Raw genomic sequence first — 144,179 nt, forward strand, 5'->3', positions numbered from 1 at the left:
TACCGCGTAATTTAAAGAAAATGGAAAGAAGTGATTTTCGTGTGCTCATTAAGCATTATTTTTTGAGAAAAAAATCCACCACGCAAACCAAGGCTAAGCTTGATAAATATTGTGGGGACTCTGGACCATCAATTTCAATGGTAAAAAAGTGGTTCACAGTATTTCGTTGTGGCCTAAGGAGCACGGAAGATGCTGAACGTTCTGGACGCCTAATTGTCGTCTCTACACCCGAAATCATTGAAAAAATCCACGATATGGTGTTGGCCGATCGGAGATTGAAAGTGAGAGAGATTGTGGAAGCCATAGGCATCTCATATGGCTCAGTGGTTACAATTTTAAATGATCACTTGGCTATGAGAAAGCATTCCGCAAGATGGGTGCCGCGATTGCTCACAATCGATCACAAACGCAAACGTGTGACAACTTCGCAAGCGTGTTTGGCGTTGTTCAACCGTAATATGGACGAGTTTTTGCATCGTTTCGTAACCGTGGACGAAACATGGATCCACTACAACACACCACCACCCAAAACAGTGGGTTTCTCGGGGTGAATTGGCCCCAAAGAAGGCCAAGGTGGGTTTGTCAGCCAATAAAGTCATGGCGACCGATTTTTGGGATGCACGCGGCATTATCCATGTAGACTACCTTCAAAAGGGTAAAACAATAAATGGTGAATATATTTCCAACTTATTGGGTCAATTTAATGTGAAAAAAAAACGATAACGATAAAAAAACGACCGCATTTGACCAAGAAGAAAGTTCTTTTTCACAGGACAATGCAAGGGTGCACACTTGTGCAGTTTCCATGTCGAAAATTCAAGAATTGGGCTACGAATTGCTACCTCATCCACCCTATTCTCTGGATTTAGTCCTAAGTGACTATTTCCTGTTCCCAAACTTAAAGAAGTGGCTTGGTGGAAAGAGATTTGAGTCCAATGATAAAATCATTTCACAAACTAATGCTTATTTTGATGACTTCGAGAAATCATATTTTTGGAAGGGATAAAAAAATAGGAGAAACTTTGGACAAAGTGTGTGGATCTCAAAGGAGAGTATGTTGAAATATAAAATTAAAAAATATCCGTAATCCTGTATTTTATTCAAAAAGTCACGGACTTATTGACCCGCCCTCGTATCTATATATATAAAACTCTTCCGTTACTGAGTGACTGACTGACAGACAACGCACAGTCGAAACTACTGGTCGTAGACAGCTGAAATTTGGAATGTAGGTTCCTTGGGATATGTAGGGGAGCACTAAGAAAGGATTTTTGGAAATTCAACCCCCAAGGGGGGGAAAAGGGGTAAAAACGTTTCTATGAAAAATCTTATTCCTTGGGTTTATAAATGTCAACCCCCAAGGGGAAAAGGGATAAACTGAGCCGGGGCTGCGGGAAAGTTCTAACGAGATACCGTGGCCCCGGAACGCAAAGGGCAACTGAAGGAACGAGGTGGGTTTTAGTCAGTAAAAGTCTGACACTCCCTTCCATTCCACCCAGAGCGGGAGAGGTCATTTGATGATTTCCCATCCTTAAAAAAAGACTTTGTATGACAACTTTCAGTCGTCTCTTTAACATACATAATAACATACATAATTATGTACATACATGCATTCCAGTTGTAACAAGATTTCAGCCTGTGGAAGAAAAAGCCCTGTTGAGATCATTAAAAAACGCTATATATAACCGAATTACACGTGGGCGAAGCCGCGGGCGGAAAGCTAGTTAATTTATAATTTACAAAATTATCATATACTTGCTAGACAAAAGTTGTGATTGCTCGGTACATGTTATAAAAATAATTTATAGCCTATAGCACTCAGAAATAATTTAGCTTACTACCAGTGAAAAAATTTTTAGGATAACCTCCTACATACAAACTTACAAATTTTACCTCTTTATGATATTAGTATAGATTTACACACACACACCCACACCCTCTCTCTCTCTCTCTCTCTCACTCACGGTTACATTTCAATTAAACAGACTAATGACAGTAGTTATCACTGTCAATGCATAATATGTCAACTCGTGTATTACACAGCGACAGTCAAGGGAGGGTACCCCAGCGGTTGTGGTTTCACCAGCCAATATCAATGAGAGTTACTAGCCGGTGCAAATGCAGGTGAGGTCGCTGCCCCCTCACACTAATAAATCTAATTAGACCGGAATCCGACGTATCCTGGCTTGATATTAGACAGATAGGATCAAGCCCAATTGTATTAAAACATTATTGGACAAACAGTCCTTTGTACCATATACCACATACCGATCCTTTATTAATTCGAGTATTATACGGTTAGGTATAGAAATCAACTTTAATGTATGGGAGCCATTATAATAATTACTTGATTTTGTTTTAGTATTTGCTGTTGACCGCAATAGAAATACAACGTTCCAGACCAATTTCATAGAGTGACATCATTTTGATTTAAATGAAAATGAATACTTATTGAAATGTATACATTTACCAGGAAATGTGTTGCATATCATTTATTTTACACATTTGCGGGCGAATTTAGTAATTACATACATTTCCTAGAAATTGTATACAGTGACGGATTAAATACATGTTGGTTAACATATAGTATTTATATGCACATGCAGTGGGTGTTCAGTAAGTAGTACGAACTGTAGCTTGAGTTAATATCTACCTAAACAAGCAACCTAGTAGAACAATATTGTAAGCTTTCATAGTTATATTACATTTTCGCAAATATAGAATAATTACTACTCTTATTGGAGAGCAAAAAATTACTCCCCCGGTACCAGTATATAAGCCCCGTACCCAAATCTTAAGAAATAAATATTACACAGAAGAATTCGAAGTAAAAGAAATTCATTGTGAGGTTTTCCTCAAATCCGAGGACAATCCGGTCATTCTGACGAATCTGGTCATTGCTATTATTATAAAATGAAATGAAATGAAGCGTGGGAGAGCCATGCTTCGACACTAATGGGCCGGCTCCACCGGAGTGATACCACGGCTTCACAGAAAACCAAGTGAAACAACGCTTGCGTTATGTTTCGTTGTGTGAGTGAGGTTACCTGAGGCCCAATTTGCCTTCTTCCCCAATTTTTCTATTTCCCCATTCATCAACGACCCTTAAATTCCTAACCACCAAAAGGTCGGCAACGCCCCTGGTGTTTCGGGTATCCGGCGGGCGGCGGCGATTGCGTATCGTCAGGTAAACCGCGCGCTCGTTTACCGGCTTATACCATAAAAAAAAAGCAATCGGCAAGAGACATGCAATGAAATGACGAGCCGTGTCACTCAACAATTAAAAAATATATCCTAACTAGCAGGAATAAAAGAGTAAACACATGTCCTGTACATGCGTGAATACTAACTCCATTAGCGACGGATCCATTTAAAATCGGACGTTTTATGTGAACGCGCACAAATAGAGAATGCGACGGACATTGGGAAACAATCGTATGAAGTTTGGGCCTACTTTTCAATAGCAACATGTGATATGCCGACGGAAAGTGATTTTTAAAGGAAATATTAATTAGTACACAATTATTTGACTAAAACTTAAATTATAGTTTGTTAGTTGTGTTTTTGGATATATGACTTCCTAAAGTCATCTCCAGAAGTTTGCCAGCGAGCTATGGAGCGCAGTATATTAGGAGTCCGATTATCGGATAGCATAAGGAACTCTATACTGCGCTCCAAAACTCAAATCGCTGACGTTGGCCAGAAAGCCGCAAGCTTAAAGTGGAACTGGGCTGGTCATATCTGCCGCATGTCCGACGAGCAGTGGGCAAAACTCACCACTGAGTGGAGCCCACTAAACGTCAATAGACGTCGCGGCAGGCCCAGAAGGAGATGGCGGGATGAACGCGACGCCTATGAAAAGGATTGGCCACAGAAAGCTCTGCATAGAGACGAGTGGAAGGAGGGTAGGGAGGCCTTTGCCCTGCAGTGGGACGATCACGGCTGAAAATAAATAAATAAAGTCATCTCAGTTAAGGGGTTCTTTGGATATATAATAAGATTTTTTTAATTAACTTTATAAATGTTGTTTAGAGCTCGTTACTAAATACTATCATGCATACTAGTCAATCTCCAAGGTTAAGCAATGCGTGTAGAGGTTAGCCTTTGGATGGGTGGTAATTTATTATCGAACTACCTTCCTAGTAGTACTTGTAAATGTAATAGGCATGTAAACAATTACTTTCTGAATATTTATCTTATATCTAGCAAACCCGGCGAATTCACTTTCCCTGCTTATCTGCCTTTTTCTTGAATTTTTACTAAATTTTCTTTGCTATAAACCTAACGGACCTTTCTAACAAATGCAAAACCGTGGAAATCGGTTCTTGCGTTCTGAAGTTATAGCGTCAGGAAGGAAAACCCGACTTATTTTTATATTATAGAAGGTAATTAACTTAAGAAAGAAATTCTTATCTAGTATCTTATACCTATTGTGCATTAGGTTCATTTTTATACGTTCCCATTGTCCTTTTACCCGTGTCCATTTGTGGTCGATCTAAATTGAATGCATCATATCGAATATCATTTCATTAGCTTTCAATTAGCTTTATACCGTAGCGATTTTAGTGGTTTTAGAGGATTAACACCGCATTCGATTCTCCTGAATTGAATTTGATTGGAAATGATTTGAGTGCAACAATGTATCTATATTAACATTAGGATAATTAATTAATTATACTAATTGTCTGTTTTACACGGGAGTTAGGGTCGGTCGTTGAGCGTATCATCGGTTGCTTGGTTGGTCAAGTGCTTTTCTATACATTTGTCTGTTGTGGCTTTACGCGACTGATGAAACGCGACGCATGTTCCGTCAGATATGAACCGACACTTTGTTACTAATACAATAAAAAAAGACACTAATAAGAAATGATGAGCACAGGGATATTTTGTTTGTGTTTAGTTATGATTTGAATCAATCAATTAAACTTAATTAAAGGACAGTTTCGTAATGTTAATGAATATATCAAGTAATGCTGGTTAGGTCAGTCAGTTTGGTGTTCCATAACTGTCGGTCCTGTCCACTACAGATGAGGCTCATCTGGGCTGACGCCGCCGGTCCGGAGCTGCGGCCTACCTAGCGAGTTACCGGGGCTCCGGGTATAAAAGTAGGAGTAAGAACGGGATGGTTTTTATTCAGTAAGAGTCTGACACTTCCTCTAGCTTCGTCCTCGTCGCGGGAGAAGTCATTGGATAATTTTAGTAGATATTTAGTTTATAGTAGTCGTGTCTAGAGATCAAGCCGCACAATTAAGATTGTTTTTTAGTGTATAACCTTTTGTGCGATAAAAAGTAGCCAGTGTGCCCAGAATATTAAAGTATAATTATACCAATTTACTATACCAGAATATTAAAGTTTATATGTGGGCAAACCTCCCACTAGGTGGACGGATGACATCGTCAGAGTGGCGGGACGTTCTATATGAAGGACTAAGGGGAGGCCTTTGTTCAGTAGTGGACGTTTTTGGCTGATGATGATGATGATAATGACGATACCAAGTTTCATCGTGATCGGACCGGTAGTTTATAGTAGACCCTCATTTATGAGAGGATGTGAGGACATCCAATCTTACATGTATAGACATGTAAGATTGTATAGGTTGGATACATGGAAACTGTCCTGTAGCCTCAATTACGAGAGGATGCCATGTGTTACTATCACGAAGGCTTAGTGTTACTGCCACGAAGGCGACTATTGACGATAGCTACACAATAGTTTTCATCCGTCATTGTCAAACATCATTTGTTATCTGTCGATATGTTCCAGGAACCAACTAAATCAAAGATCATTGACAAATACTGTTTCAGACAGGTAATTTACATTGCAGAGTTTATGGCTGAAATTTGACGAGGGGGTGTAGAGCCTAGCTGCTTTATGCAACATGAATGGGGCGACGAGACGGCCAGGGACTCATATCCATAATATCTCATCATCGTTAACACACTACGTAGTTATTCATTTTAGTTTAAAGGCACTGTGAGATTGTTAAACAGTATTTTTAGCTTCACCTGTCTTGTCAGTTTCGGTTAAATTAAGTAATTGGGATGGGGATTGGGATCTCCCACTTGCTGACGACAGATCAGTCTGATTTTGGTACACTTTCTTATTTTTGTGATAAGTACATTAAATGCTTACGTTTGGCGAGTGAATATATTCGTTGAACAATCATCACTTTTCATTTGGCAATTATTTAGACTCTTCTAGACCTAAAGACGAGAAATGCTTTCGTCTTTTACAATTACAAAATTGTATCTACTTTGTAATTACATTGGTGACTAAGACTAACTATGCATTCGTGCAAGTAGGTTCCCGTACAGGTAGGTTAAGGCGAAATTGTGGCATCCAGTTGCAACTAGGGGAGCTCGCACAAAACCAGGTGTTTGTTCTAAACTGTAGATGTGTAAATGGAAAAGACTGGGCAAGAAACTATATCGTTACTCTTTTAAAATAGAACGTATAATTGATTTTGATTGGGTGATCCATTGAACAAATAAGGGTATGTTTTTTTTTAATAAAACAAATAAACATAATCGGTTGAAATACATTTATTTCTCATAATAATAATATACATACAATTCGCTTATAACGAGATACAGAGTATAATTAGGTTATAACTTTTATAGTATATAGGAGTAATGAGATCAATATAAAGTTACAGAAAATTAAAATACATACAAACATCATTAATATTTTGATGTGATTTTGGTTTTGGAAATTGAACCTTATGTCTTAAACATACGTCATTCAATCATATCTATCAGTATTTGGGGAAAGTTTCTTTTTTTATTAATTTCGGAAAGTTTTAACACATGTTTTTCATACAAGTTAATAAAACACCCAGTTGAGTCTGTAGGTTGCCATATTATAAGGCATTGTATAATTTAAAAAAATATTTTACATATAATAGGTACCGTATAATATATTTGGAATGACAAAATATCTATTGTAGGTTTAGGGAACAGCGAGTAAAGTTCCCTAAGAAAAGGAGGATCAGCTAGGTTCTAAACCTTAGTGGTTTTTTGGGTGCTATTTGTTATTTTTATCGTATTATTTTTTTGTGTAAATAATAAATAAAGAAAAAAAAGCTGTGCTCCCTCAAATATGTAATACTTTTTTCTTAAAATAAAACTTTAATTAATTCAGTTTAGTTCGATTTTTGGCTCTGACTGTCCTGTACTTTATTTTAAAAGTCCTCTCGAATCTGTGATAAAATTGTGTCGGTCTATGCTCCAAATACCTTGCATATACTAAATTTAATATTAAATCATGACTCGTTACCTTCCAAATATGTTACAAATATATCATCCAGTTTAGTCAAGCATTGATCGGTTTTTACGTGTTTTTAACCCTTCAAGCTTGCTGCAATCGAAGTTATCGATTACTGGATTAAATATTTATTTCGCAGCGCACCGAGGTTACTCACTTTTCAAAGTAGCAGTTTAGAACGTTACTGGTTAGTAACTGATATCGTTTAGCTAACATTTGATTTAAGAAAATATTTAAGAAATCATCATTATGTATCTAGTTGTTTTAAATTACGCACTTAATCGTATCAGATATTACTTTTGAAAGAGCACAGCCGTTCTAGATTTTATTTATGCACAACTAATTTGTGGCTATTAACACAAAATATATATTATGTATTGTAAAAGTGTTTTTAAAACAAGTGTAGAGTGTAGTGTAGTTGCTTAAGTATGGGAGAGCTATTAATTCTTCGGCATGAATAAATCAGTTTGACCGACCGGACAGAAAACTGGCAAGAATCAATGCACGCGTTGTGTTTCTCTGTATAAGTGAAGTTACCGGCGGTCTAATTCTTCCGCTCGCCCATAAAATCCCAACTTTTTAATCCTTAGCTCCCATAAGGCCGGCAACGTAGTTGTACCTCTTCTGGTGTTGTGGGTGTACAATTGTACATGGGTGGTTTGTAGGCCTATCCCATAAAAAACAATAAGATTTGTATAAAGTACCTAATACAGTTAAGTTGAGCTCCTTTATGTTCTGCCAATGTAAATGGCATACAATATTTGTAATAGTTAAACAAATTATTTTTAAAACTTCATTGTCCTATATATAGTATTTAGTTTATAATATATTATGTTAATATTAAAAATGTTAAATGTGCAATACAGTTAATAAATTACGCCAATATATGTTTATACGTTTATGCCAGGATTAAAGTAATCGTGCATACTATATAATGTATATTAAAGACTAATCTTTAATGCTGATTACTATGTAATAATGAGTAGGTATAAGTAACATTAGTATATTCTTAAATTTATGACTATATAATTATATAGATTATTAAATTTTCAGGATAGTATATATTATTATAATTATGTATAGAAATAAATCGTTGAATTTGTGTTTTTCTACGGTCATTGCCTAAAAAATTCCTTTAGTATATTTTTTGTTTATGTGAAAACAGGTTTTAACAAAAGAAAAACAATGAAAGCTCGTGGAAGAAACTACGACATTCCCAGTGAATAATTAACGATTTTCTACAGTTATTAATAGTCTATGACAAAGATAAAATTGTTCCTAGTTATTTATATTTTCTCTAATAACATTTAAATAAGATTATCTACCAATATAATAAATCTGTTTTGATTAAAAGCGTACACATTGAAGCAAAGTATTTGGTAATATCTTTTATATTTATTCTTCTACTAGTAGTATGGCTATCGCTTATGGGTATATTAGGGCTCTATCTATTTTAAAATATGTGGATAATAATATACTGTACTATTTGAACATCTACACGAATTTGCCTGAAAATAATAATTATGTTTCAAAACACGAACAGTTTGTAATTTCCTACACTACGGGTAATACAATATTATGTAGACATTTTGTTATATACTGGTTTTTTGGTTATCGTCAACAATAAATGTTATTTTTTTGTCATATTGTAAATTAATTTATGTATGTGACTCAAAACCCTAAAGCTAATCTAAGTATGTATATAACATTTGCAAACGAATGTAATATATAACAGTTATATAAAAGTTGAATATACGGCAGTGAAACAGTATTGAGTATATACAAAATTTTAAATATGAAATATTGATTATTGTAACATTTACGGTCGATTAATATATGTTAACAAAGTCTTTGGTTAATGAGATATACGAGTAGTAAATCAATCAGATTTTTATATAAATAAACTACTGACTAGTTTAAAAGATTACAGTTTGATTATTCATAATGGCTACAGTATAATTAACAGCAGTACAATATTTTACAACTAGTCAAATCCTTTGAAATTGAAATATTAAAAACGAGACATATTCATGTTTTGAGTATATATATTTATTTCTTAAAGAATAGTCAGCAGAATACGATAATCATGTATGTATAATTTGATAAAAACAATGAGTAGAAACTATTTTTGACCAAGTAAAATATCCAATTCCAGTATCTATGTCATATGTTATATAATATTATATATTATAATGTCTACCAGCAATGCGTATAATGCCAATATTTTAAAGAATACTTGGGTATTATATAGAATTCAATGCAAATAATATTCTTCCGGTCGTAAAGATAGGATCCAATAGTTGATGTATATTAGTATATTTGTGTTTATTTACATTCGTGCAAACTTATCTTGTATTAGTATATATTGAGAGTATGATGTAGTAACATTTATTATGGATTAAAATTAGGAGAGCAAGTAATTTGAGCCTTAATATAAGAAACAAAAATCTTCTGGCACGCTCGCAACAGAAGTGGTTGATGCCGTGAACCAGTATTTCTGCCATATTATATATATGTTCTGTCTCGACCCGCAGTGGGAACTGGACAGAAGACTATCTGCTATTGAGCGGCGAACGACACACTGCGAGCTCTTTTCGACGCATATCACTCCCTGCTAGCCTGGGCCGCGGCGGCTGGCTCGTGGAAGTGGCTTCGCACCTAGAAACAAACAATCTCATACATAACATATACATTCTGTTCAAAAGTCACGCGAAGCAATTTATGAAACATTTGCGGACGCTACAGCAGAGCACTTTCGCACATCAATCAGCTTCGATTGATTGTCTCAGTTACCTGCAGATGTGCCAGTAACTCCATGAAGATGTGTGTGAGGGTGGGGTGGTCGTAGATGTCGTTGGGCAGCGGGGGGCTGCAGCGCGTGTGCTGCGCTCGGCCCCGGAACAGCCGGTGCATTCGGAGGAACGTCTCGCAGAAGATGAAGCGTAGAATCAATAACCGCAAGAAATCATCGCCAAGGAATAACACGTATTCTGAAACCAGATTACTGTGGTAATAACTTAATTTTCGGAGGATTTGAGTCACATATCCATTAGGTAAAAGTAAGTTTAGTGCGTGACATGCAGATTCATTACTGGTGCCATTAAAAATCTATAAAAAAAGTGTTCTTGATGTACATTACGCTATTCCTAATAACTTCATAAAAAGGAATCACAAGTCAGGTAATATTTTCGTATGTTCATCGATTTCTTCGTCAGTAGATAGATTTTCTAAATTCTGTTTTGTTTGCAAACCTATACATACAACATAAGATCAGATAACAGGAATCCAGGGAAATTGAGAAGAACTTTTAGTGGAGCGCAACATAACCATTATTATGAAAACTCCTTATTATTAAAACAGTGCACCGAGTCATTATTCAGTTACTAAACATCTTGAAATGAAACTGAATTATACTATCTCATACTTTCCAGCACCCATTGTCACTATTTTATATTCCGATTAAAATGTGCGAGCGTGAAATGTAAAATTTTCCGGGTCGTTGTACGCTGTGTAAAGTGTGTAAAAGTGTTTCCAAATGCATCCGTTCTAGGAAAAAGTCCTAGAATCCACAATATAATACACACACATAACAATGTTATACAAAGGAAACCATTATTGAAAGAAACACACATACCAATGTTAGAGAAAGGAAACCATTATTGAAAAAGAAACAAAGGTCATTTTGCCTCAACACTTACCGGTACGGCTGCGGGCTACCAGGGCGCCTGCTTCCTTCAGAAACGCGTCAATGTAGGACTGTGCTCGTTCCCAGTTCATTAACCCCATCTTCTTGATGTCGCAGCAAAGGCAGAGCGCCGACAGCGGGCAGTGCAGGAACAGCGTGAACAAGCTCCCCTCGACCCTCGCCTCGCCGGGCACAGCTGTGGAGTGGCAAGGAGGCTGGTAGACTTAACTTCTATTAAGTCTACCAACCCAATCCTATCGTGGCTAAACTGCACCACTTTACCACTTCTAACGTAATCTCGTCAATGTCCAAATGACATTGGCCATTATTTAAGATTACATGTAAAAAAGCAAGTCACAAACAATGCCAAAGCTAATTTTTTTTTGGCTTTAATGCAGCTCAACCGGGAATTTGCACAATAGATAGGAAAGCCTACGAAGAGTTTTATACAATGCAATTTTTTTTAGTTAGTCGAAATTGATCGAAAACTGTAAATAGAATTTTAATACATAGTTTACATACAATATTATGTACATACAGTCAATGGGCGGCGATATGAATATGACATTACATAGTTTGGTAATGAAAATGGTATGGGATATTATGGTATGTATTAAATAACAATATTATAATAAAAAGTATATACGTATGTATGTACAGGTAGCTACATTATAGTTCAGTCATTATACAGATAATATGTGACATCAATAAATAATCTGTACTTGTTGGTACTAATACAACAATATTATTAAGTTAATTTTGACGCTAAACTTAATCTTCGGCCCTATACAAAAGTTATCCGCATCATAACTTGTACCCATTCGATGAGATGTTCTAACTAAATGATGGTAATTAGTTTTTTGCCAATTAGGGGGTAATTTTGACCACTACTGCCAATTTGAAGCGGGGAATCTCACCGCAGCCTCGCGCCACGGGATAAAGGAATTGCCAAGTGCACAATTTGGAACACATGAAGTGAATAAATTTTCCTACAATAGTGCTGCAACTAAATGACTTAAAGTGCTTTCAAAATCATGATAGAAACTTCATTGCCAATCAGATATATACAGAGAAAATTTGGAATTTTGAATTTGTCTCGATCTTGCGATCGGTATTTGCGGTAAGCGAGCGTTGCCAATTCAATCAAATAAATATAATGTCGTTGGTTAAAATAAATGTAAGAATTTTGTCCTTCAAAGCGTTTGCGTTAGCACATCAAGATTTTTGAAAAAACCCCTTTGAAATGCCTAAGTACATGTTCTTTACTGTAATGTAGCTATCCCGGGAAGTTACAAAATTTTCATGAGATATCAAATTAATTGCTGACATAAAGAGTTTCAGAGAAAAGTGTAGTCTATACCTATCCTGTAGAATGATGATTATTTACAAGATATACAATATACATAGTATCAAAAAGTGCCTACCTATTTATAATGATATTAATAGAATACAATGCAAAAGAGTGGCAATAAGTAGCTATTAATTTAAATGTCATCATTATAACATTTATACTTAAATATTTTACAGTATAATTATATTGGTATAATAAAAAAAAAACCTTTTAAAATAAATTTAGACTAGAGTTTCGTACCATTCCTTCATGTATTAACTTGAGAAGTAAATGCCATTGAATTCAATTTTGTTGTATGGGCCGAGCGCTTAAAATATTTTAATTTATTTTATTTAAAAGTCCTTTTAATCTTTTATTTTAGGGGCTTTTATTCTTAGAACATGCCAACCATTGAGTCATGAGTAGGCAATATAACCACACATTATACTTTACGATAAAGAAGAAAATCGTAGTATGGGGGTAATGTGACAGATGTGATTATTGCAGCAATATAAATATGCTATCTTTCTTTTAAGATTAATTTTTGCTAGATATTAATCTAGCATAAAACGACAGATAGAACTCGTTTGTTGCATGGGAGCTCTCTTTAAATATATAATTATTTTGATTTTATTATTTATTGTTATAGTTGTAAAAATACATTATCTGTTCATTCAAACTGATCAGATAGACAGCGAAGTCTTAGTTAAAGTATTTTTGACTTCACTCTTTGGGTACGAAACCTTAAAATTAAAAAAAAAACATAATTATATAAAAATAAAATAAAACATAATTATACACATTTTCTACGGACGGTTAGCGATAAACTTAGAAACTAATATTACATAAACTATTGACAATGTTACTTATTATAACCTACCTACCTACAAACAGTCAGCTTCAAAATTTTAATTGCTTTTTTTTCTTTTAAATTTTTGAAACTCATAGGGCGGAATGGCTTGCAAGTAGTATCTGAGTAGTTTTTTCATTTTTGTAAAGTCAGTGTGCATTTTTATTCGTCTTTGAAAGTAATCAACTCAAAGTATCCGACACACAATAAATACTTATAGTTGCAATGATTATTTTTTAACCGTCCTCCCAAAAAAGAGGAGGTTCTCAATTCGGCCAGTATGTTTTTATTTATCATTAATTAAGATAAAGTGCGAAGAAAAATAAATAAAACATGAAATATTAAACACTCTATTTAAATCATTACGTAATAAACTTTAAGTAGAGTATCATTTACTCAATGCATACTCCATTTTCTTTCAGATAAATTATCGCGATTGGGTAGTTTCCTAGGTCAAAAATAAATTATTTTGATATTTCAATATAATAAAATATCCCAAAATAATCGTATTTTTATTCATTCATTTGACGATATACTTATTTATTTAATTTTTCTTGCTATTTTTTGCGTAATAAGTATGCTATTGGACGCAAAAAAATATGACGTCATAATTTGCAATGTCATACAAAATTCATAGAAAAGTAACGTTTTTGACATTTCGATAAAAGTATTGAATTTGACTAGTAGGATAATACCCTATTCTATCTAGTACAGTTCACGTAGATTGTCATCCAATCATAAAAACCTAATCAATTTTTTTTATTAGAGACTAACGAGCCGACGGATCACTTGCTAGTAATCGATCAGCGCCGCCCATCAACACCCGCAACAGCAGAGGAGTCGCAGTTTCGTTGACCGAATTTTAAACAGGAAATCATCATTTTCTTGAAGGTTTGAAGTAAATAACTATTTTTTACCGATGCGTTACCGGTCTTTTAAAAAGAAATACGTACTTTTCTTGAATGCTTGAAGTACATAACTATTTATTATCATGGACGTTTACTAGTCATCAGATACATGAGCAGAGCTACTTTTGTAAGACGAATAAAAGGTCTTGCTGTATAGGGATATTTAGGATACTCAAATATCATAGAAGGAACCCAACCATCAAAATATCGATACATAACAAAGTTACCATTTATAAAGGTACACTCTAAGCGTTAATTATATGTCACAGTGTATACAATACAGTCCGCAGCTGTATACGGCCTACGAGTAATAAAGGGTTACTAGGGCTTCGGCTTGAAGCAAGAGTGAGAACATGGTGCCTTTTAGTTAATAAGAGTCTGACATTCTCTCCCCTCACCCAAGGCGGGAGAAGTCATTGGATGATTATTGTCCGTAAAAAAACCTAGCATTCGAAATTTATTAAATATATAAAACGTTATAAGTTTATTAGGGATAAAATCTAACATTAATAATGTTTGTTGAATTTCATGATACAGTATAAATTACATAACAATTAGAATTAAATTTTCTGTATCGCAAAAACATTAAAAAAAAGAACTATATAAATTCAATTGTTTAAATATCACAATATTTTCATTGTATTATTTATCTAGTAGCTCTATTATTCAAGCAATGTTTATTCCTATTTTTAATACCGAGAATTGCTTGCACCTGTTTTAATAAAGCTTTATTTACATCAGTTTTCAATAGGTAGGTTTTATATTTTATTATAACATTTTTTTTATCACGCTTGAGTGAACCTTTGCAAATTGTAACATTGATGTACCGATATTGTGATGGTTTGGTTGCTTCTGTATATTCGAGTACTTCGACGTTCATAAAGATATGTATAATATAGCTAGATTTACAATATATATTTCAAGTTTTTTTTTATAACTAAGACCCATAACATTTGTTGAGAACAAAGTTATCCGCGTCTTGAAACTACTGGATGAGATGATGATGGTAATTAGTTGCCAATCGGGGGGTAATTTTGTTCACTACTACCAATTTAAAGCGGGGGTATCTCACCGCAGCCTCGCGCCACGGGATTAGGGAATTGCCAAGTGCACAATTTGGAACACATGAAGTGAATAAATTTTCCTACAAAAGTGCTGCTACTAAATGACTTAAAGTGCTTTCAAAATCATGATAGAAACTTCATTGCCAATCAGATATATACAGAGAAAATTTGGAATTTTGAATTTGTCTCGATCTTGCGATCGGTATTTGCGGTAAGCGAGCGTTGCCAATTCAATCAAATAAATATAATGTCGTTGGTTAAAATAAATGTAAGAATTTTGTCCTTCAAAGCGTTTGCGTTAGCACACCCAGAAATTTCATAAAATAACTATTGCGCGGTTTGTTCTCCGGTAAATCATTTGATCCGTTGATTGTGAAGCGGGTACTGGTAGAAGTCATGTGCAATCGAGTATTAACTGCTACTGTTAGCTAATTTTAAAAAATAACTCATAATCATTAAGTCACTCCTTTTATCCCCGAACGGGTAGGCAAAGGTGCACATTACGGCATGTAACGCCGCTATAGAATGTACACTCACTTTTCACCATTTTGTGTTATAAGTCCCATGTAATAGAGGTGAGTCTATTGACTTGCCCCTCTAAAAAATAACTACATTTCTAAAATAATGTGAATCATTTAGTCAAAACTCTTTTCATTTTGCGAATTGATTAAAAACAGATCGATTTAATACACTGCGTCCCTTTTTTAACCCAAGGCTAAATATGCCCATGGAACCCCTCGTCTGGGGTTCAGAAAGGGGTTGTTAGGCTTTGATTGACCTTGAACCACCCCAGTGCTAGCTATATCTGAATTAGTATGCATAGGGCACCCCACAGCTCACTGTGAACGATATAACGATGTCAATGATATGCATTTTCACATTGTAATTGTGAATGTATTAGTATCTATCTATTACTTATTTGGCCAGTCGAAATAATCGCCATCTTGATTTGTATTTTTTTTTCAATAGTAATAGTAAAGTCCTTTATTTGTTTTATACCAAACTGTTTAGACAGTTTGACGGAGGGATGCTATGGGTCTTGTATAATTAATATAAAAATAATGTTCTACATTCATTACGTTGTAGGTAATTGAATTATTTCATTATAGCCTTTCGCACACGTGTCTTATATTAGATTTTTTAGTCTAAGGATGATAGTACATACAATTAATGCCAGATTCTCTAGACGGCTAAAGAATTGGCGTACAATTTTCTATTAAATTAAGAGTTTATTAATTTTCTATTATATTAAGACTTAATAGTGTTATGATCCAAATCACAATGGCAATGAGAGAGGAAAAATTGTAAAGTGTTATGAAAATTGTAGGTATCTTTTCTACTATGATCTATTTGGATAAGCAATTTTAATGGTAGGTACTGTGAAGTATAAGTTAATACCTCCATTATAAAGTTTATTTTGCTTTAAAAGAGATCTAATCTAACAGTTAATAAAACGGAAATTTATTTAAAGTCTTTTCGTGGTTTTTAAGAAGAGAAGAAGTTTGTAGACTTTAAGAGATGGAGAATAACTTAGTTTTGTTCTTTGCAGTATGAAAAGTATTAAGTACTAATTACTAAGTTAAATGAGATTTAATTTTTTTAAATGGTAACATGATTTGTCTAAATCTTCTAAAAGGTAAATGATATTATACAAAGTCAGAGAGACTAATTGTAGGTAGCGATTGATTATTTTAAGATTAGTCGTATACATGTGCAGTTTGAAAATAATAATGTTGATGTAAGAATTTGTTTGTTTCACAATGTCTGGATAGCCGTTATGTATCAGATAACTTTGAATTAAGAACGTAATATGTATGCACTATCTGTCACATTAGTTTATAGCGCATTTATATGAAGGTTGTGAAATAGGCGCTTAGTGTTTAATGAGTATTATAATTAACACAAGATTTGATAAGTCTCGAAAAAGAAATAAATATAACATCGCCTCCTAAGGCTACAAAACTTCCGTAAATATTCTGTTTTTTTTTTAAATTAGTATAATTTAAAGTAACAATAGGAAGTTCAGATACTTTTCTCTCTCTCATTACCTTACAATTGATCAAAATTACATAGTATGCCGTGAAGTGTGATTTAATTTGGAATGTAATATGGCATGAAAATGAACTTAATTTTAGTTCCTTATTAAGATTTCCCTAACCCTACCTCCTATCAAACTGGCTCCTCGAGAGATAAGAGCGTCAGTTAGATCTGATACAAGACACGTTAACGTCATAGGTTTCAATTACCATTATATTTTAATTACATTCAATTTAAAATCTTATGGAAAGTAGATAAAGATGATAATTGGTCATCCTGTAGTATGATATCCGAGACTCTGTTTTTCATAGCTCTAACCATCATACTCGTATACAAGTTTACAAATGGTGTTTTATAACAAAATCATTTTATTATGTTATTATTAAAACGTAATGAATGAAGAGACAATTTCTCTGAAAAGGCTAAATAAAATACCGCAAAGTCCAAACCGCCCGTCGAGTTTAAACACCTTCTCTTTAAATTAGCCAATTGTAGCTGGGTTTGGTCAACCGACTGTACCCTATACTTACGATAGAGATTGGCAGGCAACTCCATTGGTGACATCAGTATAATCAGGGGCTGCCCAAAAAGACGAGGCATGTCGCTGAATATGAAAGAATTGTCGGAATCCACGATAATGACCATGGGACGACGCGTGAATGGGTACAGGTCACCTGGATGGAGGACCTGTAAATCTTTATACTTAGGAGGGGCTGACTTTCCCTCTTTTATCGTCGTCTCCCGTCCAAGGACGTCGATCTTGGATGTCGTGATCAGGCCTCCCACGTCGTAGCCTCCTGCTGTTGGAAACAATTGTTCATTGATTTTCTGTGACTGTATAAAGCACAAGGACATTTCGAACTAGGTCGTGAATGCAAGTAATCTTCGGAATTGTAGTTGCTTGGGTTTCTAGGAACTGGTGTTTAGTGGAACGAGACTAAAGCCTTTAATATAATTATATTAGCCTTTATTATACTATACAAAATCAAAATATAGCGAAACCACAATAAGGTGTTCTAATATGACCAAAATACAGTTATTATTTAATTAATATTCACAATGTGTGTGATCATTGATATGTTGATGTGGGCATTAACAGCTTATAAGTGGGTACTGCTGACCAAAGCCTCTTCACACACGGAGAGGGTTTGAGCATTAATCGCCACATTTGCTGAATGCGAGTTGATGCTTTCAAACTAATAATTAGAAATTATAAGGTTTCCTGACGCTGTTTTCCTTCACCGTTGTTCAGTGGTGTCTAAATAATCTTTGAACGTACACATATAACTCTGAAAAAGTCACATTGGTACTTGCCGTTGGTAGGTTTCAAATCCGCACTTTCAATTAATATTATTTATTAAAATATTTCCTTGACTTTTTTAATAAAATCAAAAGATTATTTTAATCCTATCCACAATAATTGCAAGTATCAAACAATCATCGTTTGTATAGGATATTCATTATCCGCTTGTTGTATTGTTTTTCATTGCGGTCAGCTCTATTGTCTGCTACGATGCTAATTGATTGGCGGTATGCCTTTATAAGAGTTTCATAATCCTTTAATCTGTTTAGCAAATGAACTTAATTCATTTGAACAACGCTTGTTATTGTAGCTTTGTTATAATCGAGTTGCGTATTTACTTTCAGTTTTATGCAAATGTTCAGGTACTGTTCGATAGTTTGCAATGAGTTTAAAACGACTTATGTAGTTAGTTTAGAGATTGACGTGTAAAAGTGTTATCCTGTAACTTATTTTAAAAAAATACAACAATCAAATTCGGCTTTAGTATCGTTCCTAGAACACACTCATTAAAAAAAACACAAGTCAGTTATATCTTCTTTCTATGGGGAGGTCTAAGAATATTAAGGTTTTGAATGTGTCCTATCCTAATGTTTCCTATGTTAATGAATTACCTACATATGTAACTACACATGAATGCAACAAATGTTTTTATTTGATTATCTTGTCAGCAATTAAAAATGACAAATTTAGTCGCGTCTTCTTCAACAAAAATCTTGTCTTCTCTTAATGAATTAATCGTGTCTGCAGTAGACACAGACACGGTGAAATTTCTCAACGTGGACAAGTTGCTTTGAGCAATCAATTTTAATTAATTTATATTGCATTTGCACGTCTCAAACTAGTTTTCAACTGCTGTCGAAAGCAGGCAAGTTCAAAAGTTAATGTCTGTGATTCTGGTAATTTCCGTTCTCTTACAAGTAAGAATTTAATTAAACATTTTTTCTATCAGGTTTTTGGTATCAGGTCAAAACATGTAAAACAAACAATCATATCTTGATATCAGGTCAAAACATGTAAAACAAACATAATAATAATTTATTCTGAAAAGTAAAATACAAATAAGTATGTTTTTGTTAGTTTCAATTATCAATTATGACTTACCATCTTCACAGTGATTCTTTGTAGGAGGAACGAGCAGTCCTTCCGCAGATATATAAAGCAGGACTACTCCATTACAGAGCAGGTCGTCGCAAGCACTAGCCAGGTACACAAACACCTGGTTCGGTGATGGTTTGAACAGCAAGTACTTATGGGGTCCCTCGTTTTTGTTTAGACCGCATTCTAAGTTATAGCCTAAAACAATTCGCGAATTGAGGGCTTAGGTGCCTTTAGTTTTAGTCTTTGTACACACCGCTATGGCAATTGACACGCACTTGTAACTGGTATTTGTATTAAGTAGATAGAGGTCTGTGCGTTCATGGGTAAGTATAGATGAAACAGAAATATAAATCGACTATTTACATGATTTTTCGATATTTTCAACTCAGATCAGATTATTATTCGGACCAGATTTCATATAGACTAAAGTTCGGCCATGACGTTTCACTAGTGTGACCTGTGTTTGCGTTTCTCTGGAGATGTAAATGGCAACGTTGAGCCAGGGTGGCTGCATTGATTCATCGTGGGGAATTAAGGTACCTATGTCGTCCTTTCTATGTCTATAACCAATTTAATCAAAGCTACAAAGAGTAGTTACAGTAAAATAGATTGGATATACGAAAGAGCTATTGTACCAAGCTCTTAGTAAAAGGTATAGTGACAGTGTTCACAAGTATGGGAGTTAGTATGTCTACTGGACGTTCATATCCCACACGTACGTTGCAAATTAATAAAATCAGAACTCACACACATTTTACCAATTTTACTAATATTATAAATGCAAAAAAATACAGTTTTCTTTTATGTGTTATGATTGTTACTTAACCACGTCAAACCTGCTAAAGGGATCGGGTTGAAATTCGGAACAGAGGTAGATTATGGCCTGTACTAGCAATGTATAGTATATACGCTAGTTTCTTGTCCGAACCCTAATCCCGAAGCCACTTGTTTAGGTTTTTTTTTATTTAGTGGTCCGAGATCATTTACATGTTTACTATATTATAACGATACATTTGATTAAAACGGTTTGATGCTTAGTAAGAACTTAACTGTACACATTTCTAAGCACTTACTGCAAACTGCAGCCGTTTTCAAATCGATGTACAGCTTCAATAACTGTATTCAATGGTTTATTCGCTTTTGTTCGAAGAGAAGTTCCTTTTATCTATTTTCTTAATAATATCCTGGCAATATTTCACAAAGGAATTGTCGACTAGGTGAACTATAAGTAGACTGCATTTTATTGTTTCTTTTATTCCTTCAACGTTAAATAAAAACTGTGTACACAGACGTCCCAGCCCTGGCTCAACGTTTTTAGGAAAAAAAGTAAAGAATAATGGCAATTCAACACGTCGTAGTAACATTATATTTACTAAGTTGATAGATTTGGTCATTAAAGATACAATTTCGAATTATGCTCCATATAAAATGTGTCTTTAAGGGCAAATCTACCATTACAAGATTCATTGATTTATCTAATCACTAGATTCAAGATTACGAGCGAGGATTGTATATATGAAGAGTCAACGACCGATGATGATTAGTGAATGGAATAATATATTTATATCCTACATATGTAACGCAAGCATTTTTTAAACATTAAATGTGTAACTGTATTTTAATTATGACTGTATAGAAGTTTGGACACCCTCTTGTATCCTGCACATTAACGCGGATTTTCAACAAAATTTAAATCTTTGAACACTTGGTAGGATGACAGTCACAACGTTTTAAGTCGGATTATTTAAGTCATGTTTATCTAATGAGGGAACAAACAACATGGTAACTTCGTTTGCGCTGATGTTATGACTTTTGCCTTTTAGTTCTTGGCGACATTTTGTCAATTCATTTAAGTACTGTGTCTAGCTACGGCTATAGAACTTTTAGTGTTCAAGTTGTTACTTTGTACACTCTAAGAAATAAATAGGAACATTCTATAGGGTCTTGTTTTGATCGTTGCAGTCAAATTCAATTGCACTAGCGCCAGCAACAATATTTCGCAGCTCATCAATTGGAAGATAACTACTTAATGATAACTGAAGCTTAATTCTAGTATACTATGTAATTCACCTTTGTTATTAAAAGCACTTGGTGTTGATGCGCAACGCTGTCGTGGTGACTCATCGTACAAGTGCTGAGCCTCGCCATTCGGCTCCCGTTCTAGAGTCTGCATCATTCTATACATGTCCATGGTCAGTTCAGAGAACTTCAGCTGAGTAGCATTACTTCCCACGATCAGAACTTCTTGGAGTATCAACGTCATCGCTGACGTCCTCTCGATTTGTGGCGTCGTTTGAGGACTAAGTCTGAAATATTACTTAGATTTTTAGTTTACCGTCAAGTGTTAATTCCTATTTATGAAGGACTGATATTTCTAAAAGGCAGGCAACGCATTTGTAACGCCTCTGGTTTCAAGTGTCCACTGGCGGTAGCGGCGATTGCTTACCATCAGGTCTGCTCGTAAAAAATCTTTGCCAACTTACCGGTGGGAGAGTATGACTATGAATTCTTGAGGATGGTACACAGTAACCACTGGCTCCACTTTGATGAAGCTTCTAACTTCATCAGCTACAATCCTCCACTCATTTTGATCATCTGGCTCATACGTGATGCCATACTCGCTTATTTGTTTATCAAGTTCGTTTAATAGATCCCGCACAAGTTTCATTTTCTTGAGCAGAAGGCTTGCGACGATGAATCGTGCATAATATCGGAGTTTTTTCACCATCAGCTCACATTTGTCTTCTTTGGAGGCTTGAGTGTAATAGCTCCTGCCTCGAATAGCGAAGTAGAAAGAGAATGCTTCGCTCAAGTAAGCTGTGTCACTCGTTCTTAAGCTAAAAATAGTTTTTAATGAAATGAAGTTATATTTTTATAATAACTATCGTAAGATATACTAAGTTAACTAAAAATCACGGTTTACTCATGAAAAATAATGGAAAAAAGCACTATTACAAGTAGGCTGCACGAAGTCGCCGTGTCTGCGCACGCTGTTCAAGATGAAGAGTCCCTCTGTGACTAGAAACTACTAGAGATTTTCTTTATTAATTTACGTGAGTAAAGAGTGATTTTTAGTGTGGTTGTATTGTCAAAACAAATACTTACTAAAAGTGGTAATAGAGTTGTCCTATTTTAGAAGCGATTTCTCCAATTTGCCAACGCTTAAGTCCATATTTACTGTCGAGGATCCCTCTGTGTTGCTGTTGGAACTTCCACAGCTTCGTGTACACGTCAAACGTCTTTCCAAAGTAGGAGTGCCATTGCTTGTGCCCATATTGTGGCAACTCACTGCAATTAATATAGAACTCAGATAAGAAATAACCATTAATTGATGAAATTGTTCTTAATGCCTATATGATAGAGATTTCCAATCTTCTTCTGGTCAAGGTCCAGTTTTATAATTTTTGTTAAGTTAGAAACCACTATTTAATTACTGTTACTTGTTCATGTGGTCTCGTACTCTGATTTTTACTATCGCGTCATTCATCTAATCAGTCAGACATGCTTAATGCTCAAGAAACATTCATCATCGATCGAATCAAACGAGTCCAAACTCGATGGAGTTGCATGGCTTAACTTATCTTTCCAGTTCTATCATCAGATCAGCTCAATGTAATGGTCATATGACTTATACATGCATGCAAAATTTCAGCTCAATTGGAAAACGAGAAGTGTATCAAATTTAACTTGCAATATTTGATTACAAACAAACAAAATAAATACTTATATATAATACATAACTGTAACATACATAATTAAAAGCTTGTAATAATGAAATAGTAACGTTTGGAATATTGAAATCAGTTGCTGCGCTCAGTATTCTATTTTGATGTAAGTTTGATTTGAATTTAAACGTGGTATTTATTGGACAGAACAGTGTTGTCTTGTGTTTATTTCCCCGAAGGGGTAGGCAGAGGTGCATCTGCACATTACGGCACATAATGCCACTGAACAGTTTACATCCACTTTACACCATTTGTGTCATAAGTCACGTGTAATAGGAGGTGAACCTATTGCCATACACCGGACACAATTCCAGAGTCCGTGCTACTACTGGGAATTCATTGAAAAAAGCCTGGTAAAACTTTGCGCGACCCGGGAATCGAACCCGAGTCCCCTAGTCTAGCAGTCGCATTAGCGACCACTCGATTAACAAGATAAATAAAGTTATAGTAATGATTAATGAGAATCTCCTCCTTTTTGGGAAGTCGGTTAAATAGTAAACTAAAAAGATAATAGTGGACTGAACCACCCATTAGTAGCTTAACTGTATCTTTATAATTATAATAGATACAACAAGAGAAATGCAAACAATTGGAGAGATTCTCATAAATATCCGGATTTGTGTAGGTATACTGTACCTACTATAGATTGTTATATTTTGTGCGCGGAGCGGGCCACGACGCGGGAGATGTAACAAGTGGCAGCACTCTTCGCTTCTAGCTATTATTCGTGGCCATTGTCTACTGAAATCGACCAACTTAGGTACTATTTCATCCGATAGTCACGATCTTAGGTACACTTTTAGTATTCAAGTATAATATTTAATAAGTTCTAATAAATTGTTTGAAAAAAAATATTGGTTATATATTATAAAAACTGTTATAAATAAAATAATGTAACAAGTGGAATATTTTAGAATACTATAAGTATTTTTATGTGGTGTAACTTAGAGTACTCTAAGATCGGGTTTCTTTGACCCTACAGGATATATTTTACCCAAACTTTTAGACAAATGAGAAGCTAATATACGCTTTGTTCTGAATTCCTATTCGTTATAGAATTTGGGTCCTATACTACTACACGATCGTGTTGGTACTAAATTTTTCAGTACACTCGATTTCAGTCAGAGATCAGATTCAGGGGTACCCTGTAAGAAGTATTCCAGTAAGTTAATCCACTAAGGACTCATTTCGGATGACATAATAGTAAACACAGGTGTTCGTTAAGTCTGGATTCTGTCGCTGCGTCTGTTCCTCATCGTACTCTACGGAATTATACCTCATATGAACGATGCCATGGAATAGAATGGCCACTACTCATAGCAAGTAGGTAAAAATAAGCACTAAGGGCTACACCCGAAAGACCAACGGTATGAGATCTGGCGTAAATATAATTCATTGTTTCTGATTTGCATAGAGGTAGTGGAACGTGTGCACAATTAACTTAACTCGGTAGCATCGTATCAGAAACTGAGAAAGTGAGGAGGATATAACCTCGTCAAAGCCTGAGCTACTGTCATGAGACCTGTCTAGCAGTCACGGAAACTGACCTGATACTTACTACACGATTAAGGACAACTTACGCCAAATCCAAGTTTTTGTCAACTGCTGTTTACGTCATGGTCATCATCATCAACAGCCTATATAAGTGGCCACTACTGATCAAAGTCCTCACACGGAGAAGGTTTGAGCATTAATCATGACCACCGTCAGCTCCTTGCGGGTTGGCGATTTCAAACTTATAATTAGAGGTTTTTTTTCGTTAGTTGGTCGAGTGGTCGCAAGTGTAACTGCTAGACTAGGGGTCTTGGGTCTGATTCCCAGTTTGGACAAAGAATTACAAGGTTATTTTCGGTTTTTCGAAAATCTCACAGTAGTACCACGGAGTTTAGAATTGGACTCAGTATATGGCAATAGGCTCATCACCTATTACATGGGACTTATAACACAAATGGTATACAGTGTGTGTACATTATAAAGTGGCGTTCAGTACCATAATGTGCAGGTGCACTTCAACCTACCCCTTTGGGGATAAAGGTATGACGTTGCATAACTGTTTGCATCAATGCCACGAAAGCCTGATTTAGTTGATATGGCCAGGCCATTCTGTACGAAGGTAAGGTTCTCTCATCCTTTCAGTTGCTGGATTTATAAATAAATAAATATTCTCAGGATTTTTTAGGGTTGAGCTTTTTAGGTTACTAGTTCTGATGGGTCACGTATGATGTGTCAGCTTAAATGGACCAATCGATTTGAGTGCAATGTACTGGAGGTAGTTGAGAGGTAAGTTTGATTTTTGTTTGGTGTGGTTATCAAGATTAAGAACCATCAATGAGTGAGTAAAATCAAAATTTCTTTTAGCCTAAACAAACAAACTTACGGGGCAAGCTACATATAATCGTTTAAAAACTAATTTTATGTTCTTTGCTCAGGAGTGTGTTCGGTATACGGCAATAGGCTAACGCTCACAGCTAATAATAATATAAGGAAATTGGCCAAATCGCTTAGGTTGTAGAAATTCCAACAATCGCAAAACATTATAATACTCTCATAGTTTTAACACTTATAGTTGCTAAAATTAAATTATTATTTGTCTCCATCGCGTATCACATAGGCCCCAGACGCATTGCGGGGCATATAGGTGCAGACGCATTATTATATCTAACTTAAGCAGTTGCGTGTGATGCTTCGCGTAGCACAGACGCGAGCGGCGGAATTACATGACATAGTTGTAGTATAACTTAACATAATGACACTGTTCATTGCGCGCGCAGTCAAGATTGAGAACTGGTGAAAGTAAAGCTCAGCCGCAATGTATTATCTATACTAATATTATAAAGCTGAAGAGTTTGTTTGTTTGTTTGTTTGTTTGAACGCGCTAATCTCAGGAACTACGGGTCCGATTTGAATAATTCTTTTTGTGTTGTATAGCGCATTTATCGAGGAAGGTTATAGGCTATAAATCATTACGCTACGATCAATAGGAACCGAGCAGAGCGGGTGAAACCGCGCGGAATTAGCTATATTATATAAACATGATGTGTTTCTTCACAAAAATAGGAGTATTTCTTCATCTCACTAGTTTGGCCTATCTCCTGATATTATTAAATCTGTGCTCTCCCTCTATTAGGTACAAAGGACTCCTAACACAACTGAAAAAATTGGACTGTGCGCAGGCGCATCTTTGACAATTCAATTAGAGATTAAAAGGTGTGATGTTATATTAAGATGGAGCTAAATGCCTTTGCAATTTCAGGATAATCTAGAATTTTGAAGAAGTTAATATAATGTCAGAATACATAGTGAATTAATTATTAGTACAAGCTTTTATTTAACTTGGAATCTATGTATGTATCTATGTGTGTAAAGTGGAATATCGTCAACCAATTGAGCTGAAATTTTATAAACACGTGTCGTTTGTATTGATTTTAGTTTCAGTTTGACACTCACCGTAAACCATTAAATAGTTGTTTTGATTTTTCCAGCAAATGACAAAATTCTATGATGATTTTACGTTCATGATCCTCTAAAGGATTCATCCTGCCCATCCGAATGTGTCTGCGATTCCTTGATGATTGAATTTCGGCGGCTGAAGGAAGCACTGGTGGAGACAAAACTAGTCTTCTGAAGATATGCTCATCAAAATAGTGCCCACAATGTTTGAAAACAGTTCGTCTTTAAAATATCTTTAGCAGTTCTGTGATGGTATTCCTGGTAAAACAAATAAAATAAAATAAGATTTTATTAAAAAAATAATAAGATTTGTGATTTTATTATATTTTATTTGTATTTTGGGCTACGATAATGTTCGCAAAAGCTATCGCTGGGCAACAGTTTTATTTTCTATAGGTTCGGGATAACTGGGGATAGGTATTTAATGTTGAATTGTTAAATAAACCATACTCTGAATTACATTTTATTTAATTGATGAACATTCATACACTATTCTACGTACACTTTTAACATGCAATTAAGATTAAGATTAAGTTAATTTTATAACAGATTACATACTTTATACAATTCTATATTAATTGAATAAGATCAAACTATTTAGTTCAATCAATTGTAAACATTCTGGAATCACATCGATGGATCTTAATAAATCATGAGACATTAATCTAAAAGTCAATTGTCGAGTTCTTAAATAAGTTTAACAGTTTTTTTAAATAACCTTAGACATAAGGAACACTTTCTTGTTATAGTTATATTAGTCCATTTTTGGATCCTTTGGAAGGAATAAGAAATAACCATATAGGTATGACTAGCTGCAGGGGCGCGATTTGTCTATTTAAAACTATTTACAAAATACACGTACTCACGCTAACTATACTTGATGTATAAAAAGCTATTTATTACATTTAATAAATTCTAACTACGTATTTTATTATTTTTATATACAATATTAATAATAGTACTATATGTTTAAGTGTTATAATCTTTTTATACATAGTACTAATAAATAGAAGTTTAAGTAAAGTTACTTAAACAATTTAAGTTTTTAATAGTTTAACACCAAAAACTTAGTTTTGGTTGCATGACAGCTTTAGTACTTTAATGCTACGTGTCTTCGATGACACAAATCGCGCCCCTGCGGGCTTTCATTGCTCGTCCGCTCTGATGTGCCTCAACAGGCACGAAGACGTTTACTCTTCGTGCTTGTTGAGGATGGTGACGATGAGGATGTCTGCCTTGGACATCCTCATCATCCTCAACAGGCACGAAGACGTTTACTCTTCGTGCTTGTTGAGGATGGTGATGATGAGTATGTCTGCCTTGGACATCCTCATCATCCTCAACAGGCACGAAAACGTTTACTCTTCGTGCCTGTTGATGATGATGATGATGAGGTTGTCTGCCTTGGTCATCTTCATCCTGAAAATTTGGGGGCGGCTGAATATATTCCTCTCTTTTGTATTGTCGTGGTTTCCTAGTTAGAGAGTCAAACTCTATGGGGCTCGGAGGTGGCGCAACACAGGGATCTGAAAAAGTTGTTTCCTCATAATTGATTTCTTCTTCTATACTTCTCTCTGAAGGCTGTGAATTCGTGCTGTGGCTTTCCATCCAACAACTAAAGCACCAGGACAGGGGGAAGCACGAAGATGTAAGCGAGTCGCAGCAGTCTAGTTCTGGCGTTTCGTCGCTGTCGTATCCTATTCTCGTTGGTGCTGTATCACGATACCGTGACTCTGGTTGTCTAAGTGTAGATTCAATTTGTGGCGTTTGTGAACAGTTGGAAGCCATGGGAAGTGTAGAAACTATTGCCGAGTTTTCTGTATATTGAGCTGTAAAATAATGTCACCAATTTAAATACATATTGTACTCCTTAATCTATATTATCAACTAATTTATGGAGATGGAACATCATTTTTGCTATCAATATCAATCAATTTCGCTTCATATTAGGTATGACTTTCGGAACTCGGAATATAGTTGGTGAAAAATTGGTCTTATATACCCATACATGGACCTAGTGATTGAAATTTAAACCCGTTTTAATGATGTGGATTATGTGTTTTTAGTCTTTTTCTTTTGTTTTGTATTTAGTGGATAACACGAAGAGAGCTTCGTTACCCGTTACTTGGCAGCCGGTTGCCCAGCCACCTAGCCAACTGCAGTCAACATGGATCAAATTCAATTTGAGTTGAGCTGATTATAATATTATAAGATTATTTAGACACCACTGACATGCGACAAAGGAAAACATCTTGAGGAATAATGGGCTTATAATTTCTAATTATCAGTTTGAAATCGTTAACCCGCATTGAGCAAGCGTGGTGATTAATGCTCAAACATTCTTCGAGAGGCCTTTGTGAGGTCAGCAGTGGCCACTTATGTGATACTTTTGATTAAACCTATAATTACATATATACCATTCGTTGTGGATCTTTTACACCTATAGTTATTGATATATTACTACGTACCTACTACTGTCATACATATAATTCAATACAAATTGCAAGAAACAACGATTTGACTCTTGTTAAGTAATGTCATTAATACAATTTTGTCTTGTATTTTATCTTTTTATTGTTTATCGCGATTGGTTGGCGTCCAATAATGAGATGTTGGTAACGTGTTGCAAGCCTCATTACTACGTGACGTGGCACAATGTTTTGTGTGATTCTCAAGTACATAAGTATTTCGGGGTGTAAACCTACTTAATTAGCATGATTTAATAATATTCAACATTTACTTTATTACTTAATTTCTACTAAAAAATATAGTAAAGGTTTCCAGGTACAATGTAACACCGTATTTTTCACCAATTATGTTCTGAATGCCATGCCGACTCCAACTGTAACTTATACTATTAAAAAGTTAAAATAACCTAATGTAGTTTCACCCGAGAATCGAACCCGAGACGCTTTGCTGGATCGTCGAGCTTACGATTGACAAAAATTATTTTGAAAATGGAAAGTTAGAGTTTTAATCACAATGCATCATCTAAACAACATATTTTTAAAATAAAATAAATAGGAACTTACGGTTTATGCACGCGGACAGAATCTGGCTGAGAAGACCGAAACTAGAACAAAACCAAATAACACAATGAATATTGCACGTTTTGTTAATTAATTAATATGAATAGTCACACCTAAATTTTAAGAAAATGTACTTACGGGTCCTCGTATGTCATCATTGCATTGGCATCTGAAGATGGGTCATATTCGTACATCTTGGCGAAATTAATTAAAAGAATTCCTCGAAAAAAGTTACTTTCGTAAAGTTTTTGGTCACTTTATTCCAGTTTCAACTTAATATTTCTTAGCACATGTGCACTTGACTTGAGTCACTTTTTTAATTTGAATTTTAAGAGTTGATTTTGTATGTCCACTTGAACTTGAAATCAGTTTTTGAATTCGAATTTTAGAGTTGATTTTTTATGTCCACTTGCACTTGCACTTGAATATAATAATTGAATTGAATACTTTTTCAAACTGAATGTTAGAGTTGATTTTTTATGTCCACTTGTATTTTTTGAGTCGGTGGCGGTTGAGGGTTGAGTCGCGAGTGAGCTCGATGCAGGTCCAGAACGAACTGACGACTGAACAGGTACTGCCACAGATGCAGTTTAATTCCTGAATTTAAAGGATAATTGTATTTACATTCGTCCAATGCATTCTCTCTATCGGTGCCCGCCTTTTCCCTGGCTCCGCCTACCTTACATGCTTCCATTACTATTTTATATATAAGGCTTGTTTACACTGGCCATCTATTTATTTAAAATATAGTATTCAAAAATTTTTCCCACGATTCGATTCTTTTTTATTTTATTTCCGCAGAGCACAGAGTTCATCTCCAAAAATCTGTTTCATTGTGTAGGTCCCTTTAAAGTCATTTTGTTAATTCGATTCATTTTACTTTTTAATATTTAATATTTTATTTATTTTCTACAATTTTTGTGTATATATTGTTATTTATTTACTTATTTTATTGTAAATGGTTAGAATCATTTGAATGTAAACTACTTTTTATTTTTAAATTACTCTCAAGTGGTGTGCTGGGATGATCAGGTGCAAGAATGTGATGGATGCTAAAGAAGTATGTTAGACGTAGAACCTACGTTGCGCTCTATGGGCTATTCCCTACCTTCTCGATTTTAAAAAACAATCTCCAGAATGAACTTAATAATCTCTTAATACTACTACTTAATACTTTAACCAAAAAAGTCTAATTATAATAAGTTAAAACATAAAATGAAATTATTTTGTCTTAGAAATATAATTAAGACAAATAAGATATTAGAAGTGATATAAAAATATTACTTACCATTGTATAATAATGAAGTATTCGTAATTACAAACAATTCGTCATGTTGATGATGATGATGCTTGATGTGTGAATGTGTGAGTTGTAGTTATGTCAAAGTATTTTTATAATAATTATCGTGAGACATACTAAATCAACTAAAAAGAAAATCACAGTTTACTTCCGTATATTAATAGAGAAAAGCTCTACTAATTTCGAGTCTCAGAGGGACTCTTTATCACGAGTAGCGTGCGTAGACGCGATGACGACTCGAAACTAGTCAAGTTTTGTCTCCATAAATTAAACCGTGATTTTTTAGTTAATGTCAAAGTATGTCTAAATAATATATTACTATACAAGCCTTGTTTAGAAATGATAACATTTTCAATTATTTATGTTCAACTAACGAGTATGAATAACGTTAACACAAGATTTTGTTGTGAAGATTCATTGTAATTAAAATAACCATCATTTTCGGGAGTCCTCATCTCCAGCAAGGATGGCACAAGTACCCTTCGGCAACTAGGGCTTCGTCGTAAGGATAATTTCTTAGGTAGCTCGACTGCTTTGCAGAAGAAGAAGACGGTTACCAAGTTCCTTTCCCTCCGCAATATGGACTGAATCAAAGTCGGACGAGAGAAGTCACTGCCGCTGATTACTTCCCTGGACACAAGCTATGCTCTGTCCAAGCAGGTCATATCACACTCGACGCTTCACGGTATCCTCTAGGTGGTGAGACAGGTATCTCCCGAAACTTTCGGATCCGGTAAACAGTACTTTTTTTGATACTTCTGGTGTTACAAGTGTGTATAGGCTTATGGTATGGTTTTATATATAAAATAGGTAGATATTAGCATAAAAACGTTAAATATATCAAGTTAAAAAATGTTGTATATTTCAAATATTATTAATGAAAATATATGATAGGACTTTTTTAAAAACAAACTATTACTCGTAGGTATTATAAGGACACGAGTTACAAGGGACTTTAAAAAAAACAAGCTATTATGTATTATAATGACAAGAATTAAACATACAACGCAATAGCGTATAGTTATATTTTATATAACCATTAAACTTTAAACCTTGCCGAAATTATTTTCTTGAAGATGAACTTGTATATTCACCAATGTACCATCACTAACCAACCATAAAAAGCTATCTACCAAAAAAGTATGTACCTTAATTATCTAGTTGCTGTACCCGCTTATTAAAACTAACGATCACATCTTGGTTTCATCTAGCTTCAAAGTTAGCAAAGATAAATTAAAAAAAAATCCAACTAGATGCGGCTACGTCGATTAATTACTAAGTTCCAATAGCTATCTGCCAGTCTGATCATCTCGTGTCGAGTTCAAGCCTTCAAAGAGGCTTCGAGTTTGCCACTGATGAGAGCAGTCTTACTTTCGGCGTCTAGATCCATAATTATATCATTATTGAAGGGATATGCATACATACATATACATACATTTTTTACTTTAAGTTACACTTTCTCTCAGATTTTAAATATTAAATTAGTAAGGCTACAGCATTTTTTTCCTTTGATATTTAGGTATGGAAGGGTTTATTCAAGGTAGGTCTTGATCCTGTCTAAACTGTATTATAGTTTAAATCGTAAGCTTTATTATATTGCTGAATTATTTTTCAATATCTACGTCGTATATCTTTTCTTTCTCTCTTTATCGCTTTAATTTTAAATTAGCGTATTATAATATTTTGTAGGCTTTTTGAGGTGGTATTAGAATCTTTGAATAAAAAGTGTTCGTGTAATTATTTAGACACTGAAACCATACAATATCGTAATTTAACGAGAGCAAGTTTTGGAACATGAAACTACGTATTATTTATTTTTAGGAATATATTAAGCATACATTGCATTGTTTACCATCCAAGTCGATGAAGTTGTTTGTCAACAGGTGTATATACCTACATCAAGAATCGCGGCGGTGTTCATGGATCACGTATTCATATGCGACACATTACATGCCGCTGAAAGATGGCTACTAAGTTTTAAGTTCTTTAAAAAACCGAACCCAGAATTTATATAAAATATTTTTTAAGCCGTCCTGTAAACTAGCCTTTATATACAGAGTTTATTAGAGGAAATGTAACAGGGAGATCTTGCTATCTCGCTCTTGGTAACGCCCGTGAGACCTCCCACCGATGCAGGTACAAACATATACATGTAATATACTTATATACCTATATATTTGTTTATTTATAGAATATACCAAGTATTGATTTTGGACATCGAAAGCAATTATATACTTATTATATGTATACATAATATATGTGGGAATTAACACAAAAATATCGCGAAATCAAAGTATTTGGACAGCAAAACTAGAACTGGATATCAGTTGCCGACGGACTGTTAATGTCGATGAAGACTTCCCGACACCATTACTGGCGATAAAATTTAAAAAATATCATGAAATATAATTACTTTCATTTCGAAAACTATCCGATATTTCTTATGTGTATATTTTTAATAGTGCGGATATTTGTCTGTAGTGTAAAGTGATATTTAATTGCCAAAAAACGAAAAGAAAAAGCGCATCAGGTCTTCGCCGACGCTTATATAAATTAGACAAAATGGCTATAAAAAATATTAGGAAATGAGTGCACGAGACGGTGCGTTTTACAGTTAAATCACCATAATTCAGAGGGACAGTTAAAAAACTATTTAGAGAATCAAAAGTAATCAATCCGTCAGTTGTCAGACTATTTACTATTTTCTTTTGCTATTATCTCCACGTTTGGCAGAAATGCTCAAACTTTCTCCACTGGAGATTCCACCGGATAACAAATATATAATTCTTTGGCCAGATTTTACGAGACCTTCGGTGAGAGTGGGGGCAGCCCGAAATATATTCTACTCTCTGTAAATAATATAATAGCCTACGCCAAAATTTTCATGAAAATATTTAGTAGTTATGAAATATTTCAATATTCGTTATGGTGGATTAGGAATATTAGCTAAGACAAACCCGCCTCAACCTTCCGAAACCGCTGCAATTCCTCTAAGCCAGGATCTACAGATGTTGTAACCATAAAAATACCGGAACACTGTATTCGTCTCAGGGACATGAATGACTGTCTTTGATCCCGCAACGAATTAAATCAGAAGATATTGCTGATTGATTTGATTTCAACCATGATCGCTCCACTGCAGGGCAAAGATCTCCGTACCCTCCTTCCACTCCTCATTGTTTAAAGCTTTTTGCGGCCAATCCTTGTCATAGATGTCACGTTCGACCCACCATATTCTTTTTGGTCAGAAGTTCTAGAAGATATTAGAAGTGGAGAAAGAAAACCACAGATTTTGGACATCGAAAGCAATTATATACTTATTATATGTATACATAATATATGTGGGAATTAACACAAAAATATCGCGAAATCAAAGTATTTGGACAGCAAAACTAGAACTGGATATCAGTACGGACTGTTTGTCGATGCAGACTTCCCTACCTACTGGCGTAATCATGAAATATAATTACTTTCATTTCGAAAACTATCCGATATTTCTTATGTGTATATTTTTAATAGTGCGGATATTTGTCTGTAGTGTAAAGTGGATAACAAAAAACGAAATGAAAAAGCGCCGAGGTCCGCCGACGCTTATATAATCAAATTGGTTAAAAAATATTAGGAAATGATGAACGAGCGGTGCGTACTTAAATCACCGGCTCAGACACGTACCCTAGAAAATAAAAACGTGTCAATCCGTCAGTTGTAACGACTACTTACTATTTTCTTTTAAATCACGGCTCTGGTCAGAAAACTGGAGATACCACGGACAATCATAACGTGTAATTCTTTGGTCAGTTTCTACGGGACCTTCGGTAAGCCGAAAGGGGTAGCCCGGAATATATTCTACTTTCTGTTGATAACCCACGGCTAAAATATTTTTAAATATATTTAGGAGTAAGGCGTCAAAGGTGAAATTTAGTTTAAATAACCTTTGATTACGCCACTATTCATTATTACCTGTAACTCTTAAATATTAATAAAAATACGAGTTAGTACCGTAATTCATTAAAGTTAATGGTATTTAAAGTACCTTTTACTATCTCTCAACTTCTTTTCTATTTTGTTTTATTGGGACAAGCCCAAACCAACCTTCCAAATAAGCTGCAACTCCTGTAAGCCAGGATCTACACAAGATACAACAATGAAAACACTGGAAAACTAAAGTCCAGCGCGTCGAAATAAATCAGAAGATATAATTAGAGGAGAAGAAAAAGAAAACCATAGTTTCCACTTGACTCATTACTCCAACTCGACTTCAACTTAGCATACTGTAAATTAGACCTATATTACTAAGTTTGGATGCAACCCTACCTCACGTAATGCAATGCAACCCTAATCACCCTAACAGTACTATCTATTTTAAAATACGTATAAAGGGATACACACACTCAATGCCGTCGAACCGCGACGGTTAATCATTGGGTATACATATTGTATGAAGTGTTTCGTGCTTGACTGCGATTCAACCGTACCCTAGCCGTGCACGGTGAAGTCACAATATGGTGTATCGTGAATCATCCTTAAAGCAATTGACCAAACATGGCAAAACAATTGTCAGTCTATATGTTTCAGTAAAATGTGGCATGAACGGAAAAATATATTAATTCAGTATATAATATTAATTTAGAAACTATTATTTGAAATACAAGCAGGCATAATCTTCATCTAGAACTGTATGTAGTTCTTTAATCATACGATAATTTTAGCTACGCATAAAAGTTTTTTGATGTGTTGAAATTTTAATTGCAAGAGATTATAACATTGTTTTAATCTGCGACTGTATCTACGAAATTTTTGTTTAATTACTTTTTCATCTTGTTTCATAAAAAACCCCTTTCTCCACCCTAGGATTTTCTCCTGTGTCAAAACAAACATACATTTCATCTAGATACAAGAAATTGTGGATCACATAACAAAACAGGAAAGAAAAAACAATTTTTTATTACACACCCGTAAATAAATACTAATAATAAAAAAAACCGCAAACATTTGTGTATAGATAATAATAATTTTACTAAAAGGAAAATAAAATGACTGGCAGTAATAAAATAGCGTGGATACATGCCCTTGCCGGGCCATCAACATATCATATTATGCTGGGCACACTGATCTATCGCTGATTTTCAGTTGGCACCTCTTTACAAGGTAACGTAAAATACAAAATAAACATATTCCAAACCAACATACAATGGAAACCTATCGATCATCGACAGTTTATTATGCAGTTAAGGGATTGATTTGTCCATTACAAATTCCATGGCGCTTATTTAACTGAAAGTTGACAAAGTCAGTACGATACAACTAGACGAGTGCAACAGTGCTGTTATTCCACTTACATTTTGTGTATGATCCACATAAAGTAAAACAAAGCGGTATTTTATGTAACTTTTTACATTTTCATAATATTCTGATAATTTTTGAAAAGATGTAGAAATAATTTGTTGATTAAGATAATAAGCTCCTTTTAGGTTGTTGGTTAATTTATTATAAGCTGTAGCATACTACAGCTATTGTTTCATAAAACAAACCTATTAATCTCATATTTATAAAAACCCAATACTTGCAGTATTTATTTTTTTTACCTGTTAGTTGCATCTCTAGTCTTGAGATCATTTTGTAATTTGTACTGTAGAGAATTTTCACTAAATGTGTATCAGGTATCGTTTATAATAATTAAGTAATAAACAACGCGAAGTATTAAAACCTTGCTACGACGACGGCTACGAAATTTCGTAGCATGCGTAGTCATCTTTACAAGCTACGAATTTTTCGTAGCACTCGTAGGCGCCTACTTCAAGATGCATTAACCGACGAGCTACACCACACTCGGTAAATGACGACACTTAAATTAAACTTATTGTCTGTACAACTCGCACAGGCACTCGGCATAACGAAGGTTCGTTGCCTCGCCTTTCACTCTTGTTCACGGTTTTCGCAAATTGCAATTACATGCATTTTGCTATGTAATATTGTACTTGTGGCTCACCCCAGCTTTACACTGGTGCTATTCCATAATTGTTTCTATATGTGTTTGAATTTCAGCAGTTCGTGAGATGTGGGATGTGTTTTGGTTCAACAAAGACTGAGCCTTATTCATTAATGTTATTATATTATTATGAACTATGCCACCATCGTATGACCGTGGTAGGAATTCATATAAACTGAGATGTGATTAAAGTGTTGCAAATTAACGACTACAATATCGTTTTAGAGCGAAGTACCAATCGAAAATATTGCATAATACAATATTTTTGAACAATATATTGTTTGCATACAACATTATTAACATATTATATTATATGACATATTATTATAATTATATCGTCAAATTTTTTTTAGCGTTGATAAGTCTGCGTTTGGCCACCAACCCGCTTACTGCCAGGGATATGACTGAAGATGGAACACACAGGCTTAGAATGTACCTAATCACCCTGACCTTGCAATATCGCATGCAATATTATCGCATAATACAATATTTTTTATTGGTACTTCGCTCCTTGTAGAGTAATGATGTATTATTTTTATGCTACAACTTATTACAGTCGGTTAAGCAGTTAAGACATAGTGGACAGAGCTACTTTCGCATTTGCAATATTACCAGAAAAGGACGGAAAGCTTTGGACCAATATTTTCATATACTTAAATAACAAAAAATATTTCACAAAATTCGCTCAGTATTTTGCAGATAAAAATAACTGGATTATAAACTTTTATTTCTTACGTTTGTTTTGATGACAGTTATTTAATGGTCAACTTAATTATAAACTTTTTTTTTCTAGAGTATCTATCTATTTATAGAAACACATAGTTAGTCAATTTAATTTATTCAGATTTTTTAACGTTATAATTAATTTTCACAGTTGCACCTGGCGCTAATGCATGACACTGCCTAAAGCTTCAATCAGTTGAGAAAAATGTTAATAATATGTTTCTTTGATTGAGAAATCGAGAACAACTTTACCGTTATTCGATTAAGAAGGTGGTGGGCGGGGGACTTCGAGAAATCTCTTAGGATTACAACCAATAGTCGGCCGGATTCAAATAAATACAATACTTACGAGTATATAAGGATAACTACTGATAATGTCTTAGTGTATATATTATTTTTATACTAAGACTTGTGGGTATTCAAGTGGGAAGTCCATTAAAATATATAAAAATAGTTTAATGTGGGTAAGGACAATGTCTTCAAAACAACTCTCTAATAGCATAATGTAATCTTAATAATGAAAAATGTTAATATAATAACCTCTAAACGGGTAATAAAGGTAAAGTAAATATTTTATAAAAAAAATTATAAAATGTAACTCCAGAAGGTAGAAAAATGACAATAGAAAAGTTAATTATTTATTATGTTATCGGCTTGCTGACGAGGAACTCATACGTCGAACAGTTACTCAAGTAAGCTGATAACATAATAAATAATTTAGTATGTGTCATAATAAAATAATAGAAGTGGGTATGGGTACTTATTTAGTCGGCCAATCTGTAAGTAATTGGGAAAGGCCCGCGTTCAACAGGGAACTTCTTCTTCTCTCATGATGAGGTGGCCCACCAATGTATCCTAAAGAAACCTATTTCCCAAGTACGTAAAACAAATTTTCGAAACATATTTTATAAGAACCTACTCCTGACCGTAACAAACAATACGACAGGCAGGTGTAGGAACAGGATGATTTTTAGTCAGTAAAAGTCACACACTCTCGCCTCGCTCAAGGCGTAAAAAGTCAGTGGATGATTTTTCCCTTAAAAAAAACAAACAATGGAAAAATATAAAAAGTATGTTGTTGACTTCATATTATTTTGCAAACGAGAAGAATCAACAGAATTGAGTAATTCATTTTCATTAATATTCATTTTTACGAATCTGTAACGAAGATCTCGTCAATTAATTTAATTGTCCGTAGTAGCCTTCTCTTTCTGTTTTTCTGCGTCCAATCATGCAACCATTAACGTCTGTTTTAAATGAATTCATGACATGAATTTCGTCGATGGATATTCATTTTACTATATGAAGGAAACGTATGTTACAACGACTCTCGTCCGAACATTTTCTATCTTTTTAATTGGCGTGAATCTGTAGTCGTGCTTTTTGGGCATCTCGTTTGCAATTAGGCGCTAGCAAAAGCAATACTAGATGATGTACGTGTCGTAGGTACATCAAGACACAGCAATCAAATTTATGTGTGTTTACTTATTATCCTTTACGAGAATTATATGACATTTCATAAAAATACTATATGTAATATACCGATATATTTCGTAATGAGACATGATAGATGATGATGGAGAGGTGGAAGGGAAGAGAAGCGCTGGGTGAAGAAAAAAGTAATGACTCCGCAATATCCGGGGGTCGACCGGTATCAACACTGTCGAACGTAACAAGGATTGGCCAATAACAAGGGCCAATTTAAGAAGTTGAAGCTAACATCAAGGAATGAAGTGGCACCACACGAAGAAGAATATTTCGTAACATAGATAAAGTTAATAAAAAGTGCAGCAACTTTACTTATGTTCCTGACTATTTTCTGACAATTCATGATAAAAATCTTCAGCTGCAATAACTGCAGTTTGGAAGTGATATGCTACATAGAGGTACCTACAAGCTAGCATGGTACATTAGAACTTCTTCTATACTATAGCTAATGAGGTCGCGGTCTCAACAAAACATGTCCACCATCCTTTATCTTTAGATGAAGAGGTGACTCATCCTAAGCTACCTTTAGTAATACCCTTCCATTGTATTTTTCATTGTCTTCCTATTGTCATGTTTTGAATACAAGCATTAAAAGGCAGCCTATTGAAACCGTGTAACCTTTTACCACACCTTCCTTGATGGACTAAGGTCTATTGACGTATTATTGACATGTTGTCGTGTCCATCTCGGATAGAGTCCCATTAAAGACATTCGATACTCAACCACCAGACCTTTGTCTATTATATTATCAACAACACTATTTATTCCTACTCTAGATATAATAATAATTAATACTGAGCGTTCTACCTACCAACTCTTATTTTTCATACACAGAATGCGGTTGAATTTATTGTTATCTGATATTAGCTCATCAACACATTTAACTCCAGTATTATCTATTTACGCGGTTTTTTATACACACAAAGCCATTGAGTTTAATGTTATTTGATATTACCACATCAACATTTATTATTTTATCGACATTTACGCGGAAAGAACTTAATATTCCGTAGAAAATATTTGATTACTGATTGAACCGGTGTGCTCAATATTATGCGTGGAAGTAGAGATGCATTTGCACTACACTAGGTTTCGTATTGATTGTTTGGCACTTTCGTGTTCAAACTAATGGATCAGATTTACTGTACGTGTCCGCGAATTACTTTACCAGGATCATCCATAGTAACAATTTACAGTTTTGTTTGTCTTATTTCATACTATCGAATGTAAAGTACATATTGAAATTGCATGGATACTAAAAAAATTTGGATCTCTGTTTTTGTCTATGTAACTACTTATGTTTAATTATTTGGTATGGGGTTCCACAGGGGTCGGTTTTAGGGCCAGTTTTTTCTAATTTGTGTCGTATGTATTTATAAATAAAATATGTTTTGCTTTACTTTCATTCAGCTCTTGTAATTTCAAAAACTATTAATTTTGTTTAACACTGCAAATGTGTATATTTGAATCTTTGTATGTGATTTAATATATGACACCTTGAGGCCATGCCATGCATGACAAGCCACCACATGTTATATTAGGAGATATTAAAATAACGTCATTTGTAATATTAGGAGATATTAATAGAATATTCGATAGAAAATTATTGTTGTATTTTTTTATATATTTTATAAATTTTCTAACTTTGTAGCGATAGACATTTCGCTGTTCAAAGTATGATTCTCGGAAAAAATAATAATTTTATACACTGTACAGGTATTACCAAGGATTTTCTCGCACGTGTCTCTCTTACCACAAAGAAATATATTCATTCTTTGAGCGTGTTGTTAGAAGGCGGTGGAAAGGGTATCATGAGCTTGTAAAAAACAGCGCTTTCCGAGAATAAACTAAGTGGAGGAGGTATTTTTTTATAATTTTCCTGCATCGCACATTAGTTTTTGGCGTATGGTAATGCTAGAAGAGAATTTGGTTCCATACCTACTCTTCTTGCGTATGTTGTTAATTATTGTAATATTAACAGAGGTTACTGAGTAATATAAGCCATCGTTTTTAATAATCTTTTGCCTGTCTCGGCAATTAAATAATCGTTGGTCTGTGCTGAGTCCACCAAAAAGGAGACGAGAGATTTATTTTATAATAGATATGAACAACAGCAGTGTTGTAGAATAATTACATGACTGTTGCCGCATAACCCAGGAAAATAAGGTTTCGTCTCGGAATGTGAGATGGTCAACTAAAAACTTGACTTTACTCAGAACTCGTCTCAAAACCTACATCCTACCTACCTATAAGACATTCGTGTCTCTAACTTTCATGGTCAAAGATCAAAAATACAATGTTTTATATATTTATTTAATGCAAATATTTCGTATATTAATCCAGAATTAAGCAATACAATAATGATCGAAATTTTAAAACGCTTTGGTTGCCCTACCTCCTTCTAAATAATTCATTGTGGGATGAATTATTATACGTATATAGTTGTTACTTCAGATCAAGGTGTAAATTAGGTTTAAACTAAATAAAAGGCTGTTTTATTTTGAGAGAGTTTTTAATGGAACCTTCGAGGTAGTTTACAGTTTTTTTAATTGTTTTATGCGCCATCAGGGAACACTCTTACGGTTTCTCCACTCTCCAAGCCTTTTACTTCAAAACAACCTAATTAGCGTAAAAGGGAAATACTCAGCTTTTAAAAAGAAGCACTCAATGTTAAAGAGCTATTTTTATCAAATTCTTTTCAATTTTTACTTGAGTTAAAATAGACCGTACCGCGGGGCTTGTATGTATAAGTATAACCTTCATTTTAATATTTTTTTCTTCTAGACTTTAAAACCTTTTAAGACATATTATTATAATTTTATTAAAATATTCGTGTGAAAACTAATGAATGATTATGTTATCAGCTATCTCACGTAACTGTTTGACGAGGAACTCAACTAGTTGTAAAACAACGCGAAACACGTCGCGGCGATGGTCGCGGAATGCTGCTCATGAAGCCATGCCTCTGGCATGGCTTGAAACCAGTCGGGTTCCTCGTCAAACAATTACGTGTGTAAGCCGATAACATAGTAATTAATTATTAAGACATAATTGTTAAATACATTATTAGATTCGTCTTAATAAGTCAACTGCTCTTAGATAATTGTGACATTACAAAAATCCAACAAGACGATTGCCAGACGGTAGTTAGAGTGGTTTGTTCAAATATTGAAATGTAAAGTATCAAATAAAAAATCTCATCGACAGGATTTCAAAGTGGTATAATGTAATGTAATCATGTAAGAACACAGGAGACAATGTAATTGAATTAAAACAAGTTTAACAGTCGGAACCCATTAATATTCCAGACCTCTATGTTCCCTCCACATTATTATAGATCCTGATGGTTAAAATTGCTTTGATTCAATTACCTCCGATGTTTCAGAAAGGAACTTTCTTTTGTACTTTTAATTTTTTTTAAAGTGCTGCTTTTAACATGCACTCTATGTGTTTTGTCTTATTTCAAGTTCTTTTGCGAAGCTCTTAGACATTGTAAGTTAATTAATTTCCTTTGTGGTTACTTCTACTTACTATACACAAAGCAGTTACCTCTTTTTAATAGTTTTACAAGAAAAGGTTACCTATACGTAATTTATTTTACTATAACTGAATTAGGGGTCTCTGGGGTTCCGAGAGGTCTTGTTGCTTATATTGATGTTGGTGGTGATGAACTAAGTAGACATAGAATATCGGTGGTAAAACGATGTAAATGACAAGATAAGGAGGCTTAGGATCGCTTTGTTTTCTATACAAAATTGTGATCCATTTTGTACAAAAAGTATTTAATATAACATAAAAATTTCTGAGCGTGACTCCACTTGTCCGCTGCTCTTGCGTCACGTCGTTGCGCGCGACATTTCAAAGGATCGAAGGACAAGAGACGAAATGACAAAGCGAGTGATGCGCTGCGTCGACGGACCGTCATCTTGTTTGTATCTGAGATGGAGCTGCGATGTCATGCGTCGACGCAACTCTGGTGTGGCATACAATGCGTTATTACAGCGGACAAGTGGCGCCGCGCTCTAACATTGTATTTATAATACATATCTATTGTTTTTCATTGGTTTTCGCAAGCCTTCCATTGTTCCATCTAAAAACAATACGTTTTTGCCAGTCTAGTTCAAGTATCGACTACTTCACTTGATTAGTCGAATGTTTGTTATACGATCGAGAACACTACGGTAGGTACATGTCCTTTTGTCAAATTTTTAGGTTGGCAGTGAATTTTTTTTTTGTAGTTTTTACAATGGTTCTAACTAATTGATAGCAAGATAGGATGTCCTCGTACTTCGTGGTAAAAATAATTACATCCATCCCATTCATAGAATATCAATATTACGATGAGCCAAATAACTAGAACTTGAAATTGGCTTGGTCACTCGCCATGGGACGGAGGGAGAATATTTGTAACGTAGGTTGTGAACGTCTCATGAAAGGCTTGGAAGTAAGATCTAGATCAACGCTACGTTATGTTGAAATCGAAACCTAAAGATTGGTTTAAGCTAAGTTAGAATATATTAAAAGTATTAACCCTTCGTATGTTTGGAACGTGGATCCATGCGAGACACAATGTGTTTTCTATTATTGTCCTAACAACAGAACATACGTGGCGACGACGGAGTAGCAAAACCCTTCCTATTCCTTGGTAGCGATAATAAATAGTAAAATGAGATCGTGATAAAAAAAAACCTTTTTTTACAAAGGTTGAGTGTTGCGCTCAACAGTTCGCGTTAGTTAACTTTCACACACACACACACACACGTAAAACTTTAAAATTAGCACGTAGTACGATTGGTGGAACTAACACTAACTTTGTGTCGCATAACGAGTTCCAGGTTGGACAGTTAAATTGAAACCGAAACACACTTTTCCATAACATTCGGTGTTGCCCAGGTGTCGGGGTCCGCTTAACTTTTGAGAGCTCGTTAACTGCGACCAACTTTTACACCGGTCACCGATTATTTCAAAACAAATACGAACAAACAAATCGACGTATGCTGAGCTTTTAAATAATTTGGAAGTTTTCCTTTGCCCGAGAATGATCATATACTGAGTATGCAATGGTAGGTACTTAGTCCGGAGCTGCGGACTACCTAGCGAGTTTATCGGGGCTCCGGCTCAAAAAGTAGGAGTAGGAACGGGGTGGTTTTTAGTCAGTAAGAGTCTGACTCCTTCTCGCCTCGCCCAAAGCGGGAGAAGTCATTGAGAGAATTTTCCCCCCTCAAAAAAAGCTAGGTATGTATTTAGCAAAATGGTATCGAGAAATTAATACACTAGAGCCAACCAAATAACACTGGTCTAATCACAGGATTGGTTGGTTGTACCTAATGCGAACGACAAACTAATTGAGAGTCGGAATCAATTCCTGAATCGGACAGGGTATTATAGGCCGGCTTTGTGATGATTCTCAATAATAATAGCACGGTATTTGGTGTATGAGTAATAAAGTCCTGTGACATGAGACTTACAAAATAACTGGTGAAAGGTTGATAATGTAGTGAAAACACTAGCTCTCTACCTTGATGTTAATATTCCAAGATGTATGTATGATTCACGGAAAATTAAAATACATTATTACAACTCAATAATAATAGCACAGTATTTGGTGTATGAATCTTATAAAGTCCTGTGACATGAGACTCAAAATAACTGGTGAAAGGTTCACGTACTGTAGTGAAAACACTAGCTATCTACCTTATTCCAAGACAAATGTATGATTCACGGAAAATTAAAATACATTATTACAACTCAATAATAATAGCACGGTATTTGGTGTATGAGTCTTATAAAGTCCTGTGATATGAACTAAAAAATAAGCTCATAAAATACCTAACTGGTGAAAGGTTGATACTATACTGAAAAAACTAGCAATTTACTTAAATATTAATATTCCAAGACAAATAAAGATTAGATTTAGATTTCAGCTATAATCGTCCCACTGTAGGGCAAATGCCTATCCTCCTTCCACTTCTCTCTGTTTAAGACGAATAAATGATTCACGGGTAATCAAAAGCCATTATAACAATTTGGCATAAACAGAGTACACAATTGCAGGCTGCCTGTTGTGTAGGAGCATTGTGTCGTCTCTAGTCAATAGCTATTGGGTATCGATTCATTAATAATGTAATACACACATAGTACTACAATATAGTGTAGACTGGGATTGGTAAACTAAATTATACATTGAATAAATCTTGAGAAAATTACGTTGCTAATTTGATGATAAAATTGTAACAAGGCTAATGTTATCAGAGCAATAAAACGTTGTATATTAATAAGAAAAACCAAGAAATGCTGAATTCGCGTTTTTTTTTGGTTCGTAAATACGAAATATATTATAGCAGATTTAACTAGTAATAAGTGATGTTAATATCGATTTATCAACTTAAGAAAAGATTATCCAAACGATCGATTTAAAATTTTCTAATCGTGATTATTACCATTATCATAATCATCCAATCAATGACTTAGTCTAAGAATGCTTTCGATCAAGTCATTTCTCAGACGTTCAAATATGATTAAAATAGGTTCATAGTTTTAAAAGTTATACTTATAACAGACATACCTTTAGATAAATGACAAGTTAAACATGTAACACGCATCTCTGTTTGTGTAGAAGTTAAATAAAAATCCTGTAACCCATCATCGTGTTTGCAGACAAGAAGAAATAAACAGGATTTGCAGTTCAGTATAAAAGACTGGGAGTTTAGTACATAAATAAATCTAGCTTACTATGTAGCTAGTGTGTAGCCGTGGAACGTGGTAGTTATATTAATTAGCTACATAGGATGAAAATATTGTTGTTTACATCTACCATAATACTTTTGTCGACCATTTATTGCATGATTTCTAATATGTGGATATTTTAAGTGTGAAAGAACAATGCTTCGACGTTAATGGGCTGGCTCGACCGGAATTATACCACGGCCTTAGACAAAAGTGATGTGATACAACGCTTGCGTTGTGTTTCGTTATGTGAGTGAGGTTACCGGAGGCCCAATTACCCGCTTTTCCAATTATGGCAATTATCATAATATATAGAAAATATAGTAGCGGTTGGAGTAGCTCGATAGATGTGACTTTTTATAGCGTTTTTAATCACATTTTCGGAACTATCTAATTGACTGTGTCTTAGTATTCTGTTTTCTATGTTGAATAATTCTCGGCTTGATCACACATACGCTATAAGTAACCCAAAATTAATTTAGATAGAACAATTTAAAATCACCGCAGCACCGGCCAATAATATGCCATATAGGTATTGTATAAATGACAGGTTTCCGAAATTTCATACAAAGCGTTGTGGAATAACAGAGAATTTCCTTTTCCAATTTCCTTTGCCATCAGTTAACAAGTCAGTTTTGATTGGTCCAGGCAGCTGCAGTTTCGTGCAGTTCCGTACAATTCAATTTCGGTTGTCAGTAGCATATCAACGTCATTGTGTTTGTAGAGAAATTACTGCACAATGTTACCATGTCTGCGGTGGTCTGATTGAAAACGTTTCTCATACATGAAGGTGGGGCTTTGAAACATTGCAAGCACCATTGTGACTTATGCTGAGTTACATGTATTTTCTAAGATTATTTAGACAACAATAATCTAAAATTATAAAGAAAGGGTCTTGGCCCTTGGGCCAAAGACCCTTTCTAATTATAATTTTCAAATCGCCAACCCACATTGAGCAAGGAAAACATAGTGAGGAAAAACGGGCTTATAATTTCGAATTATTACTTTGAAATTGCCAACCCACATTGAGCAAGCGTGGTGATTAATACACTCCCAGAAGGTTTGACCGTCTCTTGGTGAGAAGAGGCATTTGCTGCTGAGCAAATGCATGTAAAGCCAATGGGCAAATAACAATAGTGAGTGCACATAATATAGGTTGATGATGACGGTTGATGCAACAGATTAATAATGGACCCTTCACAAGCTCACTGCTGTGGGCGACAGCTAAGCTGCGGGCGGCAAATGATCAGATCAGAGTATGTTTGAAACACGCCACGAGGCGCCTCTCGTAGAGAAACACGCGCTAATTTACCGTGGAGCGGCAGGACGCCGGTAGGCTTCTTTGGCATGTCGTTTTCATCCGTATGATATTAGAAGTTAAGGTTTATTTTAAAGTGATTTATGCTCAGCCGCGCCTCCGCCGTTGTGTGCTGGGCCTAAGTAGATATTGCTAACATTTTATCATTACTAACCTCCTTGCAGATTCTTAAGTTGAGAAGTTAGGTTATTCGAATTACAAGTTTCGTTTTATCGCCGTGTCATAGTGACAGTAAACATTTTTATGGTGTCATTTGGGAATCCGATTTTTTTGTAAATCTTTACGAATTTTGGAGTTTTGTGTGTAATTATGTATTTTCAAACGATACGCGCCGGGCAAAAACTTATATTGGGGCAGTTATTTAAACCTGATAGGTAAGTAGTAGCCATTATTGTCTATCATATACTCAATACTCAATTCTTTATTGCATTCCACAAGGTACGCTTGGTAAACATTTGGTAGGTAACAATAGTGGACCCTGTCGGGCACAGCAAAAGATAATTCAAACATATGTGGAGAGGACTTTACATTTAAATTACTAACATGGAGTAAACTAGCGTTGCAAACTGTTGAGGGGATTAGGAGAGGGGGTAATTGGGGTTCCGGTAACCTCACGCGGCGAAACAGAATGCAAGCATTGTTTCACGCCCGTCGCCAGTGCTGGCAAAGGGAAGACAATATTCTGTGAGGTTGCTCCTACCTCTCTACTGCACGGTAGAGATTCAGTTCTGTCAATTCGGGCAGGTCTCGCCATACACACTACTAATGAAAGCCCGGACGACACAAAACGTATTCTATGGGTATTCCAATCAACAGTTTTAGTTAAGTTCCATAAAATAACCGATAAGTGAAAGTGATTGCTGAGACTTTTCTAATCACTGTTAGGTAGAAGAGAATCGCAAACATTTGCTTATCTGTACCTATATCTTTTGCTACTTTAGACTGTGTATTTTAAATATATATTTATTAAAATCCTTGAATTATTATCATTACAGGGTGCACCCTAATACGACAGCTTTTTTTTTTTGAGGGGGAAAATCATCCTGTGACTTCTCTCGTCTTGGGCGAGGCGAGAGGGAGTGTCAGACTCTTACTGACTAAAACCACCCCGTTCCTACTCCTGCTTTTCAGGCCAGAGCCCCGGTAAGCCCGCTAGGTAGTCCGCAACTCTGGATCAGGCATCAGCCCTACTGGGCCCCATCTGTAGTGGTCTGATGGCTCTTTGAGGCGCGCGCGGAACGCTACGCGCCGTACGCACGGGTCTGGTTCTGTTCGGGCGGTGAGCTACCCTTGCTCACCGTCCGCAGGCCCGCACTGCAAAAAAAAAAAAAAAAAACAAAGGCCGGCAACGCACCTGTGACTCCTCTGGTGTTGCGGGTGTCCATGGGCGGCGCTGATCGCTTACCATCAGGTGACTCGTTTGCTCGTTTGCCTCCTATTACATAAAAAAAAAAAAAAAAACTTACGGTGGCCGGAGATCGTCCCGCGATCCCCCGCGAGCGTTTCAAACTGACAGTGATATTAATTGAAAATGTAGTGAAATTGAGACAGCAAAGATTACATAAAAATTGGAAACCATTTATAAAACATGATTTTTTTTTATGTTACTAGCGGGCCCGGCAAACTTCGTTCCGCCTCAAACATTTAATTCTCACCTTTTAAACCTTCCATGGACTTCCACTAATAGTTCAAGACTTAAATTTGCCGAATCGATTGAGCCATTCTCGAGTTTTGGCGAGACTAACGAATAGCAATTGATTTTTATATATAGAGATAAGCCGGTAAACGAGTAGACGATTTACAATATGTAATACAGTATGGTTGCTAATATTTGGAGAGGTTCAGTCCAGTTTCACAAAATGTGGTTAAGTGGACATGTCTTGCTAATTACCTATTATTCGTGGCGCCCATATGCCCGTAAACATTAAAAACGGGCCAAGTGCGAGTCGGACTCGCCCATGAAGGGTTCCGTAGCAGCAAGTAGATGAAATAATATAACAGTTGTAAAATAACTTGGCTTTACATAGTATTTGTATGAACGACAAAGTTATATTTGCGGTTTTTGAAAATGTTTTATTTCTTAAAAACTAATAATGATATCTCGTTCAAACCAATTTTCGTTGTTAGTTTCTATTGAAATCTACAGCATATATTTTTTTCAGTTTTCTCACTCTCTTATTTTAAAAGTTAGAGGGGGGGACACTCATTTTTCCACTTTGGTAGCGTCTAACTTTCAAACGATTGATTTTGACGAAAAGTGGTTTTAGGAACCTTAATGCCTTTTTTAAAGACCTATCCATAGACACCCATCACGTATATGTTAGATGAAAAAAAATTTTTTTAATCAGTTCCTTGTATGGAGTGCCCCCTTTTAATTTTTAAATTTATTCATTTTTATTCAAAATTCGAATAGCGGTTATCGAAATACACCATCCTACAAAGTTTCAACTATCTAGGCCCAACAGTTTCGGAAATAAACGGCTGTGACATACGGACGGACGGACAGACAGACATGACGAATCTATAAGGGTTCCGTTTTTTGCCATTTGGCTACGGAACCCTAAAAAGGAGAAAATAACACACCTTTTTTATTGTAACTTTCGTGAGACATTAATTAATTATTATGTTTTTGGCTTGCTGTCGTATTCGGAGACATTACTTAAACTATTCCTTAGTAACGAGTTTGTTCCAAAACCAATTGCTAAGGACTGGGTTAAGCAACAATTATATGATTCTGAGTGCGGCGGTTACTCAGTTAATCACGTAACTGTTTGACGAGGAACTCGACTAGTTTCAAGCCATGCTAGAGGCTCCTATTCATGAGCAGCATTCCGCGACAATCGCCGCGTTTTGTAGTAGCCTAGTCGAGTTTCTCGTCAAACAGTTAGGTAAGTAAGCCGGTAACATAATAGTTAATAACAATTTAATAATGAATTGATTGATTTGATTTCATTTTATTCCTGAACACAGTGAACATTGTTGTCACTAGCACTTTAGTTAGATCAGTCCAAATAGTGACAACTTGCGTTATCCTGACCGGTTTATTGTAACCACATAATTGGTTGTGATACAACAAGGTTCCGCGTAGCCTCGATATCCCAGAGCTGCTGTGAGGGGTGGCGATTGGTGTCTATTCAAATTGTGGTTACAGATATCCAAATAGTTCCCTTCTATCCTATTATTCTCGACAGATCATGGACGGGCCTAAGCCCCGCCCGGGGGCTGGACTGCGGCGGTTTTCAAACTGCATTTAATTTGTGAAACAAAAAAACCAGATACAAGCGATTGCGTTTGTTACTTTTTTACTCGGAACCGGTTTTAAAACTGTGTTTTTTTACAAATGGCGAAAATATAACTGCCATGAAAGTTGTGGTTCATAGAACATAATAGATTGCACGTACTATGCCGTGATCGTGGTAAGTAATTTAAAAAAAAGAAGGAGGTTACTATGGTTGAATCATTATTTAACTAACTTAAAGCACTATGGTTGGGCCGTTACAAACGTACTAAGAGGCACGTTAAAAGATCTTCGTCCGGCCCTCACAACTCGCTTAAGTGTGAGCAAGAGATCTTGATTGATATGTATCAAGATCATGAACATGCTCAAGAACAGTGCCCTTAGTATGAGTTTGCTTTATATTTAAAGTAATCGAAACAAGAGCGCGTTCGGCGTTCTGATTGGCCAGCTCCAATGAACCAACTAATCAGAGCGTCAAAGTCAAAGTCAAAGTCAAAATCATTTATTTCAAATAGACCAGGAAGGCACTTTTGAACGTCAAAGCAAATATAATAATATTAATAACGTCTGTCTGTCGGTCAGTCCTCTAGTGAAGCTATTTGCTCGTTCCAAAGTGTAGATTCCTATGGAGAAGAACGAGCAAGAAACTCCATAGGTTACTCTTTTTCAATCAGATTTACAATACAATTCTGGTTACATTGTTTCGATTACTTCAACTATGTGAGAACAATGTAAAACTAATACATAGTCCAAGCGACAGAAAAAGAAAATAACCTAGAGGACAATAAAAAATAAAGCAGTCCGGAGCTGACCAGTCCCAGTTGACAGCGCCCGTTCACGAACATGACACGTACACCAGCACCGCCCAACTCAACCATGTTGCAGGGAATCGAGCGATCCAATGCCCGTGCCACCGCCAATGAGACATTTGAGTGAGCATGACAACTCCAAGCTGACATAAATGCATTCTACTAGTCTAATTTGATTTCAGTTAATTACAGGGTTCTCACATTTACAATAATTGTATAAAGTACAGAACACATCGAAATAACATGGTTATATTACTACATTTTTTTCGTTATCCTGTGGAGCCGGACCAGCTTGCCTCCAAGCATTTTTATCTTCTATATAATCGTTTACTTTGTAGTATGCTTGTCTACATAACGTTTTTTTAATACATAGTTTAAATTTTGATTCATTTAGATTCTGTATTTCCATTGGAACTCTATTATAACATTTAACACAGAATCCCACAGAATAAATGACTTACTTATTTTTGACAATCTAAAAAATGGTTGACTTACGGCGCAATCCAATAAACTACGGATCGGTAGATGTGCCTACGAGCCGTAGAATTTTGACACATTTTGTATGGAGCTTATGTCAAAATTCTACGGCTCGTAAGCAAATTTACCGATCGGTAGTTTATTGGAATGCGCCGTTAATCTATCCTTATGTCTAGTTTGATAGTTGTGTCTATCAGATACTTTTGCAAACAAATGTAGGTTTTTCCTAACATACATAATATTTTCATAAATAAATTGACATGGAACGGTCATAATATTGATCTCCTTAAACTTTTCTCTAAGAGATTCCCGACGACCTTGGTTGTAAATAGCTCTGACGGCGCGCTTTTGTAGGATAAATATAGACTCAACATCAGCAGCTTGTCCCCACAGCAAAATGCCATACGACATGATGCTATGGAAGTAACTGAAATACACTAGTCTTGCCGTGCCTATGTCGGTTAGCTGTCTGATCTTCCAGACAGCGTAAGCTGCAGAGCTCAATCGTCCCGCTAGCGATGTAATGTGGAGACCCCATTGCAATTTGTCATCTACAGTGATCCCTAGGAAAGTAGTCTCTTTTACAAATTCTAATTTCTGACTATTTAATAATACATCGCATTGGTTAGTCTTAACATTTGGCAAAACAAATCTAATACATTTTGTCTTTTTATCATTTAATACTAGGTTATTTGATGTAAACCAATCAACCAACAACCAGCGCCGAACACACTCTCGTTTCGTTTTCGTTCAACGTAAAGCAAACTCGTGCTAAGGGTACAGTTGAGGAAATAGTGGTGACTGCGTGCTTGGGCTTGATTAATTTGTATTGAAGGAAACTTTTAACTTAGTTTGGGCCTGACTGTCATTACTGCCCTTATGGGTCTGTTCAGCAGCTGTCAGTATTTCTATTAGAGTACTCGGAGCTGCGTACAGGTGCTGAGAGTGGTTACCGGGGTGGTTTTAGTGACGTCAAAGTCCCATACTCCAGTCGTTGTCCCCAAAAAGCCTATTTATAGCTGGTTATTCCACGTCATCAGACAAAGCCAGATTATGTTTACTTTAGATTAGATTACACATCACTTCCCCAGAATCGCCCACATATACAAAACATAGTTTAATGTATTGTGGAAATTTTTCCTCTAAAAAAATCGGGGAATTAGGTGTTTATCACAGTGTAGACTTGCATTCTAGTTTCATAACATCAACTAGCTAAAATGTTTACTATCCCAAAACTTCAAACTCCCAAAAAACGTATTCCCGTTATGTCAAAAAACAACTATTTTCCAAAAACGACTCTCTCAAAATGTCTACTCTTAAAATCGTTCACATTTTTTTACGTTAGCGTTAATACCCAGTTGCATCAGTAACATATCCTTTATCCTTTCAAATGGATCCGAATCCCGGGCTGCATTAATTGATTGCATATTTTTCAATTTATGATGTATTTGGTTACAATTTACTTTATACATCATAGTTCCGAAGCCCACCATGTTCAATCATTTAATTATGTTTCATTAACATTCCTTTTTACAATTCAGCGATTTCAGTGTTTTTCGAGAGTTAACAGTGCACTCGGTACTCTAAAATTCAATTATTCGTGAAATCACTTAATAAAATTTTGTTTATTATAAAATCTATACTAATAATGACTGCACGGTTGGTGCGGTGGCTGGGCAACTGGCTGCCGCGCAACGGGTAGCGGGTTCGATTCCCGCACGGAGCAACTCTTTGTGTGATCCACAAATTGTTGTTTCGGGTCTGGGTGTCATGAGCATGTGAACTTGTATGTTTGTAAACGCACCCACGACACAGGAGAAAGTCCTAATGTGGGGCAACGTTTTTTAAAGAAAAACAAAAAAAAAAAAAAATATTATAAATGGCAAAGTGTGTGTGTCGGCTTGTTTGTAATAATACTCTTTCACGGCAAAACGAAGCAACGAATCAACTTGATAACTGAACGCGCTGAACCCCACTTCCCTAAAATTAAGAGTTTGTATGGAGCATCCCGTATTCAAGAATCAAGATAGGAAGTTAAAAATTTGTATGTTGACTGTTTGTGACCAAAAAAGCATTGTAGGTATTTTTTATATGCCCCAACCCCTTACAATCTGCGAATTTAATGCGGGCCGCGAGCATATTATTATGCTGGTGTTATCATAAAAGAGCTTTCAAAAAGTCTGTGATAGTTAACATAACATGACTCCAAGCCCGAGTAACCATTTTTAACAAAAAAAAAACCGACTTCAAAAAATAAATATTCCAAAACAAATTAATATGCACTAAAAAAAAAAAAATAATTGCGTATTTTTTGACAACTTAATAGATCAACTAACTTTACTAACTCATCACACACATTATAATGTAAGTAGGTACAATTATTGTTACTTCTGGAGTCGGTGTCAGCCAACTAAGATAGGTTTGTTATTTACCTATTATCACAACAAAATATTACAGTTTTACACCAGTTGTAAATAGGTACTTAACCACCACTCCGCCCGCGCCGTGCCCGTGCCGTGCTAGTTGTTGGCGTTTACTAGACTGACACCGACTCCAAAAATAACAATAATTGTACCTACTTACATTATAATGTGTGTGATGAGTGTGTTTGTATACAGTCATGTAACTCAGACAGCACATCAAGCTATCCATCATTCTATACCAGATATGCTACTATCTGTCCTGAATTTTATTGTTACTCAGAAAGATAAGCTAATATACATCACTTAAACTCAAACGCAGAGCACATTCTGTTCATTTTTGAGGAGTTCCCTGGATTATCTTCCACATTTATGGTCAGACTTTAAAAAAAATGTATGGGACCACACTGACATCGTACTGTTTCAAACACAAAAAGAATTTCTCAAATCGGTCTATAACTGCCGGAGATATGGATTAACATACATAAAAAATGTACGGTTGAATTGAGAACCTCCTCCTTTTTTTGAAGTCGGTTAAAAATTAAATGATATTTGAATTAACCACATTATGTTTTTAACAAAATCGGGTTTATTGAGGAAATCGGACGATCTCCGTCCGTTTAAGTATAATGGAACAATCCCGCCACAACCTCCCATGCTACTGCAACTCCTGTAAGCCAGGATCTGCAGTAGATACAACCATGAAAACACGGGAACATTGAAGTCCGGCGCGTCACAGGGACATGATGCCTGTCTTGGATCTCGCAATGAAATAAGCGATCGAATAAGTTTGAGCATAATGTTATAATCAAGAAAAATAAAGATTGTGTCTGCCTAAAGTTTTATGGTGTTCGAGTGCTTGGCGGGTTATATTCTCGAATTGTTCGCGAGCCACTCATAACTACGCGCGTTTATTTTGCACGTATTCACGTGATTGATTTCACGAGAGGTTTATATTTGGCTCGCAAGCTGCCCAGTAATTGGAAGTTCCATTAATTAAACAGGTAATCATTTGGCTGATTGTAAACGGAGTAATGACTTAAAATAGACGTTAAATGTTGTTGATTGCTTTAAATACATATCAATTCAGACAATTATTGGCTGATGATATGTGTGTTTAAAATATCAAGGTATTACACCTAGTAAACCAGCATCTGATTCGAAGCTGCGGATTACCTAGCGGGTTTATCGGGGCTCCAGCTCAAAGGGCAGAAATAGGAATGGGGTGGTTTTTATTAGTCAATAAGAGTCTGACACACTCTCTTACCTCGCCTAAGGTCAGAGAAGTTATTTGATGATATTCGCCTCTTAAAAAAAATGAAAACAAGCATACTATAAACTGTTAAATTATCTTGAAGGTTAAATGCTTGGTGGTATGTTAGTTGGACTCAGCTGGAATTTTAAATATCGTCAGTCGGTAATTACCTACCCAGATTGAAAGAATAGCTTTGATACAAAATCAGGTAGTCTTAGTTTTCTTAGGGTATTGAACATTTCTTTATTTGCATTTATGTTTAATTTGACCGTTAATTATTTTTTTAATTTTCATTATGTATATGTAGGGAATGTTGAGTATTCTATATCTTTTGATGTATTTATCTACCTTCCATGTTGATGCGTTTTCAGTTGAATTATCAATATGCTTCGGTTATTGCCGGCACTTTCGACGGGATTTGATCCGGCAGCCTACCAGCATACATTAATTATAACCTTGTCGAATCAATAAATGGCTTTCACAGCCACACACTATGCAGATGTAGTATTTACTTTCCAAAAGGCAATGAGCGAATCATAATGTAATTTCCATGGGTTTCTGTCAAGGTACACCATCATTCTTGCATGTTATGGAGTCGCCAGAAGATACGCTTTCTTCTGCACTATGTAACTTTTTTGGCCTAGAACATTTTTTTTGAGAAAAATAGGTCTGTTTACCTATTTTTCTCTTGCGTGTGGTAAATAAGAAATTGCAACTGCAAATGAGAGTTTTTAGTAAAATACATAGAAAAGTTGCTATTCCTTTGCAGTCAATAGGAGTGCATTGTATTAATGTATTTGTTTACATTGAATTTGTAGCTTTTTTAAACAGAGAAATCTTGACATTTACTTCTACCGCCTTAGGCGAGGCGAAAAACAGTGTCTGACTTTTAATAATTAAAAACCTTCCCATTCCTACTCCTGCTTTTTGAGCCAGAGCCCTGGTAACCCGCTGGGCAGTCCGTAGCCTCGGGTAAATTTATAGCTTGACGGCGCATTATTGAATGTTTGCAATTGTTTGTATTTTAATACTACTTGGTTTTTCAAATTGGATTTTACAATAGCAAGATAGACAGATTGTGTGAAAAATGGTAATTTAAAGGAAAAATGAGTTTGTAATTATGATTACGTCTGATTGAGTAAGTAAGAAAATGTATTGCGCCGAATACCGGAAAAAAGAAGAACTGTAGGTACATTTGGCTAGTCATACTAAGGCCTTCAATCAATAAATCATTAAATAAAATCTCACGGGAATTGGGAATTGCTTCAGTACTCTTAGAAGCCCGCTTCTCCTGCATGAAGGTGCCTAATGCATGAGAAACGGGCTTCTTAAATCTCGTGGCCACCGTGACACTATTTGTTCAGTTTGTAATAATTATATCTGTATAGATAGACAGACGCCTAGAGCTGCGGACTGCCTACTGGGTTACCGGGGCTCAGACTCGAAAAGCAGGAGTAGAAACAGAGTGGTTTTTAGTCAGTAAGAGGCTGACAGTCCCGTTCGCTTTGCCTAAGGTGGGAGAAGGAATGTTCGATGATATTCCCTCCTCAAAAAAAAAGATAGACGCAAAAGAAACTTATTATAAAAGCTTTTCATTTTAACTTATTTTACATAAGGATGTTTAATGGCTCTCACCCTCTCTCGCTCGCTCTCATCAATTAATATAAAACAAAAAGATTATTTTGTCAATATTTTATATTAATTTGCAAACACTCGAATACAGGAATAATTTACAATCCGGTATAAGCCTCTTACGCATCGTTTATGGAGTGCACCTCTCCTTTAAAGAGGCTTTATAGTTTGAAAACCTTTCGAGTACTAAAATTAATTTTCGTTTTCCGCCCAACGCTTTATGAAAGGAACATAAAATGTTTATATTATGTACGTATACGGTTTTTAATTAAACATGCGTCCGACTTAAATAGTACCTCAGGGGACGATTTAAGCAGCTTATTGGCAAAATATACTTGTCACAAAATAAAAGGAAGATCTCCCTTGTAATTAGAGGAACTACCGAACTAGCAAACTCGGCGAAATCTGTTTTACTACCAATTTTCTCTTTTTTGCTACAAACCTCACATAGCCCGAGGCCTTTCCAACGAATGCAAAACCGTGGAAATCGGTTCGTGCATTCTGTAGTTATAGTGCCAGGAAGGAAAACCCGACTTATTTTTATATTATAGATTTTTAAGTCGTATTGAGCAAACATATTTAGGTCTTATTTCACCATGTCTGGATACTACAAGACTATAAAATAATATAAAATGTCAAACAAAACACGTTTTCCGGATAAAGTCCTCCTAAAGACTCCTGTTAAGGTGCTTTTCCGTACCGATACCTTTAGACGGTAGAGCTAAGCTAAACTTCCATAGACGCTTGATATTTTACAAAAGCGTAGTGTTGTAAAGAAGGATAGGAGAAGGCTAAGTTCGAACACTAGTCTGATAATTGAGATTAGTACTTAATTAATTCTTTGTAAAGTTCATTAGTATTTTCTTTTACTTGTCTATGCTTCTGGCAGGTCTGACTACCTTCTTTGTGGTTAAAGTAAACGTCGTAAATATTTGACGTGAACTTTTCTCAAGGTGGGTCCTTTCAAGACCAGGCTTCTAGAGAATGGAAGAATTTTACAGTGTAATAAGATCATTATGATCATCTAATATAATAATATTAATGTATTCAACGTATTTTAGAGCTCGGAAACAGCTTAGAGCTTGAAATCGTATTGGGTATTAGATTTAGATTTCAGCCACGATCGTCCCACTGCAGGGCAAAGGCCTCCCCACCCTCCTTCCATTCCTATCTCTTTAAAGCTCTTTGCATTTTTATCGTATTGGGTATACATCCATGTAATAGGGGGTGAGCCTATTACCGAGCTTGAGCCTATTATTACGCATTAGATTTAGATTTCAGCCACACTTGTTCCCTTCTGCAAGGCAAAGGCCTCCCTACCCTCCTTCCACTCCTCATGGAAGGAACTATAAAACTATGGAACTCATTACTTAACTCGAAGTGTAGGAGAATCATACTTCGGCACGAATGGACCGGCTCGACCGGAGTGATACTACGGCCTCACCGAAAACCGACGTGAAACAACGCTTGCATTGTGTTTCGTTGTGTGAGTGAGGTTACCAGAGGCCCAATTCCCCCTTCCCAATCTTCCCAATCCCCGATTCCCCAACAACCCTCAAATTCCTAACCCCCAAAAGGCCGGCAACGCACTTGTAACGCCTCTGGTGTTTCAAGTGTCCATGGGCGGCGGCGATTACTTACCATCAGGTGATACGTCTGTTAGTTTACATGAAAAAATATAAGTAACCTAAGTTACGTATGCTTGTTTCAGGTCCGAATTGCTCCGCATGTCTCCTGGTCTGCTAAACTTCGTCAGCTACAGATACAAAGGGCATGAGATTAAGTTCACGCCTTACGTGAAGCCACCACCAATGGATCATGATTACAAAAATATGGCTGTGAAGAGACCGATGTCACCACACCTGACGGTGTACGCGCCCACCGTACCCTCAATGACTTCGATAGCCCAAAGAGCTACAGGTAACTATACAGTGTTTGATGTCTAGCTTTCTTATATTATCCAATGCATCTCTACTCGATTAGGAATAAAAAGTATTATGTTATTTTACTGTTTGGTCCTAACTGTTGCCTATATGGAAGTTGAATAATACATTATATTGGAAATCGGGAGTCTTAGGGCTTTTGTACCATAAAAATCTGTGGTTTTTTTATGGTAAGCAATCACTGCCGCTTATGGACATCCGAAACACCAGAGACGTTGCAAGTACGTTGCCGGCCCTTTGCGGATTAAGAATTTAAGGGTTGTTGGGAATCAGTTGAGATATTGGTTATCGGAATCGGCCTAATATCTAACATAGTGTGTTACATATACCTATCATAAAACAACATTAATACCATTAATACTTACTTTAAAATTCACGTATTTACATAAAAATAATAGAAAAAGAATGTTCTCTTGCTGGCTTTGTCAATAGAGAGAACGTGACTGTTATAATTATTTGTAAGCCTGCAAAGTGCTAGTAAATCCAGCAATAAGTAACATTGATTGCAACAGTAACTGTACTTCTTGTTATTGCACAAAAAAAGCCGTGCCGTCTACTAAGACAAAGTGGTTTTATTCTCCAAGTACCCTCGAGTCACATCTTGATATTTTGTTTTTGAGGGGGTAATATCACCCAATGACTTTTCCCGCCTGGGGCGAAGCAAGATGAAGTGATAGACTCTTACTGACTAAAAACCACCGTAAAAACTGTTGCAACTCCTGCTTTTTGAGCCGGAGCCCCGCTAAAGGTAGTCCGTAGCTCCGGATATATTTTACATGCAAAGTGATTGTGTGAGTGGGTGATTCGCCCACTTCATCACTCACTTGGTAGTAAAAATTGTACGAATATCTAAATAATATAAATAACTCAGGCAAAAAACAGTCGGTAACTTGCTTATAAAGAAAAAGGTTGTCGCGATCCATATGGCGTCCTGAACTTACGTCAAAAGCGTAGGGATCCATTTTTCAAGATAGTTTGTGAATGAATAAATGTTTGACCCAAAATAAAAGCGAGAGAGATGTTTAGCCTTCCCGACTTAACAATTTAAGATTGTTGTTTAATATTTTATTTATGAAGGATAGATAGAGCTGGCATCAACCATGTTCCTTATAAAATAAAAATCTAGTACGCCCTAATACCCCGGAACGCGATTAATGCGTTATATTATGAAATTATCGTTAAAACAACTTTTCTTTTTAAGACTAGAATAACCTTACCTGGCTCACTGGTTTCTAGGGTAAACACTTTTCCTCATTATGTGTAATTAGGTGTCCACAGCCACCCACAAAAAAATTAAGGACGTGCCTTACTAGATTTATGTCCCATTACATTTAGATTAAGATTAAAATTGTTCAACGGGCCTCTGCGAGTTGGCTTCGGCCCCTCGTACGCCTTCCAAAGGTCCGGGACTCTGTGGTCCCGTGATTATGTAAATAACAATAATAACATAAGCTGGGAGTACCTCCACGCGGTGAAGGCGGTAACAGTTCAATACTGGCTAAAACTCCCATTTTATTGTAACTCATCAGAATAGATCGCATACCGGATGCGATGGTGACATGTTAATCGATCTGGGATGTTACAATCAGATTTGACACTTAGTTGAGACGTTGCCCGTTGATTGGAATACAATTATAATAATTAGAATAAATTGCGTGGTCAGAGATTTTTATCATCTGAAGAAGCTGTGAACTCCTACAAAACGGTCATTATGGAGACCACAACTCCCGAATGGAGTGGTTGTTTCAATAGTAATGATGTGACACTTCCTTGATATCCGAAATTCAATTTTGCGGGTAAAAACTATCATTGGTGTCCATTGTGTAAAAAAGATGAGAATGTGGACTCCTTTGGTCAAGCACAGTGGCCTAAGGAGATCAGTTCTAAATAAGTTGGATTAAGGATAGTTTCACACTCGATCCGAAACTTCTTTCACTTGAGTATTAAACCTCTGTTAGAATATTTAGAAAGTATAATTATAATCATGAGGTAGAAACAAACTTTAGTTAGACTCGTAGACGAACTCAGTCATAGACGACACATCTCTAGCAATAATGTTTAGGTAACTGTCATACACCCAGAGGGACTGGTTTTAGGAACTTGTATAAATAGTTTGTTATTCTACCACTAGACTGGGGACCATTTGTGACTGAAAGTACACATTCTCTGTTTCTCTGAGCTCAAAGCAAGAGCCTTGGCTTCGTCATACGACACACTTATATTATTATTATATTCAAAGCCACGTTAGAGTTAGGCAAACATCTAAACGATGCGGATTGAGTTCAAATTCTAACTTTGAAGGAAATATGCGAGGTGTATGATAAAATTTAGTACCTATTTGTACTGGCTTCCAAGTAAAATGAATTAATGCTTTGAATATATTTTTACCTTTGAAATATCCAACGTAGGATTACAGTAAGAATTTTTCATAAAAAGAATATTTTGCCAGTTCCTACTTACGTTCAGGGGATTTGATTAAAAACAAACATTCATAATGTTGTTCGTATAAACGTAAATTTTCATATTCCTTTACAAACGTTCGTTCGTTTGTTGAAGGTAAAATTCCATGTAAATGAATTCGCGCTCATTCTCTTGTTTCTGTTTCTACCGTTCTGTATTAAGTACACTCGGTGGCTCGGAAAGTGACCAAATAGTCGGCACCGTATATTTATTGAAATAGAGGACAGAACATTAATATTAGTTAGGAATCCTAACTAGGTTAGTTAGTTATAACTAGTCAATCATATCCTAACTAGGGTTAGTTAGGATATGAATCTAAATCCTAACTAGGGTGAGTTAGAATATGATTGACTAGTTGTAACAGCTATCTAAAACAATTTTTCGACTGCTTCACATAATATAACGCGACGTCTTGTGCAAGCGATCTAGGAGCGAACGCGAAGCGGTTCGTTAATAGACGATTCAATGCGAAGCGGTGGGACCAAGCCAATTGAGCTTATCACATCTCACGTGCTGTTGGTCATGTAAGCCACGTCAATACATTTTGACAGTTGTTGGTTTCGAGCCGCACCGCATCGCTTTCGTGTTTAGATCGCTCACACAGGTCGTCGCGTAAGAGATCTATCAGGTTATCAAAAGTTTATATGAAAACTATTAAAGATTTTAATTTTTATGTTAAAATCTTGCAAATATAGATGCATAGTTTTTTGTGTATTACTGCCGTACACTGAGATATTTAATAATCACTTAAACTATTACTTATTAACGATATTGTTCCGAAAACAATTGCTAAGGGCTGGGTTAAGTAACTATTAAATGACTCTGACTTAGTTTAATTCATTTAAGTCATTTTGTTAAGAGTTTTATACAATAACTCGTTTTTTTACCCCTCAGATAAGGATTCCCGTAAGAAGTAGTTTCTAACAAACGACACAAAATATAAAACTCCTAACATAAGATTGTATACATGTAAGTATAATCTATACTTTATTCAATATTTAAGAAACTTAATTATTATGTTATCGGCTTACTCACGTAACTGTTTGATGAGGAACTCGACTAGTTTCAAGTAATGCTAGAGGCTCGTATTCATGAGCAACATTCCGCGACACACGACGCGGCTAATGTCGCGCCGCTACAACCAGGCTGTAGAAACTAGTCGAATTCCTCGTCAAACATTTACATGAGTAAGCCGGTAACATAATAATTAATTATTGTGTCTTGCGAAAGTTATAATATTTAAACTTGATAAGAAAAGGCTAAGCTTTAGAAATTGTACATTTAACCTGTTTACGAGGGGTAGCTCTTAATATAAAAATCCAAATTATACAAATTACTAACCGATTTTAATAAAACTTGGTACTCAGGTAATTGTAGAATACTCCATACAACAATTTCCATCCTCCATTTTAGGGAAGTGGAGGGTTACAAGGAGACAAATAGTAGCCTATGGCACTCTCTATCCCTTCAACTATCTCCACTTAAAATATTATGTCAATTCATCACTCCGTTTCACCATAAAAGATGGACAAACGATGTTAAATACAAAATTGCCCAAACTAGAATGCGACAGTTTTTAAACATCAAACCCACCCTGTTGCTCTGTGAAAATTTCACAACAAAATTGAACGTTAATACCTTCACAATAGAAACTTATTCATAATAACATGGAGTTGAAAATGTGTAAACTCAATACACAATGACAAAACAATCTCCTCACGGGACAGCATTAGTAATGAGACAACATAGTTTCCCCTTTACATTTACTGCAGACAACATTTTCAATTCGTTTCACATTGCATTGTAGAGGACAGGTACTAAGTAGAAATGCAACAAAAACACACGAGGATTGAACTAGTCTACTGAAAATCGTAAGCTGATTAGAATGGACTCAAAGTTGTGCTGCCGCTGTGTTGCAACAAAATAACATTAGTGGTATTTGTAGGTGTTGATACTGAAACACCAGCTGTGTCGGCTTATACTGACAATAATAAATGTAGCTTTAAATGAGAAAAGAACGGATATTGTGTTATATATTTGCCTTAGGAACAGATAAGACGATCTTTTTTATGTAGGTATATGTGACTAGCTTTGCCTGTGTTCCCGTGGGTAAAAAGTATCTTATTTGTTATTCCAGATCATAATCTACCCATGTTCCAAATTTGATTCCCATGTCTTTAGTCGTTTTGGCGTATTAAATGACAAACAACACATAACAAACATAATATTATAAACTCACAAACTTTCGCATTCATAATAATAGTAAGAAATAGGACTACCATCGATAGTATAGAATTGTGTTGATAAATTTTTATCTTGTTTCTATTTCAGGTTGCGTCTTAACATTTTACGCATTCAGTTTGGCTGTCGGCGCTCTGTTCTTCTCCAATGGTGTGGAATCTTACGTGTCTATGATACAAAGCCTTGGACTTGGCTATATAAGCACCGTTGTAATCAAATTGATACTCGGTTTTCCATTCGCCTATCATTATTTCAACGCCATTCGCTACGTAATATGGAACATGGCGAAAATGTTGGATATGAAATCGGTTTACCAAACTGCCAGCCAGGCGGCCATCGCTGCAGTAGTTCTAGCTTTTCTTTTTGCACTAATATAGACATTGTCAAATATCTACAGTTTCACATATTGCACAATTATTCACTAGCTTGTTTAAATATTGCGACAACTCGGCTTGTTTACATGCTAGGCAAACTGTTTAGACTGCCTAAAATGTAAATAAACTGCACCAATACGGCCTTTTATAAAAAAAAAGTTGGCTACCAGACGATACGATACGATATTTGTGAACCAGTGTCCAGAGCACTGGACACTGGTTCACAAATATCAACCAGTCTTGTTAACGATATTCGGATGAAATAATTCGCCCCTAGGCTAAATTTATACCGAAAATCTAATTTTTTGAAGCGAAAATTGAATTTGCAGTATCTTTTGCTGATTTTATATTTATTTTGCTGATTAAATTTAAAATTAAGAATCAAATAAGTATGTGACTATAATATAATTATCTTTTTTATAATTCTACGAAATGATCGCGTTATCAATGTTTTTATTTAAAAAATGATGTAAAATTAATTGGACTTCTTTTAAAAGTCCTAATTTAATATTATACTAAAGTTTTGTAACAATTTAAAATAGATCGGAAGTTGTGCATAGATTTTTACGATATTATTGTTGTATGGACCCAGGCGCCGTTAGTTTAGTTTGAGTTGACAAATACCACAGATTTCCCGTTCAATAGTTTATTGTGTAAGTTACACTAGTTTAGTTAGTGAGATTTAAATCGTGGGTATCGTTGTAATCAACTCACATCACAAAATACAATATTAATTAAATCGACTCGCGAAAGTAGGTCGCGCGACATTAGCAAAATAAATGCCTGTACGTAAACCGTACAATTGTGTATATCTCAATCAAGATTTAATTCAAATTAAATTATTTCTAATACATATTATTTGTTTAACATTTTCTACAAAAAACCTCTGACATTAGAGTTTCAAAAAATTAATAATCCCATAGGAGTTTTACCCGTACTGTGTCCGTTCCCGTAAGGTTTCGGTGATAAAGACTGCCCTATGTCCTATCCCAGGTCGCAAAGCATTATTGTACCGATGTACCACTGTTGTAATTTCAATCAAATGGGTACAATGGTTTAAATTATAGAGATTGTCGGGATTTTAACGTTCTCTACATTCCCGTACTCGTGGGATTTTCGGGATGAAAACGATCAGACGTCCTTTACCGGTCTCAAGCTATCATTGTATCGAATTTCACTCAAATAAGTTTAGTGGTTAAGAGATACAGAGTCCCAGGACTTAAACGGATAATTCCCGTATCCATGAGATTTTCGGGATAAAACTATTATATGTCGTTTCCCAAGTCTTAAACTATCGTTGTACCGAATTTAATTGAAATAGGTTCAATAATTTTTAAACTATGACGATGGCAAGAAAGCACACGGCCTACCTGATGGTAAGATCGTAACTTTACCCTTTATAAGGCAAAGGGAATATCTTTACCACCATGTTTACTTCATCGAAAAGTTCAGTGAATATTACAAAACGCATATTTTAATAAACCACAAAAAGTTTTATTTTAATGTTATGCCTAATGTAGGGTTAAATAATACAGAGTATTGACATTACAGTATAGCTCCCGTTCTTCAGATATTTCCGAGATATTACTCTGATAATAATGTGTCATAATAAAAATCATAATTAGTAATTAGATGAAAAAACTATGTATTGTGGCATAACTGTAATAATAGTGACATAATAATATTGTAGATTTTTACGTTGATATCACTTCGCTCTATCGTCTATAATTTCCACAACTTAAGCAATATATTATGCAGTTTTATGGTAGGGGTTTCACATATCATTTCATACATAATAAAAATTTATATTTTTAGTCTCTTATTAAATATATTATTTTCAAGGATAATGTAAGATTTTAATGGTAAAATATTTTTTTATATTTCACCAGTAGTTTGTAGTAAATTTTTCTTATAATCTTTTTATAATAGTAGTGTAGATTTTTACTATGTAATCATTTTAATTGATTTTACTGTTTTATTTTAATTTTTAAACAATATTGTGCAAGTGTTAATAATCGTTAAAATATTATAATGTATATACATATTACCTATTGCCCCTGGTGCGCTAGTTATTAAATTGCAGTGAATTATAATGACATTTGTTTTATTTTTTAAGCATTCTCTGCTAAACAAAGACCTTTTCTCGCGTAAAAGATTTGAACATTTAACTACCACCACGCCTCCTCAAGACGAATTGGGATTTCGACTATATAAAAAGAAAATATAAATGCAGACTTTTTCACGATATTTTCCTTCACAGTGAGATAGTGGCCAAACGTCGACCCATAAAATGTAAAAAAAAAAAAAAAAAGTCGCTTATATACTCGCTAGGTTTTACCCCTACATAAAAATAAAAAGCTTCGTGCATAAAAAGCGAACGTCTACCACCACGCCTACTACTAACATGATGATTTGAATGTATTATGATGATCAGATAGTTTTGTTTGACCAGGGTCCATGTAAAAGTGCATGGCCTCTTTTGTTAACTTTCTAGCATAGTTGCAGCCGTGACATCTATTGAGGAGCATAGTAAATAGTAAAGACGTTGAAAAAAGGCATAGTTGTCGTAAGAACAACACGCAACCTCAACGTCATCTATGCACTTTCAGTGTAACTTCTTGCATTCGAACAAAATACATAGTCCTTGTACATAGTGATGTATGTGGTGCCATCTGTGATATTTGCAGTAAACTATCGAGCTGTATTGAAAACGGTGCACTACGTAAATGTAGGTCACGAGTAAAACCTATCTGGACTTACATATGTATCACCTAGATGGCGCTAGTGTTCCTTTTCTTATTAATGTCGTCTACCGAGCATCTGGAGTTGCGATGTCACTGACGAAAATAGACCTTATTACGAATGGTATAAGGCTTTAATTCCAAAAACATTGATGATTATGAAATGTGGTCTTCAAAATTCCGTGATGGTGGTTTCCGTTTCACACGCTCTAACAAGAAGATTAGTTTACTGATGTGAATGTTCCTGTGTAATAATTGTACTCACATTGGAATCCTGCCCTGTTTTAGATTATTGAAACTATAATTCACGTATAATAATTTATAATATGTATAAAGGCGAGAACCGAACGAATCCAGGAGGTCCAATATGAAGCGTACCGAAAATAGTAGGCGAGCAGACTAATCGATAACTAGGCCTCAATAACTGGGATAATAATATCTTTTCCCTTGTTTTGACTACCGATATTTTATTAATATCTTAAGGCGGGTTCGCAAGAGATCTATTTAACAATAGAAAACAGCCTCATAAAAGCGTTCAAAAAGAACAAAATATGTATGGTAGTATAATATAATTATTATCTCCTTGGCTGTTCAACTTATTCATGGACAGTTGTTTGAACGATTTGAAAGTAGGTGAGTGTGGGTTAAGAATGAGTGACACAGTGATCAAAACATTGTTGTACGCCGACGACCAGGTACTTATTGCCTCATCGGCCGAAGAACTACAACGAATGATCACTGTGATGAATGATGCTTTTGAAAGGAAAGGTATGAAAGTCAATGTGAACAAGACGAAAGTGTTGGTGATAGAAAGGAATGAATTAGTAACAGAATGCCAGGTAATGATAGGTGATGAAAAATTGGAACAAGTGAATGAGTTTGTGTACCTAGGTTCTTTATTTACGAGAGATGGAAAGTGTGAGGGAGATATTGAAAGGAGAGTGAAAGCGGGAAATAGTGTCAATGGTGCTTTACACTCTGTAATGTCGAGTAAAATTATATCCAGCAAAGCTCGACTTGCGGTAATACAGCGTGTACTAGCACCTACACTTATGTATGGTAGTGAATCATGGGTGTGGCAGAAGAAGCATGAAAGCAGGATTAATGCGGTGGAAATGAGAGCCTTGAGAAGTATGTGTGGAGTAAAACTGAGTGATCGAGTAAAAAATAGTGTTGTTAGAGAAAAGTGTGGTTTGAAAGACGATGTAGTGACAAGGATTGAAAGGGGAATGTTACGATGGTTTGGACATGTAGAAAGGATGGATGAAAACAGATTTACGAAAGAAGTATACAAAGCAGATATGAATGGGACCGTCGGTAGAGGGCGCCCCAGACAGACATATAGCGACCAGATTGGCGATATATTAAAAAAGGGCCAAATTAAAAGTACCTTTAACCGACGAGCATGCATGAAAAGACTGATGACTGTTGATGAAGCGAAAGAAGTGTGTAAGAACCGTGGCAATTGGCGTTCCATTGTCTCTGCCTACCCCCATGGGAGACAGGCGTGAGGTTATGTATGTATGTATGTATGTATAATATATTATCTGTCCATACGTCCAGTATTAATGTCCGAACTTTATTATAAAATTATTTATCTCACTTTTGTTTGTTTCTGACTATAATTATACTAAAGTAGTAATATGAGAATATACGGATTAAACGGGATTTAATTTGTACTGTTTTTTTTTTGCTACTGCTCGTGTTCTTACCTATAGTATTCATACTATACATATTATATCAAACTCGTTATTATAGAAGAAATAGGTAATAATATTTACAGTGAATTTAGCGGTCAAGAGAATATCGACAGTAAATCGAGTTGTGCTACGGCTGTATGAACTTGCTACGAATCTTGCTACGAGACTCGTAGCGTACTACGACGTAACCTTGTAGCGCTCGTAGCACTACCAGCCCTGAACCAATTTGCATTGCGACATCGATATTTATAAATAGATGTTCTTAACGTCTAATAACATTTGATTGTACTGTACTAATTATATGATTATAATTAATTCATATCATTAACACAATAATAACATATTGTTAAAATTGTAAATATGTTTGGACTACCTTCAAATAATTTCGCTGACACAACCACACATATCTAATGTATTGTATAATGATTAATTATGCATTAATTTCAGCGGTATTACCTATGGATATTGTCACTGTCCTCTTAATAACGCTTTCGTTTACATATAGTTATAAATATTAAAGGATATTGTAGAAATTATCTATGTAAATTGTTACTGTCTTCTTAATAACGTATTAATTTAGATACAGTTTTAATGATTAATAGTTATTGTAACTACGAAACTAGTTCAGGCCAAAAAACGTAATATTTGTTTAAATATTTTTTGAAAATATGAATTGGATGTTTAATGTAAATTGATACACTACTCGTATCAATTTAAATTTTAAACAAATATAATTTTATTATTTATTTTCAATTGTATTAAAACATTAATTGTTCATAGTTTTATATTGTGAATCTACAGTTACATGGTTTTATGTGTATTTTATAACACTTTGTATGGCTTTACAGCGTTATGCTTCATTAGACAACTACTGAACTAGAAGTTAATTGTTGAAACTATATATAGCACCGTCAAGGTGACTATAACTATTAATACTATCAGGAATCAATCCAAGACTTAATTACCACTTTATTAGGTAAATCATAAGTTTTAAATTACTTTGTTTTTGTTACGGTAAAAGTGTAAGTCTTAGTAAGTAGGAATTAGTAGTGTAAGTATTATTATCTATACAAAAAAAAACAAACCGGCCGAATTGAGAACCTCCTCCTTTTTGAGAAGTCGGTTAATAAAACCAATCGCTTTTGTTTATATATGTATAAGTACACATAACACATAAATACACTGAGTAAATCAGCGCAGATTATTTTTAAACCAAACCGCCTAGCCGTATTGATTTCCAAACAGTCTAGGTATTTAGATACATTCTCTGAAAGATGTAAATGCAAAAATAGAACTTAAAGTATTGATTAGCGAATAGTCTGAAGGTGGAAAGCTGATTAAAATGTCCGCAACAGACTACAGTGTACAATGTATGTTGCTCTAATCTCATTCATACGTAGCTTTGAGACTGAGTACCCAGTATCTTGTTTCCCTTCATACCATGCACAATGTCCCCATCATAATCCTTATCAATTTTCAATTTGGTGCCTTTGTGTACCATCATAATGTACTCTCTAGCTGCGCGTAAAGCAAAGTATATTTTAATGAAATTGGATCTTAGCATGGGATTACTTGTATGGTTGTAATATCATTATGCAGTCCCTCTTTCTTTGTACTCTGTAGTATTAATTTTCTATATATTGAAGTTGATTATGCTTTTATACGTCTTTATGGTATAAGCCAGTAAAGGAGCAGACGGATCACCTGATGGAAAGCAATCGACGTTGCCCATGGAGATCAGAGACTTCAGAGGCGTTACAAGTGCATTGCCGGCCTTTTGAGAAGGGAATTGGGAAGGTTGGCAAGGGGGGTGGTTGGGCCTCTGGCAACACTCACTCACACAACAAGACACATCGCAAGCGTTATTTCACTTCAGTCTTTCTTTGAGGACGTGGTATTACTACGTCTCATTGTATTCACTTGTAGAATCAGTACTTATATAAAATAACTTAACTGCCGTTCTCAAAGACGTAACATAATGATTACTTAAACTATTCCTTGATAACTATTTTGTTAAGTAACCATTATATGACTCTGAGTACGGTGTGAAGTCTTTATTTATTATATCTTAGTGATGAAACGTGAACGCGTTTAGGTACTTGTCACTATCATTTTGTCTATCTGTGAATGTCTATCTCTATTCTATTATACGTGAATATTCGCTTACGATCCGTATTTTATACTATTATATCTCTGAAATTAGTAAATCCATAAAGACGTCCATACTAATGTAGATTAACTAAAAGAATGTAGAACAATGTGATGTATGACCTAAAGCTATTAAGTGCAATTTATTCGTTTGTATTATTATTGGCTCGAGTCCTAGACATATTTTACGATGTCAAACGCTTAACCCTAATTGAATTAAGCCGAGGTGTTTCAGCGAGGCTAATGTTAGAAGCCGTGTCATTACATATAATGTGTGTATAAATACAAGGAATTGTTTCGGTATAGCATTATGTCAATATAATGCCCGCCTGGCAGATTAATTTAAAACATTAACCCATATGGCGCCTCTATACCTGATTGATTGATTCTCTCCTAACAGAGAGTTTAGTCCATATATTGATTTGAAATATTATGTGACGCCACGATTTACTACATTTGTGAGTAGTTTTTTTGTCAGTATTTTTAAACTTAACCCCGTTTTATCAAAATATTGAAACATTATATTACGACAAGAAAAATTACGTGTCCGCGTGTCAAGCACAGCGATTATGGCAAAACCCTTTTTTGTAGGAGAGACCCAAAGTCCAGCAGTGGTCTTTCGCGGGTGTTTGACGTTGAAGATTCTAAAAATACCTTTTTTGTATATTTAGTATAAAATGTCCAATATTTACAATATTTGGGATCAGCGTAACATTCTTCAGACTTCAGACATCTTATTTTCATTCCCAACATAAACTTCAATAGTTTTATGAGTTTCTTATCTTCTCACCACTCTCTTCACACTCTTCAATCACCTTCTTTTCTTATCCTCTCATCTCTTATCCATACATAAATAAATACAAAACTCGTGTAAACTCATTTTCAAAGACATTCATATTCCATGTTTCGCCGACCAAATATTGTTATATTTTCAAGTTCCGTTTGTTAAAAATGGCTTTTATTAACGAATGAATGCCTAGCTGTATCAATGTAAGCACATCTGGATAACTTTGAAATATGCCATAACACGATTTTCCAGTTCAGTAAAAAGTAACAAAGCAATAAAACCATTCCCCTCATAGAGTTATGGGAAAATGAAAATGGAAGCGAGTGCAAGTATTTTTAAGTCTCTCAACGCTCGCTCACCATCGCAGCGAGCGAAGCTATGTGTAAATTCTTTTTGTCTTTGTGCCTTCCCTTCAAACAGCGATGCAGCTTCATTTGAGCTGTCATTTTCTATTACAAAGGCTTTACCGTAGCCGTCGATTTAACAAAAGGCCTGAATGCCTTTGCCGATTGACTACAATAGGTTTTTATTCAACAAATACTCGAGAATAACCGAGATGAAGCGAGCTGGCAGCTAACGACATTATTGGGGCAAGAAAATCGAACAATCGTTTAAAAATAGAGTAAGTGCTCTTTGAAATGAACATGTTTCGCAATTCATTGAATTGTTTGCAAAACATTCCTACTGTTTTGAACGGGGAAATACAAAATATGAAATTTTCCAAGACTTAAAAAGTTAGGAAAAATTTAACTTACAATTTTTTTATTGTGAATACTTCATGTTAGCAATACAAAAAACAAGGAAATGTTTTGAAGAAACCATTTCAAAGGGAAGTAAAATGAAAAGAAATTCAGTTTCAAAAGCTATGTGGGCTAACTTTTACATGGTTTTCTATTGTATTTGTTTTTCAAAGAAAAACTTACATTAAATGGTCACAGTCAGTCACGTTTTGGAAACACGTTGGTACTTATATTGTACTTAAGCAACAAGAATTCAATCAAATATATATTTCTGAATCCAAAACCATTGAATAGATCTACAAATTAAACATCACTTTTTTTAGTTACTGTATAAATCCCAGCCTGATAAAAACCAAGTTTCTGATTCAGAGGACTTAAGCACGTTTTTATTTTACATTCAACGAAATCGAAACGAGACCGCGATAAGCGCTGTGATTGGCGGACTCCAATGAATCAACCAATCAGAGCGCTGATCGTAGTCTCGTTTCGATTTCTTCAAACGTAAAAAACACTCGTACTAAGCCTTAGGATCAGGTATAATTTTAGCCGACAGACTCGGTATTATTTAGATCTAAATAGAAACTACAATATTAATTTGAAATTTACACAGAGTTGCAGTAGCGTGTTGCTAAATCGCCCGCAGCTAACACAAACATCTAAGCTACCTGGACCTCGCAACTATTCGTGAACTTAATAAGGACATTTACCTATCTGAATATAATCCTAACTGCATTGCAGACGTTGTTTGTTCCGTAAATTTAGTTTGCTATTTTCAGTCCGCAAACTGAACGTCGTTTATTCTACAGCAACAACTTTATATTAAATCCTTACATTATCACAAAAGAGCAGAATATAGAGGCTATAGTTATTGTTATATAAATTATCATTTATCATGGATGTCTACTAGTGAAGAAATATATAAACGATAATACACATACACAATAAGGTAGATGACTAATATTTATTTTAATGTCCGTCTTGTAGTTTATTTTAAAATATAAGACACGTATTTTTTATTTTCTTACGGAATCAAATACTTTTGAAGATATTTTATATCGATTTGAAATATCGCGTGACGTCATTTCTAGGTGCGTTTTATACGTAGAAATGACGTATTTGCTTCTACTCTTAAACTTTGATTCGTTTTATCTAACACAAAATAAAAAAAATACGTATCTAACATTTTTTCATTACCTAACTGACGGACTAGATACATTTTTAATTTTCATACCCCGTCTTCATCCCTATTAAAAACGAATAACTATTGGAAAAAGAATTACAGAAACATTTTTAACGAAACCATTTAGTAACCGAAGCAGCCGCTAATGAACGAAACAAGGCATTCGATCGATACCATATAAAATTACTCTTATACGTGGCTCGCTTAATCCCCTACCCAAAGTATCAGTTCGTTTGCAGTTGATCGGGCAACTATTATTATCTTCACAAAATAATCAGCTATAAATTGAACTTTAAGGCCCAGAACATACAGTTGTTTACTATGCGAGTGTTCTTTGACCACGTGTAAGCCTAGAGCCGAGGGTTGTTAAAAGGGTGCTTATGTTGAAGCGCGCATTGTAGGGCTGGAACTGAGGGTGGATTGCATAAAATAGGAATCTACACGTATAGAACTCATGGTCAGAGAAATATGTCGAGATTCTAGACGGTTTGTTTATTCATTTGTATTTGATGTCTGATAAATCCTTTGTATTTTATATGGAACAATAATAACTAGAGACCGGATAATAATTATGCAACATAAAAAGCTTGAAATATGCATGCAAATATGCATGAAAAATGCCTAAAATATGCACGAAAACTGACAGAATATGCAACATTAAATGAGTTTTTTTTTGTTTTGTAAATATTATTCCTTTAGATTTAAGTAGTTTTGTTAGTAAATACTTGTCTTATGTTTTACTTTATTATGTATGTATCTTTTTAATTTATTGTTATTTGATGAAATAAAGAAACTATTAAGTTTTATTTTTTTATTAAAAAATCAGCATACATTTTTTATAGAAAACGACACAGTAACATGTAACATTATTTAATATTTTTGTAAACATTAACAATCAAGTATTGTTCCAAATGTTCAGTGGTAAGATTATGTCTTCGATCATTCAAAATACTTTTATAGGTCGAAAATGATCGCTCCACATCTACTGAGGTAACTGGACAGAATTTGAGCTTGGGTGCTATGTTAGCGCTTATATTATCTGGCAAAATTCCGTCGGACCATTAATACCTACTGTAAATTATAGCAATAATATGCATCATCACTAGATATTAGTAAAAATATGCTATTAGCCTTGAAAATCGCTGAAATATGCAAATGCATATGCAAATATGCAAATGCATATTATCCGGTCTCTAATAATAACACAATAAATTAATGATGAAGACAATTTTTCGACGCTGATAGTCAGTTTTTATTTATTTTCCTATTTGTTTAATGTTTTTTGATATACTTATAATTTAAATTTTTAAGTTGTAAGTATTTTTGTCTTGGTTTTTAATATTATTTAGTTTTTATACATACGTATTGCATTTAAGTGCATGTCACGTTATTAAATAAAAATTAGCTGGGAACTTAATAAATTAATAAGATAATTGTTAAAACCTGTCTAAAAACCTAGAGGCATAGTTATAGGCCCTACATTTAATGTCGGGTTTAAAAACTGATATAACAAAAAATAATTGATTATATTATAACACTTTTGCGCAGCATAGATATTCCATGGACGTGTAACCTGTTTTTCTTTAATACTTCAAACGTTAACCACGTTGCTTAAGAGGTGTGTGACACTAACTACATCGCATGTACTTCGCAACAAAGCTTATAGTAAGATTTATAAATTGACACCATTTCCTATGCACTACTCTTGTAACACCATAAGTATATTCTTGAGTTTTCCACTCATGATTCGTTTTGGTAAAACGTATAATTATGTACATCAACGTACAGATATAAAAAAAAATGATCCAAATGATAAATCGCAATTATGTATTTTATTTTTAACAACTTGTATAAAATTTTGACTGCACGGCAACCGGCTGCCGCGCAACATGTAGCGGGTTCAATTCCCGTACGGAGAATTTTTCTATGTGATCCACAAATTGTTGTTTCGAGTCTGGGTGTGATGTGTATGTGAACCTGTATGTTTGTAAACGCACCCACGACACAGGAGAAAATCAAAGTGTGGGTTGCTTTATTAAAAAAAATGTTATAGTAATTTCAGGTTACAGCCCTATTTTTTACGTAAAAGTTGCATCCTTAACTCAGTCAATGAGTGAAGGCTACAAGGTAACGTTAGTAGGTCAGTACTTTACTTTACACTTCTATAAATACTCGAGTACGCCGTACTCGTAGTGTAAATGTGTAATATTTTGCAGAATATCAATATGACTCTTTTCTTTTGATAAAACTCTATTAAATACAGTAGAGCCTCGATAATCCGAACTACCAAAAAATTACCCCTGTTCGGACTCACGGAGCGTTCGGATTATAATATGTACTATAGAAATAAATAATACAGTATAAATTTAAAAAAATAGTTATATTTTGATATAAATATATTTATTGAGGTTTAGTAAAATACACATTTAAACCACATTTTACACAAGTTACTTATTAATAAAGTCGTCAATTTTAGTTTGGCGAGTTCTATTTACTGACCAAACAAAGGCTTTGTCCCTCAAATTACGCAGCATCATCTTTTCGGGTAAGGACAAGTCATTTTCATCAGCCCAATCTGAACATGTAAAGTAAACACGCGAGTGGCTCATTCGCAATTAAAAACGAAACATAAGATCAGCGATCACGGCAAGAGAGAGACAGCGGCAGTTCGGATTACAGCGGCGTTCGGATTAGCTTGAGTACGGATTATCGAGGCTCTACTGTAGTATATTTGTCATTGGATTTTTAACTCATTGGTGATTGGTTGTAGGTTCTTTTTTTAATGCAACCTTGTTTTCAATTATAGTGGTTATATGATTCACGGTCAATAACGTATTTCAGTATGTATGTATATAAAAAATTGATCCTTATTCACAATTTTTGAGAGGAGATAAGTTATTATAATTTTAATCGGCTTTAAGACTTCTTTCAATTATTGTTTGTTGAATTTAGTTCAGTAATTTGGTAGTTTTTTTAAACGTAATTCTTTATTTTTTTATTAGATTTTTAACTTACACATCGGCCTCATCGTCGCTTGTCACCAGGCGAGATAGTGGCCAAATGAAAAAACTTTAAACTATTGATACAAAGTTGAAAATTCAACAACCTTACCAACACATTGGTTTTCTGTTTGTGATTTAAACGTGTATTTAATATGTGGTACAATTATTTACCCAGCGGTTTGTTGTTTGCGGTTTTTGCGGTTTTATATGAAAATAATTAGCATAATGGGTGTTTTGTTACAATGATTGCTGATGGAGGCACTTAGTAGTCATTGGCAATTAATGGTTTCGGATTATTCAATGGGAAAGTAATGTATATTATGGTTGAATGAACATGTGTGACGATAAAATTGAATAAATAATATAGTATGAAGGTAAAATACAATTATTTGTGCTGCTATTACTTATATACTTAATATTGGTGTAATTATGTGCTTACTTTAAAAACGTGTGATAATTATAGATTATAAATCTAATTACAGTTACTGTAGGTATAAAAAATAATGATTATTGTAAACAATATAATGAAAACACAACTTACCCTTACGGTATACTTTCTTACTTTAAATTCAATGTTCACCTGTTATTAAACTATGCACAACGTATACATACAGAAGTGAACTAATGTCTAATGGTCTTTTAATGTCCGCACACCGTTTGTTAATGTTGTTTGTGCATGAACAGTTATTATAATACGATCAAAACGTTTGCAATAATTCAATAAACTTATATGTAGTAATTTGTATGGAATAGTAATGAAATACACCGTAAATATTAAATGAGGATTACCAATTATTGTTAAACCAGTAAGTGGTAATTAATTAATCAAAACTCAATCAATTGTGCTGCAATCAGCTCGGAATTACGGTTCCTAGAATATTTATTTTGTGTTTGTTAAATTATTTATCGAACAAATATACATACGTAGTCAAGTTACGCAACTATTTTGATTGAAAATTTACCGAAATTAATGAAGTATAGTTTAAGTTCATATAATTAACGTTAAATTTTTTGTAAACATTTGTTGTTTATTAAATTTGTTACAACCGATTTATGATTCCATTGGTTAATTTAAAATTATTTCTAATAATAAATTAGTAGGATAATTGTTAATGTCTATCTAAAAAGCTAGTGGCATTGTTATATGCCCATACTTCTAATGTACGTTTAAAAGCCAATATAAACAAAAAACAATTGTTTATATTGTTATACTTCGGTACATCATGGTATTACCATGGATATATGTATATATACAGAAACCAGTATATTCTATTCAATTTCAAAAATAAGACGGCCATAATTATAATGTCTTATTCCCATTAAAAATCATAACCAACATGTTTATTCATATATTTTCCCCAAATCAAAGTTAAAAACATTCTTAACAACATTTAAGAATGTTTTTATGTAAGTAATAAGTTTTAAGTTTGTTATTAAATAATAATCATCTTTACTAAACAAGTCATTGTTACTATAACTATAATTTTACTTAAATTGGTATAATATTGAAGTCGAAGTTAATGATTAATGTTCTGTAGTGACCTCTATTGGCGGTAAATTGAAGTATAATCGCATACAGTTATACTTGCTACAAAATGTATGAAGTCAAGCTGTTATGGAGTAATTATAATTAAATATGTATGCATATATCGCAGGCAATTTATATCACGACATACAACATAGCAAGTATCAAATTGATAGTTATGCAATGTTGCTAAAATTGTATGAGATTAAAAAAAAATCTTGGTACTTATATAGTAAATAAACAATAATTTCAATATTTGTTTTTAACCCTTCAATCTATTATTTTAAAGGAACAAAAGTTTAAGTATCATAATATTATTATCTCAAATTGTTCTAAGTATAGTTGATTAAAATAGAGTTCAATAGAAAGTCGATAAGACTGTGTCATCGATTGTCCCTGACCAGCTGTCTGCTTTTGCCTTAAACTTGATTTATTCAGTTTTAGAGCCGAAAGAAGAATGTGGACGTTACTGCCACGTTGGTATTTAGTTTGGTTATATTTTCTTTTAAACCATATGGGCAATAACATGAACTTATTGTCCTATATACTATTTGTCCTTTTGATATTATATTCAATAAGTACATATGGTGTACTTAATGTTATTTAGGTTTTATTATTTAGTCTTTGTTGTATTACAAAACTGTGAGTTATTTTTAAGTGAATGTATATATGGAATAAAAAAATGCCTGCAACATACCATACACGAGTATAAATTGTTTTCCTCAGACGCTTAGCAAAATACATCCTTAATACGCCAACGTATCGATCGTTGCTTGGAAATGTAGGGTATTGCCCGCTCTAGTTCTACGTATCCATATAAAACAGAAATATCGGACGAATACCATATGTTTAGTTAACTCTTAATGTATTTTTTTCTTGCTTAATACCTCAGAAGTGAGATAAATATTCTTCCCATATTTTTTAACGTAATTCGGTAATGATATCTCGTTGCGGCTTATACCTAAATAAACAACACACTTATTTCTATTCACTCACCCTTAAGAGCTGTGCGCTCCGATGTTTTATTGTATGACACAAACTTTATACCATTACACTTGTTGGTTCAATAATCACATTCCACTTCGTTCACTGTAATCACACAAACTATTATAAAGACTTTAGAAAAGCCGACACAGAATTAATACTTTTGAAACACACTAAAAACAAATTATTTAAAACAAATCTCGATAAATTATTTAAAGATTAATTGTATTGAAATAATTACAGCGATGCTAAGACGGCAGTTATTTTAGTTTGGCGGTGTAACATGTGGCCTTGATAGTACAGTAATTATAACTAGCGCAGTGTATCGGTAGATTTCGAAGCGTCGTGTCGTTACTCCACCGTACACTATAATAACATTTATAAATGCTTCAGCTACACTTTTATGGCTTTTTTCCTATTGAAATGAATGGCGAAAATTCCTTTAAATATTCTAGTATTACTCACGAAAGGATTTATTCTAACATGTTTGAGCAGAAGGGATAAAGTTCACAAAATGGCTCATTTTGGCTGCGCCACTTTATACGTCAATGTGCGCAAGCGCGAACATAGCCTCGCCCCTGTCGTTGATCTCTCAATGAGTGACGTCACAATACTATGAGGGTAAACTTTGTAGTCCTCTCTTAAATTACTTTGCCGAAGTTTTAAAATAAATTCTCTCCCGGCATTTCTCCGGTATTGGCTGTTGAATGTTTTTTTTTTCGAACAGCCAATAATTTAAGTATATTTTTTATTGTCTAATTTTTTTCAGCAAGATTCGTCGTCCTGAATCCGTGTGCCAGCAATGCTAAGCGTTTCTTTTAATATAACATTTTTAAAGACATTAATCTAATTATTAATAAAGATCGTTTAATAAAATTAAACAATAAATTTCCTAATATATAATTCGACTTTGTTTTCCTATTCCTTTGTATTTTGGGTAGATATTAAAAAATGAGAATATATTTTCGTGACGGATCGATGTGGGCCTTCTGCATGTGTTTTACCGTTGCAGTTTGACCCCTGCGGCACACCAGAACTGTGCCCGCGGCGAGTACAGCCGGCACGCAAATTATACACTATTCATAAAATAAATACAAACACTCGCTGCACATTTCGATTTTCATATTTTTTGTCATTATTCATTGTTTTTGCATATGTATGTGATTGTCTCTTTATTTGGTTTTATTTTCAGGGTTGGGTAAAAGTGGTATTGAATTATTATTTCATTGTTTTTTTTTTCTCTCAGTAGTAATAAGGATGTTGGGATGTGGTTAGGAATGTTTTGAAAAAAAAAAATGGGTTAACATTTTATTTGTATTGTGCACTTATACAAATAAAATGCTTATCATTTTAGGGAATAGGTAAAAGGCATGGTGGTAGGTTACGAACATTTTTTTTATAAACAGTCTAATTATTGAATTTTGGAATATTCATTGGATTTTTTTTATAAATATAATGATGTCGCTAGGAACAACGCCATCTAGTGTCGTTGACGCTAAATTACTGTTTCTTGGAAAAGCCGTGTGTTACACCGCCCTATTAGACATGATTATTTTAACTTTGCGTGTTCTATTTAATGACACAAGTCTACCTCGCAGTGGGTTCCCATGAAATAATTAACAGAGAATTTACTCAAACATTATTTACCTACGTTTAACTGTGATTAGGCATGATTAAATCGTCTAATAGGATAGCTTCCGAGTACGTTCATTCTATTTATTTTTCAGGACGGCTTAAACATTGATGTATTGTGTTTTGTTTTGAGACGGTGCTTAGTGATGTCCCATGTTTATCTCAAATATCACATTATGTATATATTTCATACATAATTTGGTTTAAAATTAGAAGAAATAAAGAAAATTATCAGTTATTAAGGTAGTAGTTTGACATTCGAGCATGCTGCTCATGAATATGAATCCCGGTGTGACATGAAATTAGTAGAGCTTTCCTCGAATACTTTATTAGCCCAATTTTTTATTATTATTATTTTAGTATACTTTATGACAGTTATTACATTCTAGTTACCGGTAGCAGTAGCACATGGTAGCAGTAGTGTTACCACGTGGTTTTACTCGCTGCTCGACTCCTATTGATCATAGTGTGTTTCGTAGTCGATAATTGGACTATACTACACATACATTTTTTTACCAGTAGTTCCTGAGATTAACATGTTCAAATAAACAAATCCTTCAGTTTTATATGTTAAAGTATATAGATTAGTGACGACGGCAATGACGATTATTAATGGAAACAATTCATGTTTGATTAATTTGTGCAAGCAATTAATTTTTGATTAAATTAGTGGAAACAATTAATTTCTGATTTAGGAAGCTATCCTATTTGGAAGGTTCATTAGTGATTATTTGGCTGTAGTGAAATTGGTTATTGATTTTAATTAGTATAACATTACGCCTGTGTTCGATTGAAGTACCATGCTGTCATAAGTCATAAGCTTAATCTGAATAGTTCTGATTTAATTATTCGTCGGGAAAATTATCATTAGAGATTTCGCAGTTTGTTTTTTAAACTTCTCAGTGCGTTTTACAGAACTTGTGTTCATTGTTGTTGCTACATACTTGACCTACTCATTGCTTTTCTAGTTGTCGTTTGTTCTTAGTGCATTTTGTTTATATTAATTATCGACTGCACGGTTGGTGCGGTGACTAGGGAACCAGATACCACGAAACGTGTAGCAGGTTCGATTTCCACACGTAACGACTCTTTGTGTGATCCACAAATAGTTATTTCGGATTTGGGTGTCATGTGTATGTCACAGAACAAAATGTATTTTTTTAAAGGCTGTCTGTTAAACGCGCGACATATAGAGTTTATGGGAGTTGTCATAATTATGTAGTGAATGTCCATAGTCTAGATGAGTCTTAATAATTTTACAAGCTTTTATTTCATTTGCGTTGTATTCTATGTATATGTCCCTGAAGTCGACGTCCAAATGGCACCAGGTGATCGGCAAGGTTTCAACTGTGTGCGGATATGCGGTCGGCGAGCAGGGATAGCTCGCCGCCCGACCAGAACCAGATCTGAGCGTACAGCGCGTCACGTTTCGCGCGCGCCTTAAAGAGCTAGTCCACCACAGATGTGACCCAGTAGGGCTGATGCCTGATCCGGAGTTGCGACATCGTAACCTACGTTGTCTTTTTTAAACGGTTTAATTTAATTTGTCCCGTTTGTTTATTTTTGTAATTGGTGTTTAACCCCCTTCCTGATCACCGATCGATCTGATTTTTGGTACACACTCTTGATGACCATTAGAAGCCCATTAAAATCGATTAACATAAAATATATGTAGGTATTACTTGTTTGAAGGTATTGTTACTTGAAGTTAATAATATTTTCCAAGATTTACTCTTTGAACCTCTACTACTACCTACTACCTCGTTAGACGAGTGGTCGCAAGTGCGAGACATGAGGTCTCGAGTTCGATTCCCGGGTCGGGCATTTATTTATTACGGGGCATATTTCGGTTTTTCTAAAATTTCTCAGTAGCCCGGTGTCTGGAATTGTGCCCAGTATAATAATATATACTTGGAACAATTAATAAGTTTAATAAAGTTTTAATTAATAAGATAACTTATAACACAGATGAAAAGTGGGTGTACATTGAATAGCGGTATTACGTGCCGTAATTTGGACCTCTGCCTACCCCTTCGGGGATAAAAGGCGTGACGTTGCTTTATCATTCATTGGACTCTGATATTGCCTATACAATGTATCTCGATAAACCTGCGGCCTCATTAACAGAGTGCAGGGCGTCGCCCATCCGTCGAGCATTGTTCGTATGATTGTGATTGCGCGAGTGATGACGCGCATGTTATTATATGCTGTATTGTAACCGCAATGGGATGGCTAATAAGGCCTTATTGCATTTGTAGTAGTTAGGCCTGTAATGGAGGCTTGTAAAATGATTAAAACACTGATAGACTATTGACCTCCAGCTTTTTTTTTATGAGACATGCCGGTAATCGAGCAGACGTATTACCTGATGGTAAGCAATCGTCGCCGCCCATGGACACTTGAAATACCATAGGCTTTACAAGTGCGTTACCGGCTTTTTGGGAGTTAGGAATTTAATGGTTGTTGTTCGGGAATGGGGATGAGGAAGATTGTGAAGGGGGGAATTGGGCCTCCGGTAACCTTACTCACACAACGAAACACAACGCAAGCGTTGTTTCACGTCGGTTTTCTGTGAGGCCGTGGTATCACTCCGGTCGAGCCGGCCCATTCGTGCCGAAGCATGGCTCTCCCACACTTTAAAACAATAAGGATTTCAACAAGCTACATAACAATAAGGACTTCCCATAATCCCTCTCTATCGCTTGCTTGACCTGGAGCTGCGGATTACCAAGTGGGCTTACCGGGGCTTCGACTCAAAAAGCAGGAGAAGGAACAGGGTGGTTTTTAGTCGGTAAGAGTCTGATACTCCCTCTCACCTCGCCCAAGGCGAGAAACGTCGTTAGATGATTTATACCCCTTAAAAAATACTTGACTGACAGACAGCATTAATTAAAACCCTTTACTTCAATGGTTGAATGTAGTATACTGGTAGTTATTATGTATACCAATACGGTACTTATAGTTTTATTATTAGTTTTCTGGTAATTAATGTAAATTTTCGATTTTGAAATAAGTACCCATCTTCACGTCGTATCGAAATTTTAAAATTCAAGTTTCTGTATCATTTGGTTGACGTCAAAAATAATTATAATTTATTAAACCTTACTAATTAATTCCTTGGTGATGTTACAACCATAATAAAATTATAGTAATAAGTCTACAAGCAAAACATTAAGAAGTTATGTTAAAGTTATTAATTGCCATCCATTACTTAGTGCTACACGTAGCTATCACGAGTCGGCCATTTTACTAAAATTACGTTTTCAGTAAACTAGTAGGTAAATATAATTGAAATAATTATATTACATTTGAAAACCAATTATATTGACCTAATTATGGTAATAATGAAATTTTTTTAATTATTTAAATTCAATAATTATTTATTGATCTAATTAGCATATTCAAAGATTTTTTTATATAATTTAATTAATTCTTTTTTTGCTATTTTATATAATCCATTGACTAGTTTTATAAGACAAAAATACCCTACTTATGTAGGGTATTTTTGTCTGTAGTTTTGTAGTAGTTTTAAATAAATAGAATTTAAATAAAGTGTACACTTTTATCTTTATTTATAAATTATAAGTGACCACTTGATTTCATAGTAATCATATCTAGAACGCCCCAGTAGCAAACTCGTTGTTAATAGTTCAAAACTAAACCTTCCTCACTACAGCCAAATAACAACTACAAACTATTTGAGAAGTAGAGCAAGAGCTTTAGAAATATACTCGTATCTAAGCTAATTTAATGGGAACTCACCAAGTGGGTATCTTGTGCAACTGAAGAGGACAAAGCGCACTTCAAGACTTCGTTAAAACTTCACTAGGGTCCTCACTCACTCGCGACGTTAGAAAAACTTAATAAAAACACCACTAAAGCAAACTTAATTTTTTAAACTGATATTAATTTTTATTAAAAACGACCTACTACCAAATTATTTATTTAAAATGTAATTTCTTTATTAGAAAAGTTAGCGCGATTAGACCGGGGGATTTAGGAGCGTATCCTAACAACGACCGCCTATGGTTAGGATCCGGCAGAAACTTGATGCTGGTCTCCAAATCCGTTCTGAAGCGAATGCTCTGAGGCTCGGCCAATGACCTGCCGCGTCGGAGATAGCTGATTCGCGGGTTACTGCGTCTGGCGTAGTGACCTGTAGGGTGAGGCACGGAGCATGCGCGACGGTACCAACCACGTGGTCTTCAACGTACTATGAATTACTTGGCACCGGCAAGATTAGTTTATGATATTTATAATACTTATTTTACAGCTTTAACTATTTGGAAAATGTTATAAAACATTTCGGAAATGTCTGTTTTGTTCTTTCTCCTCGATGGGTGTGTATTTCATGATGTATTTTTCGCTCACCGCGCCATGCCGTCTGTCGGTTCACGTTTCGCTGTCAGCAATGTTTGCCGCCATATTTTCAAATCGTCTACGATCCGATGTAGCATCGGCCTTCACGAATTTGATTAACTGGATAAAAATTACTCGATAGGTAATTTAGTTTATTAAAAATAAAAATAAGAATGGCTTACCTGATAAAAATTTTTTAAAAAACTTTGTGAAGTGCGAACCGAGGAATTTGTTGCTTTTGTTTTTGCTTTACGTTGCTTTCTCGTACGCTCTCATAGTTGGACCGATTTGAACTTTTTTTGTTGGGTTTGTTATTGTAGGGAGAATACTCTTATATGAGAAAAAGAATCAAAAATACGCTTCCAAGGCGAAACAAAGTTTGCAGATCCACCAGCGGTTTATAAATATTTCTGGTGTGAAAGAACTATTTTTGCATTGCATAATCTCAGCCCGATCGGTTTAAAATTGACTAAGTTTCATATAAACTATCATCCCCTATTTTATCACCTGGGGGGTAGAATTGATTCATAATATCTCTTCGATAATTTTAGCCCGATTCGTTCCGCGTGGTTCGGGCTGCGCTTTTATAGATCACTATGTCAATCATTCACCTTTGAGTTTTATATCGACGGTTGAAAAGCTAATTGATCAAAGCGGCATTTTTTGCAATATTGAGTAAAATAAATATTCAGAATTAGTGAATTTCTCTCCATCGAATATTGTACCTATGTATATATTAATATCGCAAAAAATGTCGTTGGATCAATTATCTTTTCAACCGTATTTATACAAGACTAGCAAACCCGGCGAACTCCGTTTCACCCTCATGATTTTCCCTGTTTTCATGTTTTACCCTTTAATTTTTCCTGAATTTTCTTTGCTATAAACCTGACGGAGCTCGAAACCTTTTCAACAAATGCAAGTTTTCGGTTCGGTTCGTGCGTTCTAGAGTTATAGCGTCGGAAGGGACTACCGATTTATTTTTATATTATAGATATTAATTTAGTATGATTAAAATATATCAAGTTTTAATAATTGTAACGTAAGTAAGTCATTATTTTATCATTCAATGTAGATTAGGTTACAAATAAATTAAAAAAGTAATTTCTGTAGTAAGAATCGCACATAGGCAAGGCAGAACAATAAACGCATCCGTCGATGCATTTTACATTTCGCACCCTTAGAATGAAAGTGACTTAACTAAACATTTCTGTAACATTTGATTTTTATCATAAACTGGCGTTATAAAATAAACTCTACAACCTAAGAACTAATCTATAGAAACTTGCAGTTTTTAGATTCGGTCACTTTCATTCTATGAGTGTAATTTCAACCCCAACGTCGCATCGTAAACAAAAGCATATTTAGTGGCGTGCACATCTTACATAAACATAATATGATCCTCGTCGCTTGCTATCAACGGGATTATATTGTGTTCTCTCACGAATTTCTTCGTTAGAACAAACGAGACCCGCGACACGACACCCTGACGAGTTAATACTCTTCATTGGGGTGTACCTGGCATGGGTTCCGCTTCTGAGGAAATGTTTTTTTAACCGTCTCGCTGAGCAGAGAACGGAGCGGAAAACAAGAAAGAAAGAAAAACGGCTTATTTGCATCGTAACAAAAATAATGAACAAAAAATAAAGGTGTACACGGCGCAAAAAAGGCCAGTACTCAGCTAAAATGCCGAGACCCGAGCGCAATAGCTCGAGTCGCGGCGCTGATTTTCAGCGTTAGCCAGATGCTATTATACAATATAAATAAATAAATGATAATAGGCTAGTTTCCTACAAGTCAAATTCAATATTTTTTTCGAAACGTCAAAAACGATATTTTCAATGAACTTTTGTATGAAATACTCTATTATGACGTCATCAGATTTTTACTTCAAATACCAGGCTTTTTTCTATTTATTATTATCTAGAAAAAATCGAAGTGTGATTATTTTTGAATATTTTATTGTATAATTTATTTTTGACCGAGGATACTACCCAATTATCGCACAATCATTGACAACTCCATGAAAACAAGGGCGGTTATTGAATGTGCCGTTCGAAGTCCATAGGAGGTGGCGTCAGTTATCACGGTATTTAGTTTTAGTTTGTAAGTAGCAGTTCAAACGATTCGCGAATTGCACGCATACAAAGGAGAAAGGGACTTTTGGGCCCAGCAGTTAACTAGTTGAAATGTATATTAAAAAAACCGTCATATTTTTCTAAAGGAAATCACAAAATATGGTACCTTGTTACTATCTAGGAAGCGAGAAAACTTAAATTAAGTTATAAAACTAAATAATCATTTATGTATAACGTACTCTGTGAAATTAAATAAATACTCTTTAAATAATGCCTTCCAGCAATACTTCTGTCTGACATCAGTCAGTCACCGATTGACAGATGACACTCGTTCGGTGTGTTTCGTTCTGAGTGCGCACGTATTTTCCATGTTTTATTGTTAAACCCCACGACCTCGGCTTTGTAAAGGACTTTTGACGGATCTTGCATCGCTAAATTACCTGACTCTCTATTTTGGGCAACTGTTCAAGCCTATCAATCGGATATTGACGACATGGATCGCTGTGAAAATTGTACGACTGCGTCTGGTCGCAGTAATTCTATTGGCAGAAGAGTCTTGGAAGATGAGGCGATTTTATCAGTTATTCGTCAGTGGCGTGCATCTCAGCCTGTATAATATGGTATCTCAGTTGGGAAAGATACCAAGAAGATATCGTACCCCCTACATAATTCTTAAGGTGCTCCCACACAGCAGTTATACATGGATTTTTATGGATTTTTATGTGTGGGGGCACATGAAAAGTTTGGTGTATAATGAACCGAACCCAATACAAAATATTGATGTTTTGAGACAAAAAATAATTGATGCCGCTAATGAAATAGGTTTAACGACTGGTGTGGTAAAAAGTGGCTAACGACACAGAATGCGTGTATGTGTGCGAAACAGGGGCGGACATGTGGAACATGTACTGTAAAAATAAATAATAAACCTCATTTGTTACCTATTTCGATTGTTTTATTTTGTTATCTGACTCAACTTAAATTTGAAGCTTAAATATCGATATTCTTATAACTACCTTGTAGTACTTCATCAATGTTTTGGCAAAGAATTCAAATTATTCCCTATCATGTTATACCTTATCAGAAAGCTGAAGAATTGTAGATATTTTAACGCACATTTGCAGCACAGTTGTCATAGACTTTTTTTTTAATATCTTCCAAAGAAAAACAACTTATCACAAATTTATTTCTTTTTTTTAACATTCGATCGTCTGCTACGATTCAGTTGGTACAGTTATTTACAGTTTTAGTGTTTAAAATAATAAAGCAACTAATCTACTACACAAAAAAGCAAAAACAAAACAAAATTTAGTCACCAAAGACAAAACAAGGGAGAAATAGCCAAAAAAATGGGAAATTTAAGTTTGGAATATGGGGTCCCATGGTCAAATCAGTCAGGAATGATGTAAACTATCACGTCTTAAAGGATTTAGGTCGACTTAACCTTTAACCCTGTATATATCCTCAGATTATATATAATATCATTGCGTCACACACGCTCCTTGCTTAAAACCATAACACAACCAAAACTATTCAAAAGTATTTCGTAAAAAACATAAAAATACTGCAATGTTATAATATAACCTCACTTTTACTACATTAGGTACATATAACTTGATTCCTGGATAGCCAATTCGGTACTTCATTTTTATTTATATGTATAAATACATACAGATGATACAGGCTGTTGTTGTATCCTATTCGAATGCACTGACGAAATTCCCTTATTACTGTGCAAATGCACTAGCCTCTGCCTCTGCTGGCAGCCTCGCCCACGTTCCCGCGGGAACACAATTCCATCCCGATCCCTTCAGGTGTTATTATGTGATCGAGTAACAAACAAACTCATAAATCGAATGGACCGGCTCAACCGGAGTCATACCACGGCCTCACAGAAAACTGATGTAAAACAAAGCTTGCATTTCCCTTCAATTTCTAACCTCAAAATGCCGGCAACGCATTTGTAACGCCTCTGGTGTCCATGGTCAGCGGCTACCATAGGTATTTTTCGTAGGTATTTTCGCATAAGTTGATAATAAGTGTTGGGAAGTTTACGTTTCTCAGCACGGGGTGGGTGCCATCATCGGTGCCATTTAAATGGGTGTCCAATGTGGAATACCTCCTTTTAACGGCTTATTCCATAAAAAATCACATTTATGATACAAGTAAGATTATAAATTGTTTGTTATAAAGTGAGACTTTAACTCGCTGTTACCCTTAGAGTCCCGTTATCAGAACAGGTTCGCTTAAACTGTTGTGGTTCCTCTCTCAAAAGACCACTATAGAATGGACTATAGCTTCCCCCACGTTATTTTTTCTAGATTTTTAATGACTCTAATTTTTTTTTATCGGAGTTATAGTTTCGTGTCTCAGAGTAGTCAGATAGGAAATACCGAGCTCATTGTACCAATTTCAATAATCAATCTGAATCCACATTCTTTGTATCGATCATATTTTTCGACAGTAACTGTAGCTAAACTCTAGCTAACTGTTATTCCTAAAAATGTTGATTGAGATTGAAATAGGGAGTAATCAAAAGCTCAATTAAAAGCTAGACGTGCAAACATGTTACGTTGTAGGTAAGGCCATTTGAAAAGAAAAAATACATTTCAATCAGACCGGCGGCGCACACATACACGACCGCTTGTTAAGAGGAGAAGTGCACACGTTTTTTTTAACACCCTCATGTTTCCCGACACAAAAAAACTACGTATCAAAATATTGCGTTTTACTTGCCCTCCTCCCACCCCCCGCCCGATGGCATCGTTCTGATTCCCTTCCACCGCGGTGCATGTTTCATATTGTTTTGTTTTATGTTAACTTCCACTGATTGGGGGGGGGGGGGTGAAGGACGGGCATGAATTCGTTGAATCTGAAACGGGCATCATTTTGTTTGTATTTTTTTATGCTCTAAGCCGGTAAACGAACAGACGGATCACATGATGGTAAGTAATTGCCGCCGCCTATGGTTACTCGAAACACAAGAGGCATTGCAAGTGCATTGTCGGCCTTTTGGGGGTTACTAATTTAAGGGTTGTTAGAGAACCAGGTATTGGGAAAATTGGGGAAGAGGATAATTGGGCCTCCAGTAACCTCAATCACATAGTGAAATACCACGCAAGCTTCGTTTCACGTCGGTTTTCTGTCAGGCCGTGGTATCACTCCGGTCCAACCGGCCTATTGTATTAGAATATGCTCTGGGCTTTTTCTTTTAAAAATTGCGTGTGAGCAAAGCCGTAGGCGAGGTTATAACATCATAACCACACTACGAGTTAAAAAAGGGAAGTTATGAAAAATAACCATAATAACCTTTCCGAAAATATATCAAAAAGGTTATATTTATTTTTAAAAAACTGGCAGTTTAGTAAATTAGCACTTGGCCGCTTACATTACAAACGGTTTTGAAAGAAAGATATCCAAATTGTCATATTGAGAGTTTAACATAGACCTATAAAGTTGAATCGCCGTAGAATGTTGCACAACCTTGCAAGAAGCAGCCTGGGGCCTTAGTCTGCTATTACAATTTTATTGTATACAACCTACATAGCTCCGTCCCTCTTGCACTGCTCAGTGATCGACCATTCTGACACAATTGTAATAGCAGACTAAGGCCCCTGCTCGCTGACACATTTTGTTACTTCAGTGTTCAATAAGGCACTGAATCGAACAATTTTAATGAGTGAATTGCGTTATAAAGGTTTTCTATTGCAGGTTCACTATTGAATAATAAATGAATAAGATTTTCCTTCTTAACGTTCGTTTAATTTTTTTACATTTATTGTATATTCTATTAAAAAAAATCAAGTCAATATCGAATAATGCAAAGGTAACGATAAAAAATATTACAAAATTAAGATTAATTAATTTATAGTTGATGAAAACTTTAAAATAATCTTATCTTACTTTATTTATTAACTAGCTTCCGCCTGCGACTCCGTCCGCGTGGAAGTTTTATTTCTCCATTTTGAGTAACTCTGACAATGACATCTTATAAATATCTATTGGACCCAAATACGGCGGGGCCCATAATAATTAAGGAGATCCCTCTATTGAGCTACTGCTGTTGAACTCGCGTTCTGTAGAATAAAACTGAAAAATAAAGATTTTTTTCTACGTATTTTTCCAGGATAAAAAGTATCCTATTTTATGCCCAGGATACTAAGGTATAATTATACCATGTTTCATCGAAATCTAACCGTTAGTTTTCACGTGTTGCATGAACATACAGACAGTCAGACAAAAAAAAATCACATATTTGGGTTTGGTAACAATCCAGTGCTATTTATTCTTACAATATTTTCAATATACAGAATTGACCCTTCTACAGATTTATTATAATATGAATGAATGAATGAATGAGATTGTTATAAACATAAGAGTAGACAAATATAATCAGAAAGCTCCGAACTGCTAAGCTATCGGGAGTTATACGTGTGAGTCAACCATAAGAGATAGACATTTGCTATCATGGAATATTTTTTTAACAATTTTAAGGAGAACATTTCCGTCATACATATTTTCTATGTAGCTATAACCATTAAGGCTGCACACGCGACGGAAACTTAAAAAATGGAATAAGTTCTCCTGTTTTCCCAACGTTTCCCTTCACTGCTCTGCTCCTATTGATCGTAGCGTGATGAAAAGTATACTATAACCTGCCTAGGAGTATGAAGAACAATTGTACCAAGTTTCGTTGAAATCTGTCGAGTAGTTTTTATTTCTATAAAGAACATACAGACAGACAGACAGACAGACAGACAAAAATTTTTCTGATTGCATTTTTGGCGTCAGTATCGATCACTAATCACCGGCTGATAGTTATTTTGGAAATATATTTCATGTACAGAATTGACCTCTCTACAGATCTATTATAAGTATAGATTGTATATTTAGTAGGTATTGTATATATCCTACAGACAATATGTGGTATAATATTTATTATAGACTAATACGAATAATACTGCGCAGCGGCACGTCTCACTGCCTCTAAGAAGATGGGTGAACAGGTAAATCCGTTAGTGGACAAGCCATTTTCCAATCTTCTACTGCATCACTCAAGCACAACACCTCAAAACTAGTCAGTGACGGAGAAAGAATCTCCCTGACAGAAGTAGTGTGGACCGATGAAATAAAAGCTAAAGAAGACGAATACTTGAAATTTTGCGTTACGTAAGTAAGCCGATAACATAATAATTAATTAGTATGTCACACGAAAGTTATAATAAAAATTATAGGTGAATGTTTCCACATAATGTGGGCATGGAGAATATAAGTACATGTCTATTAGCTTCGAAGCTATGTCTTTACATATATTGTCAATATTGACTTTATGTTTTTGACACTTGTTTATGGAGATTGCTTCTCTATAATATATAACACGATTACTTTTTTTAAATTTGACATAACAATTGAATCAAGATTTAAATATCTTGTATCATAGATGACTGATACATGTTTTGAAGTGAAATATTGTTTTTCGAACATTATATTTGTAATAATTTTAACTTTGTTGTGTTTTCTACGGTTATTTTATTAGCTTCATGTCTTTTCTCGCAAGGGTAATTTTGTTTTATAGTATTTTTCATTAACTTTACCTGTTTATTATGCAGGCCGTGACGGTCCACTGCTGGACTTTGAGCCTCCTTTACATAAGAGGATTTGCCATAATGGACACGCTTGGTCGGAAGTTAGAGATTATAGTTTAGTAAGTATTGTGTTAATCTGAGAGCGCTGCTGCCCGGCCAATAATAAATAGATGCGATATAGTACGGTCAAAGAAAACTATCCCATAATATAGTGTGTATTTAGGGCGTCTTCGCCGTGTAGTAACGGTAGAGTAGAGTACAATTGTTAATATCATTAGTCTTTTTTTGCAACTGTCGTAAGAAGCGACTAAAGGTAACTGTCCATTGGCCAGCATCGTATGCATCACACGCAATGAATTTTAGTTTGTCTTGTAAAGAAACTCGTACAACTGCGTCCACTGATCCGAATCGTACGGACCGCATCATCGGCAATGCCTACATACGATGCGTACCGATACTCATACGGAATGCGCACGACGCGTACGATGCGGGCCTGTGGACGCTTAATGTTAAAATTAAGCGACTAAATAATATTATTACTAACAGAGAACGGGCAGCAGCACTCTGAAAATCCCTCTGAAAATTTTCAACCTATTTCGTAGAGGAAGCCCATAGTCCAGCGTTGGCTCAGAGGTTCTTAAAGTAATATCGTCTTATAACTTTAAATCCGCTTACTTGCAGAAACTCGGCTTGATTGCGAAAGCTGTACAGCGGTATAGACCAACGAAAAGTAAGATTTTTAAATTTATGTTATCCTCGTGATATTAGATTTAATTTTGTATTTTTGTAAAAGATTGGTATCAATTCTGTACAGTTCATACAGTTATATAAAGGTAGGAGAATTAACCGCCGTACTAAGTCATTTAAAGGTTACTTAACCCAGTCTTTAGTAATTTTTTTTTAAAACAAAATCGTTACTAAGGTATAATTTAAGTAATCATTAAATGTCTCTGGGTGTGGCTTTAAGATAGACTCAGTACAATTAAAGTAGCAATCGTTACACTAAATGAAATCGTTTGTAATGAAGCCATTATAAATATATTTTGTAACCATTAGGAAACTCAGTAGCTACACTGTGACTGTCGTGAGAAGTGGTTTCAACAGGGTGGTAGTAACAAAATATGACCGTGTAGTGGTGCCGGGGCCAGGTCTATAACAGGCTACTAACCGTTTATAGCCAGTAGAAAGGGCCCATTTTATATGCGTACTTTTGCTAATAAAACTCTCATAGCAGACTTGGCGACAGAAAAACCACTAAGAGACAGTTACTAGTGCTGTAAACCGTGCACTACAGGAGAACTTTGTTACTTGGGGGGTGCCACACGCACCTTAGAATGAGTCTCACAGAGTGACTAGACACTGATTATAAGTGGATCAGATGAGGTGGTCCTATACTGTGGCCAGCCAGGAGTCCAGACTAGTAGTTAGTATATGGGGTTCCAGTCAAATCAGTCAGGAATGACGAAATCTATCATATAACCAGAATGAGGGACGGAGCTATGTAGGTTGTATAGCTCCTTCCCTCTTGCACTGCTCAATGATCGACCATTCTGACACAATTGTAATAGCAGACTAAGGCCCCTGTACCCTTGTAGATCCCGTGACACACAGATATATGTTAGATTCCATGACGTGATATCATAGCTGACGGCGTTATCAGCAATTCAATTTACAAGAAACTATTTATAAATATTGTTTGCAACTGGATATTTCAATTAATCTTGCAGTTTTTATAGTTAAAATTAACGTCCTTTTACTATCTATGTCGCTAGGCTGGCTCGCATTCATTACAGCGGTAAGTCTCCTTTTTGAGAAGTGGGTTGAGAGACGCTACGGCGTTCTCACCAATCGCCTGTCGCAGTTGTTCACCGGACATGGGATTTTCCGATTAGGAGGGGGAACGCCTGGGCTAGTTTTTTACAGAATGATATTGCTGGGTATTAAATCAGTAACCAAAGCATTACTGGGGTTTTTTCGGTATTTCGAAAATTTCTCAGTAGTAGCACGGAGTCTGGAATTGTACCCAGTATATGGCAATAGGCTCACCCCCTGTTACATGGGACTTTAACACAAATGGTGAAAAGTAGGTGTACATTGTATAGCGGCATTAGGTGCCGTAAAGTGCACCTATGTGCCTACTTCTTCGGGGATAAAACGCGTGACGTTGTTTTGTTATTTTTGCTGGGGTTTGGACGCACGTTTTAAATGGTCCAACTATACTTGAGATGATACGGATAAGAGCGTCCAAGACATCATCACCTTTATGAAGGCGACCGACCCTGACGACGTCCCGACTTTTGTGGCGAAGGAGCTACATAAGTTGCCGCCCGTCACTTTCGACCACCTAGATGTCACCAGGCTGCTGAAAAATATTACATCGTTGAAGTCTAGCCTGGCCCAGGTGCAGTGCAAGTTGGAGACGTCTGAAGCTACCATCCAGGAACTGCGTGCCGAGATAGTGTAGTTACGCAATGTTGTTTCGGAATGTAGGTCTCAAGATGAAGCCAATGTGAACACACGTTGCGGGGCGCAAAACGTTTCAGTCAGCAGTTTTGCATCGGCGAAACTGAATTCATCGCCTATTGCAAATAATGAGGTCGATGCACCGCGCCCGCCGCTCCTCGTGTCCCTCCACGTGCAGAGAACACGTCACGCGAAGCTACGTCGACCCCCAAAGTAGCTTACGCCGCAATTGCTGCCGCAAACACAACAGCTGCTACAGTACCTAAGCAGTCAAAAAGGGGTAAGCAGATCCGGCGCTTTGAAGCCGTAACAAGGATTCCGTTACAGCGCTGTCCAGAAAAGCCTGAGTGTGATGAGGATGGCTTCATCAAAGTTCAAAAGAAGAAGAAGAAGCCTACTTCTCGCAATCAGTGCGGTACTGGACTGACCGGACCTAACATGCTGCTGCGTCCAGCTGTGCCTACGACGCTGCTATATGTGTCCCGACTACACCACTCCACGAAGGTTGAGGACGTCGTGGAGTATGTGAAGGTGAAGACCAACTGGACCTTGAGGGTCCTAAGGTTGGAACCGCATCAAAATACCAACTTCAAGTCGCATGTGGTGCGAGTTCCAACTCAACAACTCGAGAAGTGCCTCAAGGCAGAATTTTGGCCGAAGGGTGTCATATACCGACGTTTTCGAGGCAGGCTACGTGACACCAAGCAGCGTAATACGACGCCACGCATCGTCACATCGTGTGACCTCAATAATTAATAACAGAATTGTGTATTTATAGTATTTTATGTTTTAGTATAGTTTATTGTATTAGTAGAGTATATGATATAAATTAATAAAAAAAAAAAATATAAATAGTAACATCTTCGCCACAAATTTATATTGATGTCAAAAAAGATTCAGTAGCTTTTTTTAGTCTTGGGGGAGGGGGGAATTTTTCAATGACTCCTTCCGCTTTGGGCGAGGCGAAAAGGAGTGTCAGACTTTTACTGACTAAAAACCACCCTGTACCTACTCCTGCTTTTCGAACCAGAGCCCCGGTTAACCCACTAGGTAGTCTGCAAGCAATACTTTGAAAATAAAGGCAAAGGCTCAATGGTTTAATCAATTCTTTCTTCTAGGTTTTTATCGTTCGGCTTCGTTCACAATCTACCATCACAAACATGATTGTGTAATAATTGGAGCTGGGGGAGCGGGCCTCAGAGCCGCCGTTGGCCTTGCTGAAGCCAAATTCAGTGTGGCTTTAGTGTCCAAGCTGTTTCCGACTCGATCCCATACCATCGCTGCACAGGGAGGCATGAACGCCTCTCTTGGTAGGTTTAAATGTTTACTTTATTCGCTCTAAGTTTTTTTTATAAATAGTATAATATAATGTTAGTTTATGATATGAATGTTTTACAGAGTAGTTCGGAAAAATCGTTGCTCTTAATCCGATACTATAAAATTTTTCAGGGAGCATGCACGTAGACGATTGGAAATATCATTTTTATGATACCGTCAAAGGATCAGATTGGCTTGGTGATCAGGTAATCAAATTTAAATAAAGTGAGACTGAGATCCGTTGATAAAATATATAAATAACATTTAACATTTGACATTCAGGATTCAATACATTATCTGACGTCCAATGCTTCAGCATGCGTTATAGAGCTGGAAAACATGGGCATGCCATTCTCAAGAACGCCGGAAGGAAAGATATACCAAAGATCTTTTGGAGGTGGCACTGTGAACTTTGGTAAAAGTATAGCCAAAAGAACGTGTGCCTGTGCCGACCGGTACGTACTTTTTTATTCAAAGTCATTAGTAACAGACCCTGAAACTTCACTACTAGACTTTGATCCTTTCCTATAGAAAGAGGGGGGAGGAGGGAAAAAGGAAGAGATTTATTGGAGAACTTGAGCTTGAACTTGTCCCTTGAGCGGCTCTTACGACACCCATGGCAAGAGTATGCTCTAGGTTTTTTACTCAGACAAACCAATATGGTGTTTGCTAAATATAAAAATGGTATTAACCAAAAAAGTAATAAACAGAATCCATTATGCGATGAGACACAAAACAAATGGTGTAGCTTAACAGTTAGTATTGAAGTGTCGTTTAAAAACTAGGCGGGAAATGCATTTCTTCCTCGTCTTTTTAAAGCTTTGTCTACCAGAGATGGTTGTTTGCATTAATGCACTAAATGGACGGTCTGCTTTTTAAAATCGTAAATATTCGATAATAGCTTTTGGCAATTCTGTTTATTTCAAATATTATTATTATTTTGTTTAGGGGCGCACGATGAAAAGTATTATTTTTGGTACACAGCTGGTTTTGTACATAAGAATATGAAAAAAAACATCAGTAACGTAGTAAGGCATTTTTAAAACCAATGAAGTGTCTAGACACTGGTTTGATGTCCACCGTCTTACTAGAGATAATCGTACCAGAAATTGATTCTTTGACTCCCAAGTTGTCACTTATTTTAAACGTACGTAGAATTTAATGTTCAATTCGGTTACCTTGGTTATAATGAAGAAAATATAACGCAAGCGTTGTCTCACATCAACCTTTGCCTTGCGATGCAAGGTCGTGGTATCACTCCATTCGAGTCCATTCATGCCGAAACGTAGCTGTTCCGTGAATATGTAAGGTTCTTTGGTAAACTAACTTCCATTATAATATAACTTCGCCTTTACAGTACTGGCCACGCTTTGCTTCACACCCTGTACGGATACTGCACACAGTTCCCACATATCGACCCATTTTACGAATATTTTGTGATGGATCTCCTTTTGCAAGATGGGGAAGTGGTGGGATGTCTCGCCATGGACATGAATGATTCCAGTCTTCACAGGTAATCAGCATTATTATAACCCGTTAGCAAACCGTTAGTTTGACTGCACGGTTGGTGCGGTGGATGGGCAACTGGCTGCCGCGCAACGGGCAGCGGGTTCGATTCCCGCACGGAGCAACTCTTTGTGTGATCCACAAATTGTTGTTTCGGGTCTGGGTTTCATGTGTATGTCAACTTGTATATTTGTAAACTAACACCAGCAATTTATACTACGCTAACCCTAAAAAGCGTACTTTACAGTAGAGGCGTTTGAAGGGAAAATCGTGATAACTTTTACATTAATTAAGATACTTTTTTGAAATTTGGTATGCTTAATATTTAATTTATTCATTGTAATATCTCATATGTATATTTCCTTAATTATTTATATTTTTTGATTATGCGCAAGTTAGCCGTATATAAACGTAATTCATCAAAAATTTGTTACATCTTATACACGTCTAACTAATGTTAGCGTAGTGTAGTACGGGAGGTCGTAGTGCATGATCAATCAACTGATGCATATTTCAATATTTTTATAAAGAACATGTACTTACTTACAAAAAGAATAGTCAACGTACCATTAATAAACTAATTAATAAGTTAACACATAAGTATTTACTATGTAAAAGTCGCTAAGTAGTTCATTTTACAAACGAATAAGTATACACACGAACGCACTAAACTACGCTAACTATGAGTTAGTGCAGTGTTGCATGGACTTTGACCAAAGTGATCCCCGCGCACACTCCGCTATTAATAGTTGGCGTAATATAAATCGAGTGTTTTCAAAAAGTAACTTTCTTATTTTTGCATATTTCTCCTCAATTTTTTCATGACGTATGTAAAACCTCATTTTAAGCAATATGGCATAAAAAAATGTTTTTGCCAAATTTCGAGTTAGCGTAGTATAAATTGCTGGTGTCGAAACGCACCCACGACACAGGAGAAAATCCTAATGCGGGGCAAAGTTTAAAAAAAAATAAAAAAAACCCTGCGAATTTTCTTTGCTATAAATCTCACGGAGCCGGAAAGTAAAACAAGACTTATTTTTATATAATAGATAAACAGACTTATTACTTACCTGTTATATTATAAATTATGCAATATTTTGCATTTATGTTTAATTCTGTATAGATGGTAATTGCCGTTTCGTCGTTATATGTACTAAAATAAGTGTAATTTACATTTCTATCAGATTCCAAGCGAAGAACACCATAATAGCGACTGGTGGCTACCCGAGGATGTACTTCTCATGTACTGCTGCCCACACTTGTACTGGTGACGGTACGGCAATGGCCGCCAGAGCTGGTATCCCACTTCAGGATATGGAGTTCATCCAGTTTCACCCAACTGGTGAGCGAGAAATATACGTTTAATTATTATGTTATCGGCTTACTCACGTACTATTTTGACGAGGAACTCGACTAGTTTCAAGCCATGCTAGAGGCTCATATTCATGAGCAGCATTCCGCGACACACGACGCGGCGATTGTCGCGCTGCTACTGGCGATTCGAGGATCGCGCCCATCGCGCCCTCTGTCTGGAATCGCGCGCACTATCTGGCGCGCGCGACGATGTTGGCTCGTTAGACTCGTTCGCCGGCGGCTGCGCAGGTGTTAGATTCGATTCTCGGGTCGGCGCAAAAACGATGCCACATACCGCGCTCACTGTGTCACACTCCAGACCCGCAACATTGTAGGTTGACGCAGATTGTAGACTCGGCTTCCAGGCAGGTGGTAAAGCCCAGCCACCGTCAAAATAGTACGTGAGTAAGCCGATAACATAATAATTTAGTATGTCTCAAGAAAGTTACAATAAAATCAAATATACGTTTGTAGATTTCCTACATTTGGTGATTCAAAGTGTTCTGTACAAAGTCATGCAAGGATCGCTCAATAGTAATTTCAATACACAAACAAAGCGTGCGTTTGGGAGCGTGGATGACGTGTGATGAAGAGAGAGAGTAGTCGACAGCTTCAGTAGTCAGTGTATGCCTGGCGACTGCTTGACCACATGATGAAATTTCACCGTGCTGTCAAGCGCTCGAAGCAGTCACCAGTCACCACTGCTTGAGCTGTTCATGCATGCACTTGGAAGTCTCTAGTTTAATATGCAGTCGGAGCTTGAAACAGCCGATCCAAATTCCTTTAATCAGTCGTGCATTGCAGGCGTGCATCGAATATCAATTGTTTCAATTTTATAACAAACATGTACTGATTTATCCCACTTTTATTTATTATTCTGATTTTTCACCAATTAAAATGACATACTCCAATGTCATCTGTGCTGAGTGTGGCGTAATGAAACTCAGCATTGTTATAAATTTTCCAAGCAATAAACTAACCTTTTTTTTGTGGGGGGAAAATCGTCCAATGACTACTCCCACCTCGGGCGAGGCGAGAGGGAGTATCAGACTCTTACTGACTAAAAACCACCCCGTTCCTTCTCCTGCTTTTCGAGCCGGAGCCCCGGTAAATCTGCTAGGTAGTCCGCAGCTCCGGATAAGGCATCAGACCTACTGGGCCCCATCTGTGGTGGTCTGATGGCTCTTTGAGGCGCGCGCGGAACGCGACGCGCCGCACGCACGGGTCTGGTTCTGTTCGGGCGGTGAGCTACCCTTGCTCGCCGTCCGCAGGCCCGCACTTACGGTGGCCGGAGATCGTCCCGCGATCCCCGACGCCCGGAGTGTCTCTCGCGACGGCTGGGCCGTGAGGAGGTTTGTTCTCTCACGCGCCCCACCTCCTTCTTAGCTAGCATGACTGCTTCGCAGAAAAAGGAGACGGCATGCCAGTCCCTCTAATAAACTAACCTGGTAATGTAATATTTACGAGACCTACCCAAATGTTCTTTTCGTTGATTTGATTGTTCGTCGGATCATTCAGCAACAGCCGTTAGCTGAGCTAATTGTAAACTGACACATGAGTACATACTGTTGTGGTTATTTCCTCTATGGACCACTACAGAATCAACTTGCACGGTTCTCTCACATTATCCTCTATTTCATTGTCTGGACTTTAAAAGTATGACCTCTGAGTTTGTTTCGGCATTTCTTCTCAGAGTAGTTGGATAGGAAATGCTGCCTCATCTAGCTATTTCAAATAATGACGTGTAAAAGTGTTATTTTGTAAGCTACTTGCAGAAATAAATATAATTTATCATTTAATGTGTTTGTTGAGTTGGTAAGGAAATATCCTGTTGTAGGTATGTACGGATCGGGATGCTTAATGACTGAAGGATCTCGAGGAGAAGGAGGATATCTAGTGAACAGTGAAGGCAAACGGTTCATGGAAAAATATGCCCCGAAAGCTAAAGATTTAGCTAGCCGTGACGTGGTGTCGAGATCAATAGCCACGGAGGTTCGAGAAGGTAAATTTTTATTATATTAAAAACTACGTTTAAAAAAACCGACTTCCCAAAACTAAAAACCTTAAACTAAAATCCAAAAAATAACTGTCATTGTACCCACTGCTAGTTTAGAAGTCGGTTAGTACTTACTAAACAAAATTACTTTTCCACCAACTATGCTACGAAGATGTAAGGGTGCTATTCCACCAGAGATGTGCTATGCTGAGTTGCTGTGGATGCGTTAGACTTCCACCAATCGTATTCATTGATACACTTAACATAGCATTGGTGGAAACGGACTCAGCTAAGCTCTGTTTTGATATGGAAAGATGCGTACTATGTGTGCTATCGATGGCATCCCTATTATCGTTACATAGCATACTGCGTATCTTCTTCACACAGCTGCATAGCTTATAGTATAGTATCAGTATCAGTATCAGTGTATAGTATGTGTCATTGTATCAGTGGAAACGATCACTACCATGCAATGTGTCGTTAATAGGGAAGCTATCTAGACACATTTAATCATATAAAAACATAGCTTAGCTCAGGAGTCAGTCATATAGCTTAGTAGCGGTTATGGGGAAATAGTTAAATAGAACTTTTTGGTTTTTCGAATTATTGTGCTCGGTATATTATGGCAATAGTCTCACCCCCTATTGTATGTTGTACAGTCACATAACAAATCAAAGGTCAATGGGCAAATTGTATGGGAAAAAAACCCACAGCAGACAGAAATGAAATTATCAGAATATATGTATAAAATGTGTCTAGTTTATCATGGTAAGGGTCGCTTTCTTGTGGGATGTGGGAGTATGGAGAAAAATTAACTTTTACATAATTATTTACTCGGCGTGATCAATATCCTTAACATAATTCGCACAGAGCTGAAAATTGGCATAGGCGTTAAGTACATCATTTTAAACAAAATGTCAAAAATCCCCATCAATCTCACATTTGGTAAAAAAAATATTCAAGGTTAAAAGGTTAAAATTACGGTTTTTTAAATTATTCTCAAAAACGGTAAGTTCTATCGTTAAAATATGTTCGACACAGTTGTAGATCATACAATTTTCTACAAAAATGGTTTATTATTTTTAGTCTTACGACTTTTCATTCGTGAGATATCACGATTTTAAATAAATAAATCATAGTTTACATAACTCAATGAATTTCACTCGCTACTCCCGCGCGATTTTACCTGCTGCACGGCTCCTATTGATTGTAGTCAATAAATGGACTATTTAACACAAAAAGAATAATTCGATTCAGGTCAATAGTTCTTGAGATTTGCGTGTTCAAACAAATTCTTCTGCTTTAAATATTAGTACTATTTCCGCACTGTTTTATCTGCTACTCAACTTCTATTAATTGTAGCGAGATGTTTTATATCGTATAGCCTTTCTCGATAAATGGACTTATTCAACACAAAAATAATAATTTGGTGCGAACCAGTGGTTCTAGACATTAGTGCGTTCAAACAAACTCTTCAGCTTCAAATAATAGTAATACTCCTGCTCGGTCTCATCCACTGCTCGGCCCCTGTTGACCGTCGCGTAATATGTATTTTATAGCTTAATCTTCCTCGATAAGTAGACTATCCAAAACCAAAAAAAAAAAAAACGCAGTAGTAGTTCTGGAGATTAGCGCGTTAGGAAATTCAAACTAACTCTTTAGTCTTAAATATAAGTATCACTCCCGCGCGGTTTTACTCGCTGCTCGGCTTCTAGTACATCATCATAGCGTGATGTTTTATAGCTTCCTGGATAAATGGATTATTTAACACAATATAATAATGGTCTGTAACAACTGAGCAGAGCGATTGAAACAGCGCCGGAATACTTAGTAACACAATATATATTACATAAAGAGTTTGTATCTTTGAACACGCAAACCTCCAGAACTACAACTTCGAATCGAATTATTCCTTTTGTGTTTGATAGTCAATTTATTGAGGTAGGTTATAATTAATGAAACATTAGGCTATGCTTAATAGAAGGCTAGCATTGATTGAAACTGCGGAAAAGTAGTACTAATATTTTAAACTCAAGAATTTATAGAACACGCTAATCTTCAGAACTAGTAGTCCGAATCGAATTGTTTTTTTGTTTTATTATTAGTCCATTTATTGAATTATGCTACAAAAAACATCATGCTACCTACAATTAATAGGAGCTGAGCAGCAGTAAAACCCCGCGAATATTATATAAAATATGTTTTATTTCATTAAAACCGCGATATTTCACGAATGAAAAGTCGTAAGGGTAAAAGTGATGAACCTGTTTTGTAGAAAATTGTATAATCTACAACTCTGTTGAACATATTTGTACGATAAAACTTGCCCTTTTCGAGAAAAATCGAAAAAACCGTAATTTTGACCTTTTGACCTTGAATATTTCATTTGGTAAAAGTCGAATCGATGGGGATTTTTGACATTTTGTTTATAATCAGGTAGTTAACATCTATACCAATTTTCAGCTCTACTAAGCGATTTGGGAATTATGTCAAGGTTGCGACTTAATTTCGTCTATTTTTGGCTCTAACTTTTTTTCCCATGGATTTAAAAAAAAATAACTATACCTAATGTTAAGTAAATTTATACTCTTTCATTTGATATCATTTTCATTCGTGTCCGCGACCGGGTCGGATTCCGCCCAATGACCTTTGTTTGCTAGAAAATTGGTACAAAATAGACAATACAATAATGTTGAGATCCTCACATTTCACCAAACCAGGCTTGCAAATATTTAATGTCAATAGTAATATGCCTCTGCATACTCCTTTAGGAATAGAAGGCGTGACGATAAAGGAAAGCGGTAGTCACGATTCACGAAACCACAAAGTGCCATCTAGTAGGGTTTTACACACTTACTTAGCTTCTACATCTGATTACGCCATCTACCGGGTGGTTGTCGTATTATTAATGCTTTAACGGGACACTGGGGTGTAACATAGATTAACAAAATATTTCGTGCTCCGATTTATAAAATTGCTTATAGATGGCGTTAAAAGCAAAAAGAATTACCTCCTTGGTCCCTGAATAAAAAGTAATTTAATAGTATAAAACTTGTCGCTTTCTCTGTCCCTATGTCCCTTTGTATGCTTAAATCTTTAAAACTACGCAACAGATGTTAAAGGGGATTTTTTAAAAGATACTGTGTTTTAACAGGAAGAATTTTATGTATAAATAATATGTACATGTATAGTATGTCACTATTGCATCTATGCGAAGCTGAGGCGGGTCGCTATAATTATTTCTATAAGTATATTCTATTTAAGAATACGTTGGGAAAATGTGTCGATGAGATTCCAAACAGTGACCAATACAATTTTGTTGTTTACAGGTCGTGGAGTAGGACCTAAGAAAGATCACGTTTACCTCCAGCTCCACCATTTACCTGCGGAGGTCATAAAGGAAAAGTTACCAGGAATATCCGAGACTGCAATGACGTTCACAGGAGCTGATGTGTATACCCAGCCTGTGCCTGTTCTACCCACTGTCCATTACACTATGGGGGGAATTCCTATAAACTACAAGGGACAGGTGGGCTCCTAATATATCCGTGGTTCCTAGCCTACTCCTCCCATTCAGGAGAACTAGTTGAATGAATGAATGAATTGATGAATGGATTGGCTCGATCGGAGCCATGACTGCAAGGTTGGCGCGGGGGCTGGGTAACCGGCTACCGCTCAACGTGTAGCGGGTTCGATTCCCACACGAAGCAACTCTTTGTGCGATCCACAAATTGTTGTTTCACATTGTTGAAACTGTTCCTTGTCGCACAGTCGATAAAGATTTCTCTCGATGTCTGTCGACAAATGTTCCTAGTGTAGACGAGGCTGTAAAATTAAGACGTGGTATACGTGGCTAGTTGACCGATTACCTCTTTGCATAGGTGTTATCTATGTGCAACCTATCATCGGTGACCGTATTTATTTTACGTAGTAAGTTGATTCTATATAATTTCAATGTTTTATTACAGTGTTTAGTATACCAAAATGGCACTGATTGTCCAATTCCGGGGCTGTATGCTGCCGGTGAAGTGGTGAGCAACGCTCACGGAGCCAACAGGCTGGGCGCTAATTCCATTCTTGACGTCGTAGTATTCGGGAAATCAATCTGTGACACTATAATAAAGTTACATTCGCCATGTGAAAAACAAGTGACCTTGAAAGATGTGAGTCCATTTGCTACCTATACAGATATATGGGTCATACACAAAACGGCTTAAAAAAATTAGAAATAAAAAGTCATTATTTTTTGTTCAAAATAGTCCCATTTGTTTGGTAATGTTACAAGTAATAAGATATTAGTCAAAAACCAGATCGTTATTAAAATTTCAGCAAGTTATTTAACTTTTAATTTTTCATATGTCCACAGGAAAGATTCATTTCCACAGAAGAGATAAGTTATTTGTCTGATTTGTCATTTCTGTTTGCTTTTTTATTTTTTTAAAAAAGGAACAAAAATGAGATCTCTAATGTTTATAGCATATTCTTATTATAATAATCACTCTTTTTTGTTTTTTTTTTTTTTTTTTTAAATCTTTATTTATTTACGGGGTTTTTTCTTAAAAGAAAACGACACCCCGATTATTGAATACAGAATAACAAAAACAGACACTTATAAAAAACTTAGGATTAAGTTAACCTACCCGCAACCTAGTACCCACAATAATAATATTAATAAGAATTCTGGCCTCATCCGACAATGGCGAAGCCAGGATGCTATTATAGTAACCTACACTGTAATCGTCGACGTCAAAGGCGTGACGTCTTTGAGCCTCAATACGTCTGCACTCGGCGAGGATATGATACACGTCTTCGACCACTCCGCAAACAGCACAATTGGGTGAGTCCACTTTACGCATCATAAAGCCAAAGCTGTTAAGTGGCACATGACCGGATCGAAGCCTCAAAGCCATCACGACTTCTTGTCTACTCATGCTGCTCACGTTGAACCAAAGCATACGAGGAAGAGAGGGCTGAATGGTTTTGTACCAGATGCCTTTTGTCAGAGACCTTTTGTCAAAATATTCTGACCAAGACTGAAAGCATTTGTCTCGAATAGTGGGTAAAAGTTCCGTATGCCAAGGTAAACAATTAAAAGCATACCCATCAGACCCTGCATCATTTGCCAAACGATCAGCAATCTCATTACCCTCCAGTCCAACGTGAGAAGGTATCCATTGAAGGACAACAGTTTTATTATTAGCCACAATTCTGCCAATGGATTTCAAAATAGAGTACGCCAGTGGAAGCCCTCTGAATGGAGAAGTGCATTTAAGAAGATGGAGAAGAGCACTTTTTGAATCGGTAAATAAAACAAAGCGAGCACCGTCTAAAGATTCTATATAAGCCAATGCTTCTGCTATAGCTATCAATTCTAAATGCATTATAGATAATCTGGACGTGATTTTGAGCTTGACAGAAACACCTGTTTGAGGATCATAGAAGGCAGCGCCGTACTTATTATCGTGTCTCGAACCATCCGTGTAAATAGGGTAAAAGCCGTTATATAATAAATTAAGAGATTTGATACAAAGTGACATAAGTTGATGAATATTAAAACAACACTTTGGCCTATCAATAGATTCCAAAACCGGTTTTACAATGTTTGATAAATCTATATTGCTGACCCAAGTATCCATGGCAAACATGTGAACCGTCTTGCTACAGTAAATTAGTTCTCCATTTAAAACATCGTGTATCGAAACAAGAAGAGGTTTTTTCTTGTTTCTCCAATATGTATTGTTGCATAGATGATGAAGCTTGTTCAGTATATTAAGTAATGGATAATTATAACACTTAGATTTAAGATAAAATTTACTAGCTAAATATTGGCGGCGAATAAATAAGGGAGGCAATGACAACTCGGACTCCATCACGTGTATTGGCGTACTTTTGATGAACCCACCTATCAAACGTAGACAAATGTTTTGTAATCTATCTAATTTTGTCAAGTGGGTGTCAGCACTATTATCGAGTAAGAAGCTACCAAAGTCAATACGACTACGAATAAGAGATATGTACAACCGTCTTAAATGTTTTGGATGAATACCCCATCCGGGACCCACCAAAACCTTAAAAATATTGACTAGCTTTAGGACTCGTTCGCATAACTCGTTAACGTGTTTTTTCCATCGGAGACCTCTGTCTAGCCATAATCCTAAATACTTTACATTGTCGACTAACTGTAATAATGTGCCGTTTAATCGAATGTCTACAATAGGTAAACGGAAACCTCTTGTGAATAAACAAATTTTACTTTTACCCGGCGAAATATTTAGTCCTACGTCTGTTAGCATTTTATTAATAGTGTTGAGGGCAGATTGGATTTTATGTTGTCCCTCGTTAACAGATGAACACTGTATGTATATTGCGAAATCATCCGCGTACTGGCAGATAGAAACTTCATTTTGGAGACGATTGCAGATGTTTGCCGTTATTATGTTAAATAACAATGGAGATAAAGGGTCGCCTTGCGCCAACCCACAATCCGAATATCTACTAATGAAGTTGTTGCCAGTTCTTATTTTGAGTGTCCTTCTGTGCAGAAAATTCCACAAGTAGTTACAAATAAGGGAACCCACTCCATAATGGTCCAACACGTTAATTAAGCTATAGTTATTAACATTGTTGTACGCACTGTCTATATCTAAAAAACAGCCCAGCGTAGCACAACCCTCTGAGAAACCGGTTTGAATAGAGGTTATCAAGCAAGCCAGACCATCTAAACACGACTTATTTCTACGGAAACCTATGGTATTATCGGAAAAGACGTTTTGTTTCTCAACAAACCACTCCAGCCTTCTAAGTAAAATATAATGAAATATTTTGCAAATGCAAGATAACAAAGAAATGGGACGAAAAGAAGCTACATTACTTAAATCACGACCGGGCTTTGGAACAGGCACAATACAGATGTCGCGCCACTGAGACGGAACAAACCCATGATAAAAGAATTTATTAAACAAAGTAAGCAACACCGATTTACCTACATCGGGTAATTTTTTTATCATAGAATAAGATATATCATCGCATCCAGGAGATGTATCCTTAGATTTAATACATTTATATAATTCCTGGATAGAGATTTCACATTCTAGTAAAGGGTTGCTATGTTTAACTGTAGGGGGCATTGGGGATACATAATCTGGAGTTAAAGAATGCAACAGATTTGTGGAATTTTCAGAGTCTACATAATGTGCAGGAGATCGACGACCTTTTAGCCATCTCATTTTGTGCCACATTTCTTTAGCAGATGTAGTGTGATCAATTGAGGTACAGAAATTTTGCCATCCCTCCCCCTTAGCCTGACGGATCAGCTTCTGCGCAAAATGTATTCTGTCATTAAGAATACCAAGATTTTCGGGAGTGGGATTGCGTCTAAATTGGGATAAAGCTAACCTACGCTGAGCTACAGCTTGTGAGATTTCTGCTGACCAGTACGGTTTGGGTGAAAAAACTGAAGTAGGGTTTTGATTTAATTTTACAAGCGGAATGAATTTGTTAGCAGCATCATTTAAAATATCTAAAAAACTGTCATATGCCTCTTGAAGATCACACGGTAATGGAAAACTACAAAAACGTTGTTCTAAATATTTCTTATACGATAACCAGTCAGCTTTACGAAAATTTCTTTTCGTGACTGAGGGTAGGTGAGAAAAAGTTAATGTTGAAATTTTTATAAGTAAATGATCACTACCCAGATTTTCATTTAGAACAGTCCAATTGAAATTATGAGCAATATCTATGGAAACCAATGAAATATCGGGAGAAGACTGCTGTAGGTAATTATCCACTAAGCGAACTCGCGTATGAGTCCCATCATTTAAGGCAAAAAAGTTGCTATCCAAAAGTGAGTCATGGATGAGTGTGCCTCTGAGATCAGTTTTATACAGGGTGTCCCTGAAGTCGACGTCCAACAGGCACCAGATGATTGGCAAGGTTCCAAATGTTATCAGAAAAATATAAAAAAAATTCTAAGTCCTACAGTTTTTAAATTATAGTGACTTATGTGTTATCCACGAAAAAGTACATCCTGTGCCAGTCTTTTGACTCTTGTTGCTACAAATCTTTATTTTTTCGTCTGCAGTCTTCCTTACATTATCCTGAATAGTGCTCCAGTAATATGGAATCATAAATTCTTAGCCAACTGCTTTAGATTGGAAAATATTGTTAGTTTTAGAAGAACCAAATACTCTGAATAAAATTTTCACCTTACTTTAAGTGACTTTACTGAATAAATTATGTATAGCGCTAGTAGTGGCAAATTTCACCAAAGTTGGCGCATTTAATAAGGATTATAAAAAGGTATAGCACTTTGCACACTATTTCTTAAATTCGACACAAAAAAAGATTTTTCAACGAAACTCCGTTTCGATGAATTTATTTGAACTTACTAAAAATTCTTCTAGTGTACTCAAATCATACGTTATAACCTCGTATGCACTAGACAGCACTTTGCACGCTATTTGTTATCATCATGTTGAAAATCAGCGAGGATCTCTTGTCAAACAACATTGTCTGTTTACCCGTGATTTCGCTTGCAGCATTCGTCGGCAATATTATCGCTAGACGAACTGGTGTTGTGCATCTCGAGCCATCGTACCCGGACTTCGGCATTTTAGCTGAGTACTGGCTTTTTTGCGCCGTGTTGATTATTTATTTTTTAATTTATTTTTTTTTGCTTTACCTGCAATTCCTTGTAACGGTGCAAATAACTCTTTCTCGACAAACTAAAGAATATTTGATGCTTCGTCCCGCATTTGATCAGAAGGCATGAACACGTAACTTAATCGGAGGATTCACCCATTTCTTTTTTTTTTTTTGATGGGGAAATGACGAGTAGTACGTAAGGGTAGTGGTATGGTACGTCGATATGCTGTGTACATGAATCTGCCGCGTCCGTTTCTTTTGATTTTACTACACATTTGATAATGTGTTTGATGTACTATGAACATCATATTGCAATCATTCAATATTATTTAGTGAAACATGATACACAACATCAGTTCCTCTAGTAAGTTTAGTAATATTGCCGACGAAAGCTGCAAGCGAAATCATGAGTAGACAGACAATGTTGTTTGACAAGAGATCCTCGCTGATTTTCAACATGATGATAACAAATCGCGTGCAATGTGTTGTCTAGAGCATACGATGTTGTAACGTATGATTTGAGTACACTAGAAGAAATATTAGTAAGTTCAAAAAAATTCATCGAAACGGAGTTTCGTTGAAAAATCTTTTTTTGTGTCGATTTAAGAAATATTGTGCAAAGTGCTATACCATTTTATAATCCTTATTAAATGCGCCAACTTTGGTGAAATTTGCCACTACTAGCGCTATACATAATTTATTCAGTACAGTCACTTAAAGTAAGGTGAAAATTTTATTCAGAGTATTTGGTTCCTCTAAAACTAACAATGTTTTCCAATCTAAAGCAGTTGGCTAAGAATTTATGATTCCATATTACTGGAGCACTATTCAGCATAATGTAAGGAAGACTGCAGACGAAAAAATAAAGATTTGTAGCAACAAGAGTCAAAAGACTGGCACAGGGTGTACTTTTTCGTGGATAACACATAAGTCACTGTAATTTAAAAACTGTAGGACTTAGAATTTTTTTTATATTTTTCTGATAACAGTTGGAACCTTGCTGATCATCTAGTGCCCGTTGGACGTCGATTTCAGGGACACCCTGTATGACCAGCTGACATGATGGGCATTAAAATCGCCCAAGATTAGTGTTTTGGTGGACCATAATGCTAGTAGATTACTCCAATCCTGGTGAGTGGTTACAATCCTAGAAGGGCAATAGATTGCAATAATATTTTCAAAAAGCTCACAATTAAAAACAAACTATTTCAATTCCACTATTGTGAATTTGAAAGAATTTCTGTTGCGCTTTAACGGATTTGTGTACTAAGATAGCTACACCGCCGTATGAGTCATCTCTGTCCGCACGATAAACGAAGTAACCATTTACCTTAAAATCACATTCCGGTTCGAGCCACGTCTCACTAAGGACAGCAATATGAACCTTTTCTTGACGTAAAATTTCGCTAAAGGAAACTAATTTGGGCTTGATACTTTGGGCATTCCACTGTAAAATATTTAATTTAAGTAATTTCGAAGTCATCACGGGCAAGTATTTATAAAATTAAACAATGATTTTATCCACGGCCAATCTGAAACAAAACTAACTGAAACTAACATAAACCATTCTAGGCATAACTGCAATATGGATCTGATTTTAGAAGAAAGATTAAGCTGTTTAAGAAAAATCACTTCCTTGATTCTGACCCACAACTCCTTTAAGGTGGGACACTGATCCTTTTGCTCCTCATCCTCATCAGACGGCATATTATCATCCATATCTTTACTGCCTCCATCGGAATTCCAAAATGTCCAGTCCTCCTCGTTGGATTTCTTATGACGCTTTGCCGACTTAATCTTAGGTTTTTGGGGACGAGGGGTAATTTTCACTGCTGTCTTCACTTCGTGAATAGTAGCCTTTGTCTTGACTGTGTCAGCATAAGTAGGTTGACTCGACAGATCGGGATATCTATGTGGTATAGATGTGGGCTCAGTAATGAGACGTGGAAAAGGCTCACCATACCTAGGTGTTAGTAAAGGTTGATCATTTTCAGAGGGAAGGGGCATTTCAGGTGGGACATATATCTCTAATGCTTTCCTGTATGTGCATCCGAACTCCGCCATGATCTCTCTCAGTTTCCTCTCTTTTTTGTACGCTGGACAGGCCTTGCTCAAGGATATGTGGTCTCCGGTACAATTGACACAGGAATACAATGTGGTATCGCAATTCTCGTGATGACCGCCACACTTAGGGCAAATTACATTTTTGGAGGGACACATTTTACGGGTATGGCCTAATTTCCAGCATTGCGAACATTGGGATACCTGATGTATACAGGGTGTCCCTGAAATCGACGTCCAACGGGCACTAGATGATCAGCAAGGTTCCAACTGTTATCAGAAAAATATAAAAAAAAATCCAAGTCCTACAGTTTTTAAATTACAGTGACTTATGTGTTATCCACGAAAAAGTACACCCTGTGCCAGTCTTTTGACTCTTGTTGCTACAAATCTTTATTTTTTCGTCTGCAATCTTCCTTACATTATCCTGAATAGTGCTCCAGTAATATGGAATCATAAATTCTTAGCCAACTGCTTTAGATTGGAAAACATTGTTAGTTTTAGAGGAACCAAATACTCTGAATAAAATTTTCACCTTACTTTAAGTGACTGTACTGAATAAATTATGTATGGCGCTATTAGTGGCAAATTTCACCAAAGTTGGCGCATTTAATAAGGATTATAAAATGGTATAGCACTTTGCAAATTATTTCTTAAATTCGACACAAAAAAAGATTTTTCAACGAAACTCCGTTTCGATGAATTTATTTGAACTTACTAATATTTCTTCTAGTGTACTCAAATCATACGTTACAACCTCGTATGCACTAGACAACACTTTGCACGCGATTTGTTATCATCATGTTGAAAATCAGCGAGGATCTCTCGTCAAACAACATTGTCTGTCTACTCATAATTTCGCTTGCAGCTTTCGTCGGCAATATTACTAGACTTACTAGAGGAACTGATGTTGTGTATCATGTTTCACTAAATAATATTGAATGATTGCAATATGATGTTCATAGTGCATCAAACACATTATCAAATGTGTAGTTAAATCAAAAGGAACGGACCCGGCAGCGTCATGTACTCGTATACAGCATATCGACGCGGTAGTGGTATGGTGTACATGAGCCCTTACGCACAATTACGCGTCATATCCCCATCAAAAAAAAAAAAAATGTTTGAATCCTCCGATTAAGTTACGTGTTCATGCCTTGTGATCAAATGCGGTTTGTCGAGAAAGAGTTATTTGCACCGTTACAAGGAATTGCAGTAAAATCAAAAAAATATTTTTAAAAAATAAATAAGCTAAAATGCCGAAGCCCGAGTACGATGGCTCGAGATGCACAACACCAGTTCGTCTAGCGATAATATTGCCGACGAATGCTGCAAGCGAAATCACGGGTAAACAGACAATGTTGTTTGACAAGAGATCCTCGCTGATTTTCAACATGATGATAACAAATAGCGTGCAAAGTGCTGTCTAGTGCATACGAGGTTATAACGTGTGATTTGAGTACACTAGAAGAATTTTTCGTAAGTTGAAATAAATTCATCGAAACGGAGTTTCGTTGAAAAATCTTTTTTTGTGTCGAATTTAAGAAATAATTTGCAAAGTGTTATACCATTTTATAATCCTTATTAAATGCGCCAACTTTGGTGAAATTTGCCACTACTAGCGCCATACATAATTTATTCAGTACAGTCACTTAAAGTAAGGTGAAAATTTTATTCAGAGTATTTGGTAACTCTAAAACTAACAATGTTTTCCAATCTAAAGCAGTTGGCTAAGAATTTATGATTCCATATTACTGGAGCACTATTCAGGATAATGTAAGGAAGACTGCAGACGAAAAAATAAAGATTTGTAGCAACAAGAGTCAAAAGACTGGCACAGGGTGTACTTTTTCGTGGATAACACATAAGTCACTGTAATTTAAAAACTGTAGGACTTAGAATTTTTTTATATTTTTCTGATAACATTTGGAACCTTGCCGATCATCTGGTGCCTGTTGGACGTCGACTTCACGGACACCCTGTATAGGGGAAAACCCGTACGTTGATGTCGCATACGCGAACAGTTGCTGGTAAGTAGCTGCCGTCAAAGCTTAATCTGAGGGTTTCACTCGGGCACCAACCGCCTTCATCCCTATTTCGTCGATTAAGCCTCTGAACTGATATAAGCTTAGCTGGAGCCGGGCACGATATATTTTGAATAATCTCATCATCAGCAAGGTCAAGGTCAACATCTCTGATCAGACCATAACAAACAGATAATTCTGTGGCCTTTTGGAATCTCCAACCTTTCTCTAACAGCTTCTCGCAAGTAAAAAGACTCTGTGCAGCACTTTCACACTCAAATTGCAGGCGAATTTTAAAAGGACTTAAGTACTTGACTTGATTAACCTTTATTATATTATTTTCTTTCAAAATCCGGGCCATTGCAAATTGCTTAGGAAGACGTTCCTTACTAGAAATATAAACTTGATGTTTCATTTCTTCTTTAAATGTATTATTGCTACCGAATCGTAATTTCTTCTTTCCCTTTACTTCTGTCCATGTCTCATCTTCCTCCGTACTCCCCTCTCTTTCTCTCTTGAATGCTCTCAACAATACCTCATTGGTCTCAGGTTCACTTCGATCAGCAATATCATTTACAAGAGGCGTATTATTCTCTGAATTGCTGTCAATCATGAAAATCGGCGTAACGCAACGCGGTGATACGCTAGTAGTAGAATCCATAATTATTATTTACCAGGTAGTGCAACCGGGAGGCCCGGCGCACACCTAATGCACGTGTTGTTAAATGCTACGTAACAGCTGTGCGAGCGATAGGCAGCGGAACGCGACGAAAACACGATCGGGCCGAACGAGTGCCGCTACGGAACTGCTCTTTTTTGTTACTAATGGTATTTTTATAAGCCGCAGCCTCATATCTTTCTACTAAACATAAAAAAACTAATTAGAATGTTCTTTATAGATGCAATCACTGCAAAAAGATATGTGTTCAGGACATATATATTTGAGGCAAGCTATCTATATATCTAAGCTATATATCTATCTTTTTTGGCAGGACAGACTTGACACCGTTTGCGAACATTGGGTACTTTTGCAGGAGGTTCTTGTGAAGACTAACATGATCGCTTTCTTCACCTTCTTCCTCATTACCTAAAAAGTCTTCCTCCGAGTCCGATTCCTCTAAAATTGACATAATGCGCCGGTTTTCTATCTCCTCTCGATCCATTTCAACTTAAAATAAGTACCTTATGACAAATATAAAGCATATAAAGCAAAATGCAAAGAAAAAAGTGATGTAGTGACCACAAATGATTAATTGAAAATGGCACAAAATAGTAACATTAGCTGTGAGGATGGGTCAAAATTACCTTTTTAAAAATGTAACGCGTCTAACATCTAGTTCAGAACGTTTAGAACACACCATTGACTCCAGCTACTGCACAGAACAGCAGCGTCGCACGAGCACTTACAAAAATATTTGAAATTTCAAATAGGCCGGGTAATTTTGACCCAACCTCAATGACGCCGGGTTAATTACCGATATGCTTGTTACAAATTCTTCCACTTTATTATAACACCTCGCCGTTAAATTTAGCTCGGCACTGTGCAAAACTTTTCGTAGACATCGGTGTAGTAATTTTTGAAAGCAAATCAGATAGAAGTAGAACTTGTTCTGACAATTGCTCTGGTTTTGACATTTCTAATATTTTTTCGATGTAAGTTTCACTTTTCAATATTGTGGGTACTTTAGTAAGTGTGCGGGTACTTCATACAATTTAGAAGGTAGGTCGTAAAAATATGAGGGTAGACCAAAATATTTTTATTCTGTGGATGATTCCATTCCAAGTTATTGTTCACTTTCCAATGAGGTGGGTACTTTACTATGCAGGTACTCCAATGTTCAAGGTAGGCCGTACACATATAAGATTAGGCCAAAATATTTTTATTCTGTGGGCGATTTGATAACGTTGGGCGCTAATGTAGACCAACATATATTTTTATCCTGTGATTATTCTATAACGTTGAGCGTTAATATAACCAACATATATTTTATCCTGTGGGCTATTTTATAACGTTGGGCGCCAATATAGGGTTGCTGGTTTGAAATTAAAGCCCCATTATACTAGACGATAGTTTATTGACAACTTGTCTTATACAGGGTGTATTTAGTTAAGGTATTTTAGTTAAGGTACATACCAACCACAGTTTTCTTACAATTTTATTTGAATGTACATTATACAAATAAAATTAAATTAGAAGCTTTGATTTGTTTCAGAATTTGTGTGATTGTTCTATCGATAACTTTGAGAGAGTGAGGACCTCGAAGGGCTGCGCTCAGCCTCACGAACTGAGGGAAGCCATGAGACAAACCATGCAACACAAATGTGGAGTATTCAGAAACGACAAATTGTTGGCTGCAGGCAAGTTCTTGTTAAATAAAGCTGACGCATTAATAAAAAACTGATCTACAGGGTGTCCCTGAAGTCGACGTCCAACAGGCACCAGATGATCGGCAAGGTTCCAATTGTTATCAGAAAAATATAAAAAAAATCTAAGTCCTACAGTTTTTAAATTACAGTGACTTATGTGTTATCCACGAAAAAGTACACCCTGTGCCAGTCTTTTGACTCTTGTTGCTACAAATCTTTATTTTTACCCGACTGCGCCAGAAGGAGGGTTATGTTTTTCGAGTGTATGTATGTATGTATGTATGTATGTATGTATGTATGTATAATTGTTTGGCACGCTCTGCAGCCTAAACGGCTTGATGGATTTTGGCTTGAGAGGTGTCGTTAGATTCGTATTTACTGTGAGAGTGACACTGGATATATCAAAATAATAAAAAAAACAAAATGGCGGATTTTTGGCGCCAAATTCGAATATTTCTCACTGTGTAGCCTAAACGACTCGATGGATTGATAGGGGTCGTTTGATTCGTATTTACTGTGAGAGTGACACTAGATACCTATAATTATCAAAATATAAAAATAATAAAACTAAAAAAAATAAAATAAAAAAAGTAATTTAAAAAACCAAAAAACCCGACTGCGTTTCTTTATAATATTAAAATGAAAAAACCCTAAAACAAGAAAGTCATCGTAAAATTTAAGCAGTCGGGACCCATTCTAAATATAAAGACTTTGTGAGGGCAAATACGTCTGGCTTTCTAGAATGGGTCCCGACTGCTTAAATTTTACGATGACTTTCTTGTTTTAGGGTTTTTTCATTTTAATATTATAAAGAAACGCAGTCGGGTTTTTTGGTTTTTTAAATTACTTTTTTTATTTCGTCTGCAGTCTTCCTAACATTATCCTGAATAGTGCTCCAGTAATATGGAATCATAAATTCTTAGCCAACTGCTTTAGATTGGAAAACATTGTTAGTTTTAGAGGAACCAAATACTCTGAATAAAATGTTTACCTTACTTTAAGTGACTGTACTGAATAAATTATGTATGGCGCTAGTAGTGGCAAATTTCACCAAAGTTGGCGCATTTAATAAGGATTATAAAATGGTATAGCACTTTGCAAATTATTTCTTAAATTCGACACAAAAAAAGATTTTTCAACGAAACTCCGTTTCGATGAATTTGTTTGAACTTACTAATATTTCTTCTAGTGTACTCAAATCATACGTTACAACCTCGTATGCACTAGACAACACTTCGCACGCGATTTGTTATCATCATGTTGAAAATCAGCGAGGATCTCTTGTCAAACAACATTGTCTGTTTACCCGTGATTTCGCTTGCAGCATTCGTCGGCAATATTATCGCTAGACGAACTGGTGTTGTGCATCTCGAGCCATCGTATTCGGGCTTCGGCATTTTAGCTTATTTATTTTTTAAATTATTTTTTGCTTTACCTGCAATTGCTTGTAACGGTGCAAATAACTCTTTCTCGACAAACTAACGAATATTTGATGCTTCATCCCGCATTTGATCACAAGGCATGAACACGTAACTTAGAGCGGCCGTACACGGACTGCTCGAGCAGTTAGCGGCTGAGCGACATACACGGACGGCTCGAGCGGTCGGCGTCGACTGCTCGAGCCGTCGGTTGTTGACTGCTCGAGCAGTTGGGTAGCGTGTACTCAACTGCTCGAGCAGTTGATGTTCTTTTGATTTTTTCTGCAGGCGCCGCGAGGCCGCAAGGGGCGGGGGGAGGGAAGTCGGAGAGCTGTCGACTGCTCTAGAGCAGTCAACGGCTCGAGCAGTCCGTGTATGCCTCGCAACTGCTCACGAGCGGTCGACGGCACGATGGAATTTCATCGTGCAGTTGACGGCTTGAAGCGGTCGCGACTGCTGTATACATGACGCTGCCGCGTCCGTTCCTTTTGATTTTACTACACATTTGATAATGTGTTTGATGCACTATGATTGCAATCATTCAATATTATTTAGTGAAACATGATACAAAACATCAGTTCCTCTAGTAAGTCTAGTAATATTGCCGACGAAAGCTGCAAGCCAAATCATGAGTAGACAGACAATGTTGTTTGACAAGAGATCCTCGCTGATTTTCAATATGATGATAACAAATCGCGTGCAAAGTGTTGTCTAGTGCATACGAGGTTGTAACGTATGATTTGAGTACACTAGAAGAAATATTAGTAAGTTCAAACAAATTCATCGAAACGGAGTTTCGTTGAAAAATCTTTTTTTGTGTCGAATTTAAGAAATAATTTGCAAAGTGCTATACCATTTTATAATCCTTATTAAATGCGCCAACTTTGGTGAAATTTGCCACTACTAGCGCCATACATAATTTATTCAGTACAGTCACTTAAAGTAAGGTAAACATTTTATTCAGAGTATTTGGTTCCTCTAAAACTAACAATGTTTTCCAATCTAAAGCAGTTGGCTAAGAATTTATGATTCCATATCACTGGAGCACTATTCAGGATAATGTAAGGAAGACTGCAGACAAAAAAATAAAGATTTGTGGCAACAAGAGTCAAAAGACTGGCACAGGGTGTACTTTTTTGTGGATAACACATAAGTCACTGTAATTTAAAAACTGTAGGACTTAGAATTTTTTTTATATTTTTCTGATAACAGTTGAAACCTTGCTGATCATCTAGTGCCCGTTGGAAGTCAATTTCAGGGACACCCTGTATAATCGACACTGTCTAAGTGGTCAACTTAACAAACTTAACATTAACAGTCTATGTACTGATATAACTTGAAGTTAATGCACCGGCAAGTCCACGTAAAACAGGAAAAAAATTAATTCATTACTACATTGCTCATACACTTTCATAAAGAATATCATTTATAAGCATCAAAGGACAATAAAATTGGCAGATTCCATACAAAAATACCCGTGACAATACAAACCAAACCTAGAGTCGGCACAATCAAAGAGGTCAACTCTGACGTTTGTTAGTCTATGTACCGCTATAACTTGTTACGAACGTAGTGGTAGATAACGATAACGTTATAAATTAAAATATTTAATTCGTAATATTAGTTCATTACTTCCTTACTCACACAATTTAGAACTGTATTTAAATACACGAATTGTTCAAAGAACATACAAAGAAGTATTTTATCTTGATATGACTTAGGAATTTTGGCTATAAACAACAACTGATCTTATTTAACTCTCTACCTCTCCCATAACTTGGGACTCGAGGTGGCGCTCCACAAGTCCAAGGCCATGCGTTTTCATAGCCGCGGGAACGCGCCACCTCCGGATGTGTCAAAAATATCGGCAGGAGGGGTTACCATCGGCGTCGAGACGACGATGAAGTACCTAGGACTCGTCCTCGACAGTCGATGAAACTTCGTGGAGCACTTCCGACGTTTGGCTCCTAAGTTGAAACGGACGGGGGCTGCGCTTAAGCGGCTCCTGCCCAACCTCGGGGGGCCAAATGTAATCCGTGGATATCGTACGATCTCCGGGGAACCGGCGAACCTCCTTGCCGGATTGCCGCCATGGGATCTGGAGGCAAAGGTACTCGCGCGCGTCTTTAGATTGCGCGCCGACGCGCGTCGTCGGGGCGAAACTCCGCTGCCGCGCCAGATTAGTGCGTGGCGGGACGAGCTCCGGCGTGATCTCATGGTGGAATGGCAGCAACGACTGTCGCAACCGAGGGCTGGGCTCGCTGTCATTGCAACGGTAAGTCCCCTCCTTGGGGAGTGGCTTGAGAGGCGCCACCGTCTGACGCAGGTGCTTACCGGACATGGAAGCTTCGGTAGGTTCCTGTTTTTGATTGGGCGGGAGGAAACGCCCGGGTGTCATCACTGTGCGGACCGCCCGGAGGTCACGGTGGAGCATACGGTGGCGGTGTGCCCTGCATGGGCTGAGCACCGCCGTGTCCTCAGGGACGTGGTCGGCGACGGCGGCCTCTCGCGTCCGGCATTGATTCAGACCATGGTGCGGAGCGAGGGGGATTGGGATGCCAAGTGCGGGTCTGCTGACGGTGAGCAAGGGTAGCTCGCCGCCCGACCAGAACCAGACCCGTGCGTGCGGCGCGTCGCGTTCTGCGCGCGCCTCAAAGAGCCATCAGACCACCACAGATGAGGCCCAGTAGGGCTGATGCCTAATCCGGAGCTGCGGACTACCTAGCGGGTTTACTGGGGCTCCGGCTCGACGGGCAGGTGTAGGAACGGGGTGGTTTTTAGTCAGTAAGAGTCTGACACACCCTCTCGCTTTGCCCAAGGCGGGAGAAGTCATTGGACGCTTTCGCCCCTCAAAAAAAAAAAAAAATGGGTTTCTATACAAGACAAGCTAAAGTCCGTTGCGTGTGATGCGTACGATGCGGGCCTGTGGACGCTTACCTTGAAACATCGTTTATGCCTTCTGGGACTAAACTGCCCACCTAATGCTATTTATTAATAAACTTTTCTCTTCAACAGGCTAACGTATCAGATGCAACTGGCGATCAGCGTATAACTGCCTTCAATGAGGCTGCAGAGGCGATGCTCGGCAGAAACGTCGCGGAAATCGGGCGCTTGTTCGAATATGATAAGACTGGCTACACTCAAATGTTCGAAGAAGTCAAATTCAAGACTTTCGTGTTCAAGTTCCGCACTAAAATGGAGACATACAATGTAAGTAAATAGAAACGACTGCACGGTTGGTGCGGTGGCTGGGCAACTGGCTGCCGCGCAACGGGTAGCGGGTTCGATTCCCGCACGAAGCAACTCTTTGTGTGATCCACAAATTGTTGTTTCGGGTCTGGGTGTTATGTGCATGTGAACTTGTATGTTTGTAAACGCACCCACGACACAGGAGAAAATCCTAATGTGGGGGGCAACGTTTTGGCGGGACGAGCTCCGGCGCGAAAGGAAAAAAAACAAAAAATCATTCTGTATTATTGTATTTTTATGGTATAAGCCGGTAAACGAGCAGACGGATAACCTGTTGGTAAGCAATCGCCGCCGCTCATGGACACCCGAAACACCAGAGGCGTTACAAGTGCGTGCGGCGGTAATCGTGAAATAAGAATGCTTATTCGCTACTTGATTCTTTACTTCTTTTACTTCATTCATCGAACTGAATACATTCGTGTCCTTTGACACAAATATAAATTTTGAAACAATCATTTTTAACTCACAAACCATTTATTTTGCAGGATGAAGCCCGCCTCAAAACAACAGTAATAAACGTACAACCAGTAGATTACAAGGATGCCAACAAAAGATTAATCGCAAGCATAAAAACACTCTCTGGAGTCGAAGTTTAAGTTCTTTTTTACTTAAATTTTTAGTATTAATGCTTTTTAATTAAGGAATATAAAATTCATAATCCACCTGAAGATGTGATTAATTAAATTGATCATGTAATGTAATAGTATGTAATGGATGATAATATTCTTATCTTGTATTGTTAAATTCTCCTATTGTTATTCCTCAACTATTATGTCAAATAAATCTTAAGTTTTTTCTACATATGCCTTTTTATTTTAAAGAAAACCTTTCCACTAGCATTTTCTTCATAAATTCACACACACGTCACTCTTAGACCCAGAATAACATTAGTATATCACGGATACGTTGCCGATGCGAGTTACAGATGGTTTCCTTAGTATCGATACATCGCATACTCGTGCTGCGCATCTTACTCGCACAGATACATAGCTTAATATCAGTGGAAACAGTCACACAGTTTCACATTACGCCATTTTAGTTTGGCTATTACGTCCCTATTATGTCACAGCATATCTACATAGCACATCTCTAGTGGAGAGTACCCTTACGGTCAGTTTATACTAGCGCAGAGTCGAAGCGAAGAAAATAACAAATTCAACCTTGACCGCTGTGGAGCAGAGTAACGCACACATTCTTCGGAATTCGTGCGTCTACGCGCGAACAACGTCGATTGGTACACGCGTATTCTCGCGTATCCATGTGCCCACTAGCGAATCTACGCGTCATCAGTTGGAGATTGGCCTGCGTCTATCGCGCATATACTAGCGAATGCGCGCGTATTCACTGGAATTCGCTTTGGTTGTAAAGAATTTTCTTCATCAGATCGGCTCCATACCTTTACCAAATTGTAGTGGTTATAAACAAACACACTAATAGTCTCTACATTTTTAAAGGTTTCCTTAGGTTTCCTCTGACAATTTTCTTTTAAAAAGGACTGCCTCATTGGCCGAGTGGTTGCAAGTGCGACTGCCGGGCAAGGGGTCTCAGGTTCAATTCCCGGGTCGGGCGAAGTATTACTGGGCTTCTTGGTTTTTCGAAAAAAAATGTTAGTGGTAGCACGGAGTCTGGAAATGTGTGTATACTGTGTATGTATGTTCTTTTAAAATAATAACCTATGTTACTTTCAGAAACGGAAGCCATTCGAGCAGCATTGGAGGAAGCATTCGCTGTCTACGGTAGATCTGTGCACAGGCAAAGTAACTATCACGTTTAGACCAGTCATCGACAAGACTATGAACGAGGACGTCAAGTGGATCCCTCCTGTGCCTAGAGTCTACTGATTTATTTGTCGTTGTACATGTACACAATTATGTACTACAATATGTTCGGTGGTGTTCAAAAAGTGATTTCATCATCACCTACTGAAAATTTTGTAAGTAATAATTGTGTACCGCCAGTGAAATGTGATAGTTTTGAGTAATTAAACGTTAATGATTCAGAAAATTCTCTTTTTTTTCGACGAATTAAAATGATTATTAACAGGCAATGATTAATAAAGCACTATTTTATACATAAAAAAACTATGTAAAAAACTGACTTCCAAAAGCAACAAACACGTTTTGCTTAATGTCAATTATTTATAATAGCGCATCAGGTCATCATAAGGTGGAATTTGTTATGTCCGTAAGGATTAAGGAGCCACATCAGATTTTTTAAATCTGATTTTACCATTATTTAGCAGCAAGGAAGATGATTTTGCAGCACGAATTCTAGATTTAGTAGCAAGATATATAACTAGATATATTAATGCAAAAGTGGCTCCTCAATCTAAACGTTTAAATTGAGGAGCCACCTATAACTCGTTAAGTAATAGATGAATATTTTTGAAAATTTTGTATCATTTAGCAGCAATTTTGCATATTACCGTCTACAAATTTCGCTTCTGTGGCGCTAAAATGTAAGAAAATACAATACTTTTAGTATGGCTCCTCTATCTAAAGGGGATTGACCAACTTGTATGGGACTTTGGCTATTTTTGAACAAGCACTTCAGCTAATAATATATGTTTGATTTATTAGTTCATATCAGTAAGAATGAAGATACAAACTTAGTTTTGTATCAAGATTTATATTTAGATATTTTTTTACATTTTATTAAAACTGGTTATACATGAAATAAAACATTTTTTTCTATTAAATTGCATTATTAATCCGATTCATATGTAATTAAAATATGGTCAAAGAACTCGGCAGGTGGATTAATAATTTTCTGGTACCTTGTCCAGCTTAAAAACCAAATAATAGTTATTATATGTGCACATCAACCTACTGTTCTAACCCACCATGCAGTTGCAGCGATAATGTTTTATGGCTGTCCTGCCTTTAGTGTTATTTTCATATAATATATATAAGTACAAAATATGTTTTCCTACTAATGTGTCTACTTTGTATTTTCCCACGCAATAAATTGGAGTTTCAACACTCACAATGCAAAAGAACAAAGCGAATAATATCTGTCATTTTGACGAAAAACACAACAGATTGACAGCAGATTGGCAGCACTAAAGACAAATTCAAAGCCAACTACTACAAATACTTGGTCTTACCATAACAAATACCAATAAAAATAGTTTTTTTTAAAGTACAAATTGATACAAAGTTATTAGCGTCAGACATTTACTAAAATATTAATAAAATTATTGGTAAATTACATTTTTGTTGAGCAGCCTGTTCAAAAATAGCCAGATTTGGACAATCTCCTTTAACAGGTGAATTTCTACTGGATATGAGCGATCAATTATTATATTCGACATAATGATCATTTAGTAGGTGTTGTGTTTGTTTTTGCAGTATAGGAATAAAATAGTAAAACATAGTAAATTTTGTAGATGAACGCATTTTCTTTGGCTCCTCAATCCTGACGTTCTAATTATATATGTTTGACTGTACCCACCTGAGATGACAACGGAATCTAAAACCAGAGATACTAGCATTTAGCAGAAATGTCTGCTAAATATATCTGCACAGTTCAGCAATGTATTTAATTTAGATTCTGAAAAAACAATACTTAACTATTTTCTTGTAAATTCAGCGTGTAGGGTGACCATATACTCGTAAATGAACCCAAGATAAGTAATTTGTTAAATTTATATTTTCATAACTGGTTATATCTATTGTACTTACGATTTAATTATTTAGCAATCAATGTGGCTATAAGTTATAGAATGAATGAATATTGGTTGATCAGTGCTTATACGAATTTTAGAATCGTAATCATCGTAACAGAATATCTCATCTTTCGGTGTAAGATAGTGACATTTATAGTGGCCTGTGCCAGTTTCGATAATTGGTGGAATAAATTCTACAGCACCTATTAATTTATATGATTTTTGCGAAAACATTATAAATTCTGGTATTTCTCTTACTCGGAACTTTTCACAACCATTCAGTTCATATGAAATTGTGTTTGATAGAGTATATTTACACACAGTTTGCTTGTTACAGAACGTACAGTCGGTTTTTTGATCAGCGATTAAAGTTGCATCTTCTAAACTTTGGAGGCCAAAAACAGAAATTATGTTCAAATTCAAAGGCAAAAATGATACCCTCAAACTGTGGTCACCCTACACGCTGAATTTACAAGAAAATAGTTAAGTATTGTTTTTTCAGAATCTAAATTAAATACATTGCTGAACTGTGCAGATATATTTAGCAGACATTTCTGCTAAATGCTAGTATCTCTGGCTTTAGATTCCGTTGTCATCTCAGGTGGGTACAGTCAAACATATATAATTAGAACGTCAGGATTGAGGAGCCAAAGAAAATGCGTTCATCTACAAAATTTACTATGTTTTACTATTTTATTCCTATACTGCAAAAACAAACACAACACCTACTAAATGATCATTATGTCGAATATAATAATTGATCGCTCATATCCAGTAGAAATTCACCTGTTAAATTTAGATAGAGGAGCCATACTAAAAGTATTGTATTTTCTTACATTTTAGCGCCACAGAAGCGAAATTTGTAGACGGTAATATGCAAAATTGCTGCTAAATGATACAAAATTTTCAAAAATATTCATCTATTACTTAACGAGTTATAGGTGGCTCCTCAATTTAAACGTTTAGATTGAGGAGCCACTTTTGCATTAATATATCTAGTTATATATCTTGCTGCTAAATCTAGAATTCGTGCTGCTAAATCATCTTCCTTGCTGCTAAATAATGGTAAAATCAGATTTAAAAAATCTGATGTGGCTCCTCAATCCTTACGGACATAAATATTTGTGTACGTTACGCCAGCAAGAAAGTGTCACCTAGAGTGATATGAGTAGAACGTACTACTACGTTCTACTCAGAACGTACTACTATGCAGCACCTGACGGAAAAGTGTGATATAGGATTTATCTTATAATAAAAAGGATTGTATTTAAGTACAGTAAAACCGGGTAAATAGAAATCGAAGGGAGATTAGATACAGGAACGCGGTGAATAGATGTTAGGACATATTATTATTTATATTATATTATTATATGTATGGGGAGGTCTCTCCTTCTCGGGTTTGACCCGGTGAAAACGAGCATCGCGTCCCGTGACCGATATATTATTATTTATATTATATTATATTATTTTTTATTATATTAAATGGGCCGAACGTTTGGCCGCTATTATATTTTACCTTAACATTTTTCAAACGGTGTACAGTGCTGTCAAAGGTCTCTTGGATATTGGTTCATGTGCTACTATTTTAGGCAATGGATCACATAAACTTATTTTGAGTATGGGAAATTCCCATATTAACACGTTCACTGTCCCAGTACAAAGTCAAAATATATTCGTACGTCCATCTACAAACGTTTTATTTTACCCTCTTCATATACAATGTGATAGGGGCGAGACTTCTAACCCGTTAAGGCTGAGTTCTACACCTAATTTTATCGACAAAAAAAATAATATGGGGGGTTGAACCCCTAATTGAAAATATTGAAAAATAGTGATTTTTTCGGTAAAAATAATTCACAAATGATTTTTTTTCTCACCAAAACATTATCAAACATATGAAAAAAGTAATGAATTAGTTAGCCAAGGTTATTAGCTACCGTTTGTCGTTTTTTTTTGTTTCTACGACGTATACAACCTTTGATATCAAAAAAAGTAAAAAAAATATTAAAATAGCCATAACTTTTAGGGGGAGGGGATTCGACCACTTCGACCCCCGACTTTTGTCGATAAAATTAGGTGTAGAACTCAGCCTTAACGGGTTAGAAGTCTCGCCCCTATCACATTGTATAGGAACTGGCAACATTTTACGGTGGCTCTTTAAAATTTTCGGTAGGTACCTAGCTGTTTCCAACCATACGTCCGGTTAAATAAAAAACATCAAATTTACTTTTGGAATATGACTCCAACCGGAGTCATGGTTATGTGAGTTTAATAAAAACTCATTTTGACTCCATTTGGAGTTACTGGACAGTGAACGTCTCCAGCATCTTTTCCTAACTATCGAGTCAAAAACGGTAACATGTAGCGCTATATAAAATCAAGAATTGAAGAATTAGAATTACAATTCCACTTTTACGAGAATTTGAATGGAAAGAAGTGATACCACTGGACAGGCGTTAACATACCATTTCCCTAAATCATTCTGGACCCACTTGCGGACACCTAGGTATTTTTAAAACGTATAAGCGGTTATCCTTGAAATATTTTTGGCCTCGCATGCATCGTGATGTATCCAACTTTATCTCAAATTGTGATTGTGTAGAATCAAATTGTGTAGGTCATACAAATACCCAATACATACATGTGTCATACTTCAGCAGAGCCACCAATTTAGAAGTTGATCATTTTATCCTAAAATGATGTACGTGAAACGAACATAATGTACGCATACCGTTATTACTGTACGTGCATTGGATAATGAGAAAATCGACATTGATTAGGAAACTTAGGAAAGCCAAACGTTACTGTGTTTTGATAAAAACACACTCTACCACTCTTGGTACAATGGATCGGCCTAAAGACTGTTGTCGACCATTCCAAATGGTAAGTGTGGACCTTGTCGGACCCTTACCTGTAACTAGAAATCTAAATATGTTTTTGCTAGTCGTATTCTGTTGCTTCTCCAAGTATTGTCTATTGTTTTCTATACGACGTGCTACAGCAGGCTGATATCATCTCTAAAATCTTAGAAGAGAAAATATTCCTTGTACATGGAATACCTAGTACAATACTAATGGATAATGGCAGACAATTTATAAGTACAATAATATAATTTATAAATTATAAGTATAATTTATAACTTGAACTTATGGTCTTGAAATTATGGTCACTCTACTAGAACATTGTATGGGGTAACATAATTCTTGAGATTACTCGCGTCCCAAACAGTGTTGAGGGTAAAAGGATATGTCATTTTAATGGGGTTAATATGAGGATTATATGGACGTCTACAGCAAAATCCTAGCTATTATAGTTACAGTAAAATGGGGTGAATAGGGATCGAGAGGTGAATAGGGACAGAAGAGGGGTGAATAGATACTATGAAGAATTTCCCTATACCTATTCACCCCTCTTCTGACCCTATTCGCCTCTCGATCCCTATTCACCCCATTTTACGGTATTGAGATATCATGGTTTAAAGTAACGTCAGGACTGCGCGGCCACGAGTTTTGTGTTTTAAATTGATTTCGTCTGTTTAATTACACTTTAGTCGTATTTTAAAGCTTTTGTCAGTTTCGACAAATTAAGACCTTTCTCCTTATAACTCCTATACTATATGAAGTCTTCAATTTTAATAAAAAAAATACTAAAAACAAAATAGCAAATCAAGGACTGCGCGGCCATGACTTTCAAGGCGAATATTTAATTATAATATTGATATAGAGCTTTGATTCATTTTTCGACAAATCTTGACAAATACAGACTTGAGTTGACAAAAGGAATTATTTCTCTCTATCCCAAGTAGTTGCTGAGATCTCCGTGGCCGCGCAGTCCTTGACGTCAGGATTGCGCGGCCAACTTAAGGCCTCAGCCTCGAATTTTGCGGGCAGCGGGGCGGCGGCGGCGCGGGAGCGGGAGCGGGGCGGCGGCGGCGGACCCGTTCTCGAAACTAGCGGGCAGATCGCGCGGCACTACAGCGGTGTAGTGTTGTGTTCGTCGTTGTGTTGTCGAGATATTTGTTTTTATTAGCGAACGAAATCTTTTTGATTCAAATTTATTCCTAACGCTCGATTTACTGTGGGCAAAAGAAGAAGACCTACTATAGGGCAAGGAAAATAAATGGCGAGTTTTATCGAAATTATGAAGAACAAAGACAAAATTCCGACAAATTCTACGACTACACTAGAATGAGTGTAGAAACTTTTGACTATATTCTTGAAACTATCAAGAGTGATTTCAGTTTTTGCTTTAGTCTTCAATATTCAGTTCGTTTTTTATTTCTTCCCATAATTGGTTAATTTTTCTTCTATTTTTATGGTTCACATCTTTGCTGTTCCGTATGGGTGTCCTCTCAAAGATTGCCGAAATCATTTGCTCTTGCACGTCCGAGGACATTTTGATACGTCACAAAAAAAATGTAGGTACACAACACTATACTACAATGCAGACGCGCAACGCGGGCGGTCACCGCTTGACTGGAGTGCACCGCTCGTTGCCCGCTCCCGCGCCGCTCCCGCGCCGCTGTTTTCGAAAACCGGTCCATTTGATTATACGCAAAAGATCCTGCCGCTGCCGCGCCGCCGCCGCTGCCGCCCCGCTGCCCGCAAAATTCAAGGCCGAGGCCTTAAACGCTTATAACTTCTTTATTTCTGCTTTGACAAATACGGGGTTTGTTTCTTTTGATTTTGACAAATATCGAAAAATTTTTGGCTGAAACCATTTTCTGATTTGATAACTTGGCGGAGCAATCCTGACGCACACAGTAAAGCTATCTCAGTAGAATTGTAAATCTGATAAATATGCGTTGGGCTCATTTTCTCATTAAATTGCTACCTTGCTGTAAATTTGTGTTTGTTCAAATAGTAGCTTGTAGTGTCATGTATTTTTATAATAGATGTCCGTAAGGATTGAGGAGCCACATCAGATTTTTAAAATCTGATTTTACCATTATTTAGCAGCAAGGAAGCTGATTTTGCAGCACGAATTCTAGATTTAGCAGCAAGATATATAACTAGATATATTAATGCAAAAGTGGCTCCTCAATCTAAACGTTTAAATTGAGGAGCCACCTATAACTCGTTAAGTAATAGATGAATATTTTTGAAAATTTTGTATCATTTAGCAGCAATTTTGCATATTACCGTCTACAAATTTCGCTTCTGTGGCGCTAAAATGTAAGAAAATACAATACTTTTAGTATGGCTCCTCTATCTAAATTTAACAGGTGAATTTCTACTGGATATGAGCGATCAATTATTATATTCGACATAATGATCATTTAGTAGGTGTTGTGTTTGTTTTTGCAGTATAGGAATAAAATAGTAAAACATAGTAAATTTTGTAGATGAACGCATTTTCTTTGGCTCCTCAATCCTGACGTTCTAATTATATATGTTTGACTGTACCCACCTGAGATGACAACGGAATCTAAAGCCAGAGATACTAGCATTTAGCAGAAATGTCTGCTAAATATATCTGCACAGTTCAGCAATGTATTTAATTTAGATTCTGAAAAAACAATACTTAACTATTTTCTTGTAAATTCAGCGTGTAGGGTGACCACAGTTTGAGGGTATCATTTTTGCCTTTGAATTTGAACATAATTTCTGTTTTTGGCCTCCAAAGTTTAGAAGATGCAACTTTAATCGCTGATCAAAAAACCGACTGTACGTTCTGTAACAAGCAAACTGTGTGTAAATATACTCTATCAAACACAATTTCAAATGAACTGAATGGTTGTGAAAAGTTCCGAGTAAGAGAAATACCAGAATTTATAATGTTTTCGCAAAAATAGGTGCTGTAGAATTTATTCCACCAATTATCGAAACTGGCACAGGCCACTATAAATGTCACTATCTTACACCGAAAGATGAGATATTCTGTTACGATGATTACGATTCTAAAATTCGTATAAGCACTGATCAACCAATATTCATTCATTCTATAACTTATAGCCACATTGATTGCTAAATAATTAAATCGTAGGTACAATAGATATAACCAGTTATGAAAATATAAATTTAACAAATTACTTATCTTGGGTTCATTTACGAGTATATGGTCACCCTACACGCTGAATTTACAAGAAAATAGTTAAGTATTGTTTTTTCAGAATCTAAATTAAATACATTGCTGAACTGTGCAGATATATTTAGCAGACATTTCTGCTAAATGCTAGTATCTCTGGCTTTAGATTCCGTTGTCATCTCAGGTGGGTACAGTCAAACATATATAATTAGAACGTCAGGATTGAGGAGCCAAAGAAAATGCGTTCATCTACAAAATTTACTCTGTTTTACTATTTTATTCCTATACTGCAAAAACAAACACAACACCTACTAAATGATCATTATGTCGAATATAATAATTGATCGCTCATATCCAGTAGAAATTCACGTGTTAAATTTAGATAGAGGAGCCATACTAAAAGTATTGTATTTTCTTACATTTTAGCGCCACAGAAGCGAAATTTGTAGACGGTAATATGCAAAATTGCTGCTAAATGATACAAAATTTTCAAAAATATTCATCTATTACTTAACGAGTTATAGGTGGCTCCTCAATTTAAACGCTTAGATTGAGGAGCCACTTTTGCATTAATATATCTAGTTATATATCTTGCTGCTAAATCTAGAATTCGTGCTGCAAAATCAGCTTCCTTGCTGCTAAATAATGGTAAAATCAGATTTTAAAAATCTGATGTGGCTCCTCAATCCTTACGGACATTATAATAGCTACCTTTCTGCTGCTTTTATGTACATTGACTGCCTCATCAGTGATCACTATTTCATGTAATCTTTACCCTCTGTGCCTCGTAGTATCACACCGCTTTTGTAGGATACACATGGGGGTATGGCAGTCATGTAACTATTGAGGATAGTGTTAAAGTGGAAGGTTTACACTATTCCAGGGTTCACCGTTCCGGTACCGGACTTCACTGATATTAATTGGACTACCTTGCAACAAACTCTCCACCTACGCTACGACGACCACCAGACTACCCTAGTGGCCGACCACGCATTCGCCGACCCATCAGGGCAGTGGTATTGATTGCTGGACTTTCACGTGTTGGTCTTAGTAAATATTAAAGAACTCGCTGTCTCGCTTGATCTTATATTTTTATTATACCTTCTTATCACTATAGCAGCTGGTTTATTCACCCAAAAAGGTAAAGTTGTTACACCACCAAACATATTGTAGTACATATATCCGAATACTCAAACGCTACTCAATTTTAATTCGCTTTCAAAACTAGTTATCTATCCCTATCAATATTAATTTAATAGTTTATAAAATGAAAGAGATAGCACGATATTTAAGTTCGACTTAAAATTGAGTAACATTTCAGTATTCGGGCGATAATGGTGTTCATGTACAACGACAAATAAATCAGTAGACTCTAGGCACAGGAGGGATCCACTTGACGTCCTCGCAATAAATCAGTAGACTTTAGGCACAGGAGGGATCCACTTGACGTCCTCGCAATAAATCAGTAGACTTTAGGCACAGGAAGGATCCACTTGACGTCCTCGCAATAAATCAGTAGACTCTAGGCACAGGAAGGATCCACTTGACGTCCTCGCAATAAATTAGTAAACTCTAGGCACAGGAGGGATCCACTTGACGTCCTCGCTCAAAGTCTTGTCGATGACTGGTCTAAACGTGATAGTTACTTTGCCTGTGCACAGATCTACCGTAGACAGCGAATGCTTCCTCCAATGCTGCTCGAATGGCTTCCGTTTCTGAAAGTAATATAATTATTTTAAAAGAACATACATACTTACATATTGTCACGCCTTTAATCCCCGAAGGGGTAGGCAGAGGTGCACATTATGGCACGTAATGCTACTATGTACGCCCACTTTTAACAATTTATGTTGTAAGTCCCATGTAATAGGTGGTGAACCTATTGCCATATACCGGGCATATTTCCAAACTCCATGCTACCACTAAGATTTTTTTTTGAAAAACCGACAGAAGCCCAGTAATACTTCGCCCGACCCGGGAATCGAACCCAAGACCCCTTGCCCGACAGTCGCACTTGCAACCACACGGCCAATGAGGCAGTCCTTTTTTCTTTAATCAATATGAATAGTTCTTTTTTTGTTTTGTTTTTTTTTTTATATATATATTAACTATCTCGCCTGATGGTAAGTGATGATGCGGCCTACGATGGAGCACGTCTGCCCATAAGCAACCTATTCACTCGGTGCGTTTGCTGCGCTTGTTACAGGCTCAGCAGTTGTTTCGGTGTCAAGTACTGTCTCACCTTCGAGAGGATACCCAACTTCCTACCATATAGATGCGCCTTCGACTCTATATAAGAGCCGAAGTTAAGCGTTGGCGATAGAGTTACGCCCAGAAGCTCTAGATGATCCGCTACCGGAACGGATACATTTCGGAAAGTCGGAACCAGCGGAAATTGACTCCGTTTGGCAGAGAATAGACACGCCTGGGTTTTGGTAGCGTTGAACTTGACCAAGTTGGCGTCTCCCCAATCGGAGACCGCCTTCAAGGCGTCTTAGGTCTTCAATCTATACTAATATTATAAAGCTGAAGAGTTTGTTTGATTGTTTGATTGTTTGTTTGTTTGAACGCGCTAATCTCCGGAACTACTGGTCCGATTTGAATAATTCTTTTTGTGTTGGATAGTCCATTTATCGAGGAAGGCTATAGGCTATAAAACATCACGCTATAACTATTAGGAGCGAAGAAATAAAGGAAAATGTGGACAAAACGGGGGAAATTATTAATTCTTGAGGGCTTCCGTTGCGTGCGCTGCGAAAATGGTTCAAGATACGAAAATTATATGTATGAAAGAATTATTCCTCTTAAAATGATCTAAAAAAAAGTCCGCGACAGTATATGTCTATCTTTTAGGATTAACTTACTAGAATCGTTTTTATGGTAATCAAACTGGGTCGAAATTAATGCATTATTTGTTAAGAGTTGTATTAACGAAAAAATATTAATCTTTATCGAAATAAATGTGTTGTTCATTAAGAGTATTTAATTGTGAACAAAATTGTCTTTGACATCACTAAACTTCAATAAACATCTTAGAAGATATTACAATTTTAAAATAACTCCGATATAAAATTCACCCGCGCCGCATGATGTGCGAAACACGACGCTGCCAGGAGAAGAGGCATTGTTTGCTATACTCAAAAAAATTATAGACTTACTAACAAAGTAAAACATTTTTTGATCATTGACCACCGAAAGCGTTTGTTTACAGCGTAGAATGGCAAAAAAGCGGTTTACCACACGCCCACATTTTATTGTGGCTGTCTAACAAAGTACAATCAGATTCTACGTATAGTGCAATAATATATCGGCTGAAACATTTGACAAACAAAAAAATCCAATTCTTCAATTTATTGTCATAAAAATATGATAGGGTATAAAAATATGGTCCTTAAGGATTTCATAACCTTGCGTCACCATGAAAGAAAACATTTGTTCTAGAAAGTACTCTTCCTCTTTTTTGAGGGGGGAAAATCATCCGTTGGCTACTCCTGCCTTGGGTGAAGCGAGAAGGAGTGTAATAAAATACTTTTTACAAAAAAATAAACCGACTTCACTAAAAAAGTTAAAAATAACTTAAATTTCGGAAGTCGGTGTAACAAACAAATAATACCGAGAAACACCGAATTCCGAAATTTAAGTTATTTTTAACTTTTTTAGTGAAGTCGGTTTATTTTTTTGTAAAAAGTATTTTATTTCACACTTTTTAACTAAAAAAGTCGGTTAAAATTCTCTATCTCAATAACTACTTTATTTATTTGTATTGTCACAGTCACTTAATTAACTTTATTGTGATTTCTATGTGAGTATGAAGTTCCATTGGCCATTTCTGGTCTTCTTCATCAGTTCCACCTCTTCAAAGGTCACTTTTTGACTGTAAATGCTTCAATTCTAGATGAATATACCAAAATCACTATATAGTTCCCTATAATATTTGAGGAGTTCCCTCGATTTCTCTAAGATCCCATCATCAGATCCTAACTTGGTGACAATGGGACCACCTTAGAACTATCTACTTTCAAACAAAAAAAGAATTTTGAAAATCCATCGACAATTGACGGAGTATAACTTTATTGTGATTTCTATGTGAGTATGAAGTTCCATTGGCCATTTCTGGTCTTCTTCATCAGTTCCACCTCTTCAAAGGTTATTTTTTGACTGTAAATGCTTCAATTCTAGATGAATATACCAAAATCACTATATAGTTCCCTATAATATTTGAAGAGTTCCCTCGATTTCTCTAAGATCCCATTATCAGATCCTAACTTGGTGACAATGGGACCACCTCAGAACTATCTACTTTCGAACAAAAAAAGAATTTTGAAAATCCGTCGACAATTGACGGAGTATTCGATGAACAAACATACAAAAAAAAAAAAAAAAAAACATACAAACAGCCGAACATAGTACCTCCTCCTTTTTGTGAAGTCGGTAAAAATCACCCCGTTCTGATTTGAGCCGGGGCCCCGGTAATCTTTTACGTTGTCCGCAGCACCGGATCGGGCATCAGCCCTATTGGCTCTTTGAGGCGCGCACAGAACGCGACGCACGGTACGCACGGGTCTGGTTTTGATCGGGCGACGAGCTACTCTTACTCGCCGTCCGCAGACCCGCGCTTACGGTGGCCGGGGATCGTCACGCGATCCTCGACGCCCGGAGTGTCTTCTGCGGCGGCTGGGGCGTGATGAGGATCGATCCCTCACGCGCTCCGCCTCCTCCTTAGCTAGGATGACTACTTCGCAGAAGGGGGAGACGGCGTCCCTTTCCCCCTCGCTCCGCACCTTGGCCTGAACTAGAGCCGGACGTGAGAGGTTACCGTCGCCATTCACATCCCTAAGGACATGGCGATGCTCAGCACATGCAATGCACACCGCCACTGTATGCTCCACCATATCTTCCGGGCGGTCCTCGCAATGACGACACTCAGACGAAACGCCCAGGTGTTTCCTCCCGCCGAATTCGAAACAGGTACCAACCGAAACTTCCGTGTCCGGTAAGTACCTGCGTCAGGCGGTAGGTGAGGACGCCGTGACGCCTCTCAAGTCACTCTTTAAAGAGGGAACTTACCACTGCTATAACGCGTATGTAGCGAGCCCATATAAAAAGTACCCTAGGAATTTTATTTTTGAAACACAAACCGGGGTGGCGGTTACCCAACCTATAGGCGCAGGTTTCCGGAAAACAGTGGAAACACATATAGTATAAAAATGAGTGTGTATTGTTCCTTATAATCATAATCCAGTGCTATCACGAATTTTCAATGCACAAATTAACCGTGGGTAACAGCTATAATTTATGAAGCTGAGAAAGTTGTTTGCAAAAATAAATATAATGCCTAAAATAACTATTCCACGCGGACGAAGTCGCGGGCACAGCTAGTATAATATATATTTTCTTACCTGACCTTATTAGTTTACTGTAGTCAAATTCTTACCTGGCCTTCCGTTGGTTTACTGTAGTCAAATTCATCTTCTCGTTTAGGAAAATCGTCTCTAAAGTGCGCGCCTCTGCTCTCCGTCCTATTTTTAGCACAAGCCACCACCTGCACAGCACACTGCAGCATGTTTTGTAACTCGAGAGTTTCAATCAGGTCTGTGTTCCAGTTCGGACGCGTGTCCACCACCACGATATCTTCGAAAGCCTTATACCATTTCTGAATTTCAGTATCAGCTGCGGCAGTAAAGGTAATTTGAAAACTACACGTTAGATTGGAGGCTGAGTCACCCTCGTCCGTAGGAGAGCACCCATAAAAATGAACCCCTACACATGGTCTCTGGGTAGTGCTAACCAGGTGACACTTTGGTGGTAGGCTTCGGCCGACGGCATTATGACCACCCACCGAGCAAAACCGTGTCGCCAAGCGTGTTCCGCCACGATGCTCGGTGACGCCGTATGAGAGGATGGGTCAAAGTGTTTGTTTCACTATGGGTAGACCAGTCTGGCGCGCGCTGGTGTGGCTGCATCGGGTGGCCAGTCGCGGAGGGTAGCGGGATCCGAGTCACGGTGCACCGCTGGCCGACCGCAGATAGTTGGGGGCCCAATTAGCGTGCTAGCCACACGTGAAAGGCTGCCCCGCCATCTAGCGAAAAATCCCATGGATGCGCCATCGTGCCGGTTGGCGACCGGACGAGAGGGCCCGATAGATATTCATGGGGGGGCCCGGGCGTCCCCGCAGTCTCCAGGCTGGCCTCCCAATGATGTAGCTAACTGCAGTGCGCGTCTGGGGTTACCTGTGTGGAGGAACATTTCTCTGCCATCCTCTCAGCAACCTCACACTCCTTCCATGAAAACAAGAGCAAAGAAAAGGGTTAAACAGCAGCCGCACTCCCTCTCCCTCAAAGTGCACCTCTCTAATATCCGAGGCTTGCACTCCAATCTCAATGCGGTCCATCACCATCTAGAGACCGAGAACCCCACGCTCTTGTTTCTCTCGGAGACCCAGATCAGATGTCCGTCCGACGCTTCGTACCTAAACTACCCAGGTTTTACCCTGGAGCACAATTTTGTTGCCCGTGCCTGTACGTCCAGGACGACGTCTGTTACCGGCATCTCCGAGACTTTGAAGACCCCAGTTACTCTTCATTGTGGATACTGGTGGACACAGGCATGAAGAAAATTCTCTATGCCAGTGTCTATCGGTCACACAGCGGAGATTTGGAGACGACCAGATTAGCGCAATACCTTGAGGAGGCGGCGGATGCGGCTCGGCGGAGGTACCCTTCGGCCCAGTTGGTGTTACAGGGGGACTTTAACGCCCATCACCAGGAGTGGCGGTTCCCATACCAGTGCACTGACCATGCTGGGAGGGAGATGCGTAAGCTTGCGCTGACGCTTGGCCTGACCCAGCTGGTCCATGAGGCCACAAGGGTGCCTGATGTCGATACGCAAACTGCCAACTGCTTAGACCTTCTGCTGACAACTGATCCAGACAGCTAATCAGTGTCAGTTTCATCACCCCTGGGTAGCTCTGACCACTGTCTGGTGAAATCTGTATCCGCACACTCCCCGCAGGATCCTAGCCCCAGAGGATCTCGGCGGATGTGGCGGTACAAGTCAGCAGATTGGGATGCGATCTTTCTTTGCACCCTATCCTTGGCGGCCTGTTTGCTTCTCATCCAGTGACCCGTCAGCTTGTGCGGATGCCGTAGCGGGGGTGCTGCGTCAGGGCATGGAATACTACATCCCATTCTCGGACGCAACATCTTTCGGTGGCGCTCGTCCATGGTTTGATGCCGACTGCGGACGTGCTGAGGCGCGAAAGCATGCGGCATACTTGGCATGGGCGGGTGCCAGGCACCGTAAGGCTAGCGACACTCCTCAGAAGAAGAGAGCCTTCAACCGGGCTGTCAAGTCATACAAAATGGCATTACGGATGGCTCGGTTCAACCACATTGGCCGAATAGGGAACAAACTGGCTTCCTACTCAGCGGGCAGTAAAGCGTTTTGGTCCCTGGCCAAGGCGGTTGAATCGAACTTCTGCCGCCCCTCACTGCCGCCTCTCCTGGGGTCTGACGGGACGCTGGCTCACACCGCAATAGAGAAAGCGAACTTGTTTGCTTCTCTATTTGCGGAGTCTTCACGTCTTGATACTGGTGGCGCTATACCTCCTTCTCTACATAACGTATGCGAGACGAAAATGACAAAAAATCGCATCCGACAGGAGGTGTATAAGACGTTGCGTAATCTCGACGTGAACAAGGCCAGTGAACCCGACGGAATCCCAGCCGTGGTTTTAAAAATCTGTGCGCCTGAGTTGTTTCGGCTTTCCTTGGAGACGGGTCAAGTGCCGGTTGCATGGAAGCTGGCCAACGTGCAGCCTGTGCCCAAAAAGGGTAGTCGGTGCCGACCCTAATAATTACCGACCTATCTCGGTCACGTACATACTCTGCAAGAGTATGGAACGTGTGCTTAACAACAGGCTCCTGGCATACCTTGAAGGTAAAGACCTCCTTAGCGATCGGCAGTATGGGTTTCGCCGCAACCGATCTACTGGGGACCTTCTTGCGTATGCCACTCACATTTGGAGCGAGGCCATCGAGAAGCACGGGGAGGCATTAGCGGTTTCGCTCGATAATATATCTAAGGCCTTTGACAGGGTGTGGCACGACAGCTTATCGGCAAGCTTCCTGGATATGGACTTCCCGCTGATCTGTGCAGATGGATTGCAGACTTCCTGACGGATCGGTCAATTCGAGTAGTCATCGATGGCTGCTCGTTTGACCAATTTGGCATCAACGCCGGAGTCCCTCAGGGGTCAGAACTTTCAGCAACGCTCTTTTTGCTGCACATCAACGACCTGCTTAAGCCCGGTATCTTTGGGTATGCAGATGACAGCACAGTTGTTGAAATGTATGTGTCCGATGCGCTGACTAGCGGAACACAGATCCAGTGTCTAAGAGAATCCATGGTCAAACGGTTGAACTCGTCCTTGAAGGCGGTCTCCGATTGGGGAGACGCCAACTTGGTCAAGTTCAACGCTACCAGAACCCAGGCGTGTCTATTCTCTGCCAAACGGAGTCAATTTCCGCTGGCTCCTACTTTCCGAAATGTATCCGTTCCAATATCGGATCATCTAGAGCTTCTTGGCGTAACTCTATCGCCAACGCTAAACTTCGGCTCTTAAATAGAGTCGAAGGCGCATCTGGCTGGTAGGAAGTTGGGTATCCTCTCGAAGGTGAGACGGTACTTCACACCGAAACAACTGCTGAGCCTGTACCAAGCGCGCAGGTTCGGTCATGTATGGAGTACTGTTCTCACCATTGGGACGGCTCGGCTAAATACCAGCTGGATGCGCTCGAACACATTGAAAGGCGTGCCAAGAAACTCATCAATGATGATGCGCTTGTGGAGGCCCGGCTTCAAAGCCTTGAACACAGGCGCAAGGTCGCAAGCCTTTCCGTTTTTTACTGGATACATTTCAGAGAGTGTGCGGGGGAATTGCACAACTTGATTACTCCTAGTCCTTTCCATCATCGAACCACAAGACAATCGGCGAGGCGTCACCGATTCATGGTGGATATCCCACCCACATGCACGAAGCGCTTCGCTTCAAGCTTCCTTCTGCGAACTGCTAGGGAGTGGAACTCCTTGCCGGAGTCTGTGTTTCCTGATGGGTATAACCTGGGTGTCTTCAAAGCCCGAGTGAATAGGTTGCTTATGGGTAGACGTGCTCCACCGTAGGCCACATCATCACTTACCATCAGGCGAGATAGAGGCCAAACGTCGGCCCATTTAACATTAAAAAAAAAAATAGATCTACTGACAAAGATACGTTTGACAAATGCACGCAAACAGCTTTGTAGACTGTTTTCAATGTTTCTTAGCATCGGCAAGCACCGACATGAAACAACGCTTGCGTTGTGTTTCGTTAAGGGTCTCAGCACACATATGGGATCGGAAAGGGATCGTCACCGTATCGCCTCGAGCCGTTCAGAATGGTTTGTATTAAACTCCCTACTGCAACGCACACTAATCGGAATAATAACGTAATCGCCTCGCCTCGGAACAGGCTCCGAACTTGAATTCCCGCGCTTACGGCTCATCGTCCCCACGCTTACGTTTCTCCGTCCCCGCGCTTACGTTTCTCCGTACCGACTAACTATCGTGTTAGTCTAGTCGGTGTCGCCTAGCCGTAGCCGAGTTGACGTACAGGCGCTGCTGACACGCTTTCGTTACGTGCATACGGTAGGTTGACACCTGGTTGACAGCGAGGCGAAAGGCGTTACGGTTACGATCCCTTTCCGATCCCATATGTGTGCTGAGAGTGTGTGAGGTTACCGGAGGTCCAATTCCCCCTTCCCAATCTTCCTAATCCCCGATTCCCAACAACCCTTAAATTCCTAACCCCCAAAAGGCCAGCAACTGTAACGCCTCTGGTGTTTCAAGTGTCCCCGGGCGGCGGCGATTGCTTATCATCAGATGACGTGATTGTGTTCCATTAAAAAAAACTTGTTTTATAGGTGTAGTCGTTTGTCATTTTCTTTTATAGGATGCATGCACATCTCATGGACGTCTTGTGGCTAATAACGATAACAGCTACAAAACCTCCATGCGATGTCCATCATCATGAGAAGATAATATTTATAGTCGTCTCAATCTAAGGATCAATTTATACTAGCGCAGAGTCAAAGCGCATCGAAGCGTCAAATTCTTTACAACCAAACCGAATTATAGCGATTCGCGAGCATTCGCCAGCATACGCTCGCACTCTTCTACGTATAGTAATGGGCATCAACAGATGAACAACCAATTTCCAGCTGATGACGTGTAGGTTCGCTAGTGGGCGCATGGATGCGCGAGAATGCGCGCGCACTAATTAGTGTTGTTCGCGCGCAGATGCAAGAACTCCGACGAATGCGCGCGTCTTTAAAATCTCCGAAGTAATGTGTGCGTTACGCTGAGGAGTTAATCGTATAAAAAAATTAAGTTGGCTAGTTGGTAAATGCGAGACTTGCAAGACTCTTGCTGGGCAACACTAGCCGGAACCCCGGTAAACCCGCTAGGTAGTCCGCAGCTCCGGATCAGGCATCAGCCCTACTGGGCCCCATCTGTTGTGGTCTGATGGTTCTTTGAGGCGCGCGCAGAACGCGACGCGCCGCACGCACGGGTCTGGTTCTGGTCGGGCGGCGAGCTACCCTTGCTCACCGTCCGCAGACCCGCACTTACGGTGGCCGGAGATCGTCACGCGCCCCGCCTCCTCCTTAGCTAGCATGACTGCTTCGCAGAAGGAGGAGACGGCATCCCAATCCCCCTCGCTCCGCACCATGGTCTGAATCAATGCCGGACGTGAGAGGTCGCCGTCGCCGACCACATCCCTGAGGACACGGCGGTGCTCAGCCCATACCGGGCACACCGCCACCGTATGCTCCACCGTGTCCTCCGGGCGGTCCGCACAGTGATGACACCCGGGCGTTTCCTCCCGCCCAATCAGAAACAGGAACCTACCGAAACTTCCATGTCCGGTAAGCACCTGCGTCAGGCGGTAGGTGAGGACGCCGTGGCGTCTCTCAAGCCACTTCTCAAAGAGGGGACTTACCGGTGCAATGACAGCGAGCCCAGCCCTCGGTTGCGACAGTCGTTGCTGCCATTCCACCATGAGATCACGCCGGAGCTCGTCCCGCCACGCACTAATCTGGCGCGGCAGCGGAGTTTCGCCCCGGCGACGCGCGTCGGCGCGCAATCTAAAGACGCGCGCGAGTACCTTTGCCTACAGATCCCATGGCGGCAATCCGGCAAGGAGGTTCGCCGCTTCCCCGGAGACCGTACGATATCCACGGATTACTCGGATGGCCATGACCCTCTGGGACGTGAGTAGCGCCCGAGCTGGCCGCCGCATCAGACTCGGGGCCCATACAGGGGCGCCGTAGAGGGCCATGGACCGCACGATCCCCGCGCACAACCTCCGGCAGGAGGCATTTGGCCCCCCGAGGTTGGGCAGGAGCCGCTTAAGCGCAGCCCCCCTCCGTTCCAAACTTATTTGGGATATAACAACTTATTTGATATTTGGGACCCATCCGGAGGTGGCGCGTTCCCGCGGCCATGAAAACACATGGCCTTGGACTTGTGGAGCGCCACCTCAAGTCCCAAGTTATGGGAGAGGTAGAGAGTTAAATAAGATCAGTTGTTGTTTATAGCCAATTCCTAAGTCATATCAAGTTAAAATACTTCTTTGTATGTTCTTTGAACAATTCGTGTATTTAAATACAGTTCTAAAGTGTGTGAGTAAGGAAGTAATTAACTAATATTATGAATTAGATATTTTAATTTATAACGTTATCGTTATCTACCACTACGTTCGTAACAAGTTATAGCGGTACATAGACTGACAAACGTCAGAGTTGACCTCTTTGATTGTGCCGACTCTAGGTTTGGTTTGTCTTGTCACGGGTATTTTTTATATGGAATCTGCCATTGTCCTTTGATGCTTATAAATGATATCCTTTATGAAAGTGTATGAGCAATGTAGTAATGAATTATTTTTTTTCCTGTTTTACGTGGAATTGCCGGTGCATTAACTTCAAGTCATAGCAGTACATAGACTGTAAATGTTAAGTTGACCACGTAGACGGTGTGGATTATAGATCAGTTTTTTATTAATGCGTCAGCTTTATTTAACAAGAACTTGCCTCCAGCCAACAATTTGGCGTTTCTGAATACTCCACATTTGTGTTGCATGGTTTGTCTCATGGCTTCCCTCAGTTCGTGAGGATGAACGCAGCCCTTCGAGGTTCTCACTCTCTCATAGTTATCGATAGAACAATCACACAAATTCTGAAACAAATCAAAGCTTTTAATTTTATTTGTATAGTGTACATACAAATAAAATTGTAAGAAAACTGTGGTTGGTATGTACCTTAACTAAAAATACTTTTAAAATTCAACGGTTTACTCACGTAAATATACTGAGAAGCGCTTTACTTGTTTCGAGTCACAAAGGGACTCTTCCTGAGAGCAGCGTGCGCACCTGGGGCGATGTGGTGCAGCCTACGCTAACTAGTAGAGCTTTTCTCAGTATATAGTACTAATTTAATATATCTCACGATTGTTATAATAAAAATATAACAAACAGGTATATGGGTCATACACATACGGGTGTTTAGATAAAATAACTTGAAAATATATGTCCAACTTTGAGGACTTTTATTTTTTACCTAAAGTCTGTTTTTTAATCTCGTAGACTAAATTATTGACACATGCAAATGTCAAATTTACAAATAATATTGCCAGCTCTCTTATGCATTGTTGTACCTACGATACCGGTTTGTTGAATCGTAACTTTTTATCTATAATTGACGAATTTAATTTTCATTCAAAGTTTTATATTTAAAATTCACGTACGTAAAAACGGCTGCACGACGTGCTACAAATTGGTACCTACTTTTAGTTGACGAAAAGGGCAAATCCAAGATTGGCTAAAATCTAAAAATATTTCATTTGTCGAGACAATGATAAAGTCCGAATTAAATGAAATTGCCCGAAAGCACAAAAATCCCATGAAAGGTATGTCGTCGACGATATGGCTGCTGAACGGGGTGTCACTATTTTGCGACTGCCCCCTTACCACTGCGAGCTAAACCCGATTGAGTTGGTCTGGGCTCAAGTAAAGGGGCATGTCGCTAAAAATAATAAAACATTCAAAATGAATGAAGTACGAAGCCTTTTTGAAGAAGGGCTTCGTCAAGTGACCGCCCAGCGGTGGAAAGACTGTGTAGTCCATGTAATTAAAATTGAAGATGAAATGTATCATCTGGGCCATATAACCGACGACATTACTGATAGGTTTATCATAGAAGTAGGTGGCGATTCCGATGATTCAGAATATTCCTCAGACATGGAGTCATTATCTGAATCAGAATAAAGATGTTGTTATTAACCTGTAATTGTGTAATTAAAAATATACGTTATACATTATTAATTTTGTATTATTACGTTTAAATAAGTACCTACCACATTATTTCAAGATAAACACATTATTTCAAGATAAGTTAT

The 144,179-nt window shown here is 36.9% G+C and overlaps 6 protein-coding genes and 1 long non-coding RNA gene across 12 annotated transcripts in view; 3 read left to right on the forward strand and 4 right to left on the reverse strand.

The window, feature by feature from the left end:
* Window positions 1–6,527: 6,527 nt before the first annotated feature.
* LOC118265389 (protein SCAI) lies at window positions 6,528–79,519 on the reverse strand. 3 transcript variants are annotated; one of them, XM_035578238.2, is made up of 11 exons: window positions 79,409–79,519; window positions 78,956–79,048; window positions 26,712–26,972; window positions 22,645–22,827; window positions 22,023–22,376; window positions 21,610–21,845; window positions 19,543–19,734; window positions 17,669–17,938; window positions 10,963–11,145; window positions 10,058–10,254; window positions 6,528–9,922 (listed from the first exon to the last, which is right to left on the reverse strand). In XM_035578238.2, the coding sequence occupies exons 3-11, from the start codon at window positions 26,807–26,809 to the stop codon at window positions 9,869–9,871; spliced, it is 1,767 nt and encodes a 588-aa protein (XP_035434131.1). In that variant the 5' UTR covers window positions 26,810–26,972; window positions 78,956–79,048; window positions 79,409–79,519; the 3' UTR covers window positions 6,528–9,868. The 3 variants fall into 3 exon arrangements, with proteins under 3 accessions (XP_035434131.1, XP_035434124.1, XP_050559998.1); XM_035578231.2 differs by having other exon boundaries at window positions 79,185–79,472; XM_050704041.1 differs by having other exon boundaries at window positions 78,956–79,472.
* Window positions 27,804–30,301, reverse strand: LOC118265412 (uncharacterized). Its single transcript, XM_050704044.1, has 3 exons — window positions 29,882–30,301; window positions 29,747–29,787; window positions 27,804–28,543 (listed from the first exon to the last, which is right to left on the reverse strand). Exons 1-3 carry the CDS (start codon window positions 29,935–29,937, stop codon window positions 27,819–27,821), a joined length of 822 nt encoding a protein of 273 aa, XP_050560001.1. The 5' UTR covers window positions 29,938–30,301; the 3' UTR covers window positions 27,804–27,818.
* LOC118265416 (succinate dehydrogenase cytochrome b560 subunit, mitochondrial) lies at window positions 47,513–66,204 on the forward strand. 2 transcript variants are annotated; one of them, XR_007706990.1, is made up of 4 exons: window positions 47,513–47,661; window positions 58,830–59,038; window positions 62,416–62,490; window positions 63,853–63,998. XR_007706990.1 is itself a non-coding variant. In XM_035578272.2 (3 exons), the coding sequence occupies exons 1-3, from the start codon at window positions 47,597–47,599 to the stop codon at window positions 64,137–64,139; spliced, it is 561 nt and encodes a 186-aa protein (XP_035434165.2). In that variant the 5' UTR covers window positions 47,513–47,596; the 3' UTR covers window positions 64,140–66,204. The 2 variants fall into 2 exon arrangements, 1 of the variants encoding a protein (XP_035434165.2); XM_035578272.2 differs by lacking the exon at window positions 62,416–62,490 and having other exon boundaries at window positions 63,853–66,204.
* Window positions 79,520–92,405: 12,886 nt separating the features above from the next.
* Window positions 92,406–116,459, forward strand: LOC118263543 (succinate dehydrogenase [ubiquinone] flavoprotein subunit, mitochondrial). The gene is made up of 11 exons (XM_050704042.1): window positions 92,406–92,570; window positions 93,279–93,327; window positions 96,179–96,370; window positions 96,510–96,583; window positions 96,660–96,832; window positions 97,735–97,890; window positions 99,068–99,225; window positions 101,074–101,238; window positions 104,562–104,761; window positions 105,201–105,395; window positions 116,177–116,459. The coding sequence occupies exons 1-11, from the start codon at window positions 92,553–92,555 to the stop codon at window positions 116,363–116,365; spliced, it is 1,569 nt and encodes a 522-aa protein (XP_050559999.1). The 5' UTR covers window positions 92,406–92,552; the 3' UTR covers window positions 116,366–116,459.
* On the reverse strand, window positions 110,599–113,918 carry LOC126912352 (uncharacterized). The gene is made up of 2 exons (XR_007706997.1): window positions 113,873–113,918; window positions 110,599–110,874 (listed from the first exon to the last, which is right to left on the reverse strand). It is a non-coding gene; the product is annotated as an uncharacterized LOC126912352 (long non-coding RNA).
* A 4,278-nt stretch (window positions 116,460–120,737) lies between the features above and the next one.
* Window positions 120,738–121,796, forward strand: LOC118268917 (replication protein A 70 kDa DNA-binding subunit). The gene is made up of 2 exons (XM_050704045.1): window positions 120,738–120,958; window positions 121,483–121,796. Exons 1-2 carry the CDS (start codon window positions 120,827–120,829, stop codon window positions 121,591–121,593), a joined length of 243 nt encoding a protein of 80 aa, XP_050560002.1. The 5' UTR covers window positions 120,738–120,826; the 3' UTR covers window positions 121,594–121,796.
* A 9,967-nt stretch (window positions 121,797–131,763) lies between these two features.
* LOC118264961 (succinate dehydrogenase [ubiquinone] flavoprotein subunit, mitochondrial-like) overlaps window positions 131,764–144,179 on the reverse strand; it is a 27,846-nt gene continuing 15,430 nt past the window's right edge. For 2 of the 3 annotated variants that reach the window (XM_035577637.2, XM_050704040.1), the window contains exons 11-13: window positions 142,817–142,961; window positions 136,126–136,361; window positions 131,764–132,406 (exon numbers count right to left, since the gene is read on the reverse strand). In XM_035577637.2, coding sequence (XP_035433530.1) covers window positions 132,254–132,406; window positions 136,126–136,361; window positions 142,817–142,961 — 534 coding nt within the window. In that variant the 3' untranslated portion in view covers window positions 131,764–132,253. Of the gene's footprint in view, window positions 132,407–136,125; window positions 136,362–136,415; window positions 136,970–142,816; window positions 142,962–144,179 lie in introns of those variants that run through there. The other variant, XM_050704039.1, reaches the window with a different exon arrangement.

Source organism: Spodoptera frugiperda, chromosome 25, assembly GCF_023101765.2.
Source record: "Spodoptera frugiperda isolate SF20-4 chromosome 25, AGI-APGP_CSIRO_Sfru_2.0, whole genome shotgun sequence".
Lineage (NCBI taxonomy): Eukaryota > Metazoa > Arthropoda > Insecta > Lepidoptera > Noctuidae > Spodoptera > Spodoptera frugiperda.

Coding starts and splice junctions, on each gene's coding strand:
- LOC118265389 (XM_035578238.2), bottom strand. CDS start 26,809: ATGGGCAGGATGAATCCTTTAGAGGATCATGAACGTAAAATCATCATA. Junction 22,828..26,711: donor CAACTATTTAATGGTTTACG/GTGAGTGTCAAA, acceptor TATTAATTGCAG/TGAGTTGCCACAATATGGGC. Junction 17,939..19,542: donor AAAGAATCACTGTGAAGATG/GTAAGTCATAAT, acceptor TGTTTCCAACAG/CAGGAGGCTACGACGTGGGA.
- LOC118263543 (XM_050704042.1), top strand. Junction 97,891..99,067: donor AATGATTCCAGTCTTCACAG/GTAATCAGCATT, acceptor CATTTCTATCAG/ATTCCAAGCGAAGAACACCA. Junction 101,239..104,561: donor AGCCACGGAGGTTCGAGAAG/GTAAATTTTTAT, acceptor TGTTGTTTACAG/GTCGTGGAGTAGGACCTAAG.
- LOC118265412 (XM_050704044.1), bottom strand. CDS start 29,937: ATGTACGAATATGACCCATCTTCAGATGCCAATGCAATGATGACATAC. Junction 29,788..29,881: donor ATGATGACATACGAGGACCC/GTAAGTACATTT, acceptor GTTTTGTTCTAG/TTTCGGTCTTCTCAGCCAGA. Junction 28,544..29,746: donor TCTGTCCGCGTGCATAAACC/GTAAGTTCCTAT, acceptor ATTATTTTACAG/CTCAATATACAGAAAACTCG.
- LOC118265416 (XM_035578272.2), top strand. CDS start 47,597: ATGTATTTTCAAACGATACGCGCCGGGCAAAAACTTATATTGGGGCAG. Junction 47,662..58,829: donor CAGTTATTTAAACCTGATAG/GTAAGTAGTAGC, acceptor TGCTTGTTTCAG/GTCCGAATTGCTCCGCATGT. Junction 59,039..63,852: donor GATAGCCCAAAGAGCTACAG/GTAACTATACAG, acceptor TTTCTATTTCAG/GTTGCGTCTTAACATTTTAC.
- LOC118268917 (XM_050704045.1), top strand. CDS start 120,827: ATGCTCGGCAGAAACGTCGCGGAAATCGGGCGCTTGTTCGAATATGAT. Junction 120,959..121,482: donor CTAAAATGGAGACATACAAT/GTAAGTAAATAG, acceptor TTTATTTTGCAG/GATGAAGCCCGCCTCAAAAC.